The following is a 144179-nucleotide window of genomic DNA, read 5'->3' as shown; positions in this document are numbered from 1 at the left end:
TTTTATTTCTATATAAAATTTTTTCACAATTTTAATTCAATAGGAAATTTTGTCGAAATTTTATTTCTATAGAAAATTTTGTCAAAATTTTATTTTTGTAAATTTTTTTTCTATAGAAAATTTTGTCTAAATTTTATTTTTATAGAAAATTTTTTCAAAATTTTATTTTTATAGAACATTTTGTCAAAATTTTATTTTTATAGAAAATTTTGTCAAAAGTCTACGTCAATGGAAAATTTTGTCAAAACTTAAATTCTATAGAAAATTTTGTCAACATTTTATTTCTATAGAAAATTGTGTCAAAATTTTTATTTCTATAGAAAATTTTGTCAAAATTTTATTTCTATAGAAAATTTTGTCAAAATTTTATTTCTATAGAAAATTTTGTCAAAATTTTATTTCTATAGAAAATTTTTTCAAAATTTTATTTTTATAAAAAATTTTATCTCAATTTTATTTATAATGAAAACTTTGTCAGCATTTTATTTTTATAGAAAGTTTTGTCAAAATTTTATATCTATAGACAATTTTGTCAAAACTTTATTTCTATAGAAAATTTTGTCAACAATTTTATTTCTATAGAAAATTTTGTCAAAATTTTATTTCTATAGACAATTTTGTCAACATTTTATTTCTATAGAAAATTTTGTCAAAATTTTATTTCTATAGAAAAATTTATGAAAATTTTATTTCTATAGAAAATTTTGTCAAAATTCTATATCTATGGAAAATTTTGTCAAAACTTAAATTCTATAGAAAATTTTGTCAAAATTTTATTTCTATAAAAAATGTTGTCAAAATTTTATTTCTGTAGAAAATTTTGTCAAAATTTTATTTCTGTAGAAAATGTTGTCAAAAATTTTATTTCTATAGAAAATTTTGTCAAAATTCTATGTCTATGGAAAATTTTGTCAAAACTTAAATTCTATAGAAAATTTTGTCAAAATTTTATTTCTATAAAAAATGTTGTCAAAATTTTATTTCTGTAGAAAATTTTGTCAAAATTTTATTTCTGTAGAAAATGTTGTCAAAAATTTTATTTCTATAGAAAATTTTGTCAAAATTTTATTTCTATAGAAAATTTTGTCAAAATTTTTTTATAAAAAATTTGATCTCAATTTTATTTATAATGAAAACTTTGTCAAAATTTTATTTTTATAGAAAGTTTTGTCAAAATTTTATTTCTATAGAAAATTTTGGCAAAATTTTATTTCAATAGAAAATTTTGTAAAAATTTTATTTCAATAGAAAATTTTGTCAAAGTTTTATTTCTATTGAAAATTTTGTCAAAATTTTATATCTATAGAAAATTCTGTCAAAATTTTATTCCCATAGAATTTTAACAAAGTTTTATTTTTTAATACATTTTGTCAAAATTTTATTTCTATATAAAATTTTTTCACAATTTTAATTCAATAGGAAATTTTGTCGAAATTTTATTTCTATAGAAAATTTTGTCAAAATTTTATTTTTGTAATTTTTTTTTCTATAGAAAATTTTGTCTAAATTTTATTTTTATAGAAAATTTTTTCAAAATTTTATTTTTATAGAACATTTTGTCAAAATTTTATTTTTATAGAAAATTTTGTTAAAAGTCTACGTCAATGGAAAATTTTGTCAAAACTTAAATTCTATAGAAAATTTTGTCAACATTTTATTTCTATAGAAAATTGTGTCAAAATTTTTATTTCTATAGAAAATTTTGTCAAAATTTTATTTCTATAGAAAATTTTGTCAAAATTTTATTTCTATAGAAAATTTTGTCAAAATTTTATTTCTATAGAAAATTTTTTCAAAATTTTATTTTTATAAAAAATTTTATCTCAATTTTATTTATAATGAAAACTTTGTCAGCATTTTATTTTTATAGAAAGTTTTGTCAAAATTTTATATCTATAGACAATTTTGTCAAAACTTTATTTCTATAGAAAATTTTGTCAACAATTTTATTTCTATAGAAAATTTTATCAAAATTTTATTTCTATAGACAAATATAAAACTAAAACTGTGCCAAAATTTTCTATAGAAATACAATTTTGACAAAATTTTCTAAAAGTTTTGACAAATTTTTTTCTAAATAAATAAAAATTTGAAAAATTTTCTATAAAAATAAAATGTTGACAAAATATTGATCAAATTGTCTATAGAAATAAAATTTTGATGCAATTGTATACAGAATTTTCTATAAAACTAAAATTTTGACAAAATTTTCCATAGAAATAGAATTTTGATAAAATTTTCTATAGAAATAACATTTTGATAAAATATCCCATAGAATTAAAGTTTTGACAAAATTTTCCATAGAAAAAGAAGTTTGACAATTTTTGTTAGGAAAATAAAATTTGGACAAATTTTTCATTAAAACTAAAATTTTGACAAAATTTGCTATAACATTTTAGTTCTATAGAAAATTTTGGCAAAATTTTATTTCAATAGAAAATTTTGTAAAAATTTTATTTCAATAGAAAATTTTGTCAAAGTTTTATTTCTATTGAAAATTTTGTCAAAATTTTATATCTATAGAAAATTCTGTCAAAATTTTATTCCCATAGAATTTTAACAAAGTTTTATTTTTTAATACATTTTGTCAAAATTTTATTTCTATATAAAATTTTTTCACAATTTTAATTCAATAGGAAATTTTGTCGAAATTTTATTTCTATAGAAAATTTTGTCAAAATTTTATTTTTGTAAATTTTTTTTTCTATAGAAAATTTTGTCTAAATTTTATTTTTATAGAAAATTTTTTCAAAATTTTATTTTTATAGAACATTTTGTCAAAATTTTATTTTTATAGAAAATTTTGTCAAAAGTCTACGTCAATGGAAAATTTTGTCAAAACTTAAATTCTATAGAAAATTTTGTCAACATTTTATTTCTATAGAAAATTGTGTCAAAATTTTTATTTCTATAGAAAATTTTGTCAAAATTTTATTTCTATAGAAAATTTTGTCAAAATTTTATTTCTATAGAAAATTTTGTCAAAATTTTATTTCTATAGAAAATTTTTTCAAAATTTTATTTTTATAAAAAATTTTATCTCAATTTTATTTATAATGAAAACTTTGTCAGCATTTTATTTTTATAGAAAGTTTTGTCAAAATTTTATATCTATAGACAATTTTGTCAAAACTTTATTTCTATAGAAAATTTTGTCAACAATTTTATTTCTATAGAAAATTTTGTCAAAATTTTATTTCTATAGACAATTTTGTCAACATTTTATTTCTATAGAAAATTTTGTCAAAATTTTATTTCTATAGAAAAATTTATGAAAATTTTATTTCTATAGAAAATTTTGTCAAAATTCTATATCTATGGAAAATTTTGTCAAAACTTAAATTCTATAGAAAATTTTGTCAAAATTTTATTTCTATAAAAAATGTTGTCAAAATTTTATTTCTGTAGAAAATTTTGTCAAAATTTTATTTCTGTAGAAAATGTTGTCAAAAATTTTATTTCTATAGAAAATTTTGTCAAAATTCTATGTCTATGGAAAATTTTGTCAAAACTTAAATTCTATAGAAAATTTTGTCAAAATTTTATTTCTATAAAAAATGTTGTCAAAATTTTATTTCTGTAGAAAATTTTGTCAAAATTTTAGTTCTGTAGAAAATGTTGTCAAAAATTTTATTTCTATAGAAAATTTTGTCAAAATTTTATTTCTATAGAAAATTTTGTCAAAATTTTTTTATAAAAAATTTGATCTCAATTTTTATATTTATAATATTTATAATGAAAACTTTGTCAAAATTTTATTTTTATAGAAAGTTTTGTCAAAATTTTATTTCTATAGAAAATGTTGTCAAAATTTTATTTCTATAGAAAATGTTGTCAAAATTTTATTTATATAGAAAATTTTGTGAAAATTTTATTTCTATAGAAAATTTTGTGAAAATTTTATTTCTATAGAAAAAGTTGTGAAAATTTTATTTTTATAGAAAATTTTGACAAAATTCTATGTTTATAGAAAATCTTGTCAAAACTTAAATTCTATAGAAAATTTTGTCAAAATTTTATTTCTGCAGAAAATTTTATTTCAATAGAAAATATTTGGAGGCCGAAACAGAGAATCCTTTTATTAGATATTCAAACTCCATCCTCTCTCATTTGATCGTACGACTACTGTAACCCAACAATTATAGAGATATCTGTGAATCCTTTAGTTTTGTTACATCTCTTGTTGATTTATTTTGATGTTTGCCTGATATACATGTGGGAGTTATGTTGGTGATATCGAAACGACAAATGCGTACCATGTTCTCGAAAGGATTAACAAGCAAATATCAAACCATCCCCCCCCAAAAAATAAAATCTGAAAATTTCGTTGAAAGTTCAAAGGACCTTGAGGAGTTAGCTATTCCATACATATGAGAACATCTCCTGTAAATGCTAAAAATTCTTCAAATGTAGTCATTAGGAATGTTTTGTGAATAGGTTTATTAAATAAAATATGTATGACAACAGTTCATTTGTAAAAATTAGATAAAAATATTTTTTCATAAATACTGGTAATAGAACTTCATTCGTACTAACATACAAATAAACAACAACAAAAATGTCCTTTCATTTTTGTCAATACGAAGAAATATTGAATATTTGGAAGACACAATGAGGAAGATGATGATGATGAGAGTGGGCATGTGTAATTTTTTGGAATTTCTGATTTCTTAAATAAGACCCAATTGAAATATTCATTGAGTTAATTTAGATTGGATCTTCTGTTCTATTTGAAAATAATCAAAAAATTTTAGTTGTAAATGAAATAAATGTAATTGAGCCAGTTTACAAATTCTAGGAAATATCAAATTTATTGTAAATATAAAGAAAGCAAAATTACTGCAATAAATTCGTTATAAATGAATTCTACTCTACTATGGTGATATGGAATTGTTGACATGGGGATTCATAATTTGCTGTTTATCGAAATTTATTATGGGACCTAATGGTATTATAGAAGAAACTTGAAAGATATGTATGTAATTGTTATACAGCTCAATCGTAATGTTGTGAATGCCTTAAATTTCATTCCAATAGGACTCAGCACCATCGCACTCAGAACGTGTCAACCAATTAAAAAATTAATTAATACAATTAATTCTGTGATTGATTGTTTGATTCAATTTTGTGAACCAATTAAATTTTTAATATTTATTAAAAATCAATTGAAATTTTGATTTTTAATAAATTGAAATTTTAATTGAAAACATTTTGGTGATATTTTTTCTGTGTGCGATGGCTTTGTAGTTGGGTGTTTACGCCTGGGCCATTTTGGAGAGTTAGGTTGGCACTCAAGTAAATATCAAAATGTCTGATCATCTCAAGACGACACGTCTCGGGGAATGGAACAAAATACCAAGGAGCCTCTTTGGTATAGCTTGCGATGGATTTGTCGTAGGACTTTACCGCCTAGAGTATTTTGAAGAGTAAATTGGGAACTAAAAAATACCAAAGTGTCGATCGTCTTAAGATGAGAATGGCATAACACACTGTACACTTGCAGTGTGTTAGCTTTGTCGGCCATCTGAATGACATCATGCGATCACAATTTTGACAATTCGAACAAATATCAACTGATTCTTAAATTTTATGTTATATCCGATAGCTTTTGCCAAATGAAATTTCAACACAGGGTGTACCATATATACTCTACAATGAAATATTTAAAGTTTACCTCAATGATAAACACCCTATTTTATTTAATGACGTACTTACCTTTTTTACAAATTTCCTTTAAAGTTGTCAATTAAAAAAAATGTTTTCTTGCTTTCAAGCTTTTATCACAAACAAAACGAAATGTAAGTTGCAATAACATTTATTGATAAAAATTACAATAATTCCCTCATTATACCAGGATCCATCTATCCAGAAATTTATATGGCCAACAATCAATAAAAAATTTCATGAATTTCTCTCTCATCAAAATAAGTCGTAATCAATTTGTAAATACCAACAGAAACTGTTCCATTAAAATGAAGTTGGTTAAAGCTCCTCCTCTAATGGTCAAAACCTATCAACAAAAAAATGAAGCTCTAAAAAGAGTTCTCTCACCTCATCTAACCATCTATAAACCACAATTGACATCAATGATGTCCATAACTCTTCGAATGACTGGTTTTGCTTTGGGCATATTAACATGGACTGTCGGTTTGACTTCATTACTATCGAGCCACAAAATGGAATTCTATGTGGATAAATTGAAAGGCTTGCCCATGAACTATATTGGATGGACTGTTGTCAAAACTATTTTGGGATTTCCATTCTCATTTCATATGGTTGCTGGTATTCGTCATATGCTGTTCGATACCGCCAAGCTAATGGAAATTAGACAATTTTATGGTACTGGTTATGTGGCACTATTGTTGTCCTGTATCATGGCCATTGGTTTGGGTATGAAAACTCCCTCTGTAAAGGAAAAGTCATAGATATGTGGTGTATAAATTTGAAAATTTGATATACGAAAATTGTTCCAATTAAAATCTTAATTGAGGTTTAAAAAATAATCAAAAATATAATTGATTCAACAAATGTTTTAATTGAAAAAAAAACAAAAAAAAGCAGAACAAAAGTAAAGTAGATACGTAGATAGAATAAATATAGAATTGTAAATGTCCTATTTTTCCTAAAATTTTATATCTATAAAAAAAATTGATTCAAAATTTTATTTCTATAGAAAATTTTGTCAAAATTTTATTTTTATAGAAAATTTTGTCAAAATTTTATTTTTTAATTTTATATAGAAAGTTTTGTCAGAATTTTCTTTCTTTAGAAAATTTTGTCAAAATTTTCTTTCTATAGAAAATTTTGTCAAAATTTTCTTTCTATAGAAAATTTTGTCAAAATTTTGATTCTATAGAAAATTTTGATTCTATAGAAATTTTTGTCAAAATTATATTTCTATAGAAAATTTTGTCAAAATATTATATTTCATGTTAGCCTGATACCGAAACAGGCAATTGACGTCCAAATGCATTATATCTAATTAACAATTATTTTTCGAGCTTTATGGACAGACATAGATTAAGGAAATTTTATTTCTATAGAAAGTTTTGTCAGAATTTTCTTTCTATAGAAAATTTTGTCAAAATTTTCTTCCTATAGAAAATTTTGTCAAGATTTTGATTCTATAGAAAATTTTGTCAAAATTATATTTCTATAGAAAATTTTGTCATAATTTTATTTCTATAGAAAATTTTACTTCTATCGAAAATTTTGTCAAAATTTTATTTTTATAGAAAATTTTTTCAAAATTTTATTTCTATAGAAAGTTTTGTCAAAATTTTATTTCTATAGAAAATTTTATTTCTATAGAAAATTTCGTCAAAATTTTATTTCTATAGAAAAGTTTGTCAGAATTTTCTTTCTATAGAAAATTTGTGAAAATTTTATTTTATAGAAAATGTTGTCAAAATTTTATTTCAATAGAAAATTTTGTCAAAATTTTATTTCTATAGAAAAGTTTGTCAGAATTTTCTTTCTATAGAAAATTTTGTCAAAATTTTATATTATAGAAAATTTGTCAAAATTTTGTCAAAATTTTATTTCAATACAAAATTTTGTCAAAATTTTATTTCTATAAATTTTTTTCAAAATTTTATTTCTATAGTAAACTTTGTCAAAATTTTATTTCCTTATGTTTTTTTTTTTTTTTTGTAAATTCCAGCTCGAGGTCAAAATTTTATTTTTATTCGATAGTGCGATCTCCTTCGGAAATCATCGACGGGAATAAAATAAATAAGTAAAGTTAAAACCTGTGTGTGGTACCAGAGTATGGTAGCAGCAACAGAAATGAGAGGACAACACCAGTGACATAGGTCTTAACTTTATTTATTTATTTTATTCCCGTCGATGATTTCCGAAGGAGATCGAAATATCGTATTATTAAAAAAAATAATAAAAATAAAAATAAAACTTTGACCTCGAGCTTGAATGTACAAAAACAAAACATAAGGTAATAAACAAAAAGGTCGAAAAAGAAAAACAACAAACTTAGATAAATTTTATTTCTATAGAAAAGTTTGTCAAAATCTTATTTCTCTAGAAAATTTTTGTCAAAATTCTATTTCTATAAAAAATTTTGACAAAATTCTATTTCTATAGAAAATTTTTTCAAAATTTTATTTTTATAGAAAATTTTCACAAAATTTTATTTCTAAAGGAAATTTTGCCAAAATCTATTTCTATAGAAAATTTTCACAAAATTTTATTTCTATAGAAAATTTTTCCAAATTCTATTTCTGTAGAAAATTATGTCATAATTGTATTTCTATAAAAAATTTTGTTAAAATTATATTTCTATAGAAAATTTTGTCAAAATTTTATTTCTATAGAAAATTTTGTGAAAATGTGATTTCTATAGAAAAGTTTGTCAGAATTTTCTTTCTATAGAAAATTTTGTCAAAATTTTATTTCTATTAAAAAATTGATAAATTTTTTGTTTCATTTGGACTAGTTATACTCTCTTATTAATGTGAGCAGCCCGAGTCAATGTTTTGGCAATGATTAGAGAAAACAAGTAGAAATGGTTTAAAATTCTGGGAAACAGGGAGAAGGCTATATGCTATAAATGAGTAAAACTTTCCTTACAGCCCCTTAATAAAATCGTCAAAAATGTTATATTTGTAGCACCTCATCATTCTTTTTTATCAATCACTATTATATCCTTAAATGCAATTTGAGACTTTATATATATTTTGCAATTTTTCCCATCTTCCCAACGATTTATGGTCATAGAAACATTCTGATAGATTAATGTGACTTAGGGTGGAGGGTCCTGTAATCTCCAATGATCATCAATTTAATTGATGACCACAATTAAAATTTGGTGAATATTTTATATTAATCCACAAAAGTGTATAGGCTACTGAGATTGTGGTCTTCTCATTATTATTATGACCAGAGCCAATTAACCTAGTTTCTTATGATACTTGAGGAATGCACACACTTAAGCTTTAGTGGTTTATGAATGTGGTGTTGAGAGAAATCTATGATGATTGCGTACCTGTATATGTATGTGTGTATACTGCATAGATATTTTCGTACAAAAACAAAAGTCATGAAGGACCATTTAGGTGGACCCCATACCAAGCAGAAATTTGTTTTAATTAATTTGTGGGTTTCGAGGCCATAAAGTAGGGACCCACTCCCAGCTATTGGGTAGGCAAGAAATTGTATTCCACCTAGGCTTATTATCATTTGCTCATAGTATTTTTCTCCACTTCATTACTTTCACAGTTATGTAGATTTGAAGTGCGGAGTATATTAAATTAAATCAACTGTCTTCGAAAAGCATTATGAATAATTTCCTTTACGTGAGTGTCCTGTGATTATTTGACTTGGTAACAATTGCAAAGCAGTAGAAGAATATCTTAATGGTGAAACAGTGGAAGATTTGGAGAAATTGCATACCTTTGCAAATCACATAAAAAAACAGAAAAAGTAAAGTAGATACAAGTTATTTTTATTTCTATAAAAAAAATATTTCCATAGAAAATTTTGTTTCTATAGAAAATTTAGTTAAACTTTTATTTCTATAGAAAATTTTATCCAAATTTTATTCCTTTAGACAATTTTGTCAAAATTTTCTATAGAAATTTTGTCAAAATTTTATATCTATTGAAAATTTTGTCAAAATTTAATTTCTATAGAAAATTTTTTGCGAAATTTTCTGTTCAAATACAATTTTGACAGTATTTCAATAGAAAATGTCGCAACAAAATTATTTCTTATTACTTAAGAAAATTTTGTCAAAGTTTTATTTTTAACGAAACTTGTGTCAAAATTTTATTTCTATAGAACATTTTGTCAACATTTTATATCTATAGAAAATTTCGTTAAAATTTTATTTTTATCAAAACTTGTGTCAAAATGTCTATCCATTAGAAAATTTTGTCAAAATTTCATTTCTATACAAAACTTAGTGAAAACTTTATTTCTATAAAAAAGTTTCTCAAAATTTTATTTCTATAAAAATTTTGTCAAAATTTAATTCCTATAAAAAATTTGGTCAAAATTTTATTTTTATATAAACGTTTGTCAAAATTTTATTTCTATAGAAATTTTTGTCAAAATTTTATTTCTATGGAAATTTTTTTCAAAATTGTATTTCTATGGAAAATTTTGTCAATACTTTATTCCTATAGAAAATTTTGTGAACATTTTATTTCTATAGTGAATTTTGCCAAATTTAATATCTATCGCAAATTTTGTCAAAATTAAATTTCTACAGAAAATTTTGTAAACATTTTGTCAAAATTGTATTTCAATAGAAAATTTCACAAAAATTTTATTTCTATAGAAAATTTTGTCAAACTTGTATTACTTAGGAAAATTTTGCAAAGTTTTATTTTTAACGAAATTTGTGTCAAAATTTTTATCCTTTAGAAAATTTTGTCAAAATTTAATTTCTATAGAAAATTTAGTGAAAACTTTATTTCTAGAGAAGATTTTGTCACAATTTTATTTCTTTAGAAAATTTTGTGAAAATTTTATTTCTATAAAAATTTTGTCAAAATTTTATTTCTATAGAAAATTTTGTCAAAATTTTATTTTTATAGAAACGTTTGTCAAAATTTTATTTTTATAGAAACGTTTGTCAAAATTTTATTTTTATAGAAACGTTTGTCAAAATTTTATTTCTATAGAAATTTTTGTCAAAATTTTATTTCTATAGAAATTTTTATGAAAACTTTATTTCTATAGAAAATTTTGTGAGAATTATTTCTATTTCTATACCAAATTTTGTCAAAATTTTATGTCTATAGAAAATTTTGTCAAAATTTTATGTCTATAGAAAATTTTGTTAAAATTTTATTTCTATGGAAAATTTTGTCAAAATTTTATTTCTATAGAAAATTTTGTCAAAATTTTATATCTATCGGAAATTTTTTCAAAATTTTATATCTATCGAAAATTTTGTTAAAATTTAATTTCTACAGAAAATTTTGTCAAAACTGTATTTCAATAGAAAATTTCGCAAAAATTTTATTTCTATAAAAAATTTTGTCAAACTTTTATTACTTAAGAAAATTTTGTCAAACTTTTATTTTTAACGAAACTTGTGTCAAAAAAAATTTTTTTTAAAGAAAATTATGTCAAGATTTTATATCTATAGAAATTTTTTTCAAAATGTTATATCTATAGAAAATTTTTTCAACATATATATGTATAGAAAATTTTGTAAAAATTTATTTTCTATAAAAAATTGGGCCAAAATTTTATTTTTATAGAAAATTTTGTCAAAATTTTATTTCTTTAGAAAATTTCGTTAACATTTTATTTTTATCGAAACTTGTGTAAAAATTTTTATCCTTTAGAAAATTTTGTCAAAATTTCATTTCTATACAAAACTTAGTCAAAACGTTATTACTATAGAAAATTTTGTCACAATTTTATTTCTTTAGAAAATTTTGTTAAAATTTTATTTCTATAAAAAATTTTGTCAAAATTTTATTTCTATAGAAAATTTTCTCAAAATTTTATTTCTATAAAAAAATTTTGTCAAAATTTTATTTCTATAGAAAACTTTGTGAAAATTTTATTCTTATAGTGAATTTTGTCAAAATTGTATTTCTATAGAAAAGTTTGTCAAAATTATATTTGTATAGAAAATTTTGAAAATTTTGAAAGAAAATTTTGTCAAAGTTTTATTTTTAACGAAAATTATGTCAAGATTTTATATCTATAGAAAATTTTTTCAAAATGTTATATCTATAGAAAATTTTGCCAAAATTTATTTTCTATAGAAAATTGGGCCAAAATTTTATTTTTATAGAAAATTTGTCAAAATTTTATTTCTTTAGAAAAATTCGTTAAAATTTTATTTTTATCGAAACTTGTGTAAAAATTTTTATCTTTAGAAAATTTTGTCAAAATTTCATTTCTATACAAAACTTAGTCACAATTTTATTACTCTAGAAAATTTTGTCACAATTTTATTTTTTTAGAAAATTTTGTTAAAATTTTATTTCTATAAAAAATTTTTGTCAAAACTTTATTTCTATAGAAAACTTTCTCAAAATTTTATTTCTATAAAAAAAAAATTATAGCTGATGGCCTTAGCAGCCAATGTTACTTTTTCCCTTTTCTTTTTTATCATTCATTTACTGTATGATTAAAATAAACAATAAATAAATAAATAAAAAATTTTGTCAAAATTTTATTTCTATAGAAAATTTTGTCAAAATTTTATTTCTATGAAAAATTTTGGCAAAATTTTATTTCTATAGAAAATTTTGTGAAAAGTGTATTCCTATAATTCATTTTGTCAAAATTTTATTTCTATAGAAAATTTTGTCAAAACTTTATTTGTATAGAAAGTCTTATCAAAATTTTATTTGGATAGAAAGTCTTATCAAAATTTTATTTCTTTAGAAAATTTTATCAAAAATTTATTTTTATAGAGAATTTTGTCAAAATTATATTTCTATAGAAAAATTTGTCAAAATATTATTGCTATTTCTACAGTGCAGTTTGTCCAAATTTTATTTTTACAGGAAATGTGGAAAATTTTATTTCTATAGAAAATTTTGTCAAAATTTTATTTCTATAGAAAATTTTGTCAAAATTTTATTTCTATAGAAAATTTTGTCCACATTTTATTTCAATATAAAATTTTGTCAAAATTGTATTTCTATAGAAAATTTTGTCAAAACTTTATTTGTATAGAAAGTCTTATCAAAATTTTATTTCTTTACAAAATTTTATCAAAAATTTATTTGTATAGAGAATTTTGTCAAAATTTTATTTCTATAGAAAATTTTGTCAAAATATTATTTCTATAGAAATTGTTGTCAAAATTTTATTTCTATAGTAAATTTTGTCAAAATTTTGTTTCTAGAGAAAATGTTTCCACAATTTTTTCAAAATTGTATTTATATAGAAAATTTTATTTTTATAGAAAATTGAAGTACCTCTTAGTTGGGAGAGGATTGTTTCGCAAATTGTTCGCATATCTACCAAAACATCAAGAATTGTACCAATCTACCAAACAGTAAAAAATCTACCATGTTTGGTAGAATTCTACCAACTGGCTCTAACCCGTGGCTCTAACTTGTGAGACTGCACTCATCTCATACCCCGTCATATATCACATTATAAGATTATCATTTTCGTATCTTTGGGATAATATTATTTATTAGGTTAATTATATTTTTATTATATTAACTCTTGAGTTTTAATGGACTGAATAGTCTAAGTGAGCCTGAATCTTAATCGGGCTGCCACTTTAACCTAATCCCAGCCTATAATCTGTACCAAAACCCATAGTAAATATATGATTTTTTTCGAAATTTTCTCTGAAAAATCCTTCAATGTGCTGCTACTTTGTTTTTCTCTTAGATGTCGCAGTTAGCATTTTAAGTTGTTCAAATCAACTTCTTTGGAAATAATTTTTGTTCTTTTTGTTTTAGCTGCGTTGATGACACCTGAATCTTTCTTCTAATATTTTTTTTTTTTTCGTTTTTGTTTGTATTTCTTTGATAGAAATTTTCTATTTTCATTACAATTTCAAATGAATGATAAACACAGCGCATAAGTTAATATGCAGGCAGGCAGGTGGTCGTTGTTTATGTGACTCTTATGATCCTGTTACCATTGATGCAGCTAATTTAACGTCGACTAAAGGCCATAAATTAATTTTTCATTATCTAAGTGTGTTTGCTGGCTCCTCAGGTTCAAATTGGGTACAAATATTATTCCGGCTTTTTTTTTGATATGGCAATTCCTTTGGCTCTTTGTCTCTTTACTGGGCTGCAAGGACATTTTTCAATTTATTTATGCTCCATTGAGTTTTCATTATTTATCAGTGGTACATTATCAAAATTAAGGACGAAGAGCAAAACCAAGGACAAAACCAATGAAATCAAAATGCTAAAAACCTACAAATGCAAATGTTTTAGATGGTAATTAAATAGGAAAAGTACATACTTTGGAAATTATGCTGATGCAGTAGTTCATTACTTACTTATAAAATGTTCAAGGCTCCTTCTCATCATCGTCCATTCCATTCAATGATGAATATTCAAATTTGTTTTATTTAATTAACCTTAAAATAAATCTTATGATTGCATTTCATATTTTAAAATATGCATAGCCAAAAGAAATTTGGCTGATGACCTTTGGTTGGATTTTTTTCGGGTGAATCAAGACATCACAAAAAATTGTACAATGTCCAACACTGGGTATTCGTTATAGGGCCTCACCTTAGATTGGGGAAAATATTGAAGTGATACAAACAGAAAAAGTAATACCAACCCAGCAAGAAACAAAGCTTCGCCAAAAATGTAGTGAAAATGTTCTTTTTGAATCCGGAAGTAGTGCAAAATTGGCGCAGAAGCGATGAATTTAACATGGACTTGTCATAGGACGGATGTCCACCAATTCAACAGACGTTACACGGAATTTTCGTCACTTTTTGAGATGTGATCCGAATCTAGTATTTTGGATGTGAATTAAATTTGGAGCTAATGGCCTTAGTAGGTTTTTTTATACCCTCCACCATAGGATGGGGGGTATATTAACTTTGTCATTCCGTTTGTAACACATTGAAATATTGCTCTAAGACCCCATAATGTATATATATATTCTGGGTCGTGGTGAAATTCTGAGTCGATCTAAGCATGTCCATCCATCCGTCCGTCCGTCTGTTGAAATCACGCTAACTTCCGAACGAAACAAGCTATCGCCTTGAAACTTGGCACAAGTAGTTGTTATTGATGTAGGTCGGATGGTATTGCAAATGGGCCATATCGGACCACTTTTACGTATAGCCCCCATATAAACCGACGCTCAGATTTGGATTTCGGAGCATCTAAGAGAAGCAAATTTCATCCGATCCGGCTGAAATTTGGTACATGGGGTTAGTATATGGCCTCTAATAACCATGCAAAAATTGGTCCACATCGGTCCATAATTATATATAGCCCCATATAAACCGATCCCCCGATTTGGCTTGCGAAGCCTCTAAGAGAAGCAAATTTCATCCGATCCGTCTGAAATTTTGTACATGGTGTAAGTATATGGCATCTACCAACCATGCTAAAATTGGACCACATCGGTCCATAATTATATATAGCCCCCATATAAACCGATCCCCCGATTTGGCTTGCGGAGCCTCTAACAGAAGCAAATTTCATCCGATACGGCTGAAATTTGGTACATGGTGTTAGTATATGGCATCTAATAACCATGCAAAAATTGGTCCACATCGGTCAATAATTATACATAGCCCCCATATAAGCCGATCCCCCGATTTGAGCTCTTGAGCCCCTTGGAAGAGCAAAATTTACCCGATCCGGTTGAAATTTGGTACGTGGTGTTAGTATATAGTCTCTAATAACCATGCAAAACTTGGTCCACATCGGTGCATAATTATATATAGCCCCCATATAAACCGATCCCCCGATTTGGCTTGCGAAGCCTCTAAGAGAAACAAATTTCATCCGATCCGGCTGAAATTTTGTACATGGTGCAAGTATATAGTCTCTAATAACCATGCAGGAATTGGTTCACATCGGTTCATAATTATATATAGCCCCCATATAAACCGATCCTCAGATTTGACCTCCGGAGCCTCGTGGATGAGCAAATTTCATCAGATTCGGTTGAAATTTGGTACTTGGTGTTAGTATATGGTCTCTAACACCCATGCAGAAATTGGTCCATATCGGTCCATAATTATATGTAGCCCCCGTATAAACCGATACCCCGATTTGGCTTTCGGAGCCTCTAAGAGAAACAAATTTTATCCGACCCGGCTGAAATTTGGTACATGGTGTTAGTATATGGTCTCTAACAACCATGCAGGAATTGGTCCATATCGGTCCATAATTAGATGTAGCCATATATAAACCGATACCCAGATTTGAACTCCGGAACCCCTTGAAAGAGCAAAATTCACCCGATTCTGTTGAAATTTGGTACGTTGTGTTAGTATATAGTCTCTAACAACCAAGTAAAAACTGGTTCATAGCGGTCTTAATTATATATAATTCCCATGAAATTTGGTACATTGCGCTAGTATATGGCCGCTAACAACCATGGCAAAATTGGTCCATATCGGTCTATAGTTATATATAGGCGATCCCCAAAAATAATCTACCAAAATTTTATTTACAAGCTACACTTGTAGTTTAGTCAATGTATGGTTTTAAGCTGCAATAAAAAACAACAAAAAAATTTATTTCTATAGAAAATTTTGTCAAAATTTTATTACTATACAAAATTTTTTTAAGATTGTATTTGTATAGAAAATTTTGTGAAAATTTAATTTCTATCGAAAATTTTGACAAAATTTTGACAAAATTTTGTTACTATACAAAATTTTGTCTAGATTTTATTTCTATAGATTTCTATGGATTTTATTTCTATGGAAAATTTTGTAAAAATTTTTATTTTTATAGAAAATTTTATCAAAATTTTATTTCTATAGAAAATTTTGTAAAAATTTTATTTCTATAGAAAATTTTGTTAAAATTTTATTTATATAGAAAATTTTGTCAAAATTTTATTTCTATAGAAAATTTAGTCAAAATTTTATGTCTATAAAAAATTATGTCAACATTTTATTTCTATAGAAAATTTTGTCGAACTGAATTATATACGTCTTTAATCGGCCTTTTTTTTTAATATATCCCCTGTATGGACTAACTTACAATTTAGAAGATGGTGTTAAGGATTTTTTAAGATACCTTGCTACCGGCAAGTGTTTCTGCAACCCAAGTAATTCGATTGTGAATGACAGTCTTAAGTCCAAGTTTCTATGCAATTCATGGTGGAGGTTACATAAGATTCGTACTGGCCGAATTTAGGTTAGGTTAGGTTAGGTTATGTGGCAGCCCGATGTATCAGGCTCACTTAGACTGTTCAGTCCATTGTGATACCACAGTGGTGAACTTCTCTCTTATCACTGGATGCTGCCCGATTCCATGTTAAGCTCAATGACAAGGGACCTCCTTTTTATAGCCGAGTCCGAACGGCGTTCCACATTCCAGTGAAACCACTTAGAGAAACTTTGGAACCCTCAGAAATGTCACCAGCATTACTGTTTAATATGTACCCCGTATGGACTAACTTATAATTGAGAAGTCGGTGTTAAGAAGTTTTAAGATATCTTGCCATCGGCAAGTCTTACGGCAACCAAAGTAATTCGATTGTGAATGACAATCTTAAGTACAAGTTTCTATGCAATCCATGGTGGAGGGTACATCAGATTCGGACTGGCCGAACTTACGGCCGTATGTATTTGTTTTATCTTGTATTTACTATAAGATCAACTAAGAACCACTTGTATTTACTATAAGATCAAATTTGGTGATATTTTGCTAAACAAAAAAATTTTTATAAATTTTAATGCATTCTAACGCTTGCCTGAAACGCAAAAATTCGCCATTTTTTCACAATGGATTTAGCATTTTTTTCGAAATATTTAAAAAAATTTGTACCATTTTACTAATTCTTACTCTGGCCCATTTGAAAATAAAAAAGTTAAAATTATCCAATAAAAAGTAAAAAAAAAACAAAGTTAATATACCACCATCCTATGGTGGAGGGTATAAAAACGAGTTATAAAAAATTAAATTAAAAGAACTTCCTGTGTATTTAAAATGAGAAAGCATCTTTAGGATGACATTTTTGGAAATGATTTTACAGTCGTGCCTTTCGAAGAATATCGAAAAATTTTTGCTGGAATGTTAAATTCATCGCTTCTGCCCCAAATTTGCACCACTTCCGGGCCCAAAAGAAAATGTTCACTATTTTTTTGTGACACTTTTTTTGGGATTTTCAAATATTTTTAAATAGAATTCTGGGATCTCTTAACAGTAGAAACCTTAAAACCAATCCTTACAACTCTTTAAATAACTTTTTACAGTAGTGACAGCCTTCCGCAGTTAGATACCTAATGCCAAAGTGAAAAATTTAATTAAAATTATCTATGGTTACATAGTGTGTTTATGGTATTTTTTCGTCGACATAAACGACTTAAATTCACCCTTTTCCATTGATTATGTTAAAAAGTTGAATCTAAAATATTTGGAAAAAGTCTAATGGAGACCATTTAAGAGAAAAGAAAGGCAATCGACCCATCTAAAGTTTCATTCGTATTTAAAAGTTTTGTTTTATTTTTACTATTTTGTTTAATATCACATGAAAGAGAAATTTATTTTCGAATCATCCATTATAGCTTAAATAACTTCCATCAAAAATGTAGCATACCTGACATCCATCCATCCATCCACTAACTCACTCACTCTCTCGATATTGTGAAATTTCATTAATTTTCCTTTTATGCCATAAAACAAAAACAACAAAGACAATAGACAACTAAAGCGTCGGTTGCCTAATTATATTTCGTAGATAAAAGTATTAACGTTGGTGATTTTTTTTTGGGGGGGGGGTTTCGTTTTTGGATTGCGTAGTAGCTACAATGACATTTCGAGAAGGTAGACAATTACAATTTACCCCCATTCCACTTATTCCATTCCATTATTCATTGTATTACAATAATGAGATACTACTACCTCTATTACTATAAACTTACTGTGAATATTAGCTCTCTGTCCCTCTCACTCTCTCTAATTGGGAGTGTTACACCCAAACATACTCTATCGCTACTTTGCCATTCATTTGAAAATGTTACGAAAATCTGATTAGTTGACATTTAATCGAAATTTTCATAATGAAAGTATAAACCATAAAAAATATGTGTAGGTGCGTGTGTGTGTGTAGTTGTAACCGGGAGAGTTAGTATATTTTTATATATAGTTGTATATAAAATATCTAGGAGAGTATTTTATATTGTTTTTATGTATTGGTAACGGTTACTATAGGTGTTCCATTAACAAAACAACTCGAAATTGTTTGACTATCCAATGGACGGTATGGTGGGTGAATGGATTTAGTCTCTGTAATGGCGATTGTGTGTTGGTGTTGGTTTTGGTTCGTGAAAGAGTTTGTATTTTAGGGGCATCGTAATCGATTTAGTTTTTATCAACGTTTGCCTTTGTCATTATTTAATTAAAAATTCAGGTAATTTGTTTTTCAAAGTCATCTTAACAATGAACCCCAGCAGTAACAATAGAGCGTATGTAGAATTCTATTTTCTACCCTCTTTACGGTGTGCAGCCATCAAGCGAGATAGCATCAGTAGAGCATCACAACTGACAAGGCATCATAGCACAGTGGGTTGAGAAAGAGAGAGCGAGAGAGAGGCAAGAGATTACTATACAAGTAAATCAGCTATATGTAAAACCTAGAGAAGAAAATAAAAACAAAATACACTTGCTTTAGTTTTAGGAAACATAGGTTAAGAAGTAAATTTCATTAAAATTGAGGTAAAAACATTAAACTAACAAAAAAATATTAAAAAACAAGTAAGAAAAGTCAAAAGTCGGGCGGGGCCGACTATATTATACTCTGCACCACTTTGTAGATCTAAATTTTCGATACTATATCACATCCGTCAAATGTATTGGGGGCTATATATAAAGGTTTGTCCCAAATACATATATTTAAATATCACTCGATCTGGACAGAATTTGATAGACTTCTACAAAATGTATAGACTCAAAATTTAAGTCGGCTAATGCACTAGGGTGGAACACAATGTTAGTAAAATAATATGGGAAAATATTTAAATGTGAAGCAATTTTAAGGAAACTTCGCAAAAGTTTATTTATGATTTATCGCTCGATATATATCTATTAGAAGCTTAGGAAAATTAGAGTCATTTTTACAACTTTTCGACTAAGCAGTGACGATTTTACAAGGAAAGTGTTGGTATTTTGACCATTTTTTGTCGAAATCAGAAAAACATATATATGGGAACTATATCTAAATCTGAACCGATTTTAACCAAAGTTGGTACGCATAGCTACAATGCTAATTCTACTCCCCGTGCAAAATTTCAACCAAATTGGTATAAAACTCTGGCTTCTGGGACCGTATTAGTCCATAGCCATTAGCGTAGCTAGACAATTTTCCTAGGGGGGGCTATAGCCCCCCTAGCTAAAAATTTATAGACTGAACTTATAGGTTCAATTAATGTTTTATTTCATAAAATTGAATAAAAAATTAGACATCAAAATAACTCGACAATTAATTTATTATAAAGCAACTAAAAGTAGTTCCACACTTTTCCCAGCAAAAACAAAAATGTGAGTTGTTCTAAATGCACAACTTTAAAAGTACTTCCAAAAATGTCTTTTTTTTAACTACATATTTAACTACATATTTAACTACATATTTTACTTACTTTCATATTTTAATGTGTAATTTTTTGTTTTCTTTTTTTTTCAAATAGTTAAAAAGAGTAAGAATAAATAAATTGGTACAAATTATTCAAACTTTGCCAAAAAACTGATAAATCCATGATAGAAAAATCGAAATTTTGGAAATTATTCGAGGAAAAACGTTTCAAACAAGCGTCAGAATGCATTAAAAATTATAAAAACAATATAAAAATTATTTATTTGGGAAAATATCACAAAACTTTTTAAGTCACATTCAAAACACTGAATTCGGATATCACCTTAAGAAGTGATGCAAATGCAGTGCAACGGCTGTTGAAATGGTGGACATTTGTCCTATGACAAGCTCATATTACATTCATTGCTTCTCCGCCAATTTTGCACCACTTTTAGACCCAAAAAGAACATTTTCACTACTTTTCTGGCAACGCTTTTTTACAGCATTATTAAGATATTCATTTATGAAACTAAATCAATCATAAGTTCAACCACAGCTTTATTTCATAAATATCTGACTTCAAACATTGCCATCGGTAACTGCTACCACAAACCAAGTAATTCGATTGTTCATGAAAGTCTTTAGCGGAACTTTGTGCGATTGTATATACTTGTTTAATTTTTATAAAAATTAAAAAAACTATTGACATTTATTGAAAAATGGAAAATCATGAATAGAGTTTCAAATTCTGGGGGGGCTAAAATTTTTCTGGGGGGGTCTAAGCCCCCTCCCCAGAGGCCTTCCTACGCTTATGTCCATAGCGGGCGAAAGATATATATGGGAGCTATATCTAAATCTGAACCGATTTCAATAAAATTTGGCACACATAGCTACAATGCTAAATCTACTCCCTGTGCAAAATTTTAACCAAATTGGGCCAAAGCTCTGGTTTTTAGGACCATATTAGTCCATATCGGGCGAAAGATATATACTCCTAGTGCAAAATTTCAACCAAATTCGGCCAAAAATCTGGCTTCTGGGGCCATATAAGTCCATATCGGGCGAAAGATATATATGGGAGCTATATCTAAATCTGAACCGATTTCAACCAAATTTGGCACGCATAGCTACAATGCTAATTCTACTCCCTGTGCAAAATTTCAACTAAATCTGAGTTAAAAATTGGCCTCTGTGGTCATATGAATGTAAATCGGGCGAAAGCTATATATAAATCTGAACCGATTTCAATCAAATTTGGCACGCATAGCTACAATGCTAAATATACTCCCCGTGCAAAATTTCAATTAAATCGGAGTAAAAGATTGGCCACTGTGGTCGTATGAGTGTAAATCGGGCGAACGATATATATGGGAGATATATCTAAATCTGTACCGATTTCAATAAAATTTGGCACACTTGACTACACTACTAATTGTACTCCTAGTGCACAATTTTAACCAAATTCGGCCAAAAATCTGGCTTCTGGGGCCATATAACTTCATATCGGGCGAAAGATATATATGGGAGTAGATATAGCTCCTGAATCTGAACCGATTTCAATCAAATTTTGCACCCTTGACTATACGGCTAAGTGTTATGTTTGTACAAAATTTCAAGCAAATCGGTATAAAACTCTGGCTGCTGGGTCCATATTAGTCCATATCGGGCGAAAGATATATATGGGAGCTATATCTAAATCTGAACCGATTTCTTCCAAAATCAATAGGGTTCTATTCTGACCCAAATAAGAACATGTGCCAAATTTGAAGGCGATTGGACTTAAATTGCGACCTAGACTTTGATCACAAAAATGTGTTCACAGACAGACGGACGGACGGACAGACGGACATGGTTATATACTCAGGGACCCATCCAGAACATTATTGCCAAAGACACCATGTGTCTATCTCGTCTCCTTCTGGGTGTTACAAACATATGCACTAACTTATAATACCCTGTTCCACAGTGTAGCGCAGGGTATAACAATAAAATCAGCGCAATGAAAACGTACATCACAAGTACGTAATGGCCTGAATAGTCTAAATGAGCTTGAAAATAAATCGGGCTGCCACCTAACCTAAACCTAGTATGCAAAATGTTAATTAACTCCACTAAAATGCACGAAATACTTCATTATTTAATAGGAAACCAATTGCAAAATAGCATTGACCGGACATCTGAAAATCCGTGATGATTTTAGAAGATGGAGATCGAAATTTCAATTTGATCTTTATGGTATTCGCTAACAGAAAAAAAATGTTCCCTAGAATTACCGTTTGTCATTCCATTCCATTTCGAATCACTGTGCATCATTAACAAAGCCATATAGCCTCCTATTCTAACACTTCACACACCCACCACTTGTCACCCAACCTCCAAAAAAATTTGTTCGCTTTATTTTTACGACATTTTTTGTGTGTTTCCAATTTTTTGTTTTGTCCACATGATAGCTTTTCATTCTGCAAAGATACTCAAATGTTTTAGGAAATGAAAAGACTAAATTGAAACAATGCTGAAAGTGTTTTTATGCGACCCCCCCCCCCCCCCCCCCCCCCACCCCCTTAGTGTAATAGACATCGTTAATGTATGAATGAAGGTGTTAATGGCATTAAGTGTGGGGGGGGGGGGCGGTGAGAAGGTGTACAAAGACCCAACGAAGGTAGTAGGATATCCACATAAAGGACCTTTCAATGAATGGCAGGTTATTTAATGCAATGTCTTGGCTTTTTAATTAAAATACCAAAAGTACCGAATATTAACTGCCCTTAAGAGAAAAAGTGTCAATGAATTAATTAATTTAAGTATACGTCCAGATAATGACATTTCCCAATTTATATTAACTGTGTGACGCATCATTATCAAATATCTGGAGATTGTATGTTTAGGAAAATAAAGAAAATAAGAATTTATTTAAAAAATCAAAGACTATAGAAAATAATTGGATGCTTTTGTCTTTGTACGAATTTATATTGGATTAAATTGTTTGTAGTGTAACAACAGACTTAATTTAAAATAAATAGATAAAGATTTAGAAATTATAAAATATAAAATAAAACAGAATGGAGCTGATTAGTTAAGGCTTGAAAGTCATATAACTTTCAACTAATTTGACAAAAAAAAATCTTGTGGAAAATTCAACATAAAGTTAAAAGCCGACTTCTCTCTGTTAAAAAAAGTAACTGAAAAAAATATATGGGTCATTCCATACAAAGTTGCCCATATCTTCCGATCGGGATAATACCTGCAGATCACATTAAATTTTGTCGAATAATAATTTGGGCAACAAATTTGAGAGATATCGGTCAAGGATATCACTCACCAGATCTCAATCATCACCGACGGTGGGTCCCCGCTTGTATTCATTCAAAATATGACAAACTGTTGATCATTTCATGAAGGCACGGAATTTGCTAAATACATCAGAGTCACATTTATTCAGCGTAGGATGGCTTTATCGGCCGTTAAAATTCCAGATTTGATGCAAAAAAGGTAGCCTATTAAAATAAATATCAACTGTTTCTAACATTTTATTGTATTTACGATATATTTTGTTAAACAATAAAAAAAACAAGTATATACGGCCGTAAGTTCGGCCAGGCCGAATCTTATGTACCCTCCACCATGGATTGCGTAGGAACTTCTACTAAAGGCTGTCATCCACAATCGAATTATATGGGTTGCGATAACACTTGCCGATGGCAAGGTATCGTAAAACTTTTTAACACTGTCTTCTAAATTGAAAGTTAGTCCATAAGGGGTATATATTAAACAAAAAAAAGGCCGATTAAATACGTATATAATTCAGTTTGACAAAATTTTCTATAGAAATAAAATTTTGACAAAATTTTCTATAGAAATAAAAACTTGACAAAATTTTCTATAGAAATAAAATGTTGACAAAATTTTCTATGGAAGTAAAATGTTGACAAAATTTTCTATAGCAATAAAATTTTGACAAAATTTTCTATAGAAATAAAATGTTGACAAAATGTTCTATAGAAATAAAATGTTGACAAAATGTTCTATAGAAATAAAATGTTGACAAAATTGTCTATAGAAATAAAATGTTGACAAAATTTTCTACAGAAATAAATTTTTTACAAAATTTTCTATAGAAATAAAATTTTGACAAAATTTTCTATGGAAATAAAATGTTGACAAACATTGCTATAGAAATAAACTTTTTACAAAACTTTCTATAGAAATGAAATTTTGACAAGACTTTCTATAGTAATAAAATTTTGACAAAATTTTCTATAGAAATAAAATTTTGACAAAATTTTCCATAGAAATAAAATTTTGACAAAATTTTCTATAGAAATAAAATTTCGACAAAATTTTCTATAGAAATACAATTTTGACAAAATTTTCTATAGAAATAAAATCTTGACAAAATTTTCTATAGAAATAAAATTTTGACAAAACTTTCTATAGAAATAAAATTTTGACAAACTTTTCTACAGAAATAAAATTTTGACAAAATTTTCTATAGAAATAAAATTTCGACAAAATTTTCTATGGAAATAAAATTTTGACAAAACTTTCTATAGAAATAAAATTTTGACAAACTTTTGTATAGAAATAAAATTTTGACAAAATTTTCTATAGAAATAAAATTTCCACAAAATTTTCTATAGAAATAAAATTTTGACAAAATTTTCTATAGAAATAAAATCTTGACAAAATTTTCTATAGAAATAAAATTTTGACAAAACTTGCTATAGAAATAAAATTTTGACAAAATTTTCTATAGAAATAAAATTTTGACAAAATTTTCTATAGAAATAAAATTTTAACAAATTTTTCTATAGAAATAAAATTTTGACAAAATTTTCCATAGAATTTAAATTTTGACAAAATTTTCTATAGAAATAAAATTTTGACAAAATTTTTATATAAATAAAATTTTGACAAAATTTTCTATAGAAATAAAATTTTGACAAAATTTTCTATAGGAATTTAATTTTGTAAAAATTTTCTATAGAATTTAAATTTTGTCAAAATTTTATGTAGAATTAAAATTTTGTCAAAATATTCGATAGAAATAAAATTTTCCATATGAATAAAATTTTGAGAAAATTTTCCATATAAATAAAATTTTGACAAAATTTTCTATGGGAATAATTTTTTTCAAAAATTTCTATAGAATTAAAACTTTCCCAAAATTTTCTATAGGAATCAATTTTGTCACAATTTTCTTTAAGATTAAAATTTTATTACCATAGAAAATTTTGTCAAAATTTTATTTCTATAGAACATTTGGTCACAGTTTTATTTTTATAAAAAATTTTGTCAAAATTTTATTTCGTTTTGTTTTCGTTGCTTTGCACTTCAATCATATTTGTTGTTTTGACCATTGCGTTGACTAAATTACAAGACTAGCTTAACCTATAGAGGAAAATAATGTTTGTCAAATTTATTTGGGCAAAGCCCTATGGACTGCAAGATGGTTGGATGGACGCACGTTTCGGAATTACCACATTCCTCATCAGCATCCTCTACTTGCAGCTAAACAACATTTCTATTTTCCTTTGCCAATTTCAAATAATCGATTTCTTTCTTATAGAAAATTTTGTCAATTTTATTTCTATAGAAAATATTTTCTAAATTTTATTTCTATAGAAATATTTTTTTTATCAAAATCTTATTTCTATAGAAAATTATATCAACATTTTATTTCTATAGAAAAATTTATCAAAATTTTATTTCTATAGAAACTTTTGTCAAAAGTATATTTCTATAGAAAATTTTCTCAAAATTTTATTTCTGTGGAAAATTTTCCCAAAATTTTATTTCTATAGAAAGTTTTCTCAAAATTTTATTTCTATAGAAAATGTTTTCAAAATTTTATTTCTATAGAAAATTTTGTCAACATTTTATTTCTTTAGATGAGCAGTTACATTTCTATTTTCCTTTGCCAATTTCAAATAATCGATTTCGTTCTTATAGAAAATTTTGTCAAAATTTTATTTTTATAGAAAATATTGTCAAAATTGTATTTCTATAGAAATTTTTTTATCAAAATCTTATTTCTATACAAAATTATGTCAACATTTTATTTCTATAGAAAATTTTATCAAAATTTTATTTCTATAGAAAATTTTATGAAATATTTATTTCTATAGAAAATTTTGTCAAAAGTTTATTTCGATAGAAAATTTTCTCAAAATTTTATTTCTGAAGAAAATTTTTCGAAAATTTTATTTCTATAGAAAGTTTTCTCAAAATTTTATTTCTATAGAAAATTTTGTCAACATTTTATTTTTTTAAATGAGCAGTTAGTCTATATTGGCCATATAAAAACCTGGGAAGTTATTTTCTGAAATGGTTGATCATCAATCAGGTATATTTTGAGTGATAGGGGGCCCCTTTCGCACACGGCAATTTCTCCATAAAACAGTTTAAATTTTATTTTTTAAAATAATAACTTCTTCATGTCTATCAAAATTCCATGTATTTTCACCTGAGCAAAGAAATATTTGTGTTATTCATGATTCATGATGATATTGTTGTGGTGTAATTTCTCAATTTGAATTATGTTATATGGGAGCGATTTGTATGGATTCTCCATCATATACATTTTCTCTACCTCCTCCAAAGAATGACAAAAAAATGAGATTCGTTTTTTTTTTGCTCAAATTAACTTTTCATTTATTTATGGCATTCATCTTTTCACAAAAGTGGTAACATTCAATATTATGATGATGGTGCTGGTTGAGCCAAGGGGAGGGGGAAGGTTCTTGGAATATTCATATAATATCTGACATTTAACTGTAAATTCCCTGGGAAAATATGGCAACCAAAAAAACATGGGGTTCTGTAAATATGAGATTGGTGTAATATGTGTTTACCTTTAACTTTTACTGTTTTTTTTTTGTATCCTATACACAATGTGTCCATCACCAAATGTTACAGGGTCCTGGGAATGGCGATGAGCAAGCAACATATCAAAAAAAAAAAACGAAAAATAAACCATCATGACTTTGCTTACAAAACTCGTCAGACGCCAACAACATTGCCGGTAACTGCTGCCTTTGCTGCTCTCTGCTGTGTGAAGAGGATGTATGCTTGTGGCAGGAAACGGAAATGAAGCAAAAATATTGTTCACATTTAAATGACCTGACAACTGTTACGACAAGGTTTACACGCTAAGCGAACAAAGCGAAAAAAACTCACAAACACTCCACAGTGACACGAAGACACATATACACTCTCCTGGTGTTGGTAGGTAACAGCGGCATATCCTGCAACCTGACCAAAACAGGAAGCTGGGCACAACGATTACAACACAAAAAAAAATAACGAAGAATTGCAACAAATTTCTGTAACAACATTGTCATAGTCAAAAAAGAGTAGCATCACACAAGATACCCAAGACTAAAGTAAAGACCCCATGAAAAAGGAGATAAAATAACCAACGAAAAAAAAACTCAATAAGAAAAATTGTGCGAATGAAAAACACAACGAGCAAATATGAAATTTCGAGAGGATCTCAAATCACGTACATTTTCGTATAAGCTCCTGGTTGACCAGATAACAAAATAAGTAAAAGAGACCTAAATCGAGTGAAGACGACTATAAAATGGCCTACACCAATCTAGAGAGTTAGGCATATTCGGAATATCTAAGGGATGTGATAAATAAATGTCCTGTATTTCCAAATAACTACAAACATAGCAAAAAAAACTTAAAACAAGTAACAAATCAAATTCAAACATAATCGAATAAAAAATGATTTTCCTCATTCAAAATTACAAATGTAGAAAATAATATAAAATTTTAGAAATAGTTAAGATTTATTCGAATTGGATAGCTTTGGTACGAATTATAGCTTTCAAACAGTGACAAAGCTGCACGAAATTGGATCTGTGGTATTTTGGACACGGTCGCAACAGTTGGAGACTTCTAACAAAAATGGTAGATTTCTTATTCTTTCGTAGATTGATAAAATTTTCACGAAGTTCAATTTTGCCAAAATTTCCTATACTCGTAGAAACAAAATTTTCTATAGAAATAACATTTTTATAAAATTTTCCATAGACATAAAATTTTGACAAAATTTTCCATAGAAATAAAATTTTAATAAGATTTTCTACAGCAATATAATTTTGACAAAATTTTCTATTGAAAAAAATTTTGACAAACATTTCTATAAAAAAAAATGTACTAAATTTTCAATAGAAATAAAATACCAATAAAATTTTGACAAAGTCTTCTAAAGCAATAAAATTTTGACAAAATTTTCTATAGCAATAAAATTGTGACAAAATTTTCTATAGCAATAAAATTTTGACAAAAATTTTCTACAGAGACAAAATTTTAATATTTTCTACATGTGTAAAAGTTTTACAAAATTTTCTACAGAATTAAAATTTTGACAAAATTTTCTGTAGAATTAAAATTTTGACAAAATTCTGTGTACAAATAAAATTTTGACAAAATTTTCTACAGAAATAACAAAAACATGAAATGGATTTGTTTAAATCATCTATGTCATCATCATCTACAAAAGAAATAAATTTGAAGCTGTGTATAAAATAAATTTGTACAAAATACAAGACGAAAAATATTCGCATCTGAAGTAGCAAAATTATACTATTTTTCCCACATTTTATAGTGTAATATTTTATATGTATATTTTGTTCTCAAAATCTGTGAAGATTATGAATAGAATTAGTGACAAATGATCGATTTTATGAGTCCCATACCCAAAGCTGTACGAAATTGGATCTGTGATATTTTGGACACGGTCGCAACAGTTGGTAGACTTCTACCAAAAATGGTAGATTTCTTATTCTTTCGGAGATTGATAAAATGTTCAAGAAATGCAATTTTTCTAAAATTTCCTATAGAAATAACATTTTTATTTTCATAGAAATAAAATTTTGACAAAATTTTCCATAGAAATAAAATTTTGATAAAATTGTTTAAGCAAAAAAATGTTGACAAAATTTTCTATTGAAATAAAATTTTGACAAAATTTTCTATAGAATTAAAGTTTTGAATAAATTGTCGTAGAAATAACATTTTGACTAAATTTTCTATAGAAATAAATTTTTGACTAATTTATCTATACAACTAAAATACCAATAAAATTTTGACAAAATCTTCCACAACAATACAATTTTGACAAAATTTTCTACAGAATTAAAATTTTGACAAAATTTTCTACAAAATTAAAATTTTGAAAAAATTTTGTATAGAAATAAAACTTTGACAAAATTTTATATGGAAATAATATTATGAGAAATTTTTCTATAGAAATAAAATTTTGAAAAAATTTTCTATTGATATAAAATTTTGACAAAATCAATATATAGAAATAAAATTTTGCAAAATTTTCTATTAAAATAAAAATTTGACAAAATTTTTATAGAAATACAATTGTGACAAAATGTTCTATAGTAATAAAAACTATGACAAAATTTTCTATAGAAATCAAATTTTGACAAAATTATGTATAGAACTCATATTTTGACAAAATTTTCTAAAGAAAGTAAATTTTGACAAAATTTTCTATAGAAATCAAATTTTGACAAAATTTTCTATAGAATTAAGTGTTGGTAAAAGTTTCCATAGGCACAAAATTTTGGCAAAATTTTCCATTTTTTGACAAAATTCTTCTATTGAAATAAAACGTTGACAAAATTTTTCTATAGAATAAAAGTTTTGACAAAATTTTCTACAGAATTAAAATTTTCTACAGAAATAAACTACCAATAAAATTTTGACAAAAACTTCTGCAGCAATAAAATTTTGACAAAATTTTCTATAACAAAAAAATTTTCTCAACATTTTCTACAGAGATTAAAATTTTAATATTTTCTACAAGTGTAAAAGTTTTACAAAATTTTCTATAGAAGCAAAATTTTGGCAAAATTTTCTATAGAATTAAAATTGTGACAAAATTTTCTACACAATGAATTATAGAAATAAAATTTTATATAGAAGTAAAATATTTGCAATATTTTTCAAGGAACTACAATTTTGACAAAATTTTCTATAGCAATAAAATTTTGACAACATTTTCTATAGCAATAAAATTTTGACAACATTTTCTACAGAGACAAAAAAAGTATAAAAGTTTTACAAAATTCTCTATAGAAACAAACTTTTGGCAACATTTTCTACAGAAATAAAATTTTGACAAAATTTTCCACAGAATTAAAATTTTGACAAAATTTTGTATAGAAACAAAAATTTTATATAGAAATAAAATAAGTATTGGCAACATTTTCCAAGGAACTAAAATTTTGACAGCATTTTCTATAGAAATAAAATTTTTACCAAATTGTCACAAAAATAAATCTGAAATTTTTTTGTCAAAATTATCTATAGAAATAAAAAGTTGACAAATTTTCCATAGAAAAAAAGGAAATCAAATATTGATAAAATTTTCTATAGAAATAAAATTTTAACAAATTTTTTTATAGAAATAAAAGTTTGAAAATATTTTTCATAGAAATAAAATTTTTACAAAATTTTCCATTGAAATAAAAACGAAATTTTCCACAGTAATAAAAACAAAATTTTCTATATAAAAAAATAAGTTTGACAAAATCTTCTATAGAAATAAAATTTTGACAAATTTTTCCATAGCAATAAAAGCAAGATTTTGCATAGAAATAAAAACAAAATTTTCTATAAAAAAAAATGTTGTGAAAAATTTTTTAATAGAAATAAAATTTTGACTAAATTTTCTATAGAAATATAATTTTGACAAAATTTCCTATAGAAATAACCTTTTAACATAATTTTCCATAGAAATACAATTTTCTATAAAAATAAAATTTTGACAAAATTTTCTATGACTACTTTGACAAAATTTTCTATAGCAATAAAATTTTGACAAAATTTTCTATAACAATAAAATTTTGGCAAAATGTTCTATAGCAACAACATTTTGACAAAAGTTTCCATAGAAATAAAAACAAAATTTTCCGCAATAATGAAAACAAAATGTTCTATATAAAAAAATAACTTTGACAAAATTTTCTATAGAAATAAAATTTTGACAAAATTTGCCATAGCAATAAAAGCAAAATTTTCCATAGAAATAAAAACAAAATTTTCTATAGAAAAAAAATTTGAGAAAATTTCTGTACAAATAAAATTTTGACAAAATTTTCCATAGAAATAACGTTTTGACAAAATTTTCCATAGCAAACAAAAATTTTTGACAAAATTTTAAATTGAAATAAGATATTGGCAACATTTTCCAAGAAAATAAAGTTTGACAACATTTTCTATAGATATAAAGCTTACAAATAACGTTTTGACAAAATTTTATATAGAAATAAAATATTGGCAACATTTACCAAGGAAATAAAATTTTGACAACATCTTCTATAGAAATACAAAACTTTCTATAGTATTAGACTTTTGACAAAATGTTCTATAGAAATCAAATTTTTGACCAAATTTTCTATAGAAAAAACAAATGGCAAAAGGTTCTATAGAAATAAAATTCTGACATTTTCTGTGGTTTTCCAGTCAAACATAAAGTAATCACTCTATCACGCTTCTATTCAATTACGAATAACTTTATTTCTGCATGCAATAGATCAAAATGCTTTTGTAAGCTTGTGAACAATAAAATGAACAAGATTAAATCTGTCTTCTATTAGACGAGCCGTTTAGTAGTGAAATCAAACTGAATATGGTTGCATTATATATCGACCACCCTATACATATTTAGCTTAGCTGCTAGATCAGTTGACTAAACTCTTCGCCTACAGTAAGTTAGGTGGAAGGTTGGTCCTTTCCGGTGTATGCTACCCCCAATCTTAGTTACCTTTGCAGCATTTGATTCCAAAATATAGTTAAGGTTCTTTCGCTTTAACTGAATGGCAAACAATTTTTGCATATTTCATAGCTATCAAAAACTGACAGCACAACATGAAAATTAATGCATACCACAGAGGAAAACACACGCGCAAACAAATAAACCTCCACACAGACACACACATATATGTTTATATGCACAGGATATCAAGAAGTTTAACTAAAAACGACAAAATAAAAAAACACATACAAAATTGTTTGCAAATATCAAACGAAATAACAAGCAGGAAGCACAAATAGGTGGTAAAGATGCAGCAAGAAAAAAATCTAAAAAAAAAAACGAAAAGCTGTAGAACGAAAAAAAATACAGTGCAGGATATGAAAAATGACCTTTAACTGAAAAATCATATAGCTGGAAGAAGCAACAAAAAATCGAATTTATTTTCAAACATGCAAAGATGAAACATGAACATTTATTACATAAACACACACACACATACTCGTAAAGAATTCATGTTAAAGGGGATATTTGCGGAAACGGAAGGATAGATATGTGAATTAAATGGATAGAATATGAATATGTAATCAATGTTTAGATGCAGTGGTTTTACTTTAGTGTTCTAACCATTTTGAAATAGAGCCAAAAAAAGCTTTAACTAACCAATTAAGGAAAGTCTAAAATTATGATTCTCGAATGATGTCTGACAAACACGATTACCACGCATGCCAAAAATAATCTACCAAAATTTGAAGGAAAGTTTACCACAAATCTACCAAATTAAAAAAAAATCCCAAATAAATTTGCCAAACATACTTTTCCACTGTCGGTTAAGCTACTCTTATAGTTTAGTCAACACATGGTTTTAAGCTGAAATTAAAAAAAAACAATATCAATTTTCTTTAAATTTAATTCTATAGAAAATTTTGTCAAAATTTTATTTCCATAGAAAATTTTATTTCTATAGGAAATTTTGTCAAAATTTTATTTCTGTAGAAAATTTTGTAATAATAGATTAATGATTTTTTGTCAAAATTTTATTTCTGCAGAAAATTTTGTCAAAATTTTATTTCTATAGAAAATTTTCCTAAAATTTAATACTATAGAAAATTGTCCTAAAATTTAATTCTATAGGAAATTTTGTCAAATTTTTATTTCTATAGAAAATTTTGTCAAAATTTTACTTATATAGAAAAATTTGTCAAAATTTTATTTATATAGAAAATTGTATCAAAATTTTATTTCTATAGGAAATTTTGTGAAATTTTTATTTCTACAGAGACTTTTATCAAAACTTTATTTCTATAGAAAATTTTGTCAAAATTTTATTTCTATAGAAAATTTTGTCAAAGTTTTATTTCTATAGAAATTTTTATCAAAAAATACAGTGCAGGACATTTCTAAAGTATATTTTATCAAAATTTTATTTTTATAGAAAATTTTGTCAAAATTTTATTTCTGTAGAAAATTTTATTTCTACAGAAAATTTTGTCAATATTTTATTTCTGTAGAAAATTTTCTTTAAATTTAATTCTTTAGAAAATTTGTCAAAATTTCATTTATATATAAAAAATTCGTCAAAATTTTATTTCTAAAGAAAATTTTATCAAAATTTTAGTTCTATAGAAAATTTTGTCGAAAGTTTTTTTTCTATAGGAAATGTTGTGAAATTTTTATTTCCACAGAACCTTTTATCAAAATGTTTTTATATCAATCATAATATTATTTCTAAAGAATATTTTATCAAAATTTTATTTCTATAGAAAATGTTGTCAAAATTTTATTTCTGTAGAAAATTTTATCAAAATATTATTTCCATAGAAAATTTTCTTTAAATTCTATAGAAAATTTAGTCAAAATTTTATTTCTATAGGAAATGTTGTGAAATTTTTATTTCCACAGAAACATTTATCAAAATTTTATCTCTATAGAATATCAATCATAATATTATTTCTAAAGAATATTTTATCAAAATTTTATTTCTATAGAAAATTTTGTCAAAATTTTATTTCTGTAGAAAATTTTATCAAAATTTTATTTCCATAGAAAATTTTCTTTATATTTAATTCTATAGAAAATTTAGTCAAAATTTTATTTCTGTTGAAAATTTTATCAAAATGTTATTTCTATGGAAAATTTTAATAAAATTTTATTTCTATTGAAAATGTTGTCAAAATTTTATTTCCATAGAAAAGTTGGTGAAAATTTCATTTCTATAGAATATTTTGTCAACATTTTATTTCTATAGAAAATTTTGTCAAAATTTTATTTCTGTTGAAAATTTTGTCAAAATCTTACTTCTATAGAAAATTTTGTCAAAATTTTATTTCTATAGGAAATTTTGTGAAATTTTTATTTCTACAGAAACTTTTATCAAAATTGTATTTCTATAGAAAATTTTGTCAAAATTTTATATCTATAGAAAATTTTGTCAAAACTTTATTTCTATAGAAAATTTTTTAAAATTTTTTTTCTATAGAAAATTTTGTTAAAATTTTATTTCTATAGAAAATTTTGTCTAAATTTTATTTCTATAGAAAATGTTATTTCTATTGAAAATTTTGTCAAAATTTTATTTCTGTAGAAAATTTTGTCAATATTTTATCTCTATAGAAAATTTTGGCAAAATTTTATTTCTGTAGAAAATTTTGTCAAAACTTTATTTCTATAGAAAATTTTATCAAATTTTTAAATTTATAGAAAATTTTGTCAACATTTTATTTCTATAAAAAATTATGTCAAAATTTTATTTCCATAGAAAAGTTTGTCTGAATTTTGTTTCTATAGAAAATTTTATTTCTATAGAAAATTTTGTCAAAATTTTATTTCTGTAGAAAATTTTGTTAAAATTTTATTTCTATAGAAAATTTTGGAAAAATTTTATTTCTGTAGAAAATTTTGGAAAAATTTTATTTCTGTAGAAAATTTTGTCAAAAATTTATTTCTATAGAAAATTTTGTCTAAATTATATTTCTGTAGAAAATTTTGTTAAAATTTTATTTCTATAGAAAATTTTGGAAAAATTTTATTTCTGTAGAAAATTTTGGAAAAATTTCATTTCTGTAGAAAATTTTGTCAAAACTTTATTTCTGTAGAAAATTTTGTCAAAATTTTATTTCTATAGAAAATTTTGGAAAAATTTTATTTCAATAAAAAATTATGTCAAAATTTTATTTCTGTAGAAAATTTTGTCAAAATTTTATTTCTATAGAAAATGTTGGCAAAATTTTATTTCTGTAGAAAATTTTGTCAAAACTTTATTTCTATATATATTGGTCAAATTTTTAATTATATAGAAAATTTTGTCAAAATTTTATTTCTGTTGAAAATTTTGTCAAAATCTTACTTCTATAGAAAATTTTGTCAAAATTTTATTTCTATAGGAAATTTTGTGAAATTTTTATTTCTACAGAAACTTTTATCAAAATTGTATTTCTATAGAAAATTTTGTCAACATTTCATATCTATAGAAAATTTTGTCAAAACTTTATTTCTATAGAAAATTTTTAAAAATTTTTTTTTCTATAGAAAATTTTGTTAAAATTTTATTTCTATAGAAAATTTTGTCTAAATTTTATTTCTATAGAAAATGTTATTTCTATTGAAAATTTTGTCAAAATTTTATTTCTGTAGAAAATTTTGTCAATATTTTATCTCTATAGAAAATTTTGGCAAAATTTTATTTCTGCAGAAAATTTTGTCAAAACTTTATTTCTATAGAAAATTTTATCAAATTTTTAAATTTATAGAAAATTTTGTCAAAATTTTATTTCTATAAAAAATTATGTCAAATTTTATTTCCATAGAAAAGTTTGTCTAAATTTTGTTTCTATAGAAAATTTTATTTCTATAGAAAATTTTGTCAAAATTTTATTTCTGTAGAAAATTTTGTTAAAATTTTATTTCTATAGAAAATTTTGGAAAAATTTTATTTCTGTAGAAAATTTTGGAAAAATTTTATTTCTGTAGAAAATTTTGTCAAAAATTTATTTCTATAGAAAATTTTGTCTAAATTATATTTCTGTAGAAAATTTTGTTAAAATTTTATTTCTATAGAAAATTTTGGAAAAATTTTATTTCTGTAGAAAATTTTGGAAAAATTTTATTTCTGTAGAAAATTTTGTCAAAACTTTATTTCTGTAGAAAATTTTGTCAAAATTTTATTTCTATAGAAAATTTTGGCAAAATTTTATTTCTGTAGAAAATTTTGTCAAAACTTTATTTCTATATATATATTGGTCAAATTTTTAATTATATAGAAAATTTTGTCAACATTTTATTTCTATAAAAAATTAGGTAAAATTTTATTTCTATAGAAAATTTTGTCAAAATTTTATTTCTATAAAAAATTATGTCAAAAAAAAAAATTTTTATAGAAAATTGTGTCAAAATTTTATTTCTATAGAAAATTTTGCCAACATTTTATTTCTATAGAAAATATTGCCGCAGGCCTAGAATTTAAACGAATTGAGATCCGTTTTCTTCTTTAGCTTATATTGAACTTATTTGCAGGGGTCATTGAATTGTATATACACGTTGTGTTCCAAAAAAATCTCCGTCTGCTTTAAAACGAATTCCGGAAACTGTATAATACACACAATACCAAGGTTAACCCATATAGATTACATTCTCTTATGGTACTCTGGACATTAGCCATATCAAATTGAAATAAAATCTGTATTTTCCTTAAAACCCAATTAAGGGTTGATTGATAGCCGAAACAGAAAGTACAACAAACTCATGGTCCCCCTCAAAAAAACTCCAATGGTTTCTAAAATAATTTTTTGCTAATTTATTAAAAAGGTCAGAACCACCACATCAAGTGTGTAACCACTAAATCCACCTTAACTCATTGACTACTTTCAAGAATTCTATACAATTTCGTTTTTACTTTCAATTCCCTTCAATAATGTGGTAACAAAAGGTCAAAGAAAAGAAAATTGTTTAGCTAATTTTTTGGAATATTTAAGTAAAATTTAAGAGTAAAAGCAAGAGATCAAACAGCTTGCCATGAGTAGAGATTCCATGGAAAAAATATAGATGAAAAATTTTGGATTCACTTGATACTTCTTCTCCCTAAACCAGACAGCCTTCTTGTCACAGAAAATAATTCCAGTAAATGAAATCATTGAAAGCTTTGTTAGAAGTATCCCTCTTGACTTTGATGTTTGACTATACACAAAAATTTAGTATTTCAATTTTCCCTTTTAATTTTAATTAAAGGACTAAAAAGATAGCCATCCCAAATAAAGGATAAATAAACATACGTGTAGATGGATATGTTAGTATACATTTATTTCTGAAATGTTCAGGGAGTGGAAAATAACTAAAATATGGGGCAAACGGGTTAAGCCGAAAAAAATAAACTTCCAATACGGCAGACCATAAATATATATAATATATAGAGTAGTAAAATAATTGATTATAGAAATGGAGTAAGAGTCTAGTTTGCTTCACTACATAAAGTTTTATACGGAATAAAAGAATTCGTTGTGTGCACTAGTTGCTTGACTCTTTTGCAGAATGGATATGATTCCTGAAAAGGTATCGCAATTGATTTGTATAATCCGACAAAAATATTTAATAGTCCCTGGCCTATACTTTTAGACCTTGTGGAAAATTTCTTTGTGTGCATAATTTAGGTGATCTTGATTAACAATGGATGAAATTCCTTAATCCTGATTCTTGCCAGTACGGCAGACCATAAATATATACCGTCTTCGAATTAGTAAAATAATTGTTTTGGGACATGATGTATCAGTATAAAATGCTTCACTGCATACACTTTAAGGAAGCATAAAAGAATTCGTTGTGTGCATTCGTTTCTTGAGTCTGTATCACATCGAATATAATACGGCAGATCATAAATATGTACCATAACTGAAGTAGTAGAATAATTGAGTAACAGTATAGTATGCTTCACTCCATAAACATTTACGCGGAATCAAAAAAATCGTTGTGTGCACTAGTTCCTTGAGTCTATTACACAATGGATAGGATTCCTGTAACGGCATCGGAATTGATTTGAATAATCCGACAGAAACATTTAATGGACCCTGGCCTATACGTTTAGGCTATATAGGAAATTTTTTTGTGTGCACAATTCCTTAATCCTGATTCTTGCCAATACGATAGGCCATAAATATATACCATCTTCGAATTAGTAAAATAATTGTTTTGGGACATGATGTATCAGTATAAAATGCTTCACTCCTTACACTTTAAGGAAGCTTAAAAGAATTCGTTGTGTGCATTCGTTTCTTGAGTCTGTCACACATCGAATATAATTCCTGAAAAGGCATCAAAATTGATTTGAATAATCCGGCAAAAACATTTAATAGTGCTTCGTCTATACTTTAAGACTGTAGAGGAGATTTCTTTGTGTGCTTCTTGATCGTGACCAACAACGAATGAGAGTTCTGAATGCTAATCCTGATTCCTTCCAATACGGCAGACAATAAATAATACCATCTCAGCAGTAGTTTAATAATTGATTAGTAAAATAGTGTATCGGAATTGAATGCTACAATACATAAGCAACAAAAGCTGCTTGAGTCTGTTTCACAATGGATATGATTCCTGAAACAGCATGAAAATTGATTTTAATATTCTGACAAAAAAATGTATTGGTCCCTGGTGTATATCTTTAGACTGCATAAGAGATTTCTTTGTGTGCATAAGTTAGGTAATAATTATCAACAACGAATGAAATTCGTAAATCCTGATTCTTACCAATACGACAGGTTATTATTATATACCATCTTTGGAACAGTAAAATAATTGTCCGAGTAACAGTATATAATGTTTCATTGCATACACTTTAAGGAGTCATAAAATAATTCGTTGTGATCATTAGTGTCTGGAGTTTGTCCAACATCTAATATAATTCCTGAAGCGGCATCACAATTGATTTGAATAATCCGACAGAAACATTTAATGATCTTCCGCCTATAATTTAAGGCTGTATAGAAGATTTCTTTGTGTGCATCAAATAATTGATCTTGATCAACATCGAATATAATTCCTGAAGCAGCGTCAAAATTGATTTGAATAATCCGACAGAAATATTTAATGGTCTTCCGCCTAGACTTTAAGCCTGTATAGAAGATTTCTTTGTGTGCATAATTTAGGTAATCTTGATCAATAATGAATGCGCATCCTGATATTGTATCGAAATTCATTTCGAAAGAACAACCAAAATATGAAATACTATTCAGATTTTACTGTCAGAATGTATAGAAGACTTTTATGTGTGCATGTCTTAAAATATCTCCGTCCGAAAAACAAATTGTAAATAAAGAAATCAAATTAATGGTAACAAATTCCGGTCCATCCGCAATTTATAATGCTAAGGATTTATAATACCGAGAAACTTGTAAAAAGAACGTGGTATCTTTGGCAATAATGCTTAAGGCCGACAACTGAGTCGGCATAGCCATGTACGTCTGCCAGTCTGTCCAACCACTTGTCTGACTTTGAACACATTTATATGATCAAAGACTTGGTCCAATCGACTGCGACCTGGCACAAGTATGTATTTTGGGTCAACACAGAACCCTAATGGGTTTGGAAGAAATCGGTTCAGATGAGATTTAGCTCCCGTATCTATCTTTCGCCCGATGTGCCCTTCTACCCTGATTTGCTATTGATTTTGCACAAGTATTTAATACAATTGATAGTCATCAAATGCCAAATTTGATTGAAATAGGTTCAGATTTGGATGTAGCTCCCATTTATTACCACAGAGGCCAACGTTTTCCTTCGATTTATCATCACAATGGACGGAATAGTCTAAGTGAGCCTGAAATATCGGGATGTCACTATACTATACTCCGATTTACATTAAATTTTGCCCAAAAAGTAGAATTAACATTCTTAATATGCACGTCAATTTTAGTTGAAATCAGTTCAGGATTAGATATAGCTTCCACACCACACCACAACGATGGAAGGACGGACAGATTATTGTAGGCTAATTGTGATGCATTCAGACATCAACTTTTTTTAACTAGCCAGCTAACAAACGCGTAGCCAAAATAGCAATGTACGTGGAATTCAGGGGCAAGAAGTCAAACCTCCGTAGAGTTAAACAGGGAGTTCCCCAGGGCGGGGTGATATCTCCGGCACTGTTTAACCTCTACCTGTCCTCGATTCCACCCCCTCCTGACGGCGTCGAGATTGTGTCTTATGTGGACGATTGCACAATCATGGCATCCGGGCCCATTGTTGATGACATTTGCGATCGATTAAATATCTACCTTGCTGATCTTACCAGTTATTTCACTGCAAGAAATTTGAGGATATCTCCCACCAAATCCTCAGCCACACTATTCACTACATGGACGGCGGAAGTACGCAGGCAGTTGAATGTCAGAGTCGATGGCGAAACAATTCCGACAACAAATTACCACAAGATTCTCGGGGTCACATTCGACAGCCTTTATAAGTCGTCCGCCCATGCCACTGCAATGTGTGATAAGCTACGCGGTAGAAACAAGGTCCTCAAGTTGCTTGCCGGCAGCACCTGGGGTGCGGACAAAGAAACCTTGTTAACTACATATAAGGCAATTGGCCGGTCAGTGGTAAACTATGCAACGCCAGTGTGGACACCTCAAACGAGCGATACGCAGTGGAATAACATACAGACCTGTCAGAACGCTGCCCTTAGAACCGCAACAGGATGTCTCCGCAGTACACCCCTAGATCATCTTTATGCGGAGACCAAGATCACCCAGTGCGTCGACACAACTACATGTTGTCAAAGCAGTACCTCTTGGGTTGCCATCGAAGTTGTCATCCGAATCACCATCTTGTGGATAGACAACCTCCACCCAGGAATGTAAGGGTTGATCTTCACCTTCTAAAGCCAGAGATCCAGCGTTACAAAAGAGAGCCTCTAGATCAGGCCGCATACCAGACAGGTCTGAACAGGATTCATGAGGATACTGTAGCTGAAGCGGTGAGAAGCTACAAGGTTAATCCTGTTCTCGGAGTCCGACCGCCGCCCATTGCACCGGAGGAGAGAGACCTCCCACGGCAGACAAGGGTTGTTTTGGCCCAACTAAGATCAGGCAAGTGCAGCCGCCTCAATTCATACTTATCGGTGATTGATAGCAGCGTAGCTGACGTGTGTCACATATGTTCAAGGGCCACATGACACTCGTCACCTTTTTGCTTGCCCAGATAAGTCTACCCGTCTCACTACCAGATCACTCTGGACACACCCCATTCTTGTCTCAGATTTCCTTGATCTGGCTACCAGCTGAACTACACAATCATAGCACAAAATGGATGAAACTACATTAAAAACTGTTACAACAACAACAACAGCAATGGACAAGTTCTTATTGGATTCGGATAGTGCAAATTTGGCTCAGAAGATTCTATTTCAGTATTTCGCTTTGCACTTTAAAAAATAGGCCAACAATACACAAAAAATGGGAAAAAATTGCAATAAATATTTTTTTCGATTTTTTTTCCATTTCCATTATATTAATTATTCTTACTATGTTTTAAATACAGTAAAATTTAGCAACTTTAAATTTATTGCAAAAACTGCGTCAAACAGCAGATTTTTTTATACTACTCCAAAAAAATTTCTTATGATGTGAAAATTATGTCCATCTCTAGAAGAGAATTTTTGGATGTACATTAAAAATATTTACTTCCAATTTTTTGTCTGCTGGGTAATTTATGAGTCGGTATGAAAGTGGGTCCCAGGGACATGAACCCCAAAATCCAAGTGAAACAGGGCCACAAATGTAGGGCGACGCTTCATAATGAACATGAGCCTCAACTGAAGCATGAAAATTGACACCAAAATAAAATCGGATCTAATTTTTTCTTTTGATTTAAAAGACCGTGTACAAATGAATCCTAATGGAAAAATCCGGTTAAAAAAAATTAAAAATGTGTATGAATGTCTTGAGAATACTCTACCATGGAGTCTGTCCTTAGTAGAAGGTCTAAAATCCCGACCAAAGGACGGCCACACAATAACCAAGTCTGATGCTATACAATGCTATTCAGAACAACAAAAGTGTGTATAGTTGTGCCTCAATTGTTAAATTTCAGAATGCGATAATAGGCTCCACTGAAAACGATGTACAATCTCAAATATTAAATTGGGGTTTATTTTCATAATCCAAACTGGCCCCAAAAAAAAGTGAATTTATTCCCAAAATAACATAAAAATTTGGTGTTGTTAAAAACTAAATTGGGGTTTATTGTCATAATCAAAACTGGCCCCAAAAAAGTGAATTTATTCCCAAAATAACATACAAATTTGGTGTTGTTATTAACATAAAAATTTGGTGTTGTTAAAAATTAAATTGGGGTTTATTTTCATAATCCAAACTGGCCTCAAAAAGTGAATTTATTCCCAAAATTACATATGTTAACAATTTGGTGTTTTTATTAACATAAAAATTTGGTGTTGTTAAAAATTAAATTGGAGTTTATTTTCATAATCCAAACTAGCACCAAAAATAAAATAAATTTAATATTTGGAGTTGTTGTTTTCCATATATTATTCTGGGTTCGTATTTTGTTTAGGTTTTGGACTAATTTTCATTTCAATTTGCATATATAGCGCAAGTTTTTGAGCTTAACAAACGGCTACATTTAACCCTATTTTAATATCATCCAAACATCCATAGCAAATGGAATCATAATATATTTATTTTTTATAGGAATGACACACTTCAGTTCAGTTTTCTAATTTCATCATTCTCCATAAACAAGAAAAGTTAATTCCTATCATGAATAGTTGAGAGTTTTAGTTGTTTAAGCCCCACAATAACATGGCCAATAATTGTGTGTAGCTACGTTTATATATACTCAGGAAATGGGTAAGTTTGTGTGAGTGAGTGAAATTCTATGGGATAAATTGTTCATGTATGTATGTACGATATGTGTGTAAGCTGCGTGTTATTTAATCTGGGCCATGTTAATCCAAAATCTTAGATAAGTGTTTTCAGTTTATATGGCGCAAAAGTCATAAGAGGGAAATTATGGTCCATAAATGGAATGCCAACTAATTTTCCGTCCTTTCAATTTCTTTTCTTCTAAAGCTCTCTCGCTCTCTCTTTCTCTTTTTCACTTCTTGGTAAAGATTAGTTTTAGTTGTTAATACTAGCTGCTACTGCTGACGATGATGATGTTGATGTTTGTTGTCCTATAAGAATTACTGTGGAGCTGTTATTAGCCTTGTCCAAGTGGAATTACATTTTTATATTTATTTTGGGTTGTAAAGTGTCACTGTCATCACAATAAACGCTAAGCATCAAGAAATCAAACACTCACACACTCGTACTCGCACACATACTACTACAAACATTTATATATCCACAACATACAAACACACGCATATACATATTCAAAACGAGGAAATTATGAAAACGTTAAGTTGGCCAAATGTATGAATAACATGTTAGTTAAAACAAAGGAAACTGATATCCCAACTAATGAGAATATCCAAAAAAAAAGTCGCCGGAATTTAAATTCAAATGTGGATACCTATTGAAAAACAGCGAGATAATGAGGGAGCCCATATTTTCTATGAAACATTTTTTCTATTAAACCAATCACAGCTCATATGTGTGTGTGTGTGCATGGGCAGTATGCATATCTTTTTCCAGCTTCTGAGATATTGCTCGATTTAGAGCAACTGTATCGCTCCTTAAAGCACCACAAGTCAAAATAAGCAAATTATACAGGAGTGTCATTTTTATTTTAAAATTTCATAATTAAGATATTTAATTTTGGGAAAATTTTCTATGGAAATAACATTTTGACAAAATTTTCTAGAGAAATAAAATTTTAACAAAATTGTTTATAGAAATAAAATTTTGACAAAAATCTATATAGAAATAAAACTGAGAAAATTTTATAAAGAAATGAAATGTTGACAAAATTTTCTATAGAAATAAAATCTTGACAACATTTTCTTTGGAAATAAAATTTTGACAAAATTTTCGATAGAAATAAAATTCTGAGAAAATTTTCGATAGAAATAAAGTTTTGATAAAGTTTTCTTTAAAAATAAAATTTTGAAAAACTTTTCTAGAGATATAAAATGTTGAGAAAAATGTCTGTGGTAATAAAATGTTGACAAAATTTTCGATAGAAATAAAATTTTGAGAAAATTTTCTGCTGAAATATAAATTTTGAAAAAATTTTCTATGAAAACAAAAACTGACAAAATTTCCTATAGAAATAAAATTTTGACTAAATTTTGACAAAATTTTCTTTAGAAATAAAATTTTGACAAATTTTTTTATGAAAATAAAATTTTGATCAAATTTTCTATAGAAATAAAATTTTGAAAAAATTTCCATAGAAAGAACCAGATCGGTGAAAAATATATATGGCAGCTATATATAAATCTGAACCGATTTTTTCCAAAATCAAAAGGGATCGTCTTTGAGCCGAAACAGGACCCTATACCAAATTTTAGGATAATCGGACTAAAACTGCGAGCTGTACTTTGCACACAAAAATACATTAACAGACAGACGGACAGACAGACAGACAGACAGACAGACAGACGGACATCGCTAAATCGATTCAGAATTTAATTCTAAGCCGATCCGTATACTAAAAGGTTGGTCTATGATTACTCCTTCTTGGCGTTACATACAAACGCACAAACTAATTATACCCTGTACCACAGTAGTGGTGAAGGGTATAAAAATGGTTTCCATTAGATGTGTGTACGTGAGTAATATTTTACTCACGCTCACGCACACTCACGACGGAAATATCTTACTCACGCACGATATTGTTTGGTAGGTCTCACGCTCACGCACACTTACGAAAAGAAAACTTGTACTCACGCACACTCACACACGAAACTGTCGTGACTCACGAAAAATACCGTGACTCACGAAAAATATCGTGACTCACGAAATATTTCGTGACTCACGAATAATTTTATGAGTAATTTACCTTAGGGACGTGTCTGAAATCATGAGCACGATTAAAATTGAGAGCGTTATTAAACTCTTAACATCCTAGGTGTCACTTTTAGTGCAAATGAATTTAACTTTTAAGCGTTTTATGTTGGAGAGCGGGATTATTTTAGTGAGCGTAATTCGTTACTCACGCACAATCACGAAGATATTGTTTTCGTGACTCACTCTCACACACGACATTTTGGTTTGTTAATCACGCTCACGAACACTCACGCTGTTGACATGAGAGTTCCAGAAAAGGTTTCCATAGAAATTTTGGTTTGTTAATCACGCTCACGCACACTCACGCTGTTGACATGAGAGTTCCAGAAAAGGTTTCCATAGAAATAAAATGTTGAAAAAAGTTTCCATATAAATAAAATTTTGACGAAATAAAATTTGGACAAAATTTTCAATAGAAATAAAATTTGGACAACATTTGTATAGCCTCCACCACAGGATGGGGGTATATTAACTTTGTCATTCCGTTTGTAACACATCGAAATATTGATCTAAGACCCCATAAAGTATATACATATATTCTGGGTCGTGGTGAAATTCTGAGTCGATCAGAGCATGTCCGTCCGTTAGTCTGTTGAAACCACGCTAACTTCCGAACGAAACAAGCTAACGACTTAAAACTTGGCACAAGTAGTTGTTATTGATGTAGGTCGGATGGTATTGTAAATGGGCCATATCGGTCCACTTTTACGTATAGCCCCCATATAAACGGACCCCCCAAATTTGGCTTGCAGACCCTCTAAGAGAAGCAAATTTCATCCGATCCGGCTGAAATTTGGTACATGGTGTTAGTATATGGTATCTAACAACCATGCAGAAATTGGTCCACTTCGGTCTATAATTATATATCGCCCCCATATAAACCGATCCCCATATTTGACTTGCGGAGCCTTTAAGAGAAGCAAATGTCATCCGATCCAGCTGCAATTTGGTACATGGTGTTAGTATATGGTCTCTAATGACCATGCAAAAATTGGTCCTCATCGGTGCATAATTATATATAGCCCCCATATAAACCGATCACCAGATTTGACCTCCGGAGCCTCTTGGAATACCAAAATTCATCTGATTCAGTTGTTATATATAGCCCACATATAAGCCGATCCCCAGATTTGACCTCCGGAGCCCCTTGGAAGAGCAAAATTCAACCGATTCGGTTGAAATTTGGTACGTGATGTTAGTATATGGTATCCAACAACCATGCAGGAATTGCTTCATATCATTCCATAATTATATATAACCCCATATAAACCGACCTCCGGTGCCTTTTGGAGAAGCAAAATATGATATTTAACAACCATGCCAAAAGTGGTCCATATCAGTCCATAATCATATATAGCCCCCATATGTGATACGGTCAAAATTTGGTCAATATAAACTTGACGTATTTCCTTCAATTTTGCATTTAAGAAACCTGAACACCCCTTATTTTGAAGGTGTGTGTGTGTGTAGAATGTTGCTCCTATTTTGATTTTGGAATTCACTCTTCAGTTGTCAAAATGCCGTCCAAGCAAGAAGAGCAGCGTATCAAAATTTTGCTCGCGCATCGCGAAAATCCGAGCTACTCGCACGCAAAGCTGGCAAAATCGCTAAAAGTTGCCAAATCAACCGTTACAAATGTAATTAAAGTGTTTGGGGAACGTTTGTCGACAGCCAGGAAGTCTGGATCGGGGGGAAATCGAAACCCGGAAGCCGCTGAGACGACAAAGAGAGTTGCCGGTAGTTTCAAGCGAAACCCTAACCTCTCTCTCCGAGATGCCGGAAATATGCTGGATGTATCGTCTACAACCGTGCATCGAGCCAAAAAACGAGCCGGACTATCGACTTACAAGAAGGTAGTGACTCCAAATCGCGATGATAAACAAAATACGACGGCCAAAGCGCGATCCCAGAGGCTGTACACGACGATGCTGACGAAGTTTGACTGCGTGGTAATGGACCGCGAAACCTACGTCAAAGCCGACTACAAGCAGCTTCCGGGACAGGAGTTTTATACGGCAAAAGGAAGGGGAAAGGTAGCAGATATTTTCAAGCACATAAAACTGTCAAAGTTCGCAAAGAAATATCTGGTTTGGCAAGCCATCTGTACCTGTGGCTTGAAAAGCAGCATTTCCATAGCTTCCGGGACTGTCAACCAAGAAATTTACGTGAAAGAGTGTTTGAATAAACGTCTGCTGCCTTTCCTGAAGAAACACGGTTCTTCCGTACTGTTTTGGCCTGTTTGGCATCTTGCCATTACGGTAAAAAGGCCATGGAGTTGTACGCCGCCAACAACGTGCAGGTGGTTCCCAAGGACAAGAACCCTCCCAACACGCCAGAGCTCCGCCCAATTGAGAAATACTGGGCTATTGTCAAGCGGAACCTAAAGAAGACCAAAAAACTGCTAAGGACGAGCAGCAGTTCAAGGCAAACTGGCTTTCTGCGGACAAGGTGGCTGTACAAAATCTGATGGCAGGTGTCAAGCGTGAGGCCCGGCAATTCGGATTTGGAAAAGGGAAAGCCTAACTGAATATTTTTCCTGAATTTTATACTAATTGAACTTGAAAAAGAAATTTCATTTGATTTTTTAAATAAACGATTTCACCTATTTACACGCGTTTTCCCTTGACCGTATCACCCTTTAAACCGATCCCGAGATTTGGTTTTGGAGCCTGTTGGAGGAGCAAATTTCATACGAGTCAGCTGAAATTTGGTACATTGTGCTAGTATATGGCCGTTAACAACCATGCCTAACTAGGTCCACATCGGTCTATAGTTATATATAGCCCTCAGATAAATCGATCACCAATTACACAAAAATTGGTCCATATCAAGTTCATAATTGTATATAGCCCAAATATAAGCGACCCCCATATTTCAATTCTGGCTCTCTACGTACCGTGCAAAAGTCCATATCGATTCGTAATTATTTGTAGACTTACCTACCCATACCTTTTTTGTCTTATATATACCACGTATTGACTAACACACAATTTAGAAAACGATTTAAGATACCACAACCCAAGTAATTCGATGACAGTATTTCGTAGTAGTTTCTACGCAATCCATGGTGGAGGGTACATAAGATTCGGCCTGGCCGAACTTACGGCCGTATATATTTGTTTAAACTTGGTAGATTTTTAGAAAAATATTCTTCAAATTTTGGTAGATTAACCATGTAACCATGACTGCAGGTCCATCCATAGTTGTGCGAAAATATGGTGAGTATTCGGTCAATGGTTCGGTATAGCTCAATTATAGACCGATCTCCCCATTGGACTTCGTGGGCGTTTACACACCCCAATTATTATCCGATTTGCCAAAAATTGGAAAGAATAAAATAAAATAAAATAAAATAAAATAAAATAAAATAAAATAAATTAAAATAAAATAAAATAAATTAAAATAAAATAAAAAACATAAAATTTTGTATAGAAATAAAATTCTGACGAAATTTTGTGTAGAAATAAAATTTTGAGAAAATTTTCTGCAGAAATTACCTTATATAGGTATTTAATCTGCACATCTTTGTCTAACATAGATTCCATTTAGACCAACTTACAATTTAGAAGACATCGACAAATGTTACCACAACCCAAGTAATTCAATTGTGGATGACAGCCTTTAAAAGAACTTTCCTCTCTATCCATTGAGGAGGGTATATACAATTCGGCCTGTATGTTATAATCATGAAGCCGTCATCCTGTAGAGAACGTTGTGAGGGCTTATTTTGGAATTTTTCTATATTCCACTGTTTATTTAAATGAGATGCTTCAATATGAATTTTATTTAATATGCATATGTCTCTAATCTTCATCAACTTCTAAATCCTTACTGACTAAAGCATTTCCCTGTATCACATATCACCCATATGCCTTTGCCATAGCCTCTTGCCATCATCAGCATTATTCTTTGTGGTAATTAAACCAACCAACGACCATGGCTTTGCTGGCAATGAATTTTGCTTCTGTTTATTTCAATTAATTAATATCACAAACTTTCATTCAGCTAGTTTTAATTAGTCGGAATTTTATGAGTTTTCCGCTTTCCTTGCCATGAAATAATGCCTGTGTAATTTTGTTAGATTTTTTTTATGGTTGTATGTCTTTAGGGCTTTTTATGGTCATGGCGAAATGTTAGAGCGACAGCACAGGCACAGTTTGTTTATATATGCCTGCTGCCTGTAAACGGATATTTTCATTTAAGCCAAATCAGCAGAACATATTCGCAAAATATTTGCACAATCTTTTCAATAATAAAATAGAACCCGGACTATCCATCTGTCCATCCATTTATCCATGATGGAAGGAATATGACTGTGAATAAAAATCCCCGCCCCCTCCATATATATGAATAACCATTTTAACTACAACCAGTGGCTATGTAAATGCATGTGTCCTTTTAGCCATGTTTATGATGATGTGAAAACACTAAATCCCTTTATGGCCTATACCATGTCCTTTTGAGATGAATTTAGAAGGGGGTATTTTATCGACTCTATGGAGGGTTTAAATGTGATTTGCGTTGCGCCTCGACTATGATTACTTTGTGGGATGTAATTGCAATATTCAAATGTCACAAATGAGAGAGAGAAATTGGAAAATTTTTCATTATGAAAACTTAAAGTCATACTCGTATGAAAGTTTTGGTTATAAAAAATTCCTTCGTAGACTAAGCTATACCGATCCATATTTATAACCTTCACCACTACTGTGGTACAGGGTATAATAAGTTTGTGCATTTGTATGTAACGCCAAGAAGGAAAAGTCTGAGACCCATCGTTTAGTATACCGATCATCTTAGAATTAAATTCTGAGTCGATTTAGCGATGTCCGTCTGTCTGTCTGTCCGTCCGTCTGTCTGTCTGTTGATGTATTTTTGTGTGCAAAGTACAGCTCGTAGTTTTAGTCCGATTGTCCTAAAATTTGGTATAGGGTCCTGTTTCGGCTCAAAGACGATCCCTATTGATTTTGGAAAAAAAATCGGTTCAGATTTAGATATAGCTGCCATATATATTTTTCACCGATCTGGTCATAATTGGCGTGTATATCAACCGATCTTCCTAAAATTCCGTACATCGGAATATTTTATGAGTCTCGAAAAACTTGCAAAATATCAGCCAAATCGGTTCAGATTTAGATATAGCTCCCATATATAGCTTTCGACCCATTTACACTCATTTGCCCACAGAGGCCAATGTTTTGCTCCGATTTAGTTGAAATTTTGCACAGGGAGTAGAATTAGCATTGTAGCTATGCGTGTCAAATTTGGTTGAAATCGGTTCAGATTTAGATATAGCTCCCATATATAGCTTTCGCCCGATTTACACTCAAATGACCACAGAGGCCAATTTTTTGCTCCGATTTAGTTGAAATTTCGCACAGAAAGTATAATTAGCATTGTAGCTATGTGTGCCAAATTTGGTTGAAATCGGTTCAGATTTAGATATAGCTCCCATATATAGCTTTCGCCCGATTTACACTCAAATGACCACAGAGGCCAATTTTTAACTCCGATTTATTTGAAATTTTGCACAGGGAGTAGAATTAGCATTGTAGCTATACGTGCCAAATTTGGTTAAAATCGGTTCAGATTTAGATATATCTCCCATATATATAGCTTTCGCCCGATTTACACTCATATGACCACAGAGGCCAATTTTTAACTCCGATTTAGTTGAAATTTTGCACAGGGAGTAGAATTAGCTTTGTAGCTATGCGTGCCAAATTTGGTTGACATCGGTTCAGATTTAGATTTAGCTCTCATATATATGTTTTTCTGATTTCGACCAACATTTTCCTTGTAAAATCGCCACTGCTTAGTCGAAAAGTTGTAAAAATGACTCTAATTTTCCTAAACTTCTAATACATATATATCGAACGATAAATCATAAATAAACTTTTACGAAGTTTCCTTAAAATTGCTTCAGATTTAAATGTTTCCCATATTTTTTTACTAAAATTGTGTTCCACCCTAGTGCATTAGCCAACTTAAATTTTGAGTCTATAGATTTTGTAGAAGTCTATCCAATTCTGTCCAGATCGAGTGATATTTAAATGCATGTATTTGGGACAAACCTTTATATATAGCACCCAACACATTTGACGGATGTGATATGGTATCGAAAATTTAGATCTACAAAGTGGTGCAGGGTATAATATAGACGGCCCCGCCCGACTTTAGACTTTCCTTACTTGTTTTATGTTATCCTCGTTTTGACTTCTTGAGATTCGAGAGGACAAACCATTTTTATACCCTTCACCACTACTGTGGTACAGGGTATAATAAGTTTGTACATTTGTATGTAACGCCAATAAATAGTGCTCATAGACCCATCTTTTAGTATACCGATCGACTTAGAATTAAATTCTGAGTCGATTTAGCGATGTCCGTCTGTCTGTATATGTAATTTTGTGCACAAAGTACAGCTCGCACTTTAAGTCCGATCGTCCTCAAATTTGGCATAGGGCCGTTTCTTGGGACAGAGACAATCGGTATTGGTTTTGGAAAAAATCGGTTCAGATTTAGATATAGCTGCCATATATATTTATCCCCGATTTGGTCATAGTTAGCGTGTTTATCAACCGATTTTCTTGAAATACCGTACATCCAAATATTTTATAAATCTCGAAAATCTTGCAAAATATCAGCCAAATCGGTTCAGATTTAGATATAGCTCCCATATATATCTTTCGTCCAATTTAGACTCACATGACCACAGGGGCCAAAGTTTACTACCGATCTTCGTGAAATTTTGCACAGAGAGTAGAATTGACATTCTACCAATGCTTGGAAAATTTGATTGAAATCGGTTCAGATTTAGATATAGCTCCCATATATATCTTTCGTCCGATTTGAACTTATATGGCCACAAAAGCCAGAGTTTTGCCCTGACTTGCTTCAAATTTTGCACAAGGAGTACGTTTAATAGTATCGTTAAGTGTGTCAAATTTTGTTAAAACCGGTTCAGATTTAAATATAGCTCACATATATATCTTTCGCCCGATTTGGATTTATATGGTCTCAAAAGCCAGAGTTTTGCCTTGACTTACTTCAAATTTTGCTCAAGCGGTACTTTTAACGATACTATTTTATGTGCCAAATATGGTCAAAATCGATTCAGATTTAAATATAGCTCACATATATATCTTTCGCCCGATTTGGACTTATATGGTCTCAAAAGCCAGAGTTTTGCCGTGATTTGCTTCAAACTTCGCACAAGGAGTACGTTTAGTAGTATCGGTAATTGTGCCAAATTTGGTTGAAATCGGTTCAGATTTAAGTATGGCTCCCATATATATCTTCCGTTCGATTTGCACTCATATGACCAGGGGGCCAAAGTTATACTCCCATTTACGTGAAATTTCGCATAGATAGCAGAATTATTATTCTAACTATACATGTCAAATTTAGCCAAAATCGGTTCAGATTAGTTGGGAAAATATGAGAGTTGTGGAAATATGGTAGACTGTTACACATTTTAGACCCATTTGCAATGGAAGTTCCCTCCAATTAACTGGATAGCGTTAGCCAATTTAAATATTAATTCTAGAGATTTTGTAGAAGTAAAAAAATTGTCTCCTTTATATAGCTTCCAGCAAATGTGAAGTAGTTGAGATGGTAACACAAATTTTGGCCTACATAGGGGTGAAGGGTATAATATAGTCGGCTCCGCCCGACTTTAGACTTTACTTACTTGTTTGATTGATACTATTATTTCTGTATACACAAAAAAATATTTTTTAATCACGAAATTAATTGCTCCAATTAATTTTTTTTTTGAAATGTTTTCAATCACAGAAATGACAGTATCAATTAAAAAATTGATTGAAAGTCAATTAAAAAATTAATTGATACTATGAATTTTTGTGGTTGATTTTTGTATCAATTAAAAAATTTTGTGAATCAATAAAATTCTTAATTGAATAGTTTTTAAAACTCAATTAAGTCTTTAATTGGAAATTTTTTCGTGAATTTTTTTTTTGTGTCAATGAAGACATTTCAATTAGAAAATTAATTGGATCAATTAATTTCGTAATTGAATGAGAAACAAGTATATACGGCCGTAAGTTCGGCCAGGCCGAAGCTTATGTACCCTCCACCATGGATTGCGTACAAACTTCTACTGAAGACTATCATCCACAATCGAATTACTTGGGTTGCGGTAACACTTGCCGATGACAAGGTATCTTAAAACTTCCTAACACCGTCTTCTAAATTACAAGGTAGTCCATAGTAGTAGTTCTTGTATTGATTTGGGCAAGGTTTTACCAGGAGTTTTTAGGGAAATCCGATTGTCAACCCTCATTAGAGTGGTAAAGCTAACTTTTTTATCTGTGCGTGCAAATATCGTGACAGTACATACAATGGAGTCTTCCATACCTTTTGTTGGGATATCGTACTTTAAAACTATTGCCCTTGAAATCCGACTGACAGTGGATGCAGTATCTACTAAAATACGTATTGGATGCAATCGACCGTTGATCGACAATTTTGCTAATATAGTAGGAAGGACTGTTACCATTTGTTGAGACTCTACTTTCAGTGATTTTCGGGCCAATTCAATTGGAGCTATTTCTGAGCCACTATCTTCGTGCCGATGAAGAAGTGTATGATGTTTATGGTTACATTTGCGACATCCTGATTTGGAGAAGCACGTAAGTTTGGAATGCTTGTGAGCGAGACAATTTAGGCAATACCCGTGTCGCTCTACTTCTTGCCTACGCCTAGATGGATTCATTGCCAAAAATCGTTTACACAAGCGTAGAGGGTGGATATCATTACATACTCGACATTTGTAAACACGTTTGAATTTGGTAGATCGTGGATTCTTCAGCGATGGACGATTTTTTATTATTCTCGGCATTCTGGAAGTAAATTAAGTAAAAAGTAAAGTTATCTAATCGGTAGGTAAGCATACTAGCTTAACAATTGGACGCGTGATAGTTCCTCTCTGAGTAAAAACATCAGCAACTCGGACCCGGTTATCCTTTCCAGGATAAACTCTAACCACACGACCGATTCTCCATTCATTTGGAGAAAGATTATCTTCCGGAATGATGACAATTGAATTTACCTCTACGTTCATTTCAGGAAATTTCCATTTGTTTCTTTTATGAAGCTCACGTAGGTATTCAACCTTCCACCTTTGACAGAAATGGTGGTGGAGAGCCTTAACGCGCTGCCACCGGTTCGTTACGGTTTCTGGATGAGTGTCTATAGTTGGTTCTGGTGGCGTAAGAATTGGCCCACCGGTCAAGAAATGTCCAGGAGTAAGGGGATTAAGGTCTGTAGGATCTTCAGACATAATGGATATTGGTCTAGAATTAAGACACCCCTCTATTCGGGCTAGCAAAGTGCAAAATTCCTCAAATGTATATTTATGCGACCCAGATACTTTTTTAAAATGCGTTTTAAAGCTTCGGACTCCAGCTTCCCACAATCCTCCCATATGTGGAGCTCCAGGTGGGATGAAATGCCATGACAAGTTCTGGTGCACCATTTGGGAAATCAAATTAGAGCGAGAAGCAGAAAGAAAATCCCTTGCTATATCCTTGGATGCACCCACGAAATTAGTGCCATTATCAGAATATATATGCAAAGGGCAGCCTCTTCGAGATATAAATCGGTGAAAAGCGGCTAAGAATGTTGCAGTGGACAGGGAAGACGTGGCTTCGAGATGAATCGCCCTAGTCTCGAAACATACAAAAATACAAGCATAGCTTTTCGATGATTTACAACCCCTTACAGAAGAACTTTTAACATCGAAGGGGCCTGCGAAATCAATGCCCGTGCAATGAAATGGACGACTAATCGTTGTTCTTTCCGGTGGAAGCGCAGCCATGATTTGGGATTTGGTTTTTCTTTTGTATATGGTACATACTTTGCATTTGTTGATAATAGTTTTCGCCAAGTTTTTCAACTTGGGAATCCAAAATTGTGATCGAATCAAACGAACTATTAGCTGGTTTCCACCGTGTAACGAAAGAACATGTGTAAAATGAATCAAGAGTCTACTAAACTGGCAGCTATAAGGTAGAACAATTGGAAATTTCTCATTATAGGTCAACGAAGAGCAAGCAAGTCTTCCATTGGCGCGAATTATGCCATCTTTGTCTAGGAATGGATTTAAGTTTAAAATATGCGAAGATCTTTTAATATCGTTATTATCTAGTAAAGCCTTGTACTCGTCGGGAAATGAAGCCCTTTGTGCTAAAATTATGAGTCGAATCTTAACAAAATTGACCTCCAATGAAGTTAAATCAATGGATCTATAGACATGTGTAGACCGGTATTTGGTAAGACCTCGATGTAAAAATCTAAAAATGTAACAAATTACTTGAATGGCTCGGTTAAACGAGGAAAATCTTTCCAGAATGTCTGCATAGTTTGAAATAAATGCAGAATGAACAAGAGTATTTCTCTTTTCTAAATCAGTGTTCAAATTTAATGAGGGTTGGTTTGGCCAGAAATTACTGTGTTTTTGTAACCATTCCGGTCCTTCCCACCATAATCTTGAAACTTTTAACTCTTGAGGATACACGCCGCGACTTGCCAGATCAGCTGGATTTGACTTTGAGTCCACATGGAACCAGTTGTCTGTCCCAACATTATTAGCAATGGTAGAGATTCTATTTGCCACAAATACCTTCCAATGACAAGGGGGCTGTTGGAGCCGAGACAGCACGATGGTAGAGTCAGTCCATTTGAAAACTTCATAGGCGGAAATTTGCATTGAAGGGATCACTGATTTCACAACTTCGGACAGTAAGGCTGCACCACATAATTCTAGCTTTGGAATTGAGATACTTTTAACTGGAGAAACTCTGGTTTTGGACGTAAGCAACCGAACGATTATATGAGTATCGTCCAGTTTTACTCGTGTATATATTGCAACAGCGTATGCATTCTCTGATGCATCACAGAATGCGTGAAATTGTATCTCACAACGAGGAGAGTAAGAAATCCACCTTGGCAACTTAATACTCTCAATTATCGAGTAACTTTTCAGAAATTTCTTCCACTCTACGAGACATTCGGTAGTAATGAATTCATCCCACCCAACTTTGGAAAGCCATATTTTCCTCATGAGAATTTTTGCCAGAACCACTATTGGAGCCAACCATCCCGCGGGATCATATATCTTTGCTATTTCGGAAAGCACTTCTCTCTTTGAAAAATTCGAATTATTAGAAAATGGCTTTGATTCAAAAAAAAAGTTATCAGACTTCGCGTTCCATTTGATTCCTAAAGTCTTAGCTTGGCTTGTATCATGAAAACAGAGAAAGTCGTCCTTCAATAAGTGCGATCTTGGAATATCCTTTAGCAATTCGGGGCAATTGGATGCCCATTTACGAAGAGGAAATCCAGCGGATTTAAGAGCCGAAATTAGTTGGTCTCTGGCGGAGATACATGAGTTGACCTCATGGCAGCCAGCTAAGACATCATCTACATACATCGATTCTTCAATAATTCGTTTAGCAAGTGGGAAAGTGTCTTTGACGTCATTTGCCAATTGAAGCAAGGTTCTGATAGCCAAATATGGAGCAGCGTTGACACCAAAAGTCACGGTCTTTAATTCGTAGTCTTGCATGGTTGCATCATCACAAGATCGAAATAGAATTCTTTGGAATGGAGTATCCTTCGGATGGACTCTAATTTGCCGATACATTTTCTCAATATCAGCGTTGAATACGAAACGGAAGAATCGCCATCGCAAAATGAGTATAGTCACATCATTTTGTAAAATTGGACCACTGTAAAGAACGTCGTTTAACGAGGTTCCAGAGGAAGTGCGACAGGAAGCGTTAAAAACTACTCTTATCTTAGTGGTTGTGCTTTCTGGCTTGAATACTGCGTGGTGTGGCAAATAAAAATGTTTTGGAAATTCTGCCATGGAGGGTGGGGCAACATGTTCCATATGTCCTAACTCTATGTATTCTTCGAGAATGGAATTGTACTTATCACGAAGTCCAACGTCTTTGGATAGACGATATTCGTTCTTTAAAAATTGGGCATACGCGATGGACCGGGACTGACCAAGCATTTTGGAATTTTCGTAAAAAGACTGCTTAAAGGGAAGGGATACAACATATCTCCCATCCTTATCCCTTTCCGTAGTCTCGGAATACAATTTTTCACACAGAATGTCGGAATGTGAAAGGAGTGGCTTTTGTGGGAAATTTTCCACTTCCCAAAATCGTTCCAACTGTTTTTCTAAGGTACACTCTGTGAAAAATGAAACAATATTTGAAAAGGACGAAATTTGATCATTTTGAATAGGCCCAGTGACAATCCATCCGAAAATGGTTTCCTGAGCTATAAGGGATCCACATATATTGCGCTTTACATTATCCAACAAAATTTTATTGAATATGTCAGCTCCTATCAGCATATCTATGCGAGAACTTGTATAGAATTTCGGATCAGCTAAATTAATGTCAGGGAATTCCTTTAAGAGACTGGGATTAATAGAGTTGGAAGGTAAATTTTCCGACAATTTCGGAACGACGAGGGCGTCTATAGAAATTTCCAAATTGGATTCACAACGCGGAGAAACGGAAAATGTAGCTATTTTTCTAGCTTTAGCAGATGTGATTCCATTGAGACCCGATATTTCGGCGTCAATAGGTCTTGAAGGGAGCTTGAGTATGTGGAATATTCTTTCGGTGATAAATGTACCATGGGACCCCGAATCAATTAATACCCTGACGAAATATTTTAACCCCATATGATTAATTTGAACGACGGCAGTCCCCAAAAGCACATTTTGTGAATTCGAAGCGAAACAAGTTTGAATGCTTTTCCCGGATGTCGACGGTTCAGGGACGTTCACTATAACATTAGGATTAGTGGACTGTAATTCTGAATGTGAACGACTCTGTGCCCTCATTGTATCTCTCGGTTTAGGATAAGGTTTTTGTTTATCCGATTTCTTTTCATCCCGATGTATTAGGGTATTGTGGCGTTGGTGGCAAAGAGAACAATTGAAGGAGCTTTTGCAATCCTTTATGGTATGGGTACCAGCAAAGCAGTTAATACATAGCCCCAGTTTCTTTATGGAATTCCGTCGTTCATCGTGATTCATTTGTAAGAATTTAGGGCATTTCCTAATAGGATGAATCTCATTGATGCATAACTTGCAAGGATAATCAAAAGGGGGAACAGACACCCTTGTATGATGTGAATTTACTTTTTTCAGATAATTTGAATGTTTGGTTACTGTGGAGTTTGATGGACCAAGCTTATTACTATTTGAAGAACCCTTAACTTCAGACACCGTCTCAAGAGTCTGATATCTACTGGATAGAAATGCATTCAAGTCTGACCACTTGGAAATATCCTTTTTGTCTTCCACTGACTGTTCCCATAAAGAAAGAGTTACTCTGGGCAGTTTCGTTGAACAAATATAAACAAAAATGGGATCCCAGTTTGATATTTCAATATCATATAATCGAAGACAAGAAATGCACGAATTAATGTCACGACGAAGATTTTTTATATCTTCACTAGATTCAGAGCAAACAGCAGGTAGATTGAATAAAATTTTCAGTTGACTGTGGACTAACATTCTCTTATTCTCAAACCTTTCCTTAAGATTCTGCCAAGCAATATCAAATCCACTATTTGTTAATGGACAGCTTTTAACTATTTCATGAGCTTCTCCCTCTGTCTTTTTCCGGAGATGGAACAGTTTTTGGACATTTGATAGATTGGCATTTTGGATGTAGACAGCGGAGAACATGTCCCGAAATGTAGGCCAAGAATGATAGTCGCCTTTAAAAGACTCTGTATCGCATGGAGGCAAATGGAAACTGGAGTTCGAGGACGAAGACTGTGAATTACAATTGGGAGCTTGGGACCGCATTTGGATACTAGCGCTTATTTTAGAAACAATTCGAACGTACGCCTCATACGAGTTGTAGTATCGAGAATTAACCATGTTTAGGTCCGAATCGGTCTCGGAGTCTGTACTCTCCTCCCCGCCTTGATTCTTATCCCCCTTTTCTTTTTCCTTTTTGTCATCGTCTTCCCTAGTAAGTAATGCCTCCGTACACTTTTCATAAAGGCCCTTGATAGTCCCCCACATTGCCTTAAGTTCCTCCCGATGAACTTCCAAGGCAAAAGTTGTGGAAGTGGCGATGAGCGTATCTGTCATCTGTTCCTCGAATTGAACTAATTTATCGTTAGCACGAATAAACCGATGTAATGGATTCATAGTAAAATACAGATTAAAACAAAATGAAATATTAGTTCTTCCGAAACGTGGTTCCCCAAAATCTTAAGGAGTTGGAAAGCTTAATTTGTAAACAAATCCACAAAATAGTTTTAGAAATAGCTTGGTATTTTGGTTTTATTTTATAGACAAAAAATTTCGGATCGTAAAATATATTGTATCTTCAGTTTTCAGAAATAAAAAATAGCTTGTCTTTATCAAATTCACGGACTACGAAAATAAATAAGATAAAGGCAAAATGTAAAGATATTAAACTGAGAAAACCTTCCGTCTTTATTTTAATAATATATATAGAATTAAAGTTGCCAGTAAATCAAATTTTTCGTGCGAAATAATCTAAAGAAATATAATTTCGTGCGAAAATGAGCATATTACATCAATACTGCAGGACTAATTTCAGCACAATGGCTCTGCATTTATTCCGTGCGAAAAAATTTTTTTAAATGCACCATGAAGGTTTCTACTAAAATAAAAATCGAAGAAAACTTATTTCGTTTACAATATTATGTAAAATATCATCTTCTTCTTGCACGAAAAGTAATGGGAAGTGATTCCACAACGAGTAAAGAGTAATATGCTGGAATGGCAGTATGCAAAAAATAATATGGAACGAATTAACTATTCCGACTGGAATGAGCAGCATCGATATATGACAACTGGAAAAAAAATTGTATCTTCGCTTTCTTTCTACGTCGTGAACTAACGAGTAGGTATGAACAAAAAAAGAAGAGTACAATTTCAACGAGTCAGTACAATATGTAAAGGGAAATTATGAACATATATATGAGATATCAACGAGCGAATACGAAAAGAAATAAGAAAAAAATGTTACATACCGATGAATATATGTGATGATAAGAAGAATAACGGCTATACACTCATAATTTCATTCGTATTAAAACGAAAGTGTGGAACATATAAGCCACGTAAAAGAAGAGGTCGAATTGAGGTTATGAATTAAACCTTGATTGGAAACACTAATATATTAACCTCTTTCAATATATTTCCTCTAAAAAATAAATCCACTTCTTCGAATGCAATTCTTACTTTCACTTTTCTTTTCGTATGTGATTTCTCACCCGTACACCAATTGCAATACGATTTTTTTTTAATATATTGAATTTCTCGCTATGGCTTTCGCAATATAAATAAGAAACAACACTCTTATATTTGGTTAAGGGGAATTTTCCACTTAATCCTCTTCACATATAGCAACAGTAAAATGTGCGCTGGCATAGATTCTCGGACAAATTATAAATGATTTCTACGCACTCTTTCTGATTAAATTTCCGATAAAAAATCCGAGTTTATAGAAATGTATTTCGTATGAAACTGAACGGCGATTTTCCTCAAAAACGCCCGAGTATATTCCGATTGCTGACACGCTTTTGCTAGTTTATTTGCAACTAATTGTACATTGACATATGAGAATGTACATACCTTAGAGAAGATTGACAAACCTGGAACGTTGACTTGGAATAGACGAGATGATCCAATAGTGATGTAAAGGATGTTATGGGTGCTGACTCAATCCGTATATGAAATAAGTAACCAATTTAGAAATCTGGTTCGTAAGGACCAAATGATTAAATGGATTCTCTGGTTCTCTATGTTGGTTCTCGATTGGATTGACAAAGCATCGACGAATTATCACCTCGTTCGCGGTAACGATATGAAATGGGAAGAAAGGTATTTCAGGCTTGACAAAAACCTCACCAGGTGGAATGGAGTGAAAAGCTTACCGAACAGTTTAAGTGTTAAATCCAAAGTGATCATTTATTTCATTTTTACTTAAAAGCTATTACATGGTTTCGTTAAAAAATTAAGTGAGAGTAATATTTCGAATTAAGAAAATAGATATATGCGCCATCTGCTGATAGAAAATATACTTTAGTACAAGTAATCGTTCATATATATTGGAAGTACTTAAAGGGCTGTTACACGTTCTTAATATTAACATAGTATATATTAAACTAAAAAAGGCCGATTAAATACGTATATAATTAAGTTTAAAGTTTCTATAGAAATAAAATTTTGACAAAATAAAATTTTGACAATATTTTCTATAGAAGTAAAATTTGGAAAAATTTTCTATAGAAATAAAATTTGGAAAAAAAAATTCTATAGAAATAAAATTTTGACAAAATTTTATATAGAAATAAAATTTTGACAAAATTTTCTATAGAAATAAAATTTTTACAAAATTTTCTATAGAAATAAAATTTTGACAAAATTTTCTATAGAAATAAAATTTTGACAAAATTTTCTATAGAAATAACATTTTGACAATGTTTTCCATAAAAATAAAATTTTGGTAAATTATTTTTGGCTCGAGTGGCAACCATGAATATGAACCGATATGGACCAATTTTTGTGTGATTGGGGATCGGCTATATATAACTATAGACCGATATGGACCAATTTTGGCATGATATTAGCGGTCTTATACTAACACCACGTTGCAAATTTAAACCGGATCGGATGAATTTTGCTCCTCCAAGAGGCTCCGGAGATCAAATCTGGGGAACGGTTTATATGGGGGCTATATATAATTATGGACCGATATGGACCACTTCTTGCGTGTTTGTTAGAGACCGCATTCTAACACCATGTTCCAAATTTCAACCGGATCGGATGAATTTTGCTCATCCAACAGGCTCCGGAGGACAAATCTGGGAATCGATTTATATGGGGGCTATATATAATTATGGACCGATATAGACCAATTTTTGCATGGTCATTAGAGAACATATACCAACACCATGTACCAAATTTCAACCGGATCGGATGAAATTTTCGTTTCTTAGAGGCTCCGCAAGCCAAATCGGGGGATCGGTTTATATGGGGGCTTTATATAATTATGGACCGATGTGGACCAATTTTTGCATGGTTATTAGAGACCATATACTAACACCATGTACCAAATTTCAGCCGGATCGGATGAAATTTGCTTCTCTTAGAGGCTCCGCAAGCCAAATCGGGGGATCGGTTTATATGGGGGCTATACGTAAAAGTGGACCGATATGGACCAATTTTTGCGTGGTTGTTAGAGACCATATACTAACACCATGTACCAAATTTCAGCCGGATCGGATGAAATTTGCTTCTCTTAGAGCAATCGCAAGCCAAATTTGGGGGTCCGTTTATATGGGGGCTATACGTAAAAGTGGGCCGATATAGCCCATTTGCAATACCATCCGACCTACATCAATAACAACTACTTGTGCCAAGTTTAAAGTTGATAGCTTGTTTCGTTCGGAAGTTAGCGTGATTTCAACAGACGGACGGACGGACGGACATGCTCAGATCGACTCAGAATTTCTCCACGACCCAGAATATATATACTTTATGGGGTCTTAGACCAATATTTCGATGTGTTACAAACGGAATGACAAAGTTAATATACCCCCATCCTGTGGTGGAGGGTATAACGAAGTGTGTTCTTGCCAAACCCTTATCGTTTGTATAAAAAAACTCATTTTGGTTTAATTTTTTTTTTTTAAATTTTTTTTTTAGTTTTTCCCTAACTTAGTTTTGTCTTAGATTTATTTATGGTATTTTCTTTCATATTCGGTTTTACAAAACAGAGATATTTAATTTTCCTTACAATTATCATGATCATGAATATTATCAATATCGATCCCATTGCCAAAATTAAAAATACATCAATATTATGATATTGAATGAAACCCAAATCATTACCAGCAACATGCATATGGGGACAGCCTTTATGCCTTAGAACATAATCGATCCAATAGATTGAAGTTTCCAGTGGTGATAAGGGTGTATCACGGAAAATTTTCGAAAGCTTTTGTACATTTTGTGTATAACTGGGATTTTGCCATAACTCCATAATTGAAGATTTCAATGAATCTTTGGTTATTTCATCCAGACTTAAAGATAAAGCATATCCGGATTTTCTAGCATATTTGACATTCATAAATTGATCACCCAAGAAGGGTATACCTAAAACGGGTTTGCCAAAATAGATGGTCTCTGCGGTACTAAGAAAACCTCCTTGGGAGATGAAAAGTTTAATATTAGGGTGGGCCAATATTGAGTGTTGAGGAAACCATTTTCTAATGATTACATTATCTGGCTTCTGAGGCATTTTATCATTTTCGAATTTCCATAGAACTGTCACTTTCAATTCTTTAAAAGTCTGAAGAAATATTTCTTGAACTTCTGGTGATAGATCTTTACTTTTGACATTTGATCCCAATGAAAAATATATAACACCTTCTTGAGATTTATCCAATAAAGTCTGCAAATCTTTGGGTAAAGGATCTGGGTGGGGATTTATATGTAACCCACCCACTTCTATCATATTGGGAACATATGGTCGAGGAGCTCTTAAAGAGAAATGATCATTCAATAAAACCAAAGAAACATTTCGACGGGCCTTTTCTAGCGATAATGTGGCTTTGGCAAAATATTTCTTATAAATCCGCTCTTGATAGGGCAACAATAGATATTGGAAACTTAAATTATCCATTGCTTGGACCAAAACATTGGTTATACGTTCTTTCAAGGTCATGCGATTGCCATATGGTAGGGCCATATGTGGAATATACGAAAGCGGTGAAGGATTTCCTACCATATCATCCATGAAATTTACGGTACCAAATGTGGACACTGCCACAATGGGAGCATTGAAATGTTCTCCCAACCCCAATAAAGCTTCCGAGTAAAATATCTCCAAAATAATTAAATCGAATGTCTCTGAGGTCATTAACTTTTTAACTTGAGGATTTTCTAAAACATTTGTTGCCATATATTCACCGGATTTTCCCAAATCCACGATTTCTTCAATAAAGGACTTTTTGTTACCCTTGGCAAAATTCGAAGTAATTTCTGAAATGAGAAATAAAAAAAATCTTTGATAGCTAAAAGAACTGCCACATTTGTTTTTTACTTACTGTCATAAAGTTGCGAATTTTCCATTACTGCAATGTCACGGAAATTTTTAATCGGCTCTTTTTGAGGAAACGTAGATATTGAAACGACTTCATGACCTCTCTCCGCCAAAGCCTTTAGTAGGGGGGTTATGAAAATATATTGCGATGGTCCGGGAAAACCAAAAATTGAAAGTATTTTTGCTCCATAAATTATTGGGGAAATATTTGATATGATGATTAATAAAATAACTACGTAATTTCGAGGCATTCGTAGAAATAATTATAGTAAACTTGCTGATTTAGAAGTGGCCACCACGAAGCTCTATGCAATACTGTTAAATTGCAATTTACTTTTGAAGCGATAGAGATGCAAATATTTTTATACCCACCACCATAGGATGGTGACGGGGGTATAATAAGTTTGTCATTCCGTTTGTAACACATCGAAATATCGATTTCCGACTATATAAAGTATATATATTCTTGATCAGGGAGAAATTCTAAGACGACATCGTTATGTCCGTCTGTCTGTCTGTCTGTTGTAATCACGCTACAGTCTTCAATAATGAAGCAATCGTGCTGAAATTTTGCACAAGCTCGTCTTTTGTCTGCAGGCAGGTCAAGTTCGAAGATGGGCTATATCGGTCCAGGTTTTGATATAGTCCCCATATAAACCGACCTCCCGATTTGGGGTCTTGGGCTTATAGAAATCGTAGTTTTTATCCAATTTGCCTGAAATTTGAAATCTGGAGGTATTTTATGACCATAAAGAGGTGTGCCAAAAATGGTGAGTATCGGTCCACGTTTTGGTATAGCCCCCATATAGACCGATCTCCCGATTTTACTTCTTGGGCTTATAGAAACCGCAGTTTTTATTCAATTTACCTGAAATTGGAAATCTAGAGGTATTGTAGGACCACAAATACGTTTGCCAAAAATTGTGAGTATCGGTCCATATTTTGGTATAGCCCCCATATAGACCGATCTCCCGATTTTACTTCTTGGGCTTATAGAAAACGCAGTTTTTATTCAATTTACCTGAAATTGGAAATCTAGAGGTATTGTAGGACCACAAATACGTTTGCCGAAAATTGTGAGTATCGGTCCATATTTTGGTATAGCCCCCATATAGACCGATCTCCCGATTTGGGGTCTTGGGCTTATAGAAACCGCAGTTTTTATTCAATTTACCTGAAATTGGAAATCTAGAGGTATTGTAGGACCACAAATACGTGTGCCAAAAACTGTGAGTATCGGTCCATATTTTGGTATAGCCCCCATATAGACCGATCTCCCGATTTTACTTCTTGGGCTTATAGAAATCGCAGTTTTTATTAAATTTACCTGAAATTGGAAATAGAGAGGTATTGTAGGACCACAAATACGCGTGCCAAAAATGGTGAGTATCGGTCCATATTTTGGTATAGCCCCCATATAGATCGATTTCCCAATTTTACTTCTTGGGCTTCTAGAATCCGAAGTTTTTATCCTATTTGCCTGAAATTGGAAATCTAGAGGTATTTTCGGGTCACAAAGAGGTGTGCCGAAAATGGTGAGTATCGGTCCATATTTTAGTATAGCCCCCATAAGAACGATCTCCCGATTTAACTCCTTGGGTTTCTAGAAACCGTAGTTTTTATCTGATATGCCTGAAATTGTAAATATTCTGGTATTTTAGGCTCACAAAAACATGCCTCCATATAGACCGACTTCACTTCTTGAGGGTGTAGAAGGCGCACTGATAATGAAAATTGCTTGAAACTCAATGTAAAATTTCCAGATTTTACTTCTAGAGATTTAAGATTTCAAATCAAGACGCTATTTTATAATTTTCTTGCACACTTACAAGAGATGTTAATGATTCCTCTAAACCTCAAACAAAAATGGTTCTTATAAATCCAGAATCTGATATAGTCCTCATAGGTGAAATCTTTAAATCTATCTTCGGGAAGTGTCCTCAAGTCCTCAAGCCCTCCTGAAATTTCAAAGGAAACCCTAATATTTGGTTCATGGTGGTGGGTATTTAAGATTCGGCCCGGCCGAACTTACTGCTGTATATACTTGTTTATTTATCACACAGTGTTCAACATAGCAGCCAAATTTGGCATTTAATATCAAAAAATATTATTAAATCGTAAAATAATTATTTTTTATAGCTCTTAAAAATTTATTTGTATAGAAAATTTACTTAAAATTTTATTTCTATAGAAATTTTTGTCAAAAAAATTTGTCATAATTTTATCAAAATTTAAAATTTCAAAACTTTATTTCTATAGAAAATTTTGTCAAAACTTTATTTCTATAGAAAATTTTGTCAAAACTTTATTTCTAAATTTTTTTAAATTTTATTTCGAAAGAACTTTATTTCAATACAAATTTTTTCAAAATTATATTTTTATACAAAAACTTGTCAAATTTGTTTTCGATAGAAACTTTGGTCAATATTTTATTTCTATAGAAAATTGTCTTAAAATTTTATTGCTATAAAAAATTGTGTTAAAATTTTATTTCTATAGAAAATTTAATAGTTTACTTTGAAAACTTTTCGCCATAGCGGGTTACTTGATAATATATAAAATTTCAGGTTATATGATTACAGATATTCTCCCAAGCAGATCAGTTCAACCAGTACGCTTCCCGAAGATAAATTTTAAGATTCTACCTATGAAGACTAGATCAGATTCTGGATTTATAAGAAACAATTTGTTTGAGTTTTAGAGAAATCATAAACATATCGTGTAAATGATGAAATAAATCCCTGATTTGAAATCTTAAATCTGTAGATTTTTACCGCCATTATCTGGAAACTTTACTTTCAGTTGCAAGCAATTTTTATGATCAGTGCGCCTGCTATACCCTCAGAAGTGAAATCGCTCTATATCGATGCCTTACATAATGGACCGGTAAAAATAAATGCGATACAGATTTTTGAGGGTCTAAAATACCAGTATATTTACGTTTCCGGGCAAATCGTATAAAAACTACGATTTCTAGAAACCCAAGGAGTTAAATCGGGAGATCGGTCTATATGGGGGCTATACCAAAACATGGCTCGATACACACCATATTTAGCTGACATATTTGAGATCCTAAAATACCTAGGTTTCCAATTTCAGGCAAAGTGGATAATAAAAACTACAGATTCTAGCAGCCCAAAAAAAAAGTTCGGGAGGTTAGTCTATATGGGGGCTATACCAAAACATGGACCAATTCTCATCATTTTCGACACACCTCTTAAAGATCCTGAAATACCTCTAGAATTCAAATTTCAGACAAATTGGGTAAAAACGACGAATTCTACAAGCTCAAGAAGTAAAACCGCGAGATCAGACATTTTGGGGGCTACACCAAAACATGGACCGGTACAGACCATTTTCGACACATCTCTTTATGGTCCCAATTGCAGGCAAATCGGATTATAAATATAGTTTCTAGAAGCCCAAGAAGTAAAATCGAAAGATCGGTCTATATGGGGGCTATAAAAAAACTTGGACCGATACCCCAATTATCAACACACCAATTTTTGGTCTTAAAATACCTCTAGATTTTCAATTTCAGGCAAATCTGATAGAAAATACATTTTCTAAATGCCCAAGAAGCAAAATCGGGAAATCGGTTCATGTGGAGGCTATACCAAAACATTAACCGATAGTCACCATTTTCGGTACACCTTTTGATGGTCCTAAAATACCTCTAGATTTCCAATTTCAGTCAATTTGGATAAAAACTATGGTTTCTATAAGCCCAAGAGGTCGGTTTATATGGGGACTATATCAAAACTTTTACCGATATAGCCCTTCATCGAACTTGACCTGCCTGTAAACAAAAAACGAATCTGTGCCAAACTTCAGAACAATAGCACCATTATTGAAGGCCGTAGAGTGATTACAACAGACAGACGGACATGCTTATATCGTCTTAGAATTTCTCCCTGATCAAGAAAACACAGTGAAACCTCTGAAAGGTGGACACCCACGGTCGCCTAAATTTTGTCCACATTTGAGAGATGTCCAATTATAAGAGGTTAATTTTAATGTCTTAATATAGCAAACGTCCCCAGACAACTGTCCACTTTTGTGAGGTGTCCGTTTTTCAGAGTGTTCAAGTTTGAGAGGTTTCACTGTATATACTTTATGTAGTGGGAAATCGATATTTCAATGAGTTACAAACGAAATGGCAAAAATTTTATTTTTATAGAAAGAGTAAACCAACAATAACAAAAAAAAAACAAGTATAAACGGCTGTAAGTTCGGCCAGGCCGAATCTAATGTACCCTCCACCATGGATTGCGTAGAAACTTTTAAGAAAGACTGTCATCGACAATCGAATTACTTGGGTTGTGGTATCTTAAAGCGTTTTCTAAATTGTGAGTTAGTCCACACGTGGTATGTATTAGACAAAAAGGTATGTAAGTCTACAAATAATTGCGAATCGATATGGACTTTTGCACGGTACGTAGGGAGCCAGAATTGATGGGTGTCGCTTATATGGGGGCTATATACAATTATGAACTTGATATGGACCAATTTTTGTGTGATTGGGGATCGATTTATCTGAGGGCTATATATAACTATAGACCGATATGGGCCTAGTTAGGCATGGTTGTTAACGGCCAAATACTAGCACAATGTACCAAATTTCAACTGACTCGGAGGAAATTTACTCCTCCAAGAGGCTCCAAAACCAAATCTCGTGATCGGTTATATATGATTATTGACTGATACGGACCACTTTTGGCATGGTTGATAAATATCATATACTACCACCACGTACCAAATTTCAACCAGATCGGATGAATTTTGCTTCTCCACAAGGCACCGGAGTTCAAATCTGGGGATCGGCTTATATGGGGGCTATATATAATTAAGGACTGATATGAACCAATTCATGCATGGTTGTTGGATACCATATACTAACATCACGTAACAAATTTCAACCGAATCCGATGAATTTTGCTCTTCAAAGGGGCTCCGGAGGTTGAATCTGGGGATCGGTTTATATGGGGGCCATACATAATTATGGACCGATTTCGACCAATTTTTGCATGGGTGTTTGAGGCCATATATTAACACCACGTACCAAATATCAACTGAATGAGATGAATTTTGGCCTTCCAAGAGGCTCCGGAGGTCAAATCTGATAATCGGTTTATATGGAGCTATATAATTATGCACCGATGTGGACCAATTTTTGCATGGTCATTACAGACCATATACTAACACCATGTACCAAATTTCAGCCGGATAGGATGAAATTTGCTTCTCTTAGAGGCTCCGCAAGCCAAATCTGGGGATGGGTTTATATGGGGGCTATATATAATTATGGACCGATATGGACCAATTTTTGCATGGTTGTTAAAGACCATATACTAACACCATGTACCAAATTTCAGCCGGATCGGATGAAATTTGCTTCTCTTAGAGGCACCGCAAGCCAAATCGAGGGATTGGTTTATATGGGGGCTATATATAATTATTGACCGATATAGACCAATTTTTGCATAGTTGTTAGAGACCATATACTAACACCATGTACCAAATTTTAGCCGGATCGGATGAAATTTTCTTCTCTTGGAGGCTCCGCAAGCCAAATCTGGGGATCGGTTTATATGGGGGCTATATATAATTATGGACCGATGTAGACCAATTTTTGCATGCAAGCCAATTTTTGCATGGTTGTTAAAGACCATATACTAACACCATGTACCAAATTTCAGCCGGATCGGATGAAATTTGCTTCTCTTAGAGGCACCGCAATCCAAATCGAGGGATTGGTTTATATGGGGGCTATATATAATTATTGACCGATATAGACCAATTTTTGCATAGTTGTTAGAGACCATATACTAACACCATGTACCAAATTTTAGCCGGATCGGATGAAATTTTCTTCTCTTGGAGGCTCCGCAAGCCAAATCTGGGGATCGGTTTATATGGGGGCAATATATAATTATGGACCGATGTAGACCAATTTTTGCATGGTTGTTAAAGACCCTATACTAACGCAATGTACCAAATTTCAGCCGGATTGGATGAAATTTGCTTCTCTTAGAGGCTCCGAAAGCCAAATCGGGGGATCGGTTTATATGGGGGCTATATATAATTATGGACCGATGTGGACCAATTTTTGCATGGTTGTTAGAGCAATATTTCGATGTGTTACAAACGGAATGACAAAGTTAATATACCCCCCATCCTATGGTGGAGGGTATAAAAACGCAAATTTTGTCATAATTTTATATCTATAGAAAATTTTCTCATTTTATATAAAATTTTATTTGACATAAAATTTTGTTTTACATAAAATTTTGTCAAAATATTATTTCTTTAGAAAATTTTGTCAAAATTTTATTTCCTTAGAAAATTTTGTCAAAATGTTATTTCTATAGAAAATTTTGTCAACATTTTATTTCTATAGAAAATTTTGTCAAAATTTTATTTCAATAGAAAATTTTGTCAAAATTTTATTTCTATAGAAAATTATGTCAAAATTTTATTGCTATAGAAAATTTTCTCAAAATTGTATTTTTTATAGAATTTTTTTTGTTAAATTTCATTTCTATAGAACATTTTGTCAACATTTTATTTCTATAGAAAATTTTGTCAAAATTTTATTTCAATAGAAAATTTTGTCAAAATTTTATTTCTATAGAAAATTATGTCAAAATTTTATTTCTATAAAAAATTTTCTTAAAATTTTATTTCTATAGTCATTTTTTTGTTAAATTTCATTTCTATAGAAAATTTTGTCAAACTTTTATCTCTATAGAAAATTTTCTTAAAATTGTATTTCTATGAAAAAATTTATTAAAATTATATTTCTCTAGAAAATTTTATCAAAATTGTATTTCTATAGATTTTGTTTTAATTATATTTATATAGAAAATTTTGTCAAAATTGTATTTCCATAGTAACATTTGTCAAGATTTTATCTATTTACAAAATTTTTTCAAAATTTTATTTCTATAACAAAATTAAACTACTATAGGAGGAGTTAATAAAATAAGTCTTCCTTTTGTGCCATTTTCGTCACACTGTGCATTTGGCATTCTAAACTATACCCATTATCATCGAAACAACACGATTATCGAGAGAGGCCTCTGTTCTACGTTCCAATACATCATAATAGCACCTAATAATATACGAGTACAAGTCATTTGTTTTGATTAGCACATTGTGGTAGGTCAATGTCCAAGCCAATATGATGTAATAAAGAAATTTAAAATTAAACAAAATAATATATGGTCAATTTGATAAGTGCTTATGTTACTGAGATAAGTGACGGAGTGCATTTACTATTTAACGTGGAATTATTAACAGTTTTGCTAATTTTTCGTCTTCGTATTTATCTAAAACTAATTTACTTTGAGTCAACTTCATGAAGCAACAAATAATATGAAATTTGATCATATTTACGATATACGATCTTCGAAGTATTTTCTATGACTACAATCACTAGTGGTAAAAACTATGTTAACATGGACTTAGCTTCTTTCTCATATTAACGATAATAACAAATAATTTAAATGTAATAAGACAAGGCATGTTGTTGTATCTTTTCTAATCTAACCAAATTTATGATTGCGTGATAAGACTGCATGCTGTCATGAGATAGTTTAAATTAACTGCCACCAGGGTATTTAAATGATTTGTTCATCAATTTCTTCCCATCATTATTAATATGCATCATTTTAAACTGTATGTGAGAAAAATTAAAGCATTAATTACTTTCAATTATAAAATTAGTATGAAACACAAAATAATATTAAATTATAAATACTATTAAAATCCGCAATAGTTATCTTCCAATTGGGATAATATTTTTGTCTTAACAGGTTGGCTGATAAGTCCACGGTCTGACACATAGATGGCGTCGCTAGTATTAAATGCATATAATTCTTATATAGTATCAACCTTCAAATGATTCGTGTCAAAATTTGACTTCTGTAAATCTATTAGTTTGTGAGATAGAGTGTCTTTTGTGAAGCAACTTTTGTTATTGTAAAAAAAAATTGAAAACAAGGAATTTCGTACTTTGATAAAATACTGTTTTCTGACAGGAAAAAATACGGTGGAAGCAAAAACTTGGGTTTCCGGACTCTGCCCCAGGGAAATAAACAATAATTGATTGGTATGCAAAATTCAAGCGTGGTGAAATGAGTACGGAGGACGGTGAACGCAGTGGACGCCCGAAAGAGGTGGTTACCGACAAAAACATCAAAAAAATCTACAAAATGAATGACCGTAAAATGAAGTTGATCGAGATAGCAAAGGCCTTACAGATATCAAAGGAACGTGTTGGTCATATCATTCATCAATATTTGGATATGCGGAAGCTCTGTGCAAAATGGGTGCCGCGCGAGCTCAAATTTGACCAAAAACAACAACGTGTTGATGATTCTGAGCGGTGTTTGCAGCTGTTAACACGTAATACACCCGAGTTTTTCCGTCGATATGTGACAATGGATGAAACATGGCTCCATCACTACACTCCTGAGTCCAATCGACAGTCGGCTGAGTGGACAGCGACCGGTGAACCGTCTCCGAAGCGTGAAAAGACTAAAAAGTCCGCTGGCAAAGTAATGACCTCCGTTTTTTGGGATGCGCATGGATTTATTTTTTCGATTATCTTGAGAAGGAAAAAACCATCAACAGTGACTATTATATGGCGTTATTGGAGCGTTTGAAGGTCGAAATCGCGGCAAAACGGTCCCATATGAAGAAGAAAAAAGTGTTGTTCCACCAAGACAACGCACCGTGCCACTAGTCATTGAGAACTATGGCAAAAATGCATGAACTGGGCTTCGAATTGCTTCCCCACCCTCCGTATTCGTTAGATCTGGCCCCCAGAGACTTTTTCTTGTTCTCAGACTTCAAAAGGATGCTCGCAGGGAAAAAATTTTGCTGCAATGAAGAGGTGATCGCCGAAACTGAAGCCTATTTTAAGGAGTACTACCAAAATGGTATCAAAAATTGGAAGGTCGTTATAATCGTTGTATCGCTCTTAAAGGGAACTATGTTGAATAATAAAAACGAATTTTGACACAAAAATGTGTTTTTCTTTGTTATACCGGGGACTTATCAGCCAACCTGTTACTATAACACCATATCGAATCAATATGGTTAGACTAATATATAAGGCATTTTATCAATAAATGTGCTTGAGTAATTTAAATTTTCTTAGTAGTACAGCAATGTCTTTAATACTCATCCTAGATGATTTATGCATTTTCATAAATATTTAACATTAGAAAGTGAAAATAGCTATCTGCCTATATAGATGCCTGCAACATATTGCATTAAAATCGATATATAGCGTTCTTTTAGATCCATAAATTTGCACCTTTCTTGATGTTAGGATGCAAAGTCGGCCTCTGAATCAATCTAGCCATGTCCGTCCGTCTGTTTGTGAATATCTTTTTGTGATCAAAGTCTACATCCAGAGATGGAATTTGATCATCTCCTAGAGCCTAGAATGTTATATTTGGACGTTGAACATATAACATCCATGTTATTTTTTCGGACATTATGTATCGGATTTCGATAACTATTTTTATGGTTGGCGAGAAAACAACATTTTTTGTCATAAAGGGAGGTTCAAGTGTAGTTCACTTTGGGTTTAGTGAATTACCCGAATTTATTCTGATAATTCTTATCATTATTCAACAATAATGGACAAAATATTGTTTTGCTCCCGGAGATAATCCTATTTTTTCGGCGGGTAATTCGCAGTTTTAGTTAACTACGAATTTGTTTTTTTGTCAGAATAGAATCCTATTGATTTGGGAAGAAATTAACTCAGATTTGGATATAGGTCCCATATATATCTTTCGGGAAATCAGGGTAAAACTCTGGCTTCTGGGCCCATATATCGGGCGAAAGATATATATGGGAGCTATATCTAAATCTGAACCGATTTCTTCCAAAATCAATAGGGTTCTATTTTGACCCAAAGCAGAAACTTGCGCCAAATTTGAAGTCGATTGGACTAAAACTGCGACCCGGACTTTGATCACAAAAATATGTTCACAGACAGATGGACAGGAGCCCACCTTGAGCATTTTTGCCAAAGACACTATGGCTCTATCTAGTCTCCTTCTGGGTGTTGCAAACATATGCACTAACTTATAATACCCTGTTCCACAGTATGGCGCAGGGTATAAAAAGTGGGAACTAAAACCGAAAATTGTGCATTGGCTGTACACTGCAGTGGTTAGACCTTTAATGGTGTTGTGGTCTGGTGGTCGGCACTTCAGCAGCCGACGAGATTATAAAAGTTTAGCTAAAGGTGTGCTTGAGTATCTCAGGCGCATTCAGTAAGACAGAAACAGATTCCATTAATGTCATGCTGCATCTATTAGCCAACAGTCAGTAGCAACAACGGCTGTACGGTTGTGTGAGATATCGCTGTGTTCCTCAAAATAATGCCAAATGTGTCAAACGTAGTGGATTACACTCTGGCGAGACCGCTATTCGAAAAAAGTTTGAAACTCTAATTCTCAACAGTGAGGCGTGATGCACACAGACCCCCGGGGAATAAACGACAACCGTAGTTTTTACATTGATGGCTCTAAAATGGACGGACAAGTGGGTTTCGGAGTATATTCTAAAGATCTGAAACCTAAAATAGCGAAACGATAACCTAATCACTTCAGCGTTTTTCAGGCTGAAATATTGGAAATAAAAGAGGTAATGTTCAGAGGAGAAAAGTTCAGGAGGAGAAAGGTTATCGGTTACAAATCTCCTGAATTCCAGGGCACGAAGTTGACCCTCTCGAAATCAGCAAGGTAACTGGATGGAGAATACTGCGGATCGCATAAAGAGGACCTATGCGACCACCGTGGTTCAATGGTTAGCATACCCGCCTTGCACACACAAGATTGTGGGTTCGATTCCTGCTTCGACCGGTGGATTACCCCACCTCAGTAATGCTGGTGACATTTCTGAGGGTTTCAAAGTTTCTCTAAGTGGTTTCACTGCAATGTGGAACGCCGTTCGGACTCCGCTATAAAAATGAGGTCCCTTGTCATTAAGCTTAACATGGAATCGGGCAGCACTCAGTGATAAGAGAGAAGTTCACCAATTTGGTATAACAATGGACTGAATAGTCTAAGTGAGCCTAATAAATCGGGCTGCCACCTAATCTAACCTAACCTATGCGCATTATACTGGTGTCAAAAATTGGTCGGGCAGAGATGGGGAATGAGGCCTTCTCTTTCTGGCTGGCTTTATACCGCGGTTGTAAGACCAGTGGCCACATATGGTTGTCATGTTTGGTGGACAATCGTGAGACACCAAAATCATATGTCGAGAATAAATAGGATAAATAGGACTGCACTTATTTATATGACAGGCGCTATGAGGACCACAGCTACTGTCACTTTGGAGGTACTGATGGGAGTTACCCCACTCAATTTACACGTGAGGAAGACGGCAGAGCTGAGACTTAAGAGCTTGAACACTCTGGAGATGACTGCCTGCATGTATACTGAGATTCTGGCCGGACAGTATGGAGAGACGGACCATATGCCTACGGAGTATGTTTGTCATCAAAAGCCGACATACATTATACACACAAAAAAGTTTCACGAAAATTTTTCCAATTAAAATTTTAATTGAGGTTTAAAAAATATTCAATTAAAAATTTAATTGATTCGACAATTTTTTTTAATTGAAACAAAAATCAATCACAAAAATAATAGTATCAAATTATTTTTTAATTGGATCAATTAACTTTTTAATTGACCTTCAATTAATTTTTTAATTGATACTATCATTTCTGTGATTGAAGACATTTCAATTAAAAATTAATTGGATCAATTAATTTCGTGATTGAATCAGAAAATTTTTTTTTGTGTGTACGAAGTATAGAGGAGTGGGAAGACAGGAGGATACCCTTCGGAACCCAGCACATGTATACGGACGGTTCAAAGATGGAGGAAGGAACGGGCAGCAGAATCTATTGTATGTTAGTGAACTGGAAATAAGGGAGTCTTACACTGGATCGTGATTGCAGTATTTTTCAGGCTGAGATTTCTGCGATCACAAAAGCTGCTGAGTCGCTGTTGATGAGGCCGTTATATCAGCTTCTTCATCGACAGTCAGACAGCTATAAAAGCATTGTACAATGCTGACATAAGGTCTAATGTAGTCAGCCGCTATCGTAGAGATCTCATTGAACAGCATAATATAGCTCCGTGCTGGGTATATGGGCACTATGGGATAATAGGAAATGAGGAAGCGGATGTCCTGGTTAAGGAGGGCGCTCGTGGAACGAATAATATACTAGCGAACATTTTTCATCCACTATATTCTTGTCATTACAGGATAGAAGTCAAATATGATGAACTATGGCGAAGACGCTCGGTCTCTTCCGATGGTTGCGAGCAAACCAAGTTGATATGGGACAAAAAGAAACGTTGGAACTGCGAAATTTTTATGTCGATGAACAGAGAAGAATTGCGGCCATTGATTGGTATCATAACAGGACATAACACATTTGGGAAACACATGTTAAGAATAGGCCTTAAAGACGATGATATCTGTAGATGGACCCGGAAGTTACGGAGGACTCGTACCACTTCCTGTGTCAGTGTCCAGCTTTATCCTTTAGAAGAAGCAAGATACTGGGCTCCTTTTTCTTTCAGGCTGTCACTGATCTGCGGGACGAAAAGAAACGTAGGAACTGCGAAATTTTGATTTCGATGAACAGCGAAGAATTGCGGCCATTGATTGTTATCATAACAGGACATAACACACTTGGGAAACACATGGTAAGAATACGCCTTAAAGGCGATTATATCTGTAGATGGACCCGGAAGTTACGGGTGCCAGTGCCCAGCTTTATCCTTTAGAAGAAACAAGATACTGGGCTCCTTTTTCTTTCAGGCTCTCACTGATCTGCGGGAGTTCAGCTTAAGGAACATACTTGCATACATCACTGACTTTGGTTGGTTGTTCTGAGATTTCTTTCGAAGAAAACGAGCAGGTGGAAGTTCTGGGACAAAATGGACCGCAGCGGAAGGAAGAAGATGGAAAGATCACATTGAGGAATCACAAAGGACCTATACTGATCTAAGTGGATATCAATTCAACACAAAATTGATGTCATCCTAACCTAACCTAATGTTCAGGCAGCCAACGTGTAATAAAATTCTTGAACTCTATGTTCATCAACTCGCTATCGGCCATGAAGTTCTGCAAATCTCTCAATGACATAGCTGAGCAGTTCAATATTCACCTAATATGTGTGCTTGTCCACAGGACCATATCAGGGAACAGCGAAGCGGATGAGTTAGGTAAGCTAGGAACTACCAGAGGAACTAGAATCTGTTGGTATGCCTCTGGCTACCTGCCAGCTCATACTGCGTGAGAAGGTTGTTATGATGACGAATGTCCGATGGGAAAATGGATGCAACGACACTAAGCAAATGTGGCTCCATCTAAATTTACATCGCACACTAGATATGTTAGTGTTTTCAACACGTTAGATATCATATTCTGCTCCGTCCCAGTATATTATATTTCCCCCCCTTTCGTTTCTAAAAAATAAAAATACTTTCACATTCTCCTTTCCACGTAAATTATCCATAAAATTTTTTATTTAAAGAATTTTTTCTTTTCGCATAGCATTGCCAACAACAATCTTCCAAATTTTAAAAATAATCGAAACTAAAATAAATAAAACTAAAATTAAGGCAGCTATTAGAACACCCACAGTATCGATGCTGTGCTTCTGCAAGAAATTCATTTGCTGTGAAGGAGCCTGCAAATGAGCTGCACCACGATGACGTATGACATACTCAGTCCAATAGATAGCCAAATCCAAAGGTTTCATCGGTTGATCATGATAGATTCTAGAGATTTTTTGAGCCCTATTAAAATATCTAGAGTTGGTCATCATCTCCTTAATCTTCCTCTCGAATTCATCTCTGGTCATAGAGTGAAAGTTTAAACTTAAAGCAAATCCAAATTCTTGGGCCTTTCGTACATTCATCATTTGATCGTAGAATACTGGAAGACCCAACATTGGCTTGCCATGATACACTGACTCTGTGGTACTCAAAAGGCCACCATGTGAAATGAAAAGTTTAACACGAGGATGGGCCAAAACATCAGGTTGTGGAAACCATGAGTGGATAAAGACATTTTCCGGTTTTCCTGGTAAATGAGGATCTTCAAATTTCCATAGGATTTTATAGGGTAATGAACGAAAAGTTTCCAAGATCATTTCACGTAACTCTGGGGGAAAATCCTTGGATTTTACATTAGAGCCCATGGAGAAATAAATCACATCCTCTTGACTGGAATCAATAAACTCTTGTACTGCCTTGGGTAAAGGATTTGGTTTATGTTGGATTTGAAATCCACCCACTTCAATCATACTGGGCACATAAGGTCTGGGAATATTCACAGAGAAATGTTGATTGAGTAGCATCAAAGAGAAATTGGTCCTTAACTGCCAAACATCTTCCGCGATGTGGGGCATATATTTTTCCAATAGTTGACGATGTCGTGGCAAATGTATCACACGTACATGCAGCAACTCCAAGAGAACACACAAGGCATTGTGTAAACGTTCCTTGTATGACATACGATCCGTATAGCCTATTGTAACTTGAGGTATATAAGCCAATGGTGACATATTACCCATAAGTTCATCTATTATCGGATCAGTACCAAAGGATGAAACTCCTATCATGGGAGCTCCAAAATGTCTAGCCAAGCTATAGAGGGCATCAGTGTGCAATGCTTCCAATATAACCAAATCGAATTTTTCGTTTTGTAGGAGATCTTGAAATTTTGAATTTTTCAAAACCGTCTCCGTGATATTGGTAAAGAACTGAGTGTAGAAGGTCATTTCATCCCATTTGTTACGTTCCTCTGCTGCACCCGATATTAAATCTGAAAATAGAAATTCAAAGAAAAATTAAATTTTTTATACTTGCCACCATTGGATGGTGATGGGAGATTTCTAAGATGATCTAATAATATCCGTCCATCTGTCTATCTGTCGTGATCACATTGAAGCCTTTAATAATAAAGCCGTCGTTCTACAAGCAAGTCAAGCTCGAAGATAGACCATCATCGGTCCATATTTTGGACATCTATACACTGCAATTCTAATCCAACGTGCCTGCAATTGGAGGTATTTCAGGCCCACATATATGTAGGTGATGAGTGTTGCTTCATTTCAATTGGTTCTGATATGTCTGGAATCCGAAATCTTGAGGTATTTTAGGTCCAAAATAGGTGTTTCGATTACAGGATACAGTGACGTATGCAGTACAGAGCCCCTATATAGACCGATATGTTTTCTGCGACTCCTAGAAATTCAAACGTCAGAGGAATTTTAAGGTCCGCAAATAGGTGTGCCGAATATTGTACGTATCGGTCCACGTTTTGATATAGCCCTCCATTAGACCGATCACCCGATATGATTTCTTGAACTTCTACAAATCGAAATTGGAAATCTAAAGGTATTTTAGGTCCTTAAAACCCTGTATTGAATTTGGTATATATCATAGCCTTCATATAGATCCATCTCCAGATTTTACTTGTTGGGCATCTCAACACCACAATTTTTATCCGGTTTACCCGAAAAACTGGTAGTGTTGCCAATATCACGTCCAAAACATGGACGAAAAAAACAGTAATAACAGCAGAAATGATCCGAAAAATGAAAGCAAGATATGATCGAAATCCATGCCTCAATGGCGGAAAACTTGTTCATGACCTGAATATATCACGAGAACGAATGCAAAACATATTGAAAAACGAGCTTGGACGAAAGCCCTTGAAGGGAGCCACCGTGGTGCTATGGTTAGCATGCCCGTCTGGCTTACACAGGCTCGTGGGTTCTATTCCGGCTTCGACCAAACACCAAAAAGCGGTGGATTATCCCACCTCAGTAATGCTGATGACATTGCGGAGTGTTTCAAAGCTTCTCTAAGTGGTTTCACTGTAATGTGGAACGCACGATCAGACTCGGCTATAAAAACGAGGTCCCTTGTCATTGAGCTTAACAAGGAATCGGGTAGCACTCAGTGGTAAGAGAAAAGTTCACCACTGTGGTATCACAATGGACTGAATATTCTAAGTGAGTCTGATACATCGGGCTGCCATCAAACCTAAAGCCATTGAAGTCTCAAAAATTGCAGGAACTCATCGATGCCAAAAAACAAGTTGGAATGGAGAGACCCAAGGGTTTGCTTCGTTTGCACGAAACTGTCCAGTTACCGAATTTGGTTTTCTGCAAATCGGGTTTACTTGCTAAAAATGTAACGCTTGGTTATCAGAAATCAAGGGCCGACAGTGATGTGATAATGTGGGGATCGTCTAACGGCCGATTCATCGATCGCGGTGTTAAAACGAATGCCGAATATTATCAAGACAAAATCCTACAGACTGTACTAAAGCCCTGTGAAGACAAAGATTTCAGCCGCAGACCATGGACATCATTTTCCTTCAACAATGGCTTTTTGCTCCTGGGAATTTTGGATAGTAAATTTTACACTAAAATATACCAAAGTACCCATCATCTCAAAACGGCGTTTCGGAAATCGGAAATGGGCCAATGTATTACAGAGTCCCTTACGGACTGCGTGTAATGGCATTGTCGACCGTTTGAAGGCCGTACATCGTGCCAAAGATACTGAATTCGAATAAATCTAAACTATTTCTAAAATTTGATGTCATTTCCAACATCCCAGCAAAAAAAGCGTCGCCAAGAAAGTAGGGAAATTTTTCTTTTTGGATCCGGAAGAGGTGCAAAATTGCCGTAGAAGCGATAAATTTAACACGGGCTTGTCATAAGATGGATGTCCACCTTTTTACAGCCGTTGCACTGAATTTGAATCACTTTTTTTAGGGTGTGATCTGAATTTAGTGTTTTGGATGTTAATTTAAAAAATTTTGTGATATCTTGCCAAATAAATAATTTTTATAATTCTTTATGATTTTTAATGCAGTCTCAAATATATTCAAAAATTCGCAATTTATCTAGAATGGATTTATGGATTTTTTATCGACAAAATTTGAATAATTTGTCCCGATTTATTAATTCTTACTCCATTTTTTATTTATTTATTTATTTATTTATTTATTTAAATAAATAATAATAGGAAAAAGCGAATTGAATTAAAATAATGTTTTTTGTAGTTTAGGAGAACCTTTTGTTGGAATGTTTTGTTTTTAAATAATAAAATAAAATAAAATATTGCGCTCAACTTTGTTGTATTATATATCAGCCACCCTGTATACTAATTTTTCTGTCCGTTTGTAGCGCCTTGTAATACTCGGCTGATACCCTTAAAGTCTATTTATTCATTGGTCGCGATGAAATTCAGAGTCAATCTGGCGATGTCCGTCTGCCCATCCATCAGTCTGTTGAAATCACGCCAACTTCCGAACGAAACAACCTATCGGCTTGGTCATGATCCAAATACAGTAAAACGATGGCCAGTTCAGGATTTGCCGGACAGTCAAATTTTTTGTTTATTTGGTGGAATAGGAAGGGTATTAATTCTCCCATAAAACTATTCAATAGTTTTGTGGGAGATAGTAAGCACTCGCCCAGAAACCGCTAGCTTTGGTCAATATGTGAAGATATCGCTAAGCCACACATATCGATAGTGACTTGATTGAAGCTCGGCTACCTTAATTGGAGAGTACTTATGCGTTTACCTTGTAGTCCGGTATTGGCACCAAGTGATTCGTCCATAGCGAACATATTTGACAATTTTGGCTTGTGAAATCGATAACCTCAATATTTGTCAATAGGAATAATCTTTAAAATTGCAACAGGTTGGTAGATAGTGGCCCTAAATTAAATCATTTCCATTGAATCCAGTTTCATTCAAAAAATTGATTTCTTTCTACTATTCCTAATATATCCTTTCATCGACCTAAAAGGTCTTCGTATTTACTATTCCACCTCACAATTTCACAATGATACTAACCTGCATAATTATCATGTACCTCTAGCACTGGTATATCTCGAAAATTGTCCACTTTCTGTTTTTGAGGAAATGCATTGATGACCGTTAGCTGATGGCCTCTAGAAGCTAAGGCTTTCAAATACGGTTGAACTAAAATATATTGAGATGGTCCAGGAAAAGGAAATATTGCCAATATTTTAACTGCTTCAATGTCCACCAATAACCTAAAGAGGTTAATCAGACAACAATAATATTTGATCACTTTCATTTTTCTATCTGATTTAAAATTATTTTCGTTTTGTAATTTATCTAAAGTTTTCTTAACGACTCTATTCTGACAACTGATCGCAGATTTAAAATTTTGCGATAAGGAAACAAAAGTAAAACGTCAAAAATATATTGCGTGCAATATCAATTGCATGAAGATGCTTGTAGTGTAATTTGCTAAATGTAATTGTGACTGATAACTGTCATTCGGGAAACTTTAACTCTTGACTGAGCTAAGATATTAACCTGAATATTTTATATGCATACTAACCCAGCAAAAAAAAAATTGGAAGTTTTTCTAAAGGCACAAATTTAAAAGCACTTTCAAAAATGTTCTCCCAAAAATGTTTTTTTTTTTATTTTAACTGCACAGGAAGTTCATTTGAGTTAATTTTTTTATAACTCGATGTTTTCATATTTTAATGGCAAACTTAAAGTTTTTTTTTTTGTTTCAAATAGGCTAAAAACAGATTAAGAATTAATAAAATGGTGCCAATTATTTAAATTTTGCCGAAAAAAATGAAAAATCCTTTCTAGAAAAATTGCCAATTTTTCAAAATATTTCGTGTCTAACGTTCCAGACAAGCGTTATAATGCATTAAAAAAACTTTTTAAAAATTGTTTGTCAAAATATTACAAAATTTCTTAATTCTGCAATTCAGTGAAACGGCTGTTGAAGTGGTGGACATCCGTCCTATGACAAGCCCATGTTAAATTCGTCGCTTCTGCGTCAATTTGTCACCACTTCCGGATCCAAAAAGAACATTTTCACCACTTTTTTGGCGACGCTTTTTTTTTGCTGGGAATATTAATTATATATTTTAATAACAACATAATATAATGAAAGATGCACATATACAAAACGCTCATGTGTATTTAATTTATTTTATCAAAATAGTACACACTGACATTCACTTTCAAACTCTGTTTATTTATTTATTGATAATAGTGAAAATAATGCATAGTCATTACGTTGTAATCTTCCCTGTAAGTAAATGTAAATAAGCGACAAGTACGAGTATATACGACCGCAAGTTCGGCCAGGCCGAATCTTATGCACCCTCCACCATGAGTTGCTACAACTAAAGACTGTCCAAGAGTTGCTACTACTAAAGACTGTCATCCACAATCGCATTACTTGGGTTGTGGTAACACTTGCCGATGACAAAGTGTAGAGTTATTTCTTGATATTGTCTTCCAAATTGTAAATTAGTCCATATGGAGTCTAAGTTAGATAAAATAGACATTTTCTCCTCGAAGAGACTCCGAAAATCAAATCTGCGTATCGGTTTATATGGGGCTATATTCAAAAGGAGTCCGATATGGCCCATTTGGAATACCACCCGACCTACATCAATAACAAATAACTACCAAGATTCATGTCGATAGCTTATTTATTTCGGAAGTTAGCGTGATATCAAACAACAGACGGAAATACGGACAAACGGATATTGCTAGATCGACTCAGTATTTCACCATGACTCAGTTGGGTAACATACGTAACGACATGAGCCCACGGTTGTCACTCACTGTTAAAATTTTATTTCTATAGAAAATTTAGTCAAAATTTAACTACTACAGAAAATTTTGTCAAAATTTTTATTTCTATACAAAATTTTGTCAAAATTTTATTTCTATAGAAATTTGTTGTCAAAATTTTATTTCTATACAAAGTTATGTTCAAATTTTATTTCTATATAAAATGTTGTCAAAATTGTATTTCTATAGAAAATTCTGTTCAAATTTTATTTCTATAGAAAATTTTGTCAAAATTTTATTTCTATAGAAAATTTTGTCGAAATTTTTATGTCTATAGAAAATTATGTTCAAATTTTATTTCTATATAAAATGTTGTCAAAATCTTATTTCTATAGAAATTTTGTCAACATTTTTATTTCCATACAAAATTTTGTGAAAATTTGTGTCAAAACTTTATTTTTATAGAAAATTTTGTAAAAATTGTATTTCTATAGAAAATGTTGTCAAAATTTTATTTCTATAGAAAATTTTTGTCGAAATTTTATTTCTATAGAAAATTTTGTTAAAATTTATTTCTATAGAAAATTCTGTCAAAATTTTATTTCTATATAAAATTTTGTCAAAATTGTATTTCTATAGAAAATTTTGTCAAAATAGAAAATAGAAAAAAACAAAGGAAAAGAAATTTTGAAATTTTGTCAAAATTTTATTTCTATAGACATTTTTTGCCAAAATTTTATTTCTATAGAAAAATTAGGCAAAATTTTATTTCTATACATTTATTTCTAGGCAAAATTTTATTTCTATAGAAAATTTTTGTCAAAATTTTATTTTTATAGAAAATTTCGTCAAAATTGTATTTCTATAGAAAATTTCGTCAAAATTTTATTTCTATAGAAAATTTTTGTCAAAATTTTATTTCTATAGAAAGTTTTGTCAAAATTGTATTTCTATAGTAAATTTTGTCAAAATTTTATTTCTATAGAAAATTTTTGTCAAAATTTTATTTTTATAGAAAGTTTTGTCAAAATTGTATTTCTATAGTAAATTTTGCCAAAATTTTATTTCTATAGAAAATTTTGTCAAAATTTTATTTCTATAAAAAATTTTTGTCAAAATTTGTTTCTATAGAAAATTTTTGTCAAAATTTTATTTCTATAGAAAATTTTTGCCAAAATTTTGTCAAAATAGAAAATAGAAAAAAAACAAAGGAAAAGAAATTTTGAAATTTTGCCAAAATTTTATTTCTATAGACATTTTTTGCCAAAATTTTATTTCTATAGAAAATTTAGGCAAAATTTTATTTCTATACATTTATTTCTAGGCAAAATTTTATTTCTATAGAAAATTTTTGTCAAAATTTTATTTTTATAGAAATTTTTGTCAAAATTGTATTTCTATAGAAAATTTCGTCAAAATTTTATTTCTATAGAAAATTTTTGTCAAAATTTTATTTTTATAGAAAGTTTTGTCAAAATTGTATTTCTATAGTAAATTTTGTCAAAATTGTATTTCTATAGTAAATTTTGTCAAAATTTTATTTCTATAGAAAATTTTTGTCAAAATTTTATTTTTATAGAAAGTTTTGTCAAAATTGTATTTCTATAGTAAATTTTGTCAAAATTTTATTTCTATAGAAAATTTTGTCAAAATTTTATTTCTATAAAAAATTTTTGTCAAAATTTGTTTCTATAGAAAATTTTTGTCAAAATTTTATTTCTATAGAAAATTTTTGCCAAAATTTTATTTTTTATAGAAAATTTTGTCAAAATTGTATTTCTACAGAAAATTTTGCCAAAATTTTATTTCTATAGAAAATTTTTGTCAAAATTTTGTTTTTATAGAAAATTTTGTTAGAATTTATTTCTATAGAAAATTCTATCAAAATTATATTTCTATATAAAATTTTGTCAAAATTTTATATCTATAGAAAATTTTGTCAAAATAGAAAATAGAAAAAAACAGAAAATTTTGCCAAAATTTTGCCAAAATTTTATTTCTATAAAAAATTTTTGTCAAAATTTTGTTTCTATAGAAAATTTTGTTAGAATTTATTTCTATAGAAAATTCTATCAAAATTATATTTCTATATAAAATTTTGTCAAAATTTTATATCTATAGAAAATTTTGTCAAAATAGAAAATAGAAAAAAACAGAGGAATTTTGAAATTTTGTCAACATTTTATTTCTATAGAAAATTTTTGCCAAAATTTTATTTCTATCGAAAATTTAGGCAAAAATTTATTTCTATCGAAAATTTTTGTCAAAATTTTATTTCTATACAAAATTTTGTCAAAATTTTATTTGTATAGAAAATTTTGTCAAAATTTTATTTGTATAGAAAATTTTGTCAAAATTTTATTTGTATAGAAAATTTTCGCAAAATTTTATTTCTATAGAAAATTTTGGCAAAATTTATTTTTATAGAAAATTTTTGGCAAAATTAATTTTTATAGAAAATTTTGTCGAAATTTATTTCTATAGAAAATTTTTGTCAAAATTTTATTTCCATAGAAAATTTTTGTGGAAATGTTATTTCTATAGAAAATTTTTATCAAAATTTTATTTCTATAGAAAATTTTGTCAAAATTTATTTTTATAGAAAATGTTGTCTACTATTTTTGGCAGAATTCCACCAACTATGGCAACAGTGGATGCGACCCTCCATCATATGGTGAAGGGTAGAAAAATCCAAAGATCGAATTTAAATTGGATTTACATATTTTTATGTTCACAACTTATCAAAGTGTTGAAAACCACGACGTCCGAAGTCGACTTTTCAATAGCCACAAACGTGAAAAGTCGAATCTCTTTAAATTTAAATAAGTATGTACAGCAGTAAGTTCGGCCGGGCCGAATCTTAAACACCCACCACCATGAATTAAATATTAGGGTTTCCTTTGAAATTTCAGAGGGTTTGAGGACAGATCAAGCACAGCAGTTCAACCAGTACACTTCACGAAGATAAATTTAAAGATTTTACATATGAAGACTACATCAGATTCTGGATTTATAAGAACCATTTTTGTTTGAGTTTTAGAAGAATGATTAACATCTCTTGTAAGTGTGCAAGAAAATTATAAAATAACGTCTTGATTTTAAATCTTAAATCTGTAGATTTTTAGCCGAGAAATAAAATATAGAAATTTTACGCCTTCTATACTCTCAAGAAGTGAAATCGGTCTATATGGAGGCATTACCAAATGGACCGATAAAAACTTAATCCGATACACGTTTTTGTGAGCCTTAAATACCAGAATATTTCCAATTTCAGGAAAATTGGATAAAAACTACGGTTTCTATAAGCCCAAGAAGTAAAATCGGGAGATCGGTCTAAATGGGGGCTATACCAAAACATGGAGCGATACTCACCATTTTTGGCACACCTCTTTATGGTCCTAAAATACCTCTAGATTTAAAAAATTGGGTAAAACTACGATTTCTATAAGCCCAAGACCCCAAATCGGGAGGTCGGTTTATATGGGGACTATATCAAAACCTTTACCGATATAGCCCATCTTCGAACATGACCTGCCTGCAGACAAAAGACGAGTTTGTGCAAAATTTCAGCACGATTGCTTCATTATTGAAGACTGTAGCGTGATTACAACAGACAGATAGACAGACGGACATGGTCATATCCTCTTAGAATTTCTCCCTGATCAAGAATATATATACTTTATATAGTCGGAAATCGATATTTCGATGTGTTACAAACGGAATGACAAACTTATTATACCCCCGTCACCATTCTAAGGTGGTGGGTATAAAAAACGAGAAAAGTCAACTTTTTTAAATTTTTCAAAAATGTTGAAAAGTCGACTTTTACGAAAGTCGTAATGCGAAATTAAGAAAAGTCAATTTTGGACCTTTCCAAAATTTTGAAAACGACATAAATTCACCATTTATTTCCTGCATTCCACTATGGGTATTTTGACCAATTTTTTGTGGCAAAAATTAATAACAGTTAAACTGAAAAGATTTTTAAAAATTTTCTTACGGGGTTATGTAAAGTTAAGCTTAAGAGATAAGTTTAAAATATAAAGTTTTTGAAATTTATAAATTTTTAATCCACTTTTGCGATTTTTATACCCTACACCAGAAAGTGGTCAGAGTATAATAACTTTGATCTGTCAAAAAAGCTGCCTACAAAAATATTGATTGATTAGACCCCATCAAATAAATACCGATCGACTCAGAATCGCACCCTGAGTCGATCAAGCCCTTGGTGTCCGTCCGTGCGCAAATGTATTTTGTGCTCGTAGGATTCCGGTTGCATTTGTTAACCGATTTTGATGAAATTTGGTACACGGTGTTGTTTTGACACAAACGCTATTGAATTTTGAAGAAATCGGATTAAGTTTAGATATAGCTCCCATATATATGTATCGCCCAATTTCAACAAATGGTGTCACATTGCGCTCCGATCGTCAAATTTGACACAAAGTTATCTAATATACCACCCTTTAAGTCTGCAGAATTTCATCGAAATCGGATCAGATTTAGATATAAATCACATATATAAAATAAATAAATGGGAAGAAACATTTATTCCAAATGTCAACCAAATTTACCCATTAGTAAAATATATCATTGGTATTAAAAATGCCAAAAAGTCGATATTTAAATCCCATACGAACATTTTGCAGCCGTTTCAAGCAACTTGCCTATGACAATGCAAAAGCACACTGATCAAAATCCACAGTCATTCACAATTGGCAGTCATCGCATTCGTTATATCAAATAAATAAGAGAGTATAAGAGATTAATTGCTTGTTATGCTCCATTGAAATCTTTAGGCAAACACAAAAGAGAGTACTATGAGAAGATATTTGTGTTACGCTCCACTGAACTCTTTTAGATGTTAGATGATTTTGATCAATTAAAATAAAATTAATCAGAGGGTGTCTTCCCGCAGCAATTTGGATATATGTGCAGTCTTTCGCTGTATTAGGGCTGAGGTGGAATTATTAATTCACTGTAAAATAAATTTATTTATATACTATTGATGGTAAATTTAAATTAAATTAAATTTTAAAAAATTCTAAATTATTTTGTGGGAAATACATTTTTGTTTTTAATTCTTTATACTTCAATTGTGTATAATTTTTCACGCTTATTTAGATCATTTAACTGACGTACGCAAAACATCATTTAAGTCAAGGAAACTTTTTTAAAACATAATAATTCCATGGACTAAAGTACAATTAAATTGGCTTTAGTGTCACATTGAGTTCACTTTTTTATTGTAGTTTTTTATTTGTTTACCATTTCAACCTCAATTATTTTTTTTTATTGGAAATATTTTGGTGATATTTTTTCCTGTGTAGGATATAAAAATGAATCTTCTCTGTCACCATTATTTCATTTAATGGGATTTTTTTCTTTGCTTTCTTTATATCTATATGGCCTATTGTTCTATTTTTTATTCGCTCAAACAATTTCTAAACACACAAAGACAAACAATTCTAACAAATAAATACAATCTAAAAAAAATCATTTCTCACAACAGAAATGATCTAACTCAAAACCAGAATGGGTTTGATAAAGACAACAACAAAAACAACCATATAATTAATTTTGACATTTTGTTCAATGATCCAATGCAACGCTAATCTGGAATCACCTAGTGAAGTGTTTCTTTAGTATTCCGTAGACTACTAAGGCATTCAAATCAAAAACTGCTTGTTTGTTGTTTGTTTAGTGAAAAGAGAAAATGAAATTATTCAATTACGTTGTACCCATATTATTAATATTACTTTATAAAGTGAATGAAAATGAAAGTGCAAAAATTTTGGCCATATTTCCATTTCCGGGACCCTCACAATATATAGTGGTTCAACCTTATCTAAAGGCATTAGCCGCCCGAGGCCATGAGCTAACAGTTATTAATGCTTTCCCCCAGAAGACACCGGTAAAAAACTATCGCGATATAGAAGTTCATGAAGTGATGAAGTATGTTGGAGGTTTGTTGAACAAAGAAATAAAAAAAAATAAAAATTGTAAACACATTATATGAAACAAGTATATAAAACAGTAAATTCGTCCGGGCCGAATTTTAGATACCCACCACCATGAATCAAGTATAATAGTTTACTATGAAAACTCTTCGTCGTAGTGGGTTACTTGATAATATATAGAATTGTAGGGGGTTTGACGACAAATCTTATCCCAAACGAGCCAGCTCCCGAAGACAAACTTTAAAGATTCTACCTATGAAGACCAGATAAGATTCTGGATTTATGAGAACCAATTTTGTTTGAGTTTTAGAGAAAATATAAACATATCGTGTATATGTTGAAATTACGCCTTGATTTAAATCTTAAATCTGTAGATTGTTTCGCATTTATTTAAATACGATGAGTAAAATCTGGAACTTTTACTTTCAGTTTGAAGCAATTTTCAAGATCAGTGCGCCTGCTGTACCCTGAAAAAAGTGTTTTCTTTTTTGAGAAACGTAATTTTAGACAAGCAAAGTTTTCTTTTGACACAAATTTTAGAGACAATCGTTGATTAAACGAAAACACATTATAAGAAAAAGAAATTTCGTTTGTCTAAAATTGTATTATAGATTACTAATTTCTAGCAAATCGGATAAAAACTACGTATTCTAGAAGCCCAAGAAATAAAGCCGGGAGATCGGTGTATATGGGGGCTATACCAAAACATGGACCGATAGACACCATTTACTACTCACATATTTGTGATCTTAAAATACCCCCAGATTTTAAATTTCAACCAAATCGGCCAGAAAATATAGTCTCCAGACGCCCAAGAAGTAAAAATCGAGAGATCAGTCTATATGGGGGTTATACCAAAAAATGGACCGATATACCTCAATTTCGGCACGTTTATTTGTGGTCTAAAAATACCTCTAGATTTCGAATTTCAGACAAATCATGTAATAAATACAGTTTATTGTAGCTCAAGAATTTCAGGCAAAGCGGATGGTAAATATAGTTTCTAGAAGCCCAAGAAGCAAAATGGGATATCGGTCTATATGGGGGCTATACCAAAAAATGGACCGATGGGCACCATTTTCGGCGCACCTTTTTATGGTCCCAAAAGAACTCTCCATTTTCAATTTCAGGAAAATCGGATAGAAAATATAGTTTCTAGAAGCCCAAGAAGCAAAATCGGGTAATCAGTCTCTATGGGGGCTATATCAAAACATGGACCGATGAGCACCATTTTCGGCACACCTTTTTATGGTACTCAAATACCTCTAGATTTCCAATTTCAGGCAAATCGGATGGTAAATATAGTTTCTAGAAGCCCTAAAAGCAAAATCGGGATATCGGTCTATATGGGGACTATACCAAAACATGGACCGATGAGCACCATTTTCGGCACACCTTTTTATGGTTCTCAAATACCTCTATACTTCCAATTTCTGGCAAATTGGATAAAAACTACGGTTTTATAGGCCCAAGACTCCAAATCGGGAGGTTGGTTTATATGAGGGCTGTATCAAAACATGGACCGATGCGGACCATTTTCGACACACTTCTTTATGGTCCCAAAATACCTTTAGATTTTCAATTTCATACAAATCGAATAGAAAATACTGTTTCTAGACGCGTAAGAAGCAAAATCAGGAGATCGGTCTATATGGGGGCTATACCAAAACATGAACCGATATGGACCATTTTCGACACACCTCTTTATAGTCCCACAATACCTCTAGATTTCCAATTTCAGGTAAATCGGATGGTAAATATAGTTTCTAGACGCCCAAGAAGCAAAATCGGGAGATCGGTCTATATGGGGGCTATATCAAAACATGGACCGATGCGAACGATTTTCGACACACCTCCTTATGGTCCTAAAATACCTCTAGATTTTCAATTTCAGACAAATCTGATAAAAACTACGGTTTTTATAGGCCCAAGACCCCAAATCGGGAGGTCGGTTTATATGGGGACTATATCAAAACTTGGACCGATATAGCCCATCTTCGAACTTGACCTGCTGCAAACAAAAAACTAATCTGTGCCAAATTTCGGGACGATAGCGCCATTATTGAAGGCTGTAGCGTGATTACAACAGACAGACAGACGGACATCGTTATATCGTCTTAGAATTTCTCCCTGATCAAGAATATATATACTTTATATAGTCGGAAATCGATATTTCGATGTGTTAGAAACGGAATGACAAACTTATTATACCCCGCCACCAAGGAAAAGAAAAACATTATATGATCCATAAAAATGGGCCCGTAGAACGTGATTTAATTTCGAAAACAAAAAAATATTTTTTTCACAATCTTATATGTTATCAAATTGGACAAGTGAGTTTTCTCCTACTAAATGAATCTCGTACCATCTACAATCATTGTGATGATCATGGTGAAAATTATTTAAAAATATTAAAATAAAATATTAACTATCAAAACGTTATGATGTTAAATACTCAATTGAATAATAGACTCACTGTCCATCTGTCACTGTCTAAAATATTAATAGAAGCTAAAATTAGTAATGTCGATTTATTTTGTCGCGGAAAAACAAGGCCACTTACCACGGTTGCCACTACAGCCAAAAATGATCTACCATTTTTTTTTTATAAAAGTTTACCGAAAAAACTACCAAATAGAAAAAATCTTATTTTGCCAAATCTTTATTCCTAAATTTCATTTCTATTTTATTTTATTTTATTTTGTCAAAATTTCATTTCTATAAAAAATCTTGTCAACATTTCATTTCAATAAAAACTTTTGTCAAAATTTTATTTCTATACAAAATTATGTCAAAATTTTATTTCTATGGAAAATTTTGTCAAATTTTTTTGCTTCTATAGAAAATTTTGTCTAAATTTTATTTCAATAGAAAATTTGGTCAAAATTTTATTTATATAGAAAATTTTGTTCAAATTTTATTTCTATAGAAAATTTTTTCCAAATTTTATTTCTGTAGAAAATTTGTCCAAATTTTATTTCTATAGAAAATTTGTCCAAATTTTATTTCTGTAGAAAATGTTGTCAAAATTTTATTTCTATAAAAAATTTTTTCCAAATTTTATTTCTATAGAAAATTTGTCTAAATTTTATTTCTATAGAAAATTTTGTCAAAATTTTATTTCTAAAAAAAAATTTGTCCAAATTTTATTTCTATAGACAATTTTGTCCAAATTTTATTTCTCTAGAAAACTTTGTCAAAATTTTATTTCTATAGAAAAATTTTGTCAAAATTTTATTTCTATATAAATTTTTGTCAAAATTTTATTTCTATAGAAAATGTTGTCAAAATTTTATTTCTATAGAAAATTTTGTCAAAATTTTATTTCTGTAGAAAATTTTTGGCAAAATTTTATTTCTATAGAAAATTTTGCCAAAATTTGATTTCTAAGGAAGATACAGGGTATCTGACAAGACGGGTTATTAATTCAAACGACCATGTTTTCTTTTACCAAATTTCAATATGCGATATATGTTTCTTAGCTATTCTTGGATTAATCGTTCATTATATGATGACGACGAGTTTTCCTTATTTGTTCGAGTTGTGTTCATTGATATGGCAGCTATCGGATGGCGATGACAATAATTTCAACCGATTCGGTTGAAATTTGGTATTTTGTGTTCGCATATGACCTCTGGTACACATGCAACAATTAGCCCACAATCGGTCCATAATTACATATAGCCCCCACATAAATCGATTCCCAGATTTGACCTCCGGAGCCTCATGGAGGAGCAAATTTCGTCCGATGTTGTACTCCGATGTTTCCAATCTCCAACTTGCATTTTCATTATTAATTATTACGTATTCGTCGAAACTGACCCTCTCCTTATATTTCAATTTTCCCATTTTACATACACTACAAAACACGACTATTGTTCACATAAAAAAATTCTCAAATATACAACTTTCTTTATATTTCCAGATGTGCTGGCCTATGTCAATGTCAAGATGAACAAATTCGAAGAAATCATTGGATTCTCTTGGTATTACAGCTCGGTGGTTAAAGATGTCCTGAATAATGAAAAAGTCCAGAAGCTTTTAAAATCTCCGGATGAACATTTCGATTTGGTTATTGTGGAAGCTCTGCAAACTGATGCTTTGTATGGTTTCGGTGATCACTTCAAGGCTCCCCTAATAGGATTCTCTTCGTATGGCACGGATCCTTATATAGATGCTTTAGTTGATAATATTTCTCCATTGGCCTATACACCATTGCATACGGGCAGCTCAACGGAACGTATGAATTTCTCGGAACGCTTGGAGAATATGTGGCATAATATTTTAATGGCCATACACAGGGAGTTCATGCTGAATCCTCAGCATGATCAAATTTTTAGAGAATATTTTCCAAATGCCAGTAAATCATTAGAGGAAATTCGACAAAATATTTCTCTTATACTTCTTAACCAACATTTCAGTTTGAGTTATCCCAGACCCTATGTGGCAAATATGATAGAAGTGGGGGGTTTTCATTTACAACATAAACCCCAAATGGTGCCCAAAGATATTGAAGATTTCATTACAGGATCTTCAGAGGATGCCATTTACTTTTCGTTGGGATCCAATGTGAAAAGTGAAGATTTACCTTTACCTATTAGAAATGCAATTCTAAAGGTGTTCTCTCAATTGCCTTATAAAATTTTATGGAAATTTGAAAATCCTTCCTTGCTAGCCGATAAACCTGCCAATGTCTTCGTAAGTAAATGGTTTCCCCAAGGTGATATTTTGGCCCATCCCAGGGTCAAGTTATTCATAAGCCATGGTGGCCTACTCAGTGTAATTGAATCAATTTATCATGGTAAACCTATTTTGGGTATTCCCATTTTCTATGATCAGAAAGTTAATGTGAATCGAGCTGAACAACAAGGATTTGCTTTATCGGTGCGCTATCAGCAGCTTAATGAATCCAATCTTTTGGCAACCATTAAAGAACTTATGGGAAATCCCGAATATAGCGAAAAGGCCCAAGAAATGTCTAAACGTTATCGTGATCAACCCATGTATCCTTTGGAAAAGGCCATATATTGGACTGAATATGTTCTAAGGCATCATGGTGCTGGTTATCTAAGATCTCCAGCTCAGTATTTGAATTTCTGGCAAAAACGTAGCTGGGATTGTGCAGCTGTTCTTGGAGGTGGATTTATTTTAATAATACTGATCTTCATTCTTATGCTTGTTCGCCTCGGTAAATGTATATTGAATTTAGTGTGCGGAAAAAATAAAAAATTAAAAGAAAATTAATTTATAAAATTTATAAAAAGAAAATAAATTTGTATTTAGTTTTAAGGTGTGCTTTATTTTAAATAAAAACAAAAAACATATTTTCTATAAACATAAAATTGTGACAAAATTTTCTATAGAAATAAAATTTTGACAACATTTTCTACAAAAATAAAATTTTTTCTATAGAAATAAAATGTTGACAAAATATTCTATAGAAATAAAATGCTGACAAAATTTTCTACAGAAATCTGTTTTTTACCAAATTTTCTATAAAAATACAATTTTGACAAAATTTTTCATAGAAATAAAATTATGACAAATTGTTAAAGAAATCACATTTTGACAAAATTTTGTATAGAAATAAAATTTTGGAAAAATTTTCTATAGAAATTATATATTCACAAAAAATTCTATAGACATAAAAATAAAATTTGGACAAAAATAAATTTTGGAATAAAATTTTGTCAAAATTTTCTATAGAAATAATTTTTTGACATAATTTTCTATAGAAATAAAATTTTGACAAAATTGTCTATAGAATTAAAATTTTGACAAAATTTTTTACAAAAATAAAATAAAATTTGGACAAAAATAAATTTTGGAATAAAATTTTGTCTAAATTTTCTATAGAAATAATTTTTTTTGACAAAATTTTCTCTAGAAATAAAATATTGACAAATTTTTCTATAGAAATAAAATTTTGACAAAAATGTGTTATAGAATTAAAATTTTGACAAAATTTTCTCTAGAAATAAAATATTGACAAATTTTTCTATAGAAATAAAATTTTGACAAAATTGTGTTATAGAATTAAAATTTTGACAAAATTTTATATAGAAATAAAATTTTGACAAAATTTTCTATAGAAATAAAATTTTCACAAAATTTTCTATAGAAATAAAATTTTCACAAAATTTTCTATAGAAATAACATTTTGACAAAATTTTATATAGAAATAACATTTTTTATAAAATTTTCCATAAAAATAATATTTGGACAAAAATTTTAACGAAATTTTCTATAGAAGTAAAATTTTGAAAAAATTTTCTATAGAAATAAAATTTTCGTTTTGTTTGTTATTGTTGGCTTCTCTTCAATCGTTATTGTTGTTTTTTTTTTTTTTTTTTTTTTTTTTTTTTTTATCTCAGCCATGCATTGACTAAACTACAACTGTAGCTTAACCAACAGATTTGACAAAATTTTCTATAGAAATAAAATTTTGACAAAATTTTCTATAGAAATAAAATTTTGACAAAATTTTCTATAGAAATAAAATTTTGACAAAATTTTCTATAGAAATAAAATTTTGACAAAATTTTCTATGGAAATAAAATTCTGACAAAATTTTCTATAGAAATAAAGTTTTGACAAATTTTTCTATAGAAATAAAATTTTGACAAAATTTTCTATAGAAATAAAATTTTGACAAAATTTTATATAGAAATAAAATTTTGACAAAATGTTCTATAGAAATAACATTTTTTATAAAATTCTCCATTATTTCCATAGAAATAATTTTATTGAAAAAATTTTCTATAGAAATAAAATTTTGACAAAATTGTCTATAGAATTAAAATGTTGACAAAATTTTTTATAAACATAAAATAAAATAAAATTTGGACAAAAATAAATTTTGGAATAAAATTTTGTCTAAATTATCTATAGAAATAATTTTTTTGACAAAATTTTCTCTAGAAATAAAATATTGACAAATTTTTCTATAGAAATAAAATTTTGACAAAATTGTGTTATAGAATTAAAATTTTGACAAAATTTTATTTCTATATAACATTTTCTATAGAAATAAAATTTTCACAAAATTTTCTATAGAAATAACATTTTTACAAAATTTTATATAGAAATAACATTTTTTATAAAATGTTCCATAAAAATAAAATTTGGACAAAAATTTTAACAAAATTTTCTATAGAAATAAAATTTTTTTCTATAGAAAAAAAATTTTCTATGGAAATAAAATTCTGACAAAATTTTCTCTAGAAATAAAGTTTTGACAAATTTTTCTATAGAAATAAAATTTTGACAAAATTTTCTATAGAAATAAAATTTTGACAAAATTTTATATAGAAATAAAATTTTGACAAAATGTTCTATAGAAATAACATTTTTTATAAAATTCTCCATTATTTCCATAGAAATAATTTTATTGACAAAATTTTCTATAGAAATAAAATTTTGACAAAATTGTCTATAGAATTAAAATGTTGACAAAATTTTTTATAAAAATAAAATAAAATAAAATTTGGACAAAAATAAATTTTGGAATAAAATTTTGTCTAAATTTTCTATAGAAATAATTTTTTTGACAAAATTTTCTCTAGAAATAAAATTTTGACAAAATTGTGTTATAGAATTAAAATTTTGACAAAATTTTATTTCTATATAAAATTTTCTATAGAAATAAAATTTACACAAAATTTTCTATAGAAATAACATTTTGACAAAATTTTATATAGAAATAACATTTTTTATAAAATGTTCCATAAAAATAAAATTTGGACAAAAATTTTAACAAAATTTTCTATAGAAATAAAATTTTGAAAAAATTTTCTATAGAAATAACATTTTGACAAAATTTTCCATAGAAATAAAATTTTAACAAATTTTTCTATAGAAATAAAATTTTGACAAAATTTTCTATAGAAATAAAATTTTGACAAAATGTTCTATAGAAATAATATTTTCTATAAAATTTTCACAACATTTTTTTTAGAAATAAAATTTTGACAAAATTTTCTATAGAAATAAAATGTTGACAAAATTTTCTATGGAAATAAAATTTTGACAAAACTTTCTGTAGAAATAAAATTTTGACAAAATTTTCTATAGAAACACATTTTTTAACAAAATGTTCTATAGAAATAAAATTTTGACAAAATTTTCTATAGAAATAAAATTTTGACAAAATTTTCTATAGAAATAAAATTTTGACAAAATGTTCTATAGAAATAAAATTTTGACAAAATTTTCTATAGAAATAAAATTTTGACAAAATTTTCTATAGAAATAAAATTTTGACAAAATTTTATATAAAAATAAAATTTTGACAAAATGTTCTATAGAAATAACATTTTTTATAACATTTTCCATAAAAATAAAATTTGGACAACAATTTTAACAAGATATTCTATAGAAATATAATTTTGATAAATTTTTCTAAAGAAATAAAATTTTAGCAAGATTTTTTTTATTTTTATAAAATTTTCTATAGAAGTAAAAGTTTGACAAAATTTTCTATAGAAATAAAATATTGACAAAACTTTCTACAGAAATTAAATTTTGACAAAATTTTCTATAGAAATAAATTTTTTGACAAAATTTCCTATAAAGAAATAAAATTTTAACAAAATTTTCTATAGAAATAAAATTTTGAAAAAATTTTCTATAGAAATAAAATTTTGACAAATTTTTCTATAGAAATAAAATTTTGACAAAATTGTCTATAGAAAAAAAATTTTGACAAAATGTTATATAGAGATAAAAGTTTGACAAAATTTTCTATAGAAATAAAATTTTCCATAGAAATAAAATTTTGACAGAATTTTCTATAGAAATAAAATGTTGAAAACATTTTCTAAGGAAGTAAAATTTTGACAACATTTTCTATAGAAATAAATAAAATTTCTATCTTCTCTACCCCTTCGGGTATATTGCATTTTTTCGAGGGGAACCCTAACGTTATAGTATTTTTGTTAAATTATTTTAAAGAATAATTAATTTTATTTTTTTATTATTTTTTATTGTACCACCTGTTCATCTAATTAAAATTAATTTTATTTTTTTTTATTATTTTTATATATTATCATTTTTATTATTTTTATATATTGTACCATCTATTAGTCAAATTAAAATCAATTTTTCTTTTGTTTACGCTTTTTCTGTTTGGGTTTAATCAGCTTCCAGAGACTTTTACCCAACAGCATTATCACACAAATGACGACAACTAGGATCAATGCAAAGCCCCCATACAAAATCAATATGGCTTCTATATTGTGGTACTGGATAAAATTCAAATCCAAACCAGCACAATGTAAATATGAGGCTCCTTTCTGGCGGACAACATGCTCCACCCAATAGATGGCTTTATCCATGGGTAACATATCCTGATCTTTAAAGCGATTGGAAATTTCCACCACACGCTCCTTGAAGCTACCCTCGTGCAAAATTCGATCCAAAGCCTTTCGCAAACTCTCAGCATTAAGAGTTTTATAGTCGAGGGTTAAGCCACAGCCATTCTTTTCCGCATTGGCCATGTTAAGGAATTGATCACCAAATATCGGTATACCTATGAAGGGCTTAGCATGGAAAATACTTTCTGTGGTACTTAGAAGACCACCATGGGTTATGAAGAGCTTAACATTGTCATGAGCCAATATATCATCCTGAGGAAACCAATCACTTATCATGACATTATCTGGTTTTCCCTGCATCTCTTTCTCTTCGAATTTCCATAGAATTCTCTGTTTGAGACCCTTAAAGGCTTTCATTATCTCGTTTTTCTTCTCGTCGGGCATATCTTTACCCTTGAGATTGGAACCCATAGAGAAGTAGATAACACCATGTTTGGCTTCATCTATGAATTTGCGTATATCCTCTGGTAAAGGTTTCCTCTTGCGATTGATATGTATGCCTCCCACCTCTATCTGATTGGGTACATAGGGTCTGGGAAAGGCTAATGAGACATGGGTATTTAGCAAGACCACAGCAGCATTTTTTCGCACCTCATACATATCCCTCTTCAAGTGAGGAAAATATTTCCTATATAAAGCAGCTTGACGTGGCAGGTAATAAAACTCCATTAAAATTCTTTCCAATGATACAAAAGCGAGATTTTTTACTCGTTCCATTAGAGTCATGCGATCACTGAAGGGTAACACAAAATGTGGGACATATGATGGCGGTGAAGGGGATCCAACCTAAAGAAACAGAGAGAATTGTGTTTGAATTTATAGATGGACCACATCCAGATTGTCAAGCTTACCATATCCGTATTCGAGGACACTGCCCCAAAGGTACTCAAACCTATTAGAGGAGCATTGAAATGCTCGCTTAAACCGACTAGTAATTCTGCGAAGAAAACTTCACATATCACTGCATCAAATGTATGATTGCTGGTCATTAAATTTTGAACATTGGGATCTGTCAGGGTCACCTCAGATATATAGATACCCAAGTCATAACGACTAAAGATACTACTTATCAGACTACGGTCACTGATATCGAAGAAGTTTTTAACTTTCTCTGCAAAAGTGAAGAACCAAAATTCAAAATTAGATAAGGCAGTGGATTGAATAAATAATCACTAAGGAAAGATTAAATTCCGATTAGGGCAACCATCATAATCGGTACCAAATCAACCAATCTATAAAATTCATATTCATAGCATTTTTTTACAAAACAATCTATGTTCACCAACTATGATGAAAATTCGTCATTTATTAAAATTTTTGCACAAATCGATATTCATAAAATTTCCTACGCAAATTCGAGTTTAATCAATTTTTTTATAAAATATCGATGATTCAATAAATAATACTTAACAAACAATCGATATTTTCCAAATTTTCTACAAAAATAAGATTTTTACAAATTTTCTTTAAAAGTCCCATGTTCACCAATTTGTCCATAAAAATTCGACGTGCATAAAATTTTTTATAAAATTTTGATGTTCATAAAATTTTTAATGAAAATTCGACATTCGACAAATTTTCTATAAAAATCCGATGTTCATCCACTTTTTAATGAAAATTAGATATTCACCAAATTTTCTACAAAAATTCGATATACATGAAATTTTCTATAAAAATCGATAGTCATCAAATTTTTTATAAGTCGATATTCATCAAATTTTCGACAAAAATTTGATGTTCACCAAATTTTCTACAAAAAAAATCAATCTTCACCAAATTTCCTATAAAAATGTTGATGTTCTTCAAATTTTCTATAAAATTTTTATGTTCTTCAAATTTTTATGAAAATTCGATGTTCACCAAATTTTCTACAAAAAATTCGATTTTTACCAAATTTTATTATAAATATCGATAGTCATCGAATTTTTTATGTAAAGTCGATATTCATCAAATTTTCGACAAAAATTTGATGTTCACCAAATTTTCTAAAAAAATTCAATGTTCACGAAATCTTCTATAAAAATTCCACGTCCATAAGTTTTTCCCATAAATATCCGATATTCACCAAAAAATCGAGAGTCATCAAATTTTGTATAAAAATTCGAAATTAATCAAATTTTCTATAAAAATTCGATGTTCATCAAATTGTCTATAAAAATTCGATTTCCACCAAATTTTCTATAAAAATTAGATATTCACTAAATTTTCCATAATAAGTCTATAAAAATTCCATATGCATTAGTCATCCCATAAAAATTCGATAATCATCAAATTTTCTAAAAAAAAAAATTCTATATTCGGAAAATTTTCTATTAAATTTTGATTTTCTTCAAAATGTCTATAAAAAGTCGATATTCACTAATTTTCTATAAAAATTCGATATTCATAAAATTTTCTACAAAAATTCGTTATTCATAAATTTTTCTATAAAAACTCCAAATTGTCTGTAAAAATTGGATATTAACCAAATTTTCTATAAAAATTCGATATTCACCAAATTTTCTATAAAAAATTGGATAGTCAGCAAAGTTTATATAAAAAATCGATAGTCATCAATTTTTTATAAAAAATCGATATTCATCAATTTTTCCCATAAAAATTCGATGTTCACCAAATTTTCTATAAAAAGTCGATATTCATCAAATCTTCGACAAAAATTTGATGTTCACCAAATTTTCTATAAAAATTCGATATTCACCAAATTTTCTATAAATAATGGATGGTCAGCAAAGTTTATATAAAAAATCGATAGTCATTAAATCTTTATAAAAAATCGATATTCATCAATTTTCCCATAAAAATTCGATAATCACCAAATTTTCTATAAAAAGTCGATATTCATTAAATTTTCTATAAAAACTCTATATTCACTAAATTTTCTATGAAAATTCGGTATTCACTAAATTTTCTATAAAAATTCAATATTCACTAAATTTTCGATAGAAAGTCGATATCCATGAAACTTTCTATAAAAATTCTACATTCACCAAATTTTCTTTAAAAATTCGTTATTTATAAAATTTTCTATAAAAATTCCAACATTTTCTGTAAAAATTCGATATTCACCAAATGTTCTAAAAAAAAGATATTGAATTGAAATTCAATATTCACCAAATTTTCTATAAAAATTCGATATTCACCAAATTTTCTATAAAAAATGGATAGTCAGCAAAGTTTATATAAAAAATCGATAGTCATAAAACTTTTATAAAAAATCGATATTCATCAATTTTTCCCATAAAAATTCGATATTCACCAAATTTTCTGTAAAAAGTCCATATTCATGAAATTTTCTATAAAAACTCGATATTCACTAAATTTGCTATGAAAATTCGGTATTCACTAAATTTTCTATAAAAATTCAATATTCACCAAATTTTCGATAGAAAGTCGATAATCATAAATTTTTCTATAAAAAATCCAAATTGTCTGTAAAAATTGGATATAAACCAAATTTTCTATAAAATTTCGATATTCACCAAATTTTCTATAAAAAATAAGATAGTCAGCAAAGTTTATATCATCAATTTTTCCCAAAAAAAATCGATATTCATCAATTTTTCCCATAAAAATTCGATATTCACCAAATTTTCTATAAAAACTCGATATTCACTATATTTTCTATGAAAATTCGGTATTCACTAAATTTCCCATAAAATTTCGATATTCACCAAATTTTCTATAAAAAGTCGATATTCATGAAATTTTCTATAAAAATTCGATATTCACTAAATTTTCTATGAAAATTCGGTATTCACAAAATTTTCTATAAAAATTCAATATTCACCAAATTTTCGATAGCAAGTCGATATACATGAAACTTTCTATAAAAATTCACTATTCACCAAATTTTCTTTACAAATTCGTTATTCATAAAATTTTCTATAAAAATTCAAACATTTTCTTTAAAAATTCGATATTCACCAAATTTTCTAAAACAAAAAAAAACGATTTTGATCAAATTTTCTATAAAAATTCGTTAGTCATCAAATATTTTATAAAAATTCGATATTCTTCATATTGTTTATACAAATTCAAAGATCCTCGAATTTTCTATAAAATCTCGCTATTCATCAAAATTTTCCTTCACTTTTTTTTATAAACTTCGATATTTATTAATTTTTGTATTTTTGTTTTGCCAATTATGACCTCTAGTGTATCTCCCAAAATTTCGTGCTAAAAGAAACTGGTTGATCATGTTCTACATTTTTATCAGAATCTTAAACCAATTCCCATACTATTTCAAAAATCATATAAATTCCCATTTCCCTTTGTAATATTCGTGCCTTTATTAGATACCTATTAATTACCAGAAGATTTTTAATTATAATCGAAATTGGTATTTGATTTACTTACCTGAAAATGCATTCAACATTGAGGGTATTGGTATATCATGATAATTTTTAATTGGTTGCTTTTGTGGGAATGGCGATATAACATAAACCTCATGACCCTTTTCAGCCAATGCTCTCATTAAAGATGATCCCACAATGAAATGAGATTTACTGGGTGTATGAAGAACAGCCAGATATTTGTAACCGGCTACAACATTTAGCGTAGAGATTGCAAGTATTGAGAGTAATACAAAAGAAGAGATTGTAAATGCTTTAGAATGCATCTCTTCGATTTTGAGCAGTCCTTAACCAGTGGAATGTTAACAATGACTGAAGACGATACTAACCAACTATCGTACATTTGGTTTGGCCGAACAACATTGATTGGAAATGTTGATAACATTTATAGCAAGTCATTATTGTTATGATGAAACTCTTTTAATATTAATGTAAAGTAAACACTCTCAGTTTCTTTCTCTCTCTCTCATTTTGTTTACACTCAAGATAAATGTTAGAATCTGTTTGATGGTGATTATAGGTATTGACTACTGTATTCACTACTGTTTAGACGTAAAACGGAAAACACAAAGTAATTCCTAAGATAGCAAGACACGTGGTTTATTTTACTGATCGTTTTAAGATAGTTGTTATCAAAGTATTCACGCAGATATTAATGTCTACAGAATTTCATCACTAAATGTTCACATTAGCCAATACTGATGTTAGACAGAAAATTGTGATTGCGATTTTATATAATTTTTGATAATCACCTTTAGTTGGGCAGTTTTATACGAATTAAAAAGTATGTGCGCGCCCTAATTTAGATACATTCCATTACTTTATGTTTGGCATACCAGAAATGCTTAAATTATATTTGCGATGCGAGATTTATTACGCCCAGTACATGCAGACAAGGAATATGATCACTCCAAACCAGTTTCAAGAGCATAATGTCGCTTGTTCACTGCAAACAGCGCAACGTTACCCTATTTTTTGAAATTGGGCGATTATCGGAAATTTATACAATATTAGGCACTAATTTCTTTAAAATAATGAAATTTTAATTTAATAAGTTTTTAGTCTTTGCTTCAAAAAAAAATTGTTAAATTTAGGACTCAAATTTTGTAAATTTGCATCCCTTCGTTAAAGTCGCATGTCTTTTAACTAGTGCATATTTTCTTTAAAGTAAAGAAAAATATTTTTAAGTTAAAGAAATCGTCCATAAATTAACTGAAATATTGAATCTTTAGATTTAAGATAAAAACGCCTCAAAGCTAAGACTTATTTTGAGGATTTTTTATAACATTGTTTGCTTGAAATAGTTTGGATTTTTAAACTGTCATTTGTTTCCATGTGAATTGTTTTATTAATATATCGTAAAAAGAGAAAGAAAATTCCATAAATGAGATCTGTATCCTAATTTTATTTTTATTGATCCTAAACTCAAAGAAAAAATTCTTTCCTGCGGGACGAAAATTAAAACAAACAAAATTCCCCTTTTATTTGTTTTTTTTTTCGTTGAGTTCAAATAAACCAGAATTAATATGAATCTTTGTAATGATTATGTATAATATTATTTGCATTTAAAAAATCTGTTTATTTACAGTCAAAAGAATTTTTTTGTCTAAAATTTCGTTCCTCAGAAGAGAAAACTCTTTCAGTGTAAATTTAAAGCTACAAAGGTACACTCAAAAAAAAAGTTTACTTGGATCCAAAGATTTTGACCTTCCTTTAAGGATTTTGGTATTGATTCCGAGCCAAAGATGCGGATTCTTTAAAATAAAGACATTTTTTACGGACCTCCCTGGCTTTTAATCTAGGATCGATAAAATTAAAATTGGATACAGATCTCATTCATCGAATTTTTATTCTCTGTTTGCGATATATTAATTAAAGTATTAATGTACAAACAAATTCCAGTTTCAAAATCCAAATTATACCAAGTACTTCAAAGTAAAAACTATTTTCGTAATGCTAAAAAACGTTAAACCAAAGATGAAAATCCTTAAAATAACTCTTAGCCTATATTTGAAGCATTTTTATCTTAAATTCAATACTTCAGTTGAGTTAAAAACGATTTCTTTAAATTAAAATGTTTTTCTTTATTTTAAGGAACATTTGCCTTACTTCAAAGATCTACAACTTCAACAGAGGGACGCAAAATTTTAGGATTTGTGTCCTAAATTTAATGAAAAAAAATTTGAAGCTAGGATTATAAACTTTCTTTTAATTGAAATGTCATTTTTTTAAAGAATTTTGTACTTAGCATTGCGTAAATTTTGAGTCCTAAAATTTAAGTTGCATACTCTCCCATATTAGGTCAATATTTTTTCAGTGTACCTAACAAATGCCCTTACTTTAAAGAAATCGTATCTTTGACTCGCTATCACTACCAAAATCCTTAAGGGAAGGTCAAATTCGATGTTCACCAAATTTTCTATAAAAATTTGATATTCATCAAATCTTCTATAAAAATTCCATGTTCATAAGTTTTTCCCCTAAAAATCCGATATTAATCAAAATTTCTATAAAAAGTCGGTATTCATCAAATTTTCTATAAAAAGTCGATATTCATAAAATTTTCGACAAAAATTCGATATTCAACAAATTTTCTATAAAAATTCGATTTTCTTCATATTTTCTATAAAAATTCTATGTTTACCTAATTCTCTTTAAAACTTCATATTCACCAAGTTTTCCACAAAGAAATCGATATTCAGCAATTTTCCCATACAAATTCGATATTCAGAAAATTTTCTATTAAATTTTGATTTGCTTAAAATTTTCTATAAAAATTCGTTATTCGTTCACCAAATTTCCTATAAAAATTTGATATTCATCAAATCTTCTATAAAAATTCCATGTTCATAAGTTTGTTCCCCTAAAAAGCCGATATTAATCAAAATTTATATAAAAAGTCGGTATTCATCAAATTTTTTTTTTTATAAAAAGTCGATATTCATAAAATATTCGACAAAAATTCGATATTCATCAAATCTTCTATAAAAATTCGATTTTCTTCATATTTTCTATAAAAATTCTATATTTACCAAATTCTCTTTAAAACTTCATATTCACCAAGTTTTCCACAAAGAAATCGATATTCAGCAATTTTCCCATACAAATTCGATATTCAGAAAATTTTCTATTAAATTTTGATTTTCTTAAAATTTTCTATAAAAATTCGTTATTCGTTCACCAAATTTTCTATAAAAATTTGATATTCATCAAATCTTCTATAAAAATTCCATGTTCATAAGTTTGTTCCCCTAAAAAGCCGATATTAATCAAAATTTATATAAAAAGTCGGTATTCATCAAATTTTTTTTTTATAAAAAGTCGATATTCATAAAATATTCGACAAAAATTCGATATTCATCAAATCTTCTATAAAAATTCGATTTTCTTCATATTTTCTATAAAAATTCTATATTTACCAAATTCTCTTTAAAACTTCATATTCACCAAGTTTTCCACAAAGAAATCGATATTCAGCAATTTTCCCATACAAATTCGATATTCAGAAAATTTTCTATTAAATTTTGATTTTCTTAAAATTTTCTATAAAAATTCGTTATTCGTTCACCAAATTTTCTATAAAAATTTGATATTCATCAAATCTTCTATAAAAATTCCATGTTCATAAGTTTGTTCCCCTAAAAAGCCGATATTAATCAAAATTTATATAAAAAGTCGGTATTCATCAAATTTTTTTTTTATAAAAAGTCGATATTCATAAAATATTCGACAAAAATTCGATATTCATCAAATCTTCTATAAAAATTCGATTTTCTTCATATTTTCTATAAAAATTCTATATTTACCAAATTCTCTTTAAAACTTCATATTCACCAAGTTTTCCACAAAGAAATCGATATTCAGCAATTTTCCCATACAAATTCGATATTCAGAAAATTTTCTATTAAATTTTGATTTTCTTAAAATTTTCTATAAAAATTCGTTATTCATCAAATCTTCTATAAAAATTCCATGTTCATAAGTTTTTCCCCTAAAAATGCGATATTAATCAAAATTTCTATAAAAAGTCGGTATTCATCAAATTTTCTATAAAAAGTCGATATTCATAAAATTTTCGACACAAAATTCGATATTCAACAAATTTTCTATAAAAATTCGATTTTCTTCATATTTTCTATAAAAATTCTATATTTACCAAATTCTCTTTAAAACTTCATATTCACCAAGTTTTCCACAAAGAAATCGATATTCAGCAATTTTCCCATACAAATTCGATATTCAGAAAATTTTCTATTAAATTTTGATTTTCTTAAAATTTTCTATAGAAATTCGTTATTCGTTCACCAAATTTTCTATAAAAATTTGATATTCATCAAATCTTCTATAAAAATTCCATGTTCATAAGTTTTTCCCCTAAAAATCCGATATTAATCAAAATTTCTATAAAAAGTCGGTATTCATCAAATTTTCTATAAAAAGTCGATATTCATAAAATTTTCAACAAAAATTCGATATTCAACAAATTTTCTATAAAAATTCGATTTTCTTCATATTTTTTATAAAAATTCTATATTTACCAAATTCTCTTTAAGACTTCATATTCACCAAGTTTTCCACAAAGAAATCGATATTCAGCAATTTTCCCATAAAAATTCGATATTCAGAAAATTTTCTATTAAATTTAGATTTTCTTAAAATTTTCTATAAAAATTCGTTATTCGTTCACCAAATTTTCTATAAAAATTTGATATTCATCAAATCTTCTATAGAAATTCCATGTTCATAAGTTTTTCCCCTAAAAATCCGATATTAATCAAAATTTCTATAAAAAGTCGGTATTCATCAAATTTTCTATAAAAAGTCGATATTCATAAAATTTTCAACAAAAATTCGATATTCAACAAATTTTCTATAAAAATTCGATTTTCTTCATATTTTCTATAAAAATTCTATATTTACCAAATTCTCTTTAAAACTTCATATTCACCAAGTTTTCCACAAAGAAATCGATATTCAGCAATTTTTCCCATAAAAATTCGATATTTAGAGAAGGTTCTATTAAATTTTGATTTTCATAAAACACTAAAAAAAAATTCGTTATTCTTCACATTTTCTATAAAAATTCGTTATTCTTCTAATTTTTTTTTTTAATTTGAGAGTCATCAAATTTTCTATAAAAATTTGATATTCACAAAATTGTCTATTATATTTTGATTTGCTTTTTTATAAAAATTTGATTTTCTTCAAATTTTCTATAAAAACTTGATATTTACCAAATTTCTATAAAAATTCGGTTATTCACCAAATTATCCATAATAATTCAATGTTCATCAAGTTTTTCTATAAAAATTTGATAATCGACAAACTTTCTATAAAAAGTCGACATTCATCAAATTTTCGATTTTCTTCATATTTTCCATAAAAATTCGATATTCACCAAATTCTCTTTAAAAATTCGTTATTCATCAAAAGTTGGGAGCCACCGTGGTGCAATGATTAGCATGCCCGACTTGCATACACAAGGTCGTGGGTTCGATTCCTGCTTCGACCGAACATCAAAAAGTTTTTCAGCGGTGGATTATCCCACCTCGGTAATGCTGGTGACATTTCTGAGGGTTTCAAAGCTTCTCTAAGTGGTTTCACTGCAATGTGGAACGCCGTTCGGACTCGGCTATAAAAAGGAGGTCCCTTGTCATTGAGCTTAACATGGAATCGGGCAGCACTCAGTGATAAGAGAGAAGTTCACCAATGTGGTATCACAATGGACTGAATAGTCTAAGTGAGCCTGATACATCGGGCTGCCACCTAACCTAACCTATTCATCAAAAGAAAATTTTGTTTGTCTTAAATTTCGTTCCTCAGAGGAGAAAACTCTTTTAGTGTAGATTTAAAGCTACAAAGGTGCCTAAAAAATGACCTTTGACTCACAATCAATACAAAAATCCTCAATCAATACAAAAATCCAAATAACAACTTAATTTTACAATGAACTTCTGTTCTTTAGGCCTTGCTCAATTTGTACTCACGATGCATAACAATTCAATTTAAAAAAAGATTCTCATTCTAGACAATATATATTTTCTTATTTATTATAAAAATTTCTAATTCTAGTGGAAGCTTTTCCATCGATAATTGACATATACACAATTTTTTTCTGATTCAATCACTAAATTAATCGATCCAATTAATTTTTTTGATTGAAATGTCTTCAATCACAGAAATGATAATATTAAAAATTAATTGTTAATATTAATTTTTGTGATTCTTGTTACACTTAAAAAATTTGTTGAATCAATTAAAGTTTTTATTGAATATTTTTTAAACTCAATTAAGACTTTAACCCTCTAATGCCCCAATTTTTTTGTCAGCTGATTAAATTTTTAATGTTAACGACACAAAAGCAAGAAAACTAAACCAGAAAAATTTATACGGCAAAATTCAGTATATGCTGTAAAGCCTTTTGAACAATTTCAACTAAGTTTTCTTTTTATTTTACCCATATTTGTTATCTTAAGGTGTGTTTTACTAAAAGCTTCCTTATTAAATGAAGCCTGCCTAAAGGCGGGATTGGGCATTAAAGGGTTAATGCGTATTTTTCGTTAAATTTTTTTTTTGTGTATTTACAAATTATTTGCAGCTACGCATATAACCATAATTATAAAACGATTTACTAGTGATACTAAAAAATCCTACTTGGTGGTTTAATCATTTTTGCTTTTACTCCTACTGCTATTACACATGCTTCGAAATATACAACCCAGTATAGCTTTTAGAAGCCATAACAAAGACAACACAACAAACAATAGACCACCATATAAAGTGATTATAGTATCAATACTATGATATTGAATAAAATTTAAATCTAAACCAGCACAATGTAAATATTTGGCTCCCTTGTGGCGGGCCACATGTTCCACCCAATAGACAGCTTTATCCAAAGGATCCATAGGTTGATCTCTATAACGTTGAGACATAGCCCTAACGAGCTTAGTGTATAAAGGATCACTTAGCATTTTATTCACAGCTTGAAGTATAGCATCGGCAGTAAGATTTTTATAGTCCAACATAATACCATAACCATTTGCCTCGGCTTTGGCCATATTTAAAAATTGATCACCAAATATGGGTATACCAATGAAAGGTTTGCCATGGTAGACACTTTCGGTGGTACTCAACAAACCACCATGGGTTATGAATAGCTTGACATTGTCATGGGCCAAAATATCATCCTGGGGGAACCAATCACTTATGAGGACATTATCCGGTTTACCTTCCATTTGGGTGTCCTCAAATTTCCATAGAACTCTTTGTTTCAATGAACCCAAAGCTTTCAAAAGCTCTTGTCGTTTTTCCAAAGGAATATTTTTCGATTTAATATTGGATCCCATGGAAAAGTATACAACACCATATTGCGCCTCATTTATGAAACGCTCTATTGCCTCGGGCAAAGGTTTACGCTGACGATTGATATGCATTCCACCCACCTCAATTTGATTGGGCACATAGGGCCGAGGAAAGCTTAGAGAGACATGGGAATTGAGAAGAACTAAAGCTGTATCTTTACGAATTTCATACATAGATTTTTTCGATTCAGGAAAATATTGACGAAATACTTCCTCTTGCATGGGTAAATAGTAGAAATCCAAAAATAAACGCTCAAAGGTCAGCAAAGCCAAATTGATTATCCGTTGTCTGAAAGTCATGTGATCCGTAAAGGGTAAAAAAGTACTAGCCACATAGGAGGGAGGTGAAGGTGAGCCTACCTGCAAAGTAAAAATGAAAAATAAAATAATTATGGCCAAAAATTTTGGTTGTTAAAAACACAAAATTCCTACCATATCTGTATTCCAAGCTATGGCCCCAAAAGTCCCCAATCCTATTAGAGGAGCCTTAAAATGTTCACTCAAACCATATAGAGCTTCGGAAAGGAACACTTCATTGATCACTGCATCGAAAGTCTGATTTGAAGCCATAAGTTTTTGCACGGCAGGTTCATTTAAAACCAATTTTGTAACTTCAACACCAGTCTTATGGAAAGACACTAGATTTTCCAACAAGCTACGACCTGTGGTATCTAAAATGTTCTCAGTTTCCTCTGTAAATAGAAAAACGCAAATAATATCAATATAAAATTCCAATTAAAGCAAAATTTTCCCCTCTCACTTACTCTTCATTAATTTCAAAACTGACGGCACCGGTACATCTTGCCAATTTTCCATAGGCTTTTTCAAGGGAAACGGACTTATCACTGTCACTTCATGACCTTTATCAATTAAGCCCTTGATTAGGGCAGAACCCACTATAAAATGTGATTTCGAACTAAAATGTAAAACAACCAAAAACTTGTAGCCCTCTATGGAATGCACAATGCTTACAAGGGCTATAAATAGCCTCAATAGTTGTCCACTACGCATGATAAAAACGAGATATTTGCAAACTTTCCGCTGTTGCAAAAATACTCTACACGAACGTTCAGCACCTTCAATGTTCTCCAAACTACTATCTGGCTATAGAAGACAATGTAGAGTGGGGGCTGTTGTTCTTTGTTAAAGCAGCCAATGTTTTGTCATGCAATCGAACAATCTTATTCTCTATACTCAATGAGTTGAAGGAGAAAGGAAGCGATCGCTTTACACTGAATTACAGCTGTTTATGAATAACAGAGTGTGTGAGTAAAAGAAACCGGTAAATGTAAACGCATTTGGCTGTAAACAATGAATGTGAAATTTGAATTACAGGCAAAAGTGACTTAATCCATTGAGTAGATATAGAAATAAAATACGGACAAAAAAATTTCTACAGAAGAAAAGTTTTTTATAGAAAAAAATTGACAAAATTTTCAATAAAATAAAATGTTGACAAAATTTTTTACAGAAGTAAAATTATGACAAATTTTCCCATGAAATTTTTAAAGATATACAATTTTGACAAATTTTTCTATAGAAATAATATTTTGACAAAATTATTTATAAAGGTAAAATTTTGACAAAATTTTCTATAGAAAAAAATGTTGACAAAATTGTCTATAGAAATAAAATTTTGACAAAATTTTCTATAAAAATAAAATTTGACAAAACTTTTTATGGAAATAAAATTTCGACAAAAAATTTTTTAAAAATAAAATTTTGACAAAATTTGCTCTAAAAATAAAACTTTGACAAAATTTTCTATAGAAATAAACTTTTGAATAAATTTTCTGTAGAACTAAACTTTTGAAAAATTTTCTATAGAAATAAAATTGTGACAAAATTTTCTATAGAAATAAATTTTTGATAAAATTTTCTATATAAATACAATGTTGACAAAAAAAATTCTACAGAAGAAAAGTTTTGGCAAAATTTTCTATAGAAACAAAACTTTTACAAAATTTTCTGATAAAATTTTTTATAAAAATAAACTTTTGACAACATTTTCTTTAGAAATTTTTTGACCAAATTTTCAATAGAAATATAATTTTGACAAAATTTTCTACAGAAACAAAATTATGACAAAATTTTCCGATAAAAATTTTAAAGAAATAAAATTTTGACAAAATTTGCTCTAGAAATAAAACTTTGACAAAATGTTCAATAGAAATAAACTTTTGAATAAATTTTCTGTAGAAATAAACTTTTGAAAAATGTTCTATAGAAATAAAATTAAAAAAAAAAAATTGTGCAAATTTTTTATATATATAAAATTTTGACAAAGATTTCTGTAGCAATAAAATGTTGACAAAATTTTCTATAGAAATAAAATTTTGACAAAATTTTCTATAGAAATAAAATTTTGATAAAATTCTCTATATAAATACAATGTTGACAAAAAAATTATACAGAAGAACAATTTTAGCAAAATTTTCTATAGAAACAAAATTTTTACAAAATTTTCTGATAAAATTTTTTATAGAAATAAACTTTTGACAAAATTTTCTTTAGAAATATTTTGACAAAATTTTCAATAGAAATATAGTTTTGACAAAATTTTCTACAGAAATAAAATTATGACAAAATTTTCCGATAAAAATTTTAAAGAAATAAAATTTTGACAAATTTTTCTATAGAAATAAAATTTTGACAAAGTTTTCTGTAGAAATAAAATTTGACAAAACCTTTTATGGAAATAAAATTTTGACAAACATTTTTATAAAAAAAAAATTTGACAACAATTTTTTTATGAAAGTAAAATTTTGACAAAATTTGCTCTAGAAATAAAATGTTGACAAAATTTTCCATAGAAATAAAATTTTGAATAAATTTTGTGTAAAACTAAACTTTTGAAAATTTTTCTATAGAAATACAATTTAAAAAAAATTTGCCCAAATTTTCTATAGAAATAAAATTTTGGCAAAGTTTTCTGTAGAAATAAAATGTTGACAAAATTTTCTATAAAAATAAAATGTTGACAAAAAAATTCTACAGAAGAAAAATTTTGGCAAAATTTTCTGATAAAATTTTTTGTAGAAATAAAATTTTGACAAAATTTTCTACCGAAATAAAATTATGACAAAAATTTCCGATAAAAGTTTTAAAGAAATAAAATTTTGACAAAAAATTGTTATAAAAATAAAATTTTGACAAAAATTTTTTATAAAAATAAAATTTTGACAAAATTTTCTATAAAAATAAAATTTTGAATAAATTTTCTGTAGAAATAAACTTTTGAAAAAATGTCTATAGAAATAAAATTTTGCAAAATTTTCAAAAAAAAAATTAATAAATTTGACAGATTTGTGGTAAACTTTTCTTAAAATTTTAAATTTTTGTCTAATAGGACTTAGTTGCTTTGTGTTATGATCGGATAAGAGCAATCTGTAAAATAGCATAACAGATAGCGAGAGTACGAGAAAAATGAACTGTAATACTTCATAATTTTCGTAGGGGGAATCAGTCAAATGTTTGAAGAGAAGCAATCAGTTGATTTTAATAAGCCCTACATATAAAATCAAAATTTTTTAAACGACAATATACCTCACTGTCAATGTTCTCCAAACTACCATGGGGTAGATAGAGGCAATGTAACTGTTGACTGTTGTTCTTTAAAGTAGCCAATATTTGCCATGTCATATACTCTATACCCGATGAAAACAGGAAAGTAAGAGGGGGTAAGAATTACAATACAATCGAACTTAGTTACAGCTATTAATTAATGGCAGAGAGTATGAGTACGAGAAACCAGTATATGTAAAGGAATTTGGACGTAAACAATAAATGTGATGTTTTAGCTGTAGGTAAAAGTGACTAAGTCCATTGAATAGAATATTACGGTTGTTCTTCCTATTCCACTTATTTATATTATAATTAAGTTGGCAAATTTACGATTTATGATACTATGACACGAATATCAGCTACTCTGTACAACAAGGAATTTGTGTTAAAATCTTTTAGATTTACACTGTATATTTATTTAAAAATTTTTAAATGTATCTAATGGGGCTTGGATGCTTTGAGCAATGATCGGTTAATAATATTCATTTACATCTCCTGTAATCAATTGAGTTCTCAACTAAATCAATTAACTACAATAATTGTAAGAATTAGAGAGAGAGAGAGAGAGATTGAGTGAGTAAAACAGCCTATCTGAGATAGAGAGAACAATAAACCTTAATGCTCCACAATAAGAGAATCGATATATGACATAATTGAAGCACTCAGACAATTTTAATAAGCTCTACATGTTCTCACATATAAAATCAACACTTTATAGTCGAAAACATATCTCAATAACGAATATTTTGGAGGGTTACTTAACCCTCTAATGCCCAAGCCTGCCTTTAGGCGGGCTTCATTTAATAAGGAAGCTTTTATTAAAACACAACTTAAGACAACAAAAATGGGCAAACTACACAGAAAACTTATTCGAAACTATTCAAGAATTTTACGGTATAAATTTTTCTTGCTTAGTTCTCTTGCTTTTGTGTCGTTAACATTGAAAATTTAATCAGCTGGCAAAAAAATTGGGGCATTAGAGGGTTAAATGGAAAATAAAATCAAATATATCAACCATAGCCACAGAGTATATTTGTCCATAAACAGAATAACACAATGGAATGCTCAGTTGTTGTAGTATTTAGATTTTCCCATTGGATAAATAAGTGAACTATAGTATATCAATTAATTCGTTGTACAATATGACATCAGATCTAAAGAATATTTTATGAATATCAAAACGCCACAATTACTACTATCATTGTACTGTAATTATTAAAAGCATTTATACACTAAAAGTATATATACATTAATAATAATAGTGTTTTTATTTTCAGGAGAGGTAAAGACCAACTAAAGAAGATAACAGCCAACGATTGCTGGTTTTAAAAGCTTTTTTGCTCTTTAAGATAATCTCAGCAAAATAAGAGCTTCCAAAAAATAGTTTGGATCCCAAATTTAAGATCCGGAAGTAGTGCAAACTTGGAACATAGACAATGAATTTTACATGGACTTGTCATAGGACGGAAGTACTCCGTTTTTGGATCTTTTGCATTGCTTTAGAAGTCTGGGAAGCCTTGGAAGTTCATCTGAATGAAGAAATTAAAAAAAAAAAAATAAATAAAAAATTATTTTTTTTCATCAATTGCACTTTTTCTTTTTATCAATATTTTTTATTTTACTTTTATTTTCTTATTATCTAATTTTGACAGTTTGAAAAACTTTTTCCCGCCGGGGGAAAATTTTTAATTTTATTTTCATTGTTTTATTTGTATACCCTCCACCATAGGAGGGGGGGTATATTAACTTTGTCATTCCGTTTGTAACACATCGAAATATTGCTCTAAGACCCCATAAAGTATATATATTCTGGGTCGTGGTGAGTCAATCTAAACATGTCCATCCGTCCATCTGTTGAAATCACGCTAACTTCCGAACGAAACAAGCTATCAACTTTAAACTTGGCACATATAAACCGATGCTCAGATTTGGCTTGCGGAACCTCTTGAAGGAGAAAAATTCATCCGATCCGGTTGAAATTTGGTACATGGTATAAGTATATAGTCTCTAACAACCATACAAAAATTGGTTAATATCGGTTCATAATTATATATAGCCCCCATATAAATCGATCACCAGACTTGGCTTGCGGAGCCTCTGAGAGAAGCAAATTTCATTCGATCCGGCTGAAATTTGGTACATAGTGTTTGTATATGGTCTCTAACAACCATGCAGGAATTCGTCCATACCGGCCTATAATTATACGTAGCACCCATATAAACCGATCCCCAGATTTGGCATCCGAAGCCCCTTGGAACAGCAAAATTCATCAAAAATATGAAAAAAGCGAGTTATAAAAAATTGACTCAAATGAACTTCCTCTGCAGTTAAAATAAAGAACATCTTTGATAGAACATTTTTGGAAGTGCTTCTAAAGTTGTGCCTTTAGCAGAACTTCCAATTTTTTTTTACTATATACATAACCCCCATTTAACCCGATCCCCAGATTTGACCTCTGGAGCCTCATGGATGAGAAAAATTCATGCGATTCGGTTGAAATTTGGTACGTGGTGAAATTTGGTACATTGCGCTAGTATATGGCCGCTAACAACCATGCCAAAATTGGTCCATATCGGTCTATAGTTATATATATAGCCGATCGCCAAAAATAATCTACCAAAATTTTATTTCTATAGAAAATTTTGTCAAAATTTTATTTCTAAACAAAAATGTTTCAAAATTTTATTACCATACAAAATTTTGTCAAGATTTTATTACTATAGAAAATTTTGTCAAAATTATATTTCTATAGAAAATGTTGTCAAAATTTTATTGCTATACAAAATTTTGTCAAAATTTTACTACTATAGAAAATTTTGTCAAAATTTTATTGCTATACAAAATTTTGTCAAAATTTTATTACTATAGAAAATTTTGTCAAAATTGTATTACTAGAGAAAATTTTGTCAAACTCAATTATATACGTATTGAATCGGCATTTTTTGTTTAATATATATCCCGTATGGACTAACTTACAATTGAGAAGATGGTGTTAAGAAGTTTTAGGATACCTTGCCATTGGCAAGTGTTACCGCAACACAAGTAATTCGATTGTGGATGACAGTCTGTAGTACAAGTTTCTATGCAATCCATGGTGGAGGGTACATAAGATTCGGCCTGACCGTATATACTTGTTTAATTTATAATTGATTTTCTATTCTTATTTGCAACAATTTACTGTCTAAAATTTTAATTTTGATTTTAAACGACCAAATAGCGTATTTTCTAAGAGTGATTTAAAAATTAAATTTTGATTTCAAACGACCAAATAGCGAATTTTCTAAGAATGGCCCAAAAGAATTTCACACCCAGAGAAGGAATATGATCACCTCAAACATGTTTTAAGAGCAAAATGTTATTTTTGGGTGGTGACCATGTAACATGGTTCTCCCAACCATGTTATTTCCTCGGAAATCATGTATCTGATTTCGGCAAGCAGGTTATATTTGACGAGAAAATAACATTTTAGTGACAAACATGTTACATGGTCACCATACAAAAATAACATTTTGCTCTTGAAACATGTTTGAGGTGATCATATTCCTTCTCTGGGTGCAACCGAAGTGGAAAAAAACTTGATGGATGATCCCGAAATGCTGTTTGTGGAACAACTTCCAAATTGTTTGATTGGATATAATATAGAGATGACGCTTTCGAACTCAATTTCATCCAAAAGACCTTGATATTTAATATAATGAGCAGTCTTGTCGTTTCTCTCTATCTCTCCATACCTTATTAACTAAATTCTCTGTGATAATATAGTGAGCAATGTTGCCGTTACTCTCTCTATCTCCTATTAACTAGATTCTCCATAATAATATAATGATCAGTTTTGCTCATTATATTATCTCTATTAAGATATAAGAATCTCGCGTAATAAAATTACTTTTTATATATAAAACAAGATAGGTGGAAACCAAATAAGGAAACCTATGAAAAATGATTTTGGAAAAGAAAAATCTCTATAGATGGAGCTATAGCATGTATTGTGCAGTTTACCAGCAATATATCAATACTTTATCCTATTTGGAACCAATATACTTTTTCGTAACTTTGAATTTGAGTGATATTGGCATGTAATAAAATGTTGCTATAAATATTTATTTTTATTCATATAATTATTATTGTATTTAGTTATTGAATATTCATAGTTTTCTTTACTCAAAATTAAAAAAAGAGAAACTGTAAAAGAACACCTTCTTATAAATGCAAAACGTAATTTGCTTCTAACTTCTTCCTTGAAAAAAAAAAAAACAGAAACATATTTCTGTAAATTTTGATGTCTCAAATTACTAAAAAGAACAGGACCAGCAACACAAAATGCATCTACACTTTGCACCCCAAAAAGCTTATATAGAATTCAGTTGTCTTTCTAAAATTCTCCATTATGTTTTCAGTACGATTTTTTTCATGTTTCTCGTAAGAATAATAAAAATAAATTTTAATGGACTTTTATGCTTACAACTGTCGTCTTGGCCAGCCAGTCAGCCAGCATATACAGTATACAAGTCTGTGAGTGTGTTTGTGCGTATCGCACTGATTGAAGTACGAAGAAATGCGGAAACGCATCAAGTTTATATCTTCATTTGTTCAAACAATTACAAGTGGAAATGGCGTTGTAATATTTGAATAAACGACTATTTCTCTGTGTTTGTTTGTTTATGTGTATGCTTGTATTTGTGTATGTAAGTGTCTCTTCTAGCCAAGTTCTGTTATTTGTTTTTGCTTCTCATAGCAATTCTCACTTTTATTACTATGCAAAGGCAAGTTTATACATTTACACATACATGGAATGGACCATCTACAAACAAAACACACACTCTCACACACTCTCACACCGTTATACTCTCTTTCTCTCTAATTTGAATAGAGTCTATAATGTTCACAATAATGTCAAGCAGGTCTTTACTTGAATAAGTATTCAACAAACATTGGAATTCAAGAGTTTAGAGTGTTTCACAAAGCGAGGGATGGTATTGAAGGGTGGTGAAATTGGAGACATTTTATTGTTTAAATAAATTATATGTGATAATAATTAGATACATATTTGACCACGATCGAAACGGGTTTTTTGCCGAAGCCGAAGCCAATGTTCGTTAATGTATTGAGGAAAGGAAACTCGTCTCAGCCATGAAAAGGCAAGCCAATGGCATATTTGAAGATATTACAAACGATTCTGGGAATTCCTTAACCTACCTCCTATCGTTTCAAGTATTCATTAAATGCTGGTTTACATGGCAATTGTGTCCAAATGCAAAAACATAACTAACACAAACAATTTTCAATTTTCGCAGAAAATTACCAACAATCTGTTTTTTGTTTTGTTTTTTTTTTCTCTCGTTTTTGTTAATAATAGTAAAATATAATGGGACACAGAGAAAGAAAAAAAAAAAACAAATCAGACCATTAAAAAATATCTTTTTCATAAATATGCTTATGCCCACAAAAGAGAAACAAATACCTTGATTTTGGGTAATAACATCATAAAAATAAAAATTAGTTCAGATTTCAAGGAAGTTGAAATTTGTTCGACAAATCCCTGTCGTTTTTTATTTTTTGTTTGTTTTGTTTTGATGGTCATGGGGCAAGAAAACTGAAACACACACAATAATGGATTCTATTATTATGATTATTGAAGCTGGTTGTTGGATTACTAGAATAAGAATTTATTATAAAATTTTAGAAAATATTATATAATATATAATAAGAAGGATTTTCTCAATTGAGATTTTCACATTTCAATTGACAATCTAATCAAAGACGGATTAATGTTAGAGATTGATATGTGGGGAGACCAAAAACAAAATCGACTGCATCCATAGAATCAAATAAAAGTATCACTGATAAATTATTTCTCTAGCTTGGCTAAGTACCAATCGAACCTTTCTCGAGGATTTATTGGTTTAATAAATAAAAATCGAATAATTCTCAAAATTTTCCAAATTCAGTAGCATTTATCTTTATACCAGAATTAGTGCAGGACACTTAAATATTGCGACTCATATCGTCCAAAAAACTACACTCAAAAAAAGTGAACTCTCTATTTCACTAAAGCCAATTTAACTATATTTTATTTCATGAAATTATTATATTTGGAGAAAGTTTCATTTACTCTAATAATTTTTTGCGTACGTTAGTTAAATGAACTAAAAGACGGGAAAAATTATACACAAATGAAGTAAAAAGTTTTACTAAATTCGTACTTCTCACAAAATAGTTCATTATTTCTTTAAATTTGTAAATTTTACTACAACAGCGTCCGTCATGAACTTCGTATGTCACTAAAGACATTCTTGCAATTTTGAACTCCAATTTTTTCCTTCAAACTACAAAATTTTCTTTAAAAAGTGAAAAAAATTATTTATGTCTAATAAATTTTCTTGAATTTGTCGAAAAATATTTACTTATTTTTGTGATATCAGCGTGATGCCAGCGCTTGTAATACTGTTTAGTTAAAAATTTCTAAAACTATTCAAAATTTTCTAAAATTAATCAAAAGTTTTCTTCCTGGTGGGTTCACTGTTTTTTCAGTGTAGTAGAGAAAAAGTATATACGGCCGTAAGTTCGGTCATGCCGAATCTTATGTACCATCCACAATGGACTGCGTGGAAACTTTTACTAAAGACTGTCATCCACTTTCGAATTACTTGGGTTGTGGTAATACTCACCGATGGCAAGATTTCTTAAAACTTCTTAACATCTAAATTGTAAGTTAGCCAATATTTTTTTCTGTGTGGGGGCTATACGTAAAGGTGATCTGATATGGCCCATTTGCAATACCATCCGACCTATTGATGTTGGTCGGATGGTGTTGTGCCAAATTTCGATAGCTTACTTTGTTCGGAAGTTAGCGCGATTTCAACAGACAGGCGGAAGGAAGGACTTAGCTAGATCTACTCAGAATTTCACCACGACCCAGAATATATATAAATTATGGGGCCTTAGAGCAATATTTCGATGTGTTACAAACGGAATGACAAAGTTAATATACCCCCATCCTATGGTGGAGGGTATAAAAATGCAAGAGCTCACTGATGCATTTGGTTTTCGCCGATGAGAAGTGATCGCAAATTGATCAGGTTGTGAACAACCAAAATAATCGGGATTACTTCTAATAGAACTCAACACCATCGCACTCAGCCTTCGTCAACCAAGAATAGTTTCCTCGCTTCATTTCTACCACACAATGACCATCAAAATCTACGGATCTCACATTTATGCTTGAGGCCTCTCGGAGATTAAGGTTGACACTAAAAAATACCAAAGTTTCGATTATCTCAAATCTAAACTGATTCAAAAATTTTATTTTATTATGAACATTATCGCTTTTCCTTTGTTGTATTACATACCAACCACCCAGTAAACCTTTGACATATTCTACCTCTTTACGACTAAACGATCATAGTATCCCAATGGGTTACCATCCTGTGCTATGGTAACCATCAGCTCTATCACTTAAGAGATACATTTCACTCTCTCACTTTCTCTCTCTCTATCTATCTCTCTCTTGTTTCCCCATACTAATTACGACTAAGCGATCATAGTATCCCAATGAGTTTTGTGCGAAGCATAAGCTCAATCACTTAAGAGTGAAATTTCACTCTCTCCCTTTCTCTCCCTTTCTCTCGTTCCCCCATACTAATATGGAGGCTACCTCCATTTAATGTGGATTAGTGTATCACAAACGGTTTAATTTATACTTCATTTATAAATTTAAAAACTTCAATTTAGTTTTTCAGGCCTACACTTGAAGCTTACCTTTCATTTCGTTTTTTTTATTTAGTTGATTTTTTTGTACTCTCACACATAAAATGTTCATAAACTAATTCGATTTATTTTCCTACAACTTTCCAACATTAATGCTATACTATATGCCAGTTGGCTTGAGTTGAATGCCATAAATTGCTAGATTTACTCAGTCTTAAATTTTTTTTAATAAAATCCTAAAATGTGTTTTTCGCTGTCCATGGTGGTTGGGAAAACTTTTCACATAGATTTTCATTTATCATCAATGAAACGAGTGAGTGAGAAGTGTGAGAGAGTAATAGTCTTAGATACACATGCATATATGTTTGTAAATAGCACAAACTGTTTCTAATACAATTTTATTACTTTTTATGCGAAATCATTTATTTTCAATAATATTTGTTCAAAGTTCAAGTGAGCCAAACAGAAAAAAAACCGACTGAAAACACCCATTTAGAACAAACGAACAAAACCACAAAAGTAATTTTCTCCATATGCTGCTGATATTTTGTGATACTCGTTTGCTCAGCCATTTTAGTATACTCGTTTGTGAAAATGCAAAAACTCCCCAAAGTCCTAATGTTTTCAATGGAGAAATATTAAGCAGCTAAACTCCTTTGTACTGAATAAGGCGAAAATGTTTTTGGTGTCCATTCTTCTTTGGCCTTTAGCCTTGGCAAAGAAAATTAAAGTTTTTGGGAACTATTTAACTAATCAACATAAGTTGAAAGCAGTTTTTATTTAAAATTGAAACATAAAAATAAAAAAACCAAAGTTCTTAATTGTTATAAAATAAATTAATAGAACTTTAAAAAAAAGTCATTATTATGCTTTACATCTCCTATTCCATGGGAAGTAGGGTTTATTAACAAATTTTCATTCTGTTCTGTATTAGCCCCTTGTATTTTTGATCGTTATAAAACTTCCAAACCAGAATATATATGAAATTTATATCTGACTTATTTTATTAGGTTTTCACCAAAAAATAATCGACTGAAACATGTATTTCAAGGAGCCAATGTGATGGTGCAATGGTTAGTATATCTAGCTTTGTGTACAAAAGGTGGTGGATTCAATCCCAGTTTCGACCGAACACCAAAATTATTTTTTCAGGTTTGGTTTATCCCCTCTAGGTAATGGTGTTAACATTTCTGAGTGTATCAATGTTTATGTGGATGGTTTGCCCGTCCTTGAGATGGAGTTGGCTTTCAGCTATAAGAAAGAGGTCGCTTATCATAGAAGTTAATAATATGTAAGAGAGTAGTTCAGTCCATTGTTGTATCACAATGGACTGTATAGTCCAAATAAGCCTAAAGTATCGAGTTGACACCATACCTAACCCTGCCTATATATTTACGTCGGTTGAGCCATCGAGGCGTCGCAGTTGGTAGCAAAAATTTAATGTCATCCACCATCGACAAAAATGTGTCTGCTTCATTCTACGAACGGTGGATGCTTGAGAACCCCCCATTCGAGCTCTTGGACTGATGTTTTGACTACTTGTCCAATATTCGACCTTGCGTTGTCGTGGAAAAAGATAACTTGGCCTTGTCTCTTGGCCTTTTCAGCGGTATAGCCTCATGTGCACGGTTCAGCTGGACATGATAGAGCATTTCCTAGAGCACCATGCCCTACCATTCCCACCGAAGTGAAACCGAGAAGTCGAAGTGAAACCGAGAAGTCGTTGACACTCGGTTTCGAAGTCTCTCGAAAGAAACCCCAAATTCTTTGTTCGACAAATCCAAAGAGTACGGAGATGTTAAAGAATATCCTATGCGAAGTCATGGAGAACTGTTTTCGTTTTCGTTCGTAAAGAAAGATGACTTGGCCCTTTCTATCGGGTCTTTCAGAAAAATAGCCTCAATTACACGGTTCAGCTGGGCAATGTAGATATCCTGGTTAACATTGGCGTTTCGATCGAACCTTTCACAGAGCACCATACCTTCCCTGCCACCGTGGTGCAATGGTTAGCATGCCCGCCTTGCATACACAAGGCCGTGGGTTCGATGCCTACTTCGACCGAACACCAAAAAGTTTTTCAGCGGTGGATTATCCCACCTCAGTAATGCTGGTGACATTTCTGAGGGTTTTAAAAAGTGGTTTCACTGCAATGTGGAACGCAGTTCGGACTCGGCTATAAAAAGGAGATCCCTTGTCATTGAGCATAACTGATACCACCAATGTGGTATCACAATGGACTGAATAGTCTAAGTGAGCCTTGTACATCGGGCTGCCACCTAACCTAACCTAGCCTAATTTTTGATTATGATCTATTTAGGTCATCTGATATAATGGGCTGACATGTCGGACTGGAACTATACCTAACTTAACCAAATGGTATTTTTTTATACCCTCCACCATAGGATGGGGGTATATTAACTTTGTCATTCCGTTTGTAACACATCGAAATATTGCTCTAAGACCCCATAAAGTATATATATTCTGGGTCGTGGTGAAATTCTGAGTCGATCTAAGCATGTCCGTCCGTCCGTCCGTCTGTCCGTCTGTCCGGCTGTCCGTCCGTCTGTGGAAATCACGCTAACTTCCGAACGAAACTAGCTATCGACTTGAAACTTGGCACAAGTAGTTGTTATTGATGTAGGTCGGATGGTATTGAAAATGGGCCATATCGGTCCACGTTTACGTATAGCCCCCATATAAACCGATCCCCAAATTTGGCTTGCGGAGCCTTCCGGAGCAGCAAAATTCATCCGATCCGGTTGAAATTTGGTACGTGGTCTAAGGATACGGTCTCTAACAACCATGCAAAAATTGGTCCATATCGGTCCATAATTATATATAGCCCCCATATAAACCGATCCCCAGATTTGACCTCCGGAGCCTCTTGGAGGGGCAAAATTCATCCGATCCGGTTGAAATTTGGTACCTGATGTTAGTATACGGTCTCTAACAACCATGCAAAAATTGGTCCATATCGGTCCATAAATATATATAGCTCCCATATAAACCGATCCCCAGATTTGACCTCCGGAGCCTCTTGGAGGAGCAAACTTCATCCTACCCGATTGAAATTTGGTACGTGGTGTTAGTATATGGTCTCTAACAACCATGCAAAAACTGGTCCATATCGGTCCATAATTATATATAGCTCGCATATAAACCGATCCCCAGATTTGACCTCCGGAGCCTCTTGGAGGGGCAAAATTCATCCGATCCGTTTGAAATTGGGTACCTGATGTTAGTATACGGTCTCTAACAAGCATGCAAAAATTGGTCCATATCGGTCCATAATTATATATAGCTCCCACATAAACCGATCCCCAGATTTGAACTCTGGAGCCTCTTGGATGAGCAAAATTCATCCGATCCAATTGAAATTTAGTACGTGGTGTTAGTATATGGTCTCTAACAACCATGCAAAAATTGGTCCATATCGGTCCATAATTATATATAGCTCCCATATAAACCGATCCCCAGATTTGACCTCCGGAGCCTCTTGGAGGAGCAAAAGTCATCCGATGCGGTTGAAATTTGGTACATTTCAATAGTATATGGCCTCTAACAGCCATGTAAAAATTGTCAAATTTTATTACTATAGAAAGTTTTGTCAAAATTTCATTTCTATAGAAAGTTTTGTAAAAAGTTTATTTCTATAGCAATGTTTGTCAACATTTTATTTCCATAGAAAATTTTGTCAAAATTTTATTTCTATAGAAAATTTTGTAAAAAATTTATTTCTGTAGAAAATTTTTTCAACATTTTATTTTTATAGACAATTTTGTCAACATTTTATTTCTATAGAACATTTTGTCAACATTTTATTTCTATAGAAAATTTTGTCAACATTTTATTTCTATAGAAAATTTTGTCAAAATTTTATTGCTATAGAAAATTTTGTCAACATTTTACTTCCATAGAAAATTTTGTCAACATTTTATTTCTATAGAAAATTTTGTCAAGTTTTTATTTCTATAGAAAATTTTGTCAAAATTTTATTTCTATAGAAAATTTTGTCAAACTGAATTATATACGTATTTAATCGGCCTTTTTTTGTTTAATATATACCCCTTATGGACTAACTTACAATTTAGAAGACAGTGTTAAAAAGTTTTACGATACCTTGCCATCGGCAAGTGTTATCGCAACCCAAGTAATTCGATTGTGGATGACAGCCTTTAGTAGAAGTTCCTACGCAATCCATGGTGGAGGGTACATAAGATTCGGCCTGGCCGAACTTACGGCCGTATATACTTGTTTATTTTTGGCTATTTCACGAGTTATTAGCAAACCATCTTGCATTAATCGTACCTGAGTTTCATCGAATTCTGCAGGTCGCTTTGAAGTGTGCCTTCAAAGTTGAAGTCGTTATTTTTAAACTTCACGAACCATTTTTGTGCAGTAGACACGCCTACGATACTTTATCCTCGCCTATGATACTCTATCCTCATCTGTATGCTACTATCGATTTCGGATTGTTTTAGATCTCGATGAAAAGCAAAGAAAGCCAGATGTCAAAAATGCTTATTTATTATACCCTCCACCGTGGGATGGGGGGTATATTAACTTTGTCATTCCGTTTGTAACACATCGAAATATTGCTCTAAGACCCCATAAATTATATATATTTTGCGTCGTGGTGAAATTCTGAGTCGATCTAAGCATGTCGGTCTGTTGAAATCACGCTAACTTCCGAACGAAACAAGCTATCGACTTCGAACTTGGCACAAGTAGTTGTTATTGATGTATGTCGGATGGTATTGCAAATGGGCCATATCGGTCCATTTTTACGTATAGCCCCCATATAAAGGGACCCCAAGATTTGGCTTGCGGAGCCTCTAAGAGTAGCATATTTCATCCGATCTGGCTGAAATTTGGAACGTAGTGTTAGTATATGCTCTCTAACAACCATTCAAAAATTGGTCCATATCGGTCCATAATTATATATGTAAACCCCATATACAGTCGACTCCGCTTTAGCGCAATGCGCTTTACTGAAAAACCTCGGATAACTGAAATCGATCGCATTCCCCAGTTGTTTTTTCTGTCCATTTCATTTAAATTACTCCGCTTTAGTGAAACTCCGCTTAACTGAAAAAATCGGATTACTGAAAAGTTTTTTGTGTTCAAATGAGTTTCGTCACATTAGTATGACTTCGCTTTACTGAAAATGCCACATTCTCGCTATTGAGAGAGAGTACATTTTCTTCTTCGTATTGAGAACGCTTTATTTCAAGTGAAGATGACACTTTCAAAACAGTTTAAATCACTCTGTAAATAAAATCAACTGAAAGGTAAAATTGTAGATGGCACACACACGGAATCAAACACCTTGTTTTTATTATTTTATGTACATAGCATTGGTCATAAGTTCGGTTAACTGAAATTGAGTGGATTTTTTTCCAGTTATACGGAGTCCGCTTTACTGAAACTTTTTCCGTTATCCGAAGTTCGCATTACTGGAAGTTTTTTTCAGTTATCCGTAGTCCGCTTTAGCAAAAACTTCGGATAACTGAAATTAAATGGCTGCATTTTTAACGTTTCAGTAAAGCGGAGTCGACTGTAAACCGTTCCCCAGATTTTATCTCCGCAGCCTCTTGGAGGAGCAAAATTCATCCGATCCGGTTGAAATTTGGAACGTGGTGTTAGTATATGGCTGCTAATAACCATGCCAAAATTGGTCCACATCGGTCTATAGTTATAAAGGGTGGTTAAATTGTAAGGGCCGATGTTGAATGTGAACCACACCTAAACGCCAAGTTGTTTTCCGAATTTTATTTGACATTTCTCTATTTCAGACTTACTCAATTTGAACCATGGAGAGATACACAATCCAACAACGTGTTAAATGGTTCCAAGAAATGGCAACAGTTGATGATCAATTTTCGAAGAAAATCATCTTCAGTGATGAGGCACATTTTCACCTCAGTGGATTCGTCAATAAACAGAATTGTCGCATTTGGGCGAATGAGAATCCAAGAGTGATTGTCGAAAAACCAATGCACCCACAAAGAGTGACTGTTTGGTGCGGTTTATGGGCTGGCGGCATCATCGGGCCGTATTTTTTCCAAAATGAGGCCGGTCAGGCAGTTACTGTGAATGGTGTTCGCTATCGTGAGATGATAACGAACTTTTTATGGCCCGAGTTGGAAGATATGGATGTGGACGATATGTAGTTTCAGCTGGACGGTGCCACCTGCCACACAGCTAACGAAACAATGGCTCTTTTGCGCAACAAATTCAATGGCCGTGTTATCTCACGTAATGGTGATGTCAATTGGCCGCCAATATCATGTGATTTGACACCGTTGGACTTTTTTCTTTGCGGTTATTTGAAAGAAAAGGTGTACGTCGATAAGCCAGCAACAATTCAAGAGCTAAAGGATGAGATAATTCGGCACATGAACCTCCATTATGCCTCAGCGTCATCGAAAATTTGGACCATCGGATGAAGGTGTGCCACCGAGGTCGCGGCCGATATTTTGTTCCATACATAATTGAGTAATACCAATATATCATAATAAAATAAAATTACAATAATTTCCTAAATAGTTTGGTTTTATTCAAAATCAACATCGGCCCCTGAAAATTTAACCACCCTTTATATAGCCGATCCCCAATCACACAAAAATTGGTCCATATCGGTTCATAATCATGGTTGCCACTCGAGCCAAAAATAATTTACCAAAATTTTATTTCTATAGAAAATTTTGGCAAAATTTTATTTCTATAGAAAATGTTGTAAACATTTCAATTCTATTGAAAATTTTGTCAAAATTTTATTTTTATAGAAAATTTTGTCAAAATTTTATTTCTACAGAAAATGTTGTCAACATTTTAATTCTATTGAACATTTTGTAAAAATTTTATTTCTATTAAAAATTTTGTCAAAATTTTATTTCTATAGAAAATTTTGTCAAAATTTTATTTCTATAGAAAATTTTGTCAGAATTTTATTTCTATAGAAAATTTTGTCGAAATTTTATTTCCATAGAAAATTTGGTCCAAATTTTACTTCTATAGAAAATTTTTGTCAAAATTTTATTTCTATAGAAACTTTTGTCAAAATGTTATTTCTATAGAAAAATTTTGCCAAGTAATTCGATTGTGGATGACAGTCTTCAGTAGAAGCTTCTATGCAATCCATGGTGGAGGGTACATAAGCTGCGGCCTGCCCGAACTTACAGCCGTATATACTTGTTTTCCTCTTGGATATTCCATTTCTGAACCTGATCTAATTGAACCTAACGGACAATTAAATTATAGAAAAACACATAAATGAAGTAGATTTGTAGAGGAAAAGGAGATCTTTCGAATAAATATTATGTTCTTTCCCCCACATGAATTTATGTTATGACAAAGGCATGTTCTGCTTAGAATTCAAAAATATCGTTGAAGATCCATTTAATTTCATATAAACCTCATAAGAACACATGAAATTTAAACACATTTCTTTATTAACTATTTCTTTAGTAGAATTTCTTATATACAAATCATTGACAGGGCTCTCTAAAATATTACCACTCCTCCCTCCCACCTAGTAAAATAGGGTAAAAAGGGAACAACAAATATTTAGCATCGACAAAAAATGTCATGGAATTCTATAAAAATACTACTTTGTTTTAGTTGTTAATTTTCCAACATTTGTTAAGTTGCTTCATTTGTCTTAGAGAAAACTAAAAAAAAAAAATAAAACATCGAAAAAAATCCCTACGAGTATGGCAAAATTCTAGATCCTTTTCGCCAAGCAAAAGGCAAGAAGAGGTCATTCTTGTTGCTACTTGGCTCTAGAGCTTCTTCTGATGCCTTTTCAAATGGCAATAAGGACTGTTGCTACTGATGATAACGAATGTTTCTGCTGTGAAATATCTTCTGCTGATACTATTGCCGATGAGGCTACTGCTGTTGCTAATGTTGGTTGGCAAACATTAGCCACATCTGATGCCAAGAAATGTAATTAGATTTTCCAAGCATACTGTGCCAGTGACAGTTATATGTTTCATTCTTTGGCTCGATTTGGCTCTATACTCTTATGGCTTTCAGAATGGGGGGAGTGGGGAGAGAAAAAACGAATTTTATTATAATTTTTGTCTATGGTTTGGTATGTGCTTTAGCTAATTCCAATATTCTTTTTTTATCTATTTCTTAATACTTTCCATAGGAAATTTAATTTTGTGTGTGTGTGTTTTTTTGTTGTGATGCAGAACATTAATAAATGTTCGATTGGCAAACAGATATCATTGTTACAAACAAAGGGCTATTAATGAAATGTGAGTTCTATATTGCTTTAATATAGAAATAAAATGGTATTTCTGTTTATATTGCATATCTTCGTTTTTTTCTGAAAATGGGTCATTCTTTATCTGAAGGGATTTTCAGCTTCGTTTACACGGTTCAGCTGAGCAATGTAGAGCTCTATATAGATAGTATCAATGTTGTGAAGTAAGATGACTAAGACTCATTTATCGAATTTCCATTTCTGAATTTGTGAATCTAAAATACTTCATGAAAATCGGATAAAAGTTGGGATTTCTAATTTGATATATAGGGGCTATACCAAAACATGAACTGATATCCACCATATTCTGCACGGCTATTTCTGAACATAAATTACCCCTATATCTTCAGTTTCAGGTAAATCGCTTAAAAAAATGCGGTTTATAGATACTCACGGTCCCAAAACTGGGGGCTATATCGAAACTGAGACAAATATATATCACATCTTCGATTTGACCTGCTTGCAGACAAATGAAGAATTTGTGCCCGATTTGAACAAATTTTTGCATGGTAATTAGTTGGCCAAATTTCAACCGAATCATATAAATTTTGTTCCTCCGGCAGGGGGTCGGTTTATATGGGGGCTATATAATTATGGACTGATATGGACCAATTTTTGCCTGTCTATTAGAGACTATATACCTACATCACGTACCAAATTTCAACCGGATCGGATGAATTTTGTTTCTCCAAAAGGCTCCGGTGGTCAAATCAGGGGACCGGTTTATATGGCCTATATAATTATAGATCGATATGGAACAATTCCTGCATGGTTGTTAGTGACCATATACTAACATCACGTACCAAATTCTACCCGATTGGATGAAAGTTTCTCTTCCAAGAGTCTTCGGAAATCTGGAGATCGGTTTATATGGGGACTATATACAAGTATGGACTATTTTTTTTAATGATTAGAGGGCATTTACTAACATCGTGTATTAAATTTCAATTAGATCGGAAGTCAAATCTAGGTGTCGACTTATATGGAGGTCATATATAATTATGGACCGATATTTACCAATTTTAGACGGTACGGAATTTCAACCGGTTTGGTTGAACAATGTACCAAATTTCAAGTGAATCGGATGAAATTTGCACCTCCAAGAGGCTTCAAAACTAAATGTTGGGATCATTTAATATGGGGGCTATATATGATTATGGACCGATATGGACCAATTTTGGCATGGTTGTTAAACACCATATACTAACACCACATACCAAATTTCAACAGGATCGGATGAATTTTGTTTCTACAAAAGGCTCCGGTGGTCAAATCTGGGATCGGTTTATATGGGGGCTATATAATTATGGAGCGATGTGGACCAAATTTGGCATGATTGTTACACCTTATACTACCACCACATACCAAATTTCAACCGGATCGGATGAATTTTGTTTCTCCAAAAGGATCCGGTGGTCAAATCTGGGGACCGGTTTACATGGGGCTATATAATTATAGACCGATATGGACCAATTTTTGCATGTTTATTAGAGACTATATACCTACATCACGTACCAAATTTCAACCGGATCGGATGAATTTTGTTTCTCCAAAAGGCTCCGGTGGTCAAATCTGGGGACCGGTTTATATGGACAAAGAAAATGCCATTAAAATTGAGCCAGCAAAAGTTTTTCATTGAAATAACGAAACTTTTTCATTAATACAATGAAAATATTCGTTTATAGTACGAATCGTTATATTAATTAAAAGAAACTTCGTTATACTAACGAAAAATTTCGTTGTATTAACGAATTTGTTTCATTGGCTCACTTTTAATGACACATTTCGTTAATATAAAGAAACTTTTTCTATCAGTGTATATAATTATGGACCGATATGGACAAATTTTTGCATGATTATTAGAGACCATATACTTACACCACGTACCAAATTTCAACCGGATCGAATGAAATTTGCTTCTCTAAGAGGCTCCGCAAGCCAAATCTGGGGGTCGGTTTATATGGGGGCAATAATTATTATGAACCGCTATGGACCACTTTTTACATGATTGTTAGAGACCATATACTAACACCACATACCAAATTTCAACCAGATCGGATGAAATTTGCTCCTCCAAAAGGCTCCGGTGGTCAAATCTGGGGGTCGGTTTATATGGGGGCTATATATAACTATGGACCGATATGGACTAATTTTTGCACGGTTATTACAGACTATATACACACGTACACCACGTGCCAAATTTCAACCACATCGGATGAAATTTGCTCCTCCAAGAGGCTCCGGAGTTCAAATCTTGGGATCGGTTTATATGGGGGCTATATATAATTATGAACCGATATGGAACAAGTTTTGCATAATTGTTAGAGATCATATACTTACACCGCGTACCAAATTTCAACTGAATCGGATGAAATTTGCTTCCCTAAGAAGCTCCAAATCTTGAGGTTTATATGGGGGTCATACATAAAAGTGGTCCAATATGGCACATTTGCAATACCATCCGACCTACATCAAGAACAACTACATGTGCCAAGTTTCAAGCCGAAAATGTTTTTTGTTCGGAAGTTAGCGTAATTTCAACAGACGGACAAACGGACGGACGGACATGCTTAGATCGACTCAGAATTTCACCACTACCCAGAATATATATATATATATATATATATATATATATATATATATATATATATATATATATATATATATATATATATATATATATATATATATATATATATATATATATATATATATATATATATATATATATATATATATATATATATATATATATATACATATATATATATATATATATATATATATATATATATATATATATATATATATATATATATATATATATATATATATATATATATATATATATATATATATATATATATATATATATATATATATATATATATATATATATATATATATATATATATATATATATATATATATATATATATATATATAGTCTATCTATATTTTATTCTATCCCTATATTTGAAATGTTTTATCTTTAATCCAAAGATTCAATACCTCAATTAATTTGAAAATTATATCTTCAAATCAAAAATGGTCTTTCTTTACAAAAAAAATGTAACTTTATTCTAAAATGAGCGTTGTTAATGTAATGAAATATTTAGAAACTTTTTTTAGATTTAAAAAATATTTGTGGGTAAATGGCGGTTAATTTTCTGTGTCAGGAGGGTATTAGCTTCTTCTACCAGAAATCGAAGTACATGTCACATGAAATGAACCAACCACTTAGACAATAATATTTTGTTGTACCACGTTTGTAATGTTTGAGATTTTTTACTGAAAATGTCATAGACGACTTTTAACTTTTATTAGTTATTTAAGATAACTTTTATTAGTTATTTAAGGCAATAAATTTCTTTTCAATACCCTTATACCAATTTACAATATTTTTAAATATTTCGTGCAATAAAGTGTTCAACACAAAAAAAAAACTTACACTCTTGAAAATATTTAAAAATATGAGAAAATCAATCGAGATAAAATAGCACAGCATGATAAAGTAACGAATTAAATCTCTGACATTTTCATAAACACTATATTCATGACTAGCCCGTCAACTACAACAAAAATGCCTATTTATTGGTAGAGAGCTCAAGCAGCGGCAAACTGAACTGAAGGCCCAGTTGTTTGAGTATGTCATGTGCATGTGTGAAAATTGCGAGCAATTATTTATGACACTATGCGACAATGTCAATTCCTATCTATAGAATGCATCAGAAATCTACATTCATCGTTCTTTCATTCACTCTCTCATTCGTGTTTGTGTTCATTGTCTCCTCAATCTCACTCAGGGTCCCTATCAACAATGCCTCTCACACTCCATGTTATCACAATATATTGTAACTCTTGTTTGAAAGTTTGTATTTTATTGTTATTGTTTGTTTGATGGGAGCATTCGCACACACATACACACACTCACGCCGAGAGACACACCCAAAATACCCATGCTTGCGATCCTGTGCGTGATTGTTTTCTTGCTGACTTGTTTATATGCGTGCATGTGTGTGTGTGTGTATAACTCTGTGAAAAGAATGAGAGGATTGGTTAGCATACACCCCTATGCAGACATATTGCGTGTGTCGTTTGTTTCCCATGAAATTCATAGTTTATGACTTTTTGTTAATGCAGATGTTCGCAGATTTAAATAAAAACAAACAAAATGACAACAACGCAAGGCTCAAATGACATGATGAAAATTGGTGTCAGGCAAACAGGAAGCAGGGGGGAGAAAAAGCTTTTCTACATGATAGTGGAAGTGAGATAGATGGAGAGATCAAGCCTTTTTTAAAAAGTAAAACCACAACCACAAAATAAACATTCGCTTATCCAAACAAACACATACACACACGCACACACAAACATTCGCTCACACTTATCTATAAACATTGAAGGAATTTCTAGGAATGAATGGCTGAATGAATGCAACGAAGCAGCATCAGCAGGAAAACGGCAAAAACAAAACAAATCCATACAAAAGAAAACAATTACAACAACAACAAGTCACAATTTATGCAAGACTATTCAACCACCCAGCGGGAAATGGAAGCGACGTGGAATCGATGATGGAAGTGCTGTTCGGGTAGCTATAAGGCCTGGGCGCTGGATTACGTGTTCATTTCAAAATAACATTGGATTGGATTGGAGACCAAGGCCTTGCCTCTCGCTTCTATTCGTATGCCTTCTAGAGGTGGTGTCGTCGATGCCATGTTATCAGGCCTTCATACTAAGTACAAAAATCATGCCTTCCAAAGAAGGTCCTCAAACAGGCCTGGACAGGAAGGCATAAAAGAAGGCGTGTAAAAATAAATATTTTGAAGGCAAGGTTGTCTATGAACTGAACATTTGCCCTCATACCTTTTACGTTAGAATTTAATTTGACTTACTTTTCCTATACAGTTTATCTTATTTTTGTGATTTTAATATTTACCTCAAGTGTATTTTTATTTTTCTGCTCCGTCGGGATTTGAACCGGGGTCCTCGTTATTGGTAGTCCTACACTCATCCACTGGCCTACGACACATTTATGTGATGTGGGCGCCAAAAGGTAAACTTAAGCTACACGTGAGGTCATTCCGCGTTCCCTTCTGTTGGAAGTGAACGTATAATGGGTATCGGATCTTTTATATGTTACAGAGAATGTCTTATAGAAGGACAAAGTTAGGAGTAACTAGAAATAAGCAAATTAATAGCTTGGCAGCCAACAAAGAATGAGTATAGGATCATTGGTGGGTTCGAACAGATTCTACCATAGGCAAAGTTATAGATTTTTGTTATTATTAATTTTATTATTAATTATTTAGAAAGAATTATGTTTATTTATTTAACAGCACTATACAAATAAGTAAATACGACCGTAATGTCAGGCAGGCCGAGTCTTATGGACTATCCACCATGTATTACGAAGAAAGTTCTACTAAAGACAAGGTATCTTAAAACCTCTTAACATTGCCTTAATTTACATGGAGGTAGATGAAATACCTATATAAACAAAATCAGTTCTTGATCGGTTAACATAAAATTTCCAATTTCGATTGGATCGTATGAAATATGCCCCTGCAGAAGCGCAGGAAATCAAATATGGAAATTGCTTAGGCCGATAGCCTCTAGTTGCTACTGCCCGTATAAATAAGTTTATTGTAACATAATTTATAATTATAATAAATTAAATAATAAATAAATAATGGAAATTGCTTTTTATGGAGGCTACATATATTTTTTGACCGATATGGGCCACTTTTGCATCGTTGTTAGAGGCCAGTTACTAACACCACGTATTACATTTCAACTGGATCGAATGAATTTTTCACCTCCAGAAAGCGCAGGAAATAAAATCGGGGGATCGCTTTGAACTAATTTTTGCCTCGTTGTTACAGGCCACGTATCAAATTTCCACCGGATGTGATAAAATTGTCTCCTCCAAGAGGATCGTGGGCTACACCTAAATGTGGTCCGATATAGCTCATTTGCAATACCATCCGACCTACATAAATGGTAGCTACTTGTACAAAGTATCCCGTCGCACAGTGGGGTATTTGACCCCCAAACTGGTATTAATTCAAGGGAACAAAACGTTTGCTCTAGTCAATAGTAGTATCTCTGTCAATTTTCAAAGAGATCGTGTCAGGTATATAAATAGCGCCCGTATATCTAATCGTCCGATTTGAGTTTATATCCCATATTACTCAGCCAATTTTTTGAAATTTTGAACAAACATTTTTTTTGAGTGGCAAGCACTTTTTTTATGTTTAGTTATATATATATCTCCCCATATTGATATGTAATAAAAAAAGTGCTATACTTTCTATTTTTTTTAATTTTATTTTTCAAAAGCAAGGGAGAACAAATTATAGTAACCATGTAGAGATAAAACTGCACATATACAAAAAAAAATTGAAAAAAGTTCATAATCTTAAATTAAAATCTATTTTATTTAAATTTAGTACACGAATCTTTGAAATGTTCGCGCCTCTATCAAAGTTATAGGACCTTAAAGTAAGGCTAATTTCACTTAATAATAATTAATAATTTTTGGTTAAAAATTTATTTGAAAACATGAAAATATTTGTTGCATTAAAATGTCTTTTACAATTTGGATTTTTATTCGAAATTTATTTATATATAGCTGTATACCTGTGTTGATATATCGCAAAACGTGAACGAAAATTCAATAAATGAGACCTGTATCCTAGCTTTAAATTCACAGAGCCTAGATCTAGAGCTAGTTAGCTTCCAAAAAAGTGACTTTATATTAAAAAAACAATATCTCAGATTCAATAACGAAATCCTTAAGGAAAGGTCAAAAGATTTGAAGTCAAATAAATTTTTCTGTGTGTATGCTCTCACAACAACATTACAAAACTGTATTATAACAACAACAACTAATATAGAAGACAAATAGAAATATCACGATCAAAACAAACGTATAATGTAAAACCAATGGAAAATATGTGGGTAAATTGATCTACAACTAACTATATGTCCAACTTAATCCAAAAAAATACTCAAATTTTAAGACATCGCCAGAAACGCTGTTTCGAATACAAAACTTCACTTTTCTACTGCTTTTTTTGTTCCTATGGTGGAGGGTATAAAGATATATTCTATTTTAAATCCACTGGAAGGGATACTCATTTCCAAATTTCTGCCAAATGGATGAGAATAGCGCATTACATGCTCTAGAACTAAAATCAAGAACTAAATCTAAATATAAATAATCTTGCGAAATAACAGCAAATTCTAGTTTTGATGCAAATCGGATTAAAACCGTGTCCTGTTAAAAATGTTGATATAAATGTTTGTTTGATGATTATATAAAAAAAACTCAATTTTCGTTCTTATAACAACAATGTAGGTCCTTCTTTTTCCAATTCCAAAAGAAGGCACAGAATAATGTTTGCGGGCATTTTTTAGAAAGGAAGTGCAAGGCATTTTAGCATGCATGATAGGAGAAGGCATATGGGAAGGTGTTAAGGATCCCAAAATCATGGGTTAAGAAGGCATGATTTTTGCGGTACTTCGCAATTTTCCCGCTGGGCATGTTTGTATGAGTTTGTGCGTGTGTATGTGCGTGAATAAACTCATACATTGAAATGCAGTCATATTAAATTGTGAATGCCAGTCTGGAAAATATGCGTGTGAGTTTTATTTTTGTTGCCATTTAAAACAAAAGCTCACGCACATACACGTCATGTGGCATGAAAAATTATTATCACTAGCATGGCGTCAGCTGGAAAATTGTGTCGAAACTTCATTTACACTACCCAAAACGAAACAACACCAATTAAGGTGGACACAACCATAACTCGACCTCAATTAGGACATTTAAATAACATAGTCACGGAGATTGGAATATGTTTATAACCACATCGTCGAAATCAGAGAGAGAGAGAGATGAAAATCGGGAGATACTGCCAAGTAATTGTTAAAATGCCTACCCTGTAAATAGAGGGTAATGAGTTCAATTTCCGATATTTGCTAGAGCTAAATTTTTAAAATCTCTAGTAATTTGTAAGTAAGGCAGAAGGACGGACCAAACCTATCCTTAATTTGGCTAGGCAGAAGGAAGGACCAAACCTATCCTTGGGAATTTCTAAAAGGTGTCACAAAAAGTGTCCCTCGCAATAAAAGGTGGCATACTTTCATTTTGTCAAAATTTAATTTCTATAGAAAATTTTGTCAAAATTTTATTTTTATAGAAAATTTTGTCAAAATTTTATTTTTATAGAAAATTTTGTCAAAATTTTATTTTCAAAGAAAATTTTGTCAAAATTTTATTTTCATAGAAAATTTTGTCAAAATTTTATTTTTATAGAAAATTTTGTCAAAATTTTATTTTTATAGAAAATTTTGTCAAAATTTTATTTTTATAGAAAATTTTGTAAAAATTTTATTTTTATAGAAAATTTTGTCAAAGCTTTATTTTTATAGAAAATTTTATCAAAGCTTTATTTTTATAGACAATTTTGTCAAGATCTTATTTCTATAGAAAATTTTGTCAAAATTTTATTTCTAAAGAAAATTTTGTCAAAATTTTATTTCTATAGAAAATTTTGTCAAAATTTTATTTCTATAGAAAATTTTGTCAAAATTTTGTTTTTATAGAAAATTTTGTCAAAATTTTGTTTTTATAGCAAATTTTGTCAAAATTTTATTTTTATAGAAAATTTTGTCAAAATCTTATTTCTACAGAAAATTTTGCCAACATTTTATTTCTATAGAAAGTTTTGTCAAAATTTTATTTCTATAAAAATTTTGTCAAAATTTTATTTTTATAGAAATTTTTGTCAAAATTTTATATTTATAGAAAATTTTGTCAAAATTTTATTTCTATAGAAAATGTTGTCAAAATTTTATTCTTAAAGAAAAATTTCTATAGAAAATTTTGTCAAAATTTGTCGAAACTTCATTTACACTACCCAAAACGAAACAACACCAAATAAGGTGGACAAAACCATAACTCAACCTCAATTAGGACATTTCAATAACATAGTCACGGAAATTGGAATATGTTTATAACCACATCGTCGAAATCAGAGAGAGAGAGAGAGAGAGAGAGAGAGAGAGATGAAAATCGGGAGATACTGCCAAGTAATTGTTAAAAGGCCTACACTGTAAATAGAGGGTAATGAGTTCAATTTCCGATATTTGCTAGAGCTAAATTTTTAAAATCTCTAGTAATTTGTAAGTAAGGCAGAAGGACGGACCAAACCTATCCTTAATTTAGCTAGGCAGAAGGAAGGACCAAACCTATCCTTGGGAATTTCTAAAAGGTGTCACAAAAAGTGTCCCTCGCAATAAAAGGTGACATACTTTCATTTTGTCAAAATTTAATTTCTATAGAATCTTTTGTCAAAATTTTATTTTTAAAGAAAATTTTGTCAAAATTTTATTTTCATAGAAAAATTTGTCAAAATTTTATTTTTATAGAAAATTTTGTCAAAATTTTATTTTCATAGAAAATTTTGTCAAAATTTTATTTTTATAGAAAATTTTGTCAAAATTTGATTTTTATAGAAAATTTTGTCAAAGCTTTATTTTTATAGAAAATTTTGTCAAAATTTTATTTTTATAGAAAATTTTGTCAAAATTTTATTTTTATAGAAAATTTTGTCAAAACTTTATGTTTTTAGAAAATTTTGTCAAAGCTTTATTTTTATAGACAATTTTGTCAAGATCTTATTTCTATAGAAAATTTTGTCAAAATTTTATTTCTAAAGAAAATTTTGTCCAAATTTTATTTCTATAGAAAATTTGGTCAAAATTTTATTTTTATAAAAATTTTTGTCAACATTTTATGTTTATGAAAATTTTGTCAAAATTTTATTTTTATAGAAAATTTTGTCAAAATCTTATTTCTACAGAAAATTTTGCCAACATTTTATTTCTATAGAAAGTTTTGTTTAAAATTTTATTTCTATAGAAAATTTTGTCAAAATTTTATTTTTATACAAATTTTTGTCAAAATTTAATTTTGATAGAAAATTTTGTCAAAATTTTATTTTTATAGAAAATTTAGTCAAAATCTTATTTCTATAGAAAATTTTGTCAAAATTTTATTTCTATAGAAAATTTTGTCAAAATTTTATTTCTATAGTCAGTATTGTCAAAATTTTATTTCTAAAGAAAATTTTGTCAAAATTTTATTTCTATAGAAAATTTTGTAAAAATTTTATTTCTGTAGAAAATTTTGTCAAAATTTTATTTCTATAGAAAATTTTGTCAAAATTTTATTTTTTTAGAAAATTTTGTTAAAATTTTATTTCTATAGAAAATTTTTTCAAAATTTTATTTCTATAGAAAATTTTGTCAAAATTTTATTTCTATAGAAAACTTTGTCAAAATTTTATTTCTATAGAAAATTTTGTCAAAATTTTATTTATATAGAAAATTTTGTCAAAATTTTATTTTTATAGAAAATTTGTCAAAATTTTATTTTGATAGAAAATTTTGTCAAAATTTTATTTCTATAGAAGTTTTGTCAACATTTTATTTCTATAGAAAATTTTGTCAAAATTTTATTTCTATAGAAAATTTTGTCAAAATTTTATTTCTATAGAAAATCTTGTCAAAATTTTATTTCTATAGACAATTTTGTCAAAATTTTATTTCTATAGAAAATTTTGTCAAAATTTTATTTCTATAGAAAATTTTGTCAAAATTTTATTTCTGTAGAAAATTTTGTCAAAATTTTATTTCTATGGAAAATTTTGTCAAAATTTTATTTCTATAGAAAATTTTGTCAAAATTTTATTTATTTAGAAAATTTTGTTAAAATTTTATTTCTATAGAAAATTTTGTCAAAATTTTATTTCTATAGAAAATTTTGTCGAAATTTTATTTCTATAGAAAATTTTGTCAAAACTTTATTTCTATAGAAATTTTTCTCAAAATTTTGTTTCTATAGCCAATTTTGTCACATTTTTATTTTGATAGAAAATTTTGCCAACATTTTATTTCTATAGAAAGTTTTGTTTAAAATTTTATTTCTATAGAAAATTTTGTCAAAATTTTATTTCTATAGAAAATTTCGTCAAAATTTAATTTTTATAGAAATTTTTGTCAAAATTTTATGTTTTTCTTTCTATAGAAAAATTTGTCAAAATTTTATTTGTATAGAAAATATAGTCAAAATCTTATTTCTATAGAAAATTTTGTCAAAATTTTATTTCTATAGAAAATTTTGTAAAAATTTTATTTTTATAGAAAATTTTGTCCAAATTTCTTTTTTATAGAAAATTTTGTCAAAATTTTATTTTTATAGAAAATTTTGCCAAAACTTTATTTTTATAGAAAATTTTGTCAAAGCTTTATTTTTATAGAAAAGTTTGTCAAGATCTTATTTCTATAGAAAATTTTGTCAAAATTTTATATCTAAAGAAAATTTTGTCAAAATTTTATTTCTATAGAAAATGTTGTCAAAATTTGATTCTTAAAGAAAATTTTATTTTTATAGAAAATTTTGTAAAAATTTTATTTTTATAGAAAATTTTGTAAACATTTGATTTATTATAGAAAATTTTGTCAAAATTTTATTTCTATAGAAAATTTTGTCAAAATTTTATTTTTATAGAAATTTTTGTCAAAATTTTATGTTTATAGAACATTTTGTCAAAATTTTACTTCTGTAGAAAATTTCCTCAAAATCTTGTTTCTATAAAAAATTTTCTCAAAATTTTATTTCCATAGAAAATTTTCTCAAAATTTTATTTCCATAGAAAATTTTCTAAAAATTTTATTAATATAGAAAATTTTGTCAAAATTTTATTTTAACAGAAAATTTTGTCAAAATTTTATTTCTATAGAAAATTTTATCAAAAGTTTATTCCTATTGAAAATTTGGTCAAAATTTTATTTCTATTGAAAATTTAATTTCTGTAGAAAATTTTATATCTATAGAAAATTTTGTCAACATTTTATTTCTATAGAAAATTTGATTAGTAGACCCACTCTAATAAATTTTTCAAATTGATTATTGCAGTTTTATATTTTTTAACCATTATACTCAAATGCCAACATAAAAAGATATGGGAAAAGTTATCGACCGTCAAGTCTGGTAACCACAATTGCTACTTACATTCACGTTCACAAATGCATAAATGCCAATATAAGTTTAAATACACATACACTAATAGAAAAAATTGCGTTTCACAATCGTGAACGGACGTTGTCAAAATGAAACGGAAACGTTCACAAAAAATCAAAACGGAATGTTCACGATTTCGTCCACGGGCGTTCACGATTTCATGAACGGCATTCGTTTTTCTTTGGTCATGAAATGTCTTAAAATAATCGTTAGACGTTGTTATGTCAACTCCGCCGTTGGTGCAATGTGCTAATGCGACTGTTAACGTGTATCGTGCAGGCAACACAGGTTCGAGTCACGGTAGGGGAAATCTTTTTTTAATTTTGTTTATAAATTCGTAACCATTACGTTTTCAGATCATGAACGCTGGTTGTTGTTTTGAAAACTTATGGTGTCATTTTTACGTTGTCAGATTGTCCCCATCTGTTCTCAGTTTGACAACACATGTGTGTTGATTCACTTTCATGAACGGATCGTTTCAAAATGACCACGCCGTTCATGATTTTTTCTATGGGTGTATGTACATCTGTATATGTTTTTGTATTAAATTGCATTATAAATTTTTATCGTAAATCGCTACCAATCAAAAGCAATCAATTTGTCGTATATAGCCTCATTGAACAGATGGTAAGTTGTAGGACCAAATAGCCTATTTCGATTTTTTGTTTGTTTTTAAATTTTGTGGTAGGTGTAAATATAGGAAACTATTCTCTAAATCGTTTTTGCATTTGGGATTAAACCCATGACCTTTTGAATACTAGGCGGACATGGTAAACATTGCACCACGGAGACTCCCAGTGTGAAATTTGAAGAAGACCTAAAGATGTCCGTTGTAATTATGCTATCACATTTTGTAGCTCGTACACTGATAAGTTTCATAAAGATTCATTGTAATAATGAAATGTGTAATGAAAATTGAGTCATCAAAGCAAATTTATTAATACAACGAACTTTTTCATAATTGTGATAAAATTTCTGATAAACAATGAAACTATAAACAAAAGTTTTTTTTTGTCTTAATAGACATTTTTCCTTGTATAAATGAAAAACTGTCGTTATTGGTCCTTGACGGAATTTCATAGCCAAAATGTCATCAAGTTCATCGATGCACTTTTATTGAGTTCCATGTAGAAAGTTGTAAAAAATAATCACACGAAAATGTTCACGATTTAATTCCATTTTTGGGCGAGAAGACAATCTAATAACTATTGTTAATATATATAAACTTAATGGAAGCTTAAGTTTTTTTCAATCTCACCCCAAACTCATATTTATCAAATAATTCCTTTTGCATGTTATCGCAAACAATTCCAAGTTCATTCAATCTCATAAGGGATTTTTGCAATCACACTTTGTAACGAATATCGCTTTAATAACAATTATGGCAAGCCAACTCGACCAGTATTGAATGTATCCGCAAATTGCATCCCAACAAAAGCATCACAAATGCAAACGTATGTATGTGTGAGAATGTTTTTGTATCAACATATATGTATGTGTGTGTGTAGTTTATACAAACGACATATCGTCTCAATATTGTCCTTTGATTTCCCATGAACTCATGATTACAAATTATGGACGACGACGATGACGACGATAACTACAAAGAATTCGTGTTTTCTCTCTCTCTCTCTCTCTCTAGCGATTGAAAAAATCATCGAATAAAATTTGGTAAATATTTTTTGTTGCTGTGTCCGTCTGTCTTTTGGCAATTTGTATTGACCATCAGAGATATTTAAATTGTTACCA

General features: G+C 30.4%; 6 protein-coding genes across 6 annotated transcripts; 2 read left to right on the top strand and 4 right to left on the bottom strand.

The window, feature by feature from the left end:
* The first annotated feature begins 5722 nt into the window (after positions 1-5722).
* Positions 5723-6528, top strand: LOC142237558 (succinate dehydrogenase cytochrome b560 subunit, mitochondrial-like). Its single transcript, XM_075308922.1, has 2 exons — positions 5723-5798; positions 5855-6528. Coding segments are annotated over exons 1-2 (573 nt in total). The 5' UTR covers positions 5723-5796; the 3' UTR covers positions 6426-6528.
* A 46609-nt stretch (positions 6529-53137) lies between these two features.
* LOC142221560 (uncharacterized) lies at positions 53138-60791 on the bottom strand. Its single transcript, XM_075291310.1, has 2 exons — positions 60596-60791; positions 53138-53786 (listed from the first exon to the last, which is right to left on the bottom strand). The coding sequence occupies exon 2, from the start codon at positions 53783-53785 to the stop codon at positions 53138-53140; it is 648 nt and encodes a 215-aa protein (XP_075147425.1). The 5' UTR covers position 53786; positions 60596-60791.
* On the bottom strand, positions 53819-59137 carry LOC142221551 (uncharacterized). The gene has a single exon (XM_075291305.1). The coding sequence runs from the start codon at positions 59135-59137 to the stop codon at positions 53819-53821; it is 5319 nt and encodes a 1772-aa protein (XP_075147420.1).
* A 1842-nt stretch (positions 60792-62633) lies between the features above and the next one.
* Positions 62634-82346, bottom strand: LOC142221545 (uncharacterized). The gene is made up of 5 exons (XM_075291297.1): positions 82013-82346; positions 77658-78956; positions 75404-75582; positions 64075-64330; positions 62634-64009 (listed from the first exon to the last, which is right to left on the bottom strand). The coding sequence occupies exons 1-5, from the start codon at positions 82257-82259 to the stop codon at positions 62679-62681; spliced, it is 3312 nt and encodes a 1103-aa protein (XP_075147412.1). The 5' UTR covers positions 82260-82346; the 3' UTR covers positions 62634-62678.
* A 7025-nt stretch (positions 82347-89371) lies between these two features.
* Positions 89372-95039, top strand: LOC142220268 (UDP-glucosyltransferase 2-like). The gene is made up of 2 exons (XM_075289297.1): positions 89372-89703; positions 93623-95039. Exons 1-2 carry the CDS (start codon positions 89454-89456, stop codon positions 94939-94941), a joined length of 1569 nt encoding a protein of 522 aa, XP_075145412.1. The 5' UTR covers positions 89372-89453; the 3' UTR covers positions 94942-95039.
* Positions 95040-98658: 3619 nt separating this feature from the next.
* Positions 98659-111950, bottom strand: LOC142221536 (uncharacterized). The gene is made up of 7 exons (XM_075291293.1): positions 111552-111950; positions 111220-111479; positions 110089-111147; positions 104340-104391; positions 103428-103709; positions 99923-100182; positions 98659-99857 (listed from the first exon to the last, which is right to left on the bottom strand). The coding sequence occupies exons 1-7, from the start codon at positions 111796-111798 to the stop codon at positions 98793-98795; spliced, it is 3225 nt and encodes a 1074-aa protein (XP_075147408.1). The 5' UTR covers positions 111799-111950; the 3' UTR covers positions 98659-98792.
* Between the last annotated feature and the right edge of the window lie 32229 nt (positions 111951-144179).

This window comes from Haematobia irritans, chromosome 1 (assembly GCF_050003625.1).
Source record: "Haematobia irritans isolate KBUSLIRL chromosome 1, ASM5000362v1, whole genome shotgun sequence".
Lineage (NCBI taxonomy): Eukaryota > Metazoa > Arthropoda > Insecta > Diptera > Muscidae > Haematobia > Haematobia irritans.
Note: the sequence above shows the minus strand (reverse complement) of the source record. Positions and strands in the feature narration are given on the sequence as shown.

Excerpts from the sequence above, each read along its gene's own strand:
- LOC142221560 (XM_075291310.1), bottom strand. The coding sequence starts at position 53,785 with ATGCCGAGAATAATAAAAAATCGTCCATCGCTGAAGAATCCACGATCT.
- LOC142221551 (XM_075291305.1), bottom strand. The coding sequence starts at position 59,137 with ATGAATCCATTACATCGGTTTATTCGTGCTAACGATAAATTAGTTCAA.
- LOC142221545 (XM_075291297.1), bottom strand. The coding sequence starts at position 82,259 with ATGAAAGTGATCAAATATTATTGTTGTCTGATTAACCTCTTTAGGTTA. Across the intron at positions 78,957-82,012 it reads GGTACATGATAATTATGCAG|ATTTAATATCGGGTGCAGCA; the intron begins GTTAGTATCATT and ends TTCTATTTTCAG. Across the intron at positions 64,010-64,074 it reads AAATTCGCAACTTTATGACA|AAATTACTTCGAATTTTGCC; the intron begins GTAAGTAAAAAA and ends TTCTCATTTCAG.
- LOC142220268 (XM_075289297.1), top strand. The coding sequence starts at position 89,454 with ATGAAATTATTCAATTACGTTGTACCCATATTATTAATATTACTTTAT. Across the intron at positions 89,704-93,622 it reads AGTGATGAAGTATGTTGGAG|ATGTGCTGGCCTATGTCAAT; the intron begins GTTTGTTGAACA and ends TTATATTTCCAG.
- LOC142221536 (XM_075291293.1), bottom strand. The coding sequence starts at position 111,798 with ATGCGTAGTGGACAACTATTGAGGCTATTTATAGCCCTTGTAAGCATT. Across the intron at positions 103,710-104,339 it reads ACATTATGCTCTTGAAACTG|GACTGCTCAAAATCGAAGAG; the intron begins GTTTGGAGTGAT and ends CCACTGGTTAAG. Across the intron at positions 99,858-99,922 it reads TGTCCTCGAATACGGATATG|GTTGGATCCCCTTCACCGCC; the intron begins GTAAGCTTGACA and ends CTGTTTCTTTAG.